Source organism: Panthera leo, chromosome D4 (assembly GCF_018350215.1).
Source record: "Panthera leo isolate Ple1 chromosome D4, P.leo_Ple1_pat1.1, whole genome shotgun sequence".
Lineage (NCBI taxonomy): Eukaryota > Metazoa > Chordata > Mammalia > Carnivora > Felidae > Panthera > Panthera leo.
In genome coordinates this window covers 31,919,347-32,049,464 of record NC_056691.1, presented here as the reverse complement: position 1 = coordinate 32,049,464, position 130,118 = coordinate 31,919,347, and the positions used below count along the sequence as shown (strand labels likewise).

General features: G+C 37.3%; 2 protein-coding genes and 1 pseudogene across 2 annotated transcripts in view; 1 reads left to right on the top strand and 2 right to left on the bottom strand.

Moving 5' to 3' along the window:
- Nucleotides 1-13,621: 13,621 nt before the first annotated feature.
- Nucleotides 13,622-90,455, bottom strand: UHRF2 (ubiquitin like with PHD and ring finger domains 2). The gene is made up of 16 exons (XM_042914152.1): nt 89,970-90,455; nt 83,212-83,445; nt 71,121-71,380; nt 53,503-53,721; nt 42,069-42,178; nt 38,224-38,410; nt 35,312-35,435; nt 34,910-35,017; nt 31,338-31,442; nt 25,832-25,938; nt 22,395-22,557; nt 21,568-21,708; nt 19,771-19,867; nt 19,281-19,438; nt 15,304-15,402; nt 13,622-14,324 (listed from the first exon to the last, which is right to left on the bottom strand). The coding sequence occupies exons 1-16, from the start codon at nt 90,120-90,122 to the stop codon at nt 14,178-14,180; spliced, it is 2,412 nt and encodes an 803-aa protein (XP_042770086.1). The 5' UTR covers nt 90,123-90,455; the 3' UTR covers nt 13,622-14,177.
- Nucleotides 90,456-117,923: 27,468 nt separating this feature from the next.
- On the top strand, nt 117,924-118,251 carry LOC122205550 (annotated as a pseudogene).
- Nucleotides 118,252-125,151: 6,900 nt separating this feature from the next.
- The window catches only part of LOC122204544 (zinc finger protein ZIC 3-like), a 7,014-nt gene continuing 2,047 nt past the window's right edge, over nt 125,152-130,118 (bottom strand). Inside the window, 2 exon segments of the mRNA XM_042912081.1 lie at nt 125,152-125,369; nt 125,372-125,812. Coding sequence (XP_042768015.1) covers nt 125,152-125,369; nt 125,372-125,812 — 659 coding nt within the window.

The following is a 130,118-nucleotide window of genomic DNA, read 5'->3' as shown; positions in this document are numbered from 1 at the left end:
GCCTTCTCCCAGCCCTTAGTCTGTGGCCTTGAAGCTGTGTATGATAAAGAGCAAGGGCCCTGGCCCAGTCTGGAAACCCTATGAAATCTTTAGATAAATACAGGGCCAAATTTTTCAATGACCAAACTGGTGCCTATCATCCAAATAAAGGACGTAGGCACTACTTGTGGGTGCAAGAAGCCATCTGAGACAAGTAGTTTGGAAGCTGAGATGTTAGTGCTTTTAGAGGTTTACAAGGCTATGGGACAGAATGTTTTGGGTCCTTAATTGGCCAAGGTCAGGGATGTGTGCTAGGGCAGTGGTTTTCAAACTGTGTGTATAGATCACTAGGAGGGGTTGTTGGGCCCTGGCCTCAGAGTTTGATACAGGTGTTAGGCAGGGCCAGAGAATTTGCATTTCTTTTTAAAATTTTTTTTTTTCTTAACGTTTATTTATTTTTGAGACAGAGACAGAGCATGAACAGGGGAGGGTCAGAGAGAGAGAGGGAGACACAGAATCCGAAACAGGCTCCAGGCTCTGAGCTGTCAGCACAGAGCCCGATGCGGGGCTCGAACTCATGGACCGCGAGATCATGACCTGAGCTGAAGTCGGCCGCTTAACCCACTGAGCCACCCAGGAGCCCCGAGAATCTGCATTTCTAATGAGTTTCAGGTATTACTTCTCAGCTTCCTTTGTTCACATTTCAGCCTTTAAAGGATGGGTTTTGGGAGGCTGAAGGTGGGTGAGAGGTTGGACTTAGCTTTGTATTTTTTATGCAAATCTTATCATTTTGAGAAAAATCCCTCTTTGCCTTGCTTTCACTGAGAATCCTATGGTTGGAGAAGGCTGTCCAGGAGTGGAAGCAATCAGCACTTTGGCCATGCTTTCTGATCTGGTAGGCTTCCTCCTACCAGCAGTGCATGAAGGAAATTTTTTTTAGATCAAAATGTCAGTTTTATTGCTAATAAAGCTGATTGGAAAAAATAGTGTTTTACTTGAGATTAGGAGGGCTTCCTCTCCATTTCTGCCCCTCTCATGCTTCACCAGTCTAAGCCTGGGACATCCACTCAAGGAAGAAGTTTGAGTCTGTAGAGCAGATGCACCAGTGCAGAATTGTTGCCTCATGAGGATCACAGGGGAACAAAAGATAAAAAGGGTGGTTTCCCCAGTGGTAGTGCAGTGACATGCATGAATGAATGTCATCCATCACCTTCTCCATGGAGAGTAGTGAGGAGTAGGCCAGGAGGGAGAAGTGTAACATTACCTGAGGTCATTCCATGAAGAAAACAAAGTCCAGGAAGCAGGAGTTAGTGCCCAACACAGAGTACACTACTCTCGTAAATCTGTTGAATTTCTTGCTGGCAATTAGAGTACTTGCTCTGGAGTCATATGGCCTGGAATCATATCCCAGCTCTCCTGTATGACTGTATGACTCTGGAAAAGATAACTGGCATCTCTCAGCCCAGTCTCCTTACGTAGAAAACATTATCTATCACTCTTGGGTGAGGTTTCAATATATTGAAACATTGCCTGACACCAAGTAAGTACTTGTAAGTTTTAGCTCTTATTTTCATCTTCACTTAGGGTCTTGTGTCCTGTACTGCACATCCCTGCACTCCCTGCTCTAGGAGTGGAGCTCCAACCCCAACTGGACCCACCTTGCATTCAGATCCATATCCTTTCTTTTTCTCTACATTCCTAAGTGCCCCTTTCCTATAAATGGCTCCCAGAGAATATACGAGGAACATGGGCTGTGACTTGATAAGATGTAGGGTAAATTCCTAGATATGCCAACTGTTCTGAGACATTAGGCAAATTCACTTATCCTTTCTGCACTTCAGTTAACGTCAAATAGCAATAATAAAGTACTTACCTAAATCAGGCCTATTGTAAGGATTAAATGAAATAACACAAAGTGATCACTTAGCATAGTGGCACCCAGAAATCACTGACTTATTCTGCAAATTTTGACTGAGCTCTTTTGTATTAGACACCATTCTAAATGACAACCTCTTTCATGCAGCACCAATGCTAGATGAACAGAAAACACATCAATCAAGACTTCAGTGTTAAATATTATTTAGAAAACAAAAATGGTAGGTTGGGGGGGGGGATTTGGGAAACTTTTACATTGGGTGGGCAGGGAGGTATTCTCTGAGGTGACGTTTAGCCTAAAATCTGAACAGAAAGAAGCCAGGCATGACTAGATGTGGGGAAAGGGCAGAAGGAGTGTTCAGGAATAGAGAGAAGCATGCTTGAAGGCCTTAGGATCTCTATCACAGCATTTGGTTATTTTCATATGTAAACGGTTTTAAGAATCCCTAGGAAGGGGCCTGGGTGGCTCAGTTGGTTGAATGTCTGACTTTGGCTTAGGTCATGATCTTGTTGTTCATGAGTTCGAGTCCCGTGTGGGGCTCTGTGCTACAGCATGGAGACCACTTCGGATCCTGCCCCCCACCCCCACCTCTTTAAAAACTGAATAAACATTAAAAAAAAAAAAAAGAGTCCCTGGTAAATATGGATGGGAGAAAGAAGATGAGGAATGAAAGTCAGGGTTGGGAAGAGGTGTGGGACTCCTAAGAGTTAAGAATGGTGAGGAGGGGTTTTAGCCTAGAGTCAAGATCACAGAAAACGAAAATAGGGTACAGAGGAGAAGAAGGGGACTCTGTCTCAGGTGAAGGGCTTTGAGAAAAAAGAAAAGGAATGGGGTGGGTGGAGGTCCTTGGGTCAGGAAGAGGGAAGGATCTGTAATGGGGACTGTAAAGCAGAGAGTAGGATTGAAAGTGGGAGAAAGATGCAGGTTACAGACAGGAAGGAAATGGGGGGAGGAGGTAGATAGAGGCTTCCAGTGGGGATGGGGAGAAGGAAAGGATTAAGAAGTGGAAGGAGAAAGAACATTATCAGCTCACTGACCAGACAGATGAAAGTCAGGAAATGGTGGGGTAGGAGACATGGGAGAAGGCTGTCCAGGGTGGGAAGAGAAGGGAGTCAAGAGTTATAAGTAATAAGGCACAGGGTCAGGAGGTGCAAGAAGACTCCCTCAAATTAGGAAGAGGACAAGGAGCAAGAAGAAAATGGAGAAGAGGCATGGTTAAAAAGTATACAGAGTGCAAAAGTCTGGGCAGCGTGTGGGCGAATTTTAGGGTGGCCTCTCAGTAAAGGGGTAGAGGGCTAGAGGGTCCATGGTTAGAAGGGAAAGGTGTGTGAGAAGGGAGGACCCTCAGAAGAGGAAGAACAAGGGAAGTTTTTTTGGAAACCAACTAGGCAGGAAGACTGTTGAGCTAATGGGACCATACAGGAACCTAAACCTGAGGCCTGTGGCAGGGAAGTGAATGCCCTGGTTAGAGTGTCTACAAAGTTGAAAACAGCCCAGTGTGCAGCAAAACCCTGAGGATAGGACTGGTGGACACTTCCCAGAATCACTGCAGTAACCCAGATGCTGGAGGACCCACTTGTTGATTACCAACTATAACTATGTACACAGACAAGTCCCCTGATACGCAGGATTCATGTAATGTGTATGATGTTCTCGTACTGCTGCCCTTTTCTTCCTTCTCCTATTAGCAAGTCCTTCTCACTGCTTACTTCACTGAGTACTGGGTCCCACCCACTCCTCCCTTTTGATGCCCCCCATTCCTCCCAGTTCAGGGGTGCCTCCCAGTGGTGCTTTAACCACCCAGTTTTGCATACATTGTTACTTTCATCTGGAGCTTTTCCCATGTCTCCCTGCTACCTTTCATACATGCAACTCACTAGGAATAGAGATGAGCCTTTGATATTAAAGAAGATAACAATCTGTACCCTCGGATCACCCACCCCAAAGTTGGGAAAAATGTAGTAAATTTGGGGTAGTGCCTGTCTCTGCTGCCTGGAACTGGCAAGGGTTGTTGGATAGCTTTTCCATAAAAGCAGTGTTACTAAATTATGGTTTAGTAGTCTTTTGTATGCTAACCTGGGAACCTACACCTTTTCTCTGTATCACTGCTCCTATACTAAATGTTTGCACAAATTCATACAAATGACATAATTGCATTTTCAACCTACATGAAGTCAGAAATCATTATCATCATCTTAAAAATTAACTTCTAAAATTAAGTTAGATAAAATCTGTAATTTCTTCAAAAGTCAAAAAAATTGATGGGGGGTTGAAAAAATCAACTACAAACTCTTTTAAATTAATCTGTATGATTCTCTGGGTATTTGGACCTCTTACAGAGGCCTAGGGTTTTCAGAACCAATGCAAGAGAAATTTTTGTGTGCTTTTGATCTGTTTGTTGCGCTGTACTTCAACCTTACCAGTGTTTGTAGAGTTCAGGATGTGGCATTTTTGATTTTGTACAATAACAATTCTGAAGTTCATTTGAAAAAACAAAACACAAACTTTGGTGAGACTGTGAAGATTTAAGTGTTTTAAGTAACAGCCAAAGTCATAACTTTCCAGAAAACAGGGTGTCATCCAACAGCACCAGGAGTGATGTCAGTCATCCTAAAAATATGCAGACTTTCCCAACAGTGCTGTCACTGGGAATTTGATCTCAAACTGCTACTCACTGCAGTAGGAGCAGCCAAAGAATTAGATGCTAACAGATCCTTTCTTTAAAGTCTGGCATAAAGAACAGAAAGAAAAAAATAACTTGCTTATGTTCAAGACATTCTATCCTACATGAACTACAGAGGAATATTAAAGTTCCCCAAAATAGAGCTAAATGTTTTTATTGGTTAAAAGAAGTTGCTTCAAATGCATTCCACAATACAATGAGGAAAATACTTTCCACAGAAGGCGACAGTTGGGTAGGCTGTTAAATAAACTTGCAAATAGCAAAGGAGTGAGTATAGTATGTGGTGCCAGCCATGTTGGGAGGGAGCGGATGGACTGTGGAGGATTAGCACTATTTCTGTATTTTGTCAAAAAGTCCGCCTTTAGCCTGGAATGGTATCTGCCATTCAGAAAATTGTTGTTAATTTGAAGTCTAATGCTCCTAAGCATGAGGAAGTTCTGGGAGGAGAGTCTAAAAGGTGCTACAGTTAAACAGGCTCAGTACATAATTCATTATTTCCCAGAAATTAGTTGCCTTTAGTTTTTTTTTTTAAACCTTATTTATTTTGGAGAGACAGAAAGTATGAGCAGTGAGGGATAGAAAGAGGGAGAAAGAGAATCCCAAGCAGGCTCTACACCATCAGCATGGAGTCCTATGTGGGGCTTAACCCATGAACGATGAGATCAAAACCTGAGCCCAAGTCGGATGCTTCCAACTGAGCCGCCCAGGTGCTCCTAGTTGCCTTTAAGAATGAAATCCATGTTGGGGCGCCGGGGTGGCTCAGTCTTTAAGTGTCTGACTTCAGCTCAGGTCATGATCTCACAGTCCGTGAGTTTGAACTCCTCGTTGGGCTCTGTGCTGACAGCTCAGAGCCTGGAGTCGGGTTAGGATTGTGCATCTCCCTCTCTCTCTGCCCCTCCCCTGCTCATGCTCTGTCTCTCTCTGTCTCAAAAGTAAATTAAAAAAAAAAAAAAAAAAAAAAAAATTAAAAGAATGATATCCATGTTTTGAAAAAAAAAAATTTTTTTTAATGTTTATTTTTGTGTATATGAGAGAGAGACAGAGACAGACAGAGTGCAAGTGGGGTAGGGGCAGAGAGAGAAGGAAACACAGAACTCAAAGCAGTCTGTTCCAGGCTCTGAGCTGCCAGCACAGAGCCCCACACAGGGCTGGAACCCACAAGCGGTGAGATCATGACCTGAGCCGAAGTCAGACACTTAAGTGACTGAACCCCCATGGGGCCACCATGTTTTATTTTGTTTAATTTAAATTTTAGTTAACATACAGTTCTTATGAAAATGAAAAGAAGCTCTAAAAGAAATATGCACCACGCAACAATAATCATTCAGAATTTTTAGATGAAATTCAGTTAGGTTGCACATTTGTTCTCTTTAAAATAGTGTCCAGACTTGGTTTTCAAAGAGCAAAAGGATATAGTATAAATTGAAAGTAAATACTGCAGTAAATAAACACATAGTGAAGCAGAAAAAGTAGTAGAAAGTAACACAGAGCCTTGAGTTTAAGGCTGCTATCTAACTTACGGTAACTCTCTTGAAATCAGTAACTTATCTATAAAATGTAGACGATACCATTTACCTCACAAAGTGTGTATGAGAAGTGAAATAATAATGTATGAAAAATGCTAACAGCACTTTTCTTTTTGGACACAGACTCAAGAGATGTGGGAACTGTTGCCATCCCTGTTCCAAATGGAAAGGCTGGTAAAATGCTTTTTGTCCCCCCCATTAAAAACAAACAGGAAAACAAAAACTGGTTATTAAGGAAGAAAAGGAGACCTCCAGATGGCAGAAATGAAAAGGGAACCCACAGGACCTGAAACCATGTGGACATGAAGGAGGCTGGACAAGATATGTGTTTTATGATTGGGGCTTCCATGCCTCAACAGCAGACTTGTTATCAGAAACCATAGAGGCCAGAACGAAGTGGCAAGATATTTTCAAGTGCTAGAAGAACTGCCAACCAGAATTCGATATCCTGTGAAAAGATCTCCCAGAGTAAAAGTGAAATAGACTTTCTTGGATGAAGGAAAACAAAGAGAAGTTGTCACCAGAAGATCTGATCTATAAGAATTCTTATAGTAAATTCTTCATACAGAAAGGAAATAACAGAAAAGCGGAAAATCAGGCTTGTAAAGAATAATGGAAAGTATCTGAGTAAAAGTAATAAATTATGTTCCTTTAGAGTTGTTTAACCCTAGAAACATGACCCATAAAATAAAAAACTGATAAATCAGATAGACTTCATCAAAATTAAAGACTTTTTCTCCGAGAAACACTCTCTTAACGAAAATATGAGTCACAGACTGGGATAAAAATATTCTGAAATTCACATATCTGACAAAGGACTAGTGCTCATATTAAGAATTCTAGGGGTGCCTGGGTGGCTCAGTCGGTTAAGCATCCGACTTTGGCTCAGATCATGATCTCACAGTTCGTAGGTTCAAGCCCTGCATCAGGCTCTGTGTTGACAGCTCGGAGCCTGGGGCCTGCTTTGGATTCTGTGTTTCCCTCTCTCTTTGCCCCTCCCTGCTCATGCTCGATCTTTTTCTCTCAAAAATAAACATTAAAAAAAAAAAAATTCTAAACTCAACATTAGAAACAATCCAACTAGAAAACAGACAAAAAATTTAAACAGACACTTCATGAATATACCGGATGGTAAATAAGCACATGAAAGATTAAATCATCAGCTATTAGGGAAATGCAAAAGAAAGCCATGATGATACTCCTACACATCTATTAGAATTACTAAAAGAAAAAAATACTGACAATAACAAGTACTGGCAAGAACACTGAACAATTGGGTCTCTCAGGAATGCAAAATGGTACAGCCACTCTGGAAACCTGTTTAGCAGTTTCTTATAAAGTAAAACACACACACACAATATAACCCAGAATTGTGCTGTGTATGTATCCTAGAGAAATGAAGACTTGTGTTCACACAATAACCTGTATGATTTTTTTTTTTTTTTTTTGCCTTATAGGCAAAAACTAGAAACAACCTCAAAGCCCATTGATGGGTTAATAGAAAACTGACTACTCCTCAGTAATAGAAAGAATGAAACTATCAATATATGCAATGACTTAGGTGGATCTCAAGGTTATCATGCTATGGGGAAAAAAACACATAAATCTCAAAAAGTTACATACTGTATGTTTCCACTGATATAACTTTCTTGAAATGACAAAATTATATTCATGGAGAACTTATTAGCGATTGTCAGGAGTTAGGGTTAGTGAAAGGGTGTGACTATGAAGTGGATAGCATGAAGCAATTTTTTTGTGATAGAACATTGAAATATCTTTTTTTAATGTTTATTTTTGAGAGAGAGAGAGACAGAGTGAGTGGGGGAGGGGCAGAGAGAGAGGGAGACACAGAATCTAAAGCAGGCTCTAGGCTCTGAGCTGTCAGCACCGAGCACGTTGTGGGGCTCAAACCCACCAACTGCAAGATCATGACCTAAGTGGAAGTTGGATGCTCAACCGAGCCACCCAGGTGCCCTGTGATGGAACCTTTAAATATACAGTTACACCCATCTATACATGTATAAAATGTCAGAACTAGATTTGTCTAAAATGACTTCATGTAAAAACTGATGAGATCTGAGTAAGATCTATAAATTTATATTATTGCACCAGTATCAATTTCCTGGTTTTGATAACTTATTGTGGCTATAGAAGATGTATCTTTAAGGTAAAGGTAAGTGAAGAGTACACAAGAACTCTAGAACTTGTCAGTGTACAATAAATTTAAAATAAAAAGTGAAAAAAAGTGAGTCAGGGGTATTCTCTAGAAAACTGAAGTACTTTTATAAGTATTATATTTTATAAGTATTTTATAAGGACTTATAGATTTGTTAAGATGTGTTTGTGTGAATTTTTGGTAAATAAATATCTGGGACCAAAATTAAAATGTGTAGTCTATATAGTTTAGTGGTGGTTGCAAACAAGCTCAAAAACTCATGCAACTTTTACTGTGATTTCTTAATAGATAACCAAGCTCAAAAACTCATGCAACTTTTACTGTGATTTCTTAATAACCAATCAGGCAAATTCTAACTAAAGCATTTGAGCAATATAATATAGTTCACGATCTTCACACAAACAGAATGAAGAACAGATATATGTGAGAAGGGAAGGGCACCTCAAAAATTTTTCCTAGTGTCTAGTAGAGTTCTAGTTACAAGTTTTTTGGAGACCATTTCCAGGCAAAATGTTCATGGGATTGCTATGCTTTCTACCGGTATCGTTTCTCATCTATGGCAATTCACCAGAGATTTAAAAAACAAAACAGAACAAAACAAAAAAAACCCCTGTATTTTCTCAAGGAAAAAAATGGTATTGAGTTAAATTCTTGGGTATGGTAGGGAAAGAATATTTTCAGAAACAAAGTGTCAGGGTTAGGTCATTAGAGATCTTAATTGAGTCTATGAATAAGGTAATCTTTCCTAAACTTGACCACTTTAAAAGAGGAAAAGTGAATGGTATTCATAATCACTCTGGAACAAACAATAAAACTTGGTTTGTCCTGACGAACTGACACTTAGGGTTACCCTATCTGTATTAGTCATCTTTTGCTGCATAACAAATTACCCCAAAGTTTAGTAATTAAAACAACATTCCTTATCATAGTTTCTGTGGGTCTGGAATCCAGAAGTAGCTTAGCTGGCACCTCTGGCTTCTAACAGGTCATGTTGTCTTGGTCATTGTGTTAACTCAAAAATCTTAGGGTCTGAAGATTTACTTTTCACTTATGGTTACATGTTAATCATGGCTTGGCTGGGGGTGGGGTGGGCCTCTGTATTATTCTCATTCTGGGACCCAGGTTATGAGAAAAGCTGTCTTGGTGCTACTGATCCCCATGAAAGGGCAAAGAAAACTCTGGAGGGGCAATGAAATGCTCTGCCTAGAAGTGACACACAGCATTTGTTACAGTTCAATGATTAACTGGTCACATGACTATAGCCAGCCACAAGGAGGCTAAGATGTACAATCCTAACATGCCCTTGAGAGTCAGAAATACCAGGAGTACAGTACCAATGACTACCCTCATTCTGGTCAGTAAATATTCAATCCACTCTTGTGTCCTACAGAAATTACACGTCCCCTAGAATGATTATAATGAAAGGGCAAAAATGAGTGTTAGTGAGAATGTGGGGCAACTAGATTCCCATACATGACTGGCAGGAATGTAAAATGGTATAAACCACTTTCGAATATCTCTTAATTTATCTTGAGTAAATACTAATGAAATTGGTGGGTTGCAGAGTAAGAACATATTTAATTTATAGGAAACTTTCAACTATTTTCCAAATACTTACCCATGAAGCAGCTTTATACAGCAATATCCTGGAAACTCATATATCCATTAGCAGATACATTAACAAATTTTGGAATATCCATATATAATGGAATACCCAGTAATATGTTCAGATTTTGTCTATTCTGTTTTGTCTATATTGTTTTCATTTATTTACAAGAATTTTAATCTCAAACTACTCTTCACACAGCAGCTTGTTGTTATTCTATCAATGCAATGCAATTTTATACTTGAGGATATAGTGTGACATTCTTTCATTCATTCTTTCAATAGTAGTCATTTGGTCTGCCTGTCTGGTCCCTCTAGCTAGTTCTTGATATCTTGTGTCTAGTGTTGGTTTCTTTTTTTGTGTGTGTGTAGCGTCTGATTAATCCAGGTTACTAAATAATTAGTTCCTTCAAGGATTTAAAGGTCTGATATGGGGATCAGCCAGCATACAACAGTTAAGCACAAAACACTCTTCCCAGCGTAAGCTGGTGATGAGTAGACCATCAAGCTCAGTTCCCTCAAATCAGGTAGTCATGAGCTCTATCTTTTCAGGGTGCTCTGAAGAATAGGGAAAGGTTTGATCCCTAATAAGCAAAAATAGAAATGCCACACAGTGGACAAGTCAGAACAGATCTCTATCCAATTTGTATGTAGACTCTACACTAAAATCCAAAGCTTTTAAGTTACAGGCAGGGCCCTTTTCTGTTAGCCAAACTGTCCTAACAAGTTTGTGAGAGAGCTTACGGTGTTTTAGATTGCTACCTCCCCAAAGCTTACTTAATATTATTTTGTTTCATTTTGTTTTTCAATGTTTATTTGAGAGAAAGAGAGCATGTGACTGGGGGAGGGACAGAAAGAATCCCAAGCAGGATCTGTGCTGTTGGCACAGAACCTGAAGTGGGGCTCCAACTTGCAAACCGAGATCGTGACCTGAGCCAAAGTCAAGAGTCGGATGCTTAACTGAGCCACCCAGGTGCCTTTTTTTTTTTTTTTTTAATGTTTGTTTATTTTGAGAGAGGGCTTGCGAAGGGGAAGGGCAGAGAAAGAGAGGGAGAGAGAGAGAGAGAATCCCATGATGGCTCTGAGTTGTCTGCATAGAGCCCAACATGGCGCTCAATCTCACAAACTGAGATCATGACCTGAGCTGCAATTAAGAGTCTGATCAGCACTTAACTAAGCCACCCAGATGCCCTTACCTAACATTCTTAAACATACCTGGATGCACGTATTTGTTGAGTGAGCCATATTATTTAGAAATGAGTCTATAACTAGAGGCCCTTCTTAATCTAAGAAAATTTAAGAAAAAAAACTCTACCCATATGAAAGTGGCTGAGTACTTAATAGTAATCACTGTAACCTACTACATGTACCAGAATCCAGTGAAAAGCTCCTCTTTCAAATTTAAGCCTGAGACAACCAGATACTATGTAGTATCTGAAGGGATAACCATATCACCTATGAAGAAATCTTGCCAAAAAAACCCCTCACACCTAAATCTGGTCATGCTTGAATTCTAACTACCAATTTACATAAAAGAGAAACAGGTTAAACCATACCACATGGTTATTGTCAGCAATATCTTACTCTGTCAGACTCTAGAATAATTTAAACATACAAATCACAAAAAGTAAAGGAAAATTGATAGAGGGGATATATACAGACTAAAAGATACTTAAGTGATAGCAATTAACAACAATGTAAGGTCCTCATTTGGATCCTGATGCAAACAAACTAACCTAAAATATCTATATATGACATTTGAGACAATGGAATTTTGAATATTTACTAGATATTTGATAATAACGTTTTTTTTCTTTACATGTATGACAATGGTATTGTGGTTATTTCCTGTATCTTTTAGAGTAAACTGAAATATTTATGTAAAAACAAACGAAGTCTTTTAAAAAAGTTTAAAAGCAAAATAAAATTGCTTAGTTTGGGGCCGTCCTGGACTCCTGAACATGTTAAGCTGGAATCAGCTTTCTTTCCTAGTCTATAATGTTATAGCAAAGTTAAGACAAAACATAGCATAGGGGTGCCTGGTGGCTCAGTCAGTTGAGTGTCTGACTTAGGCTCAGGTCATGATCTCGCAGTTCATGAGTTCAAGCCCCGCGTCGGGCTCTGTGCTGACAGCTCAGAGCCTGGGGCCTGCTTCAGACTCTGTGTCTCTCTCTCTTTCTGCCCCTTCCCCACTCATGCTCTGTCTCTCAGAAGTGAATAAACGTTAAAAATGAAAATTAAAATTAAAAAAAAGACAAAATATAGCCTAACTATTGAAATCATTTATTTTGCCAATAAAAGCAGAACAATCCAGTTCACGTAGCTGAAACTGGGAGATGTTCCCCACCCTTCATGCAGAGAGATGGCCAGTGCCAAAGGGAATACACTAGATGATGCAATTTAATGATTCATTTCAATCTAAAAAGGTTCTATTTAAATTAGATCCTTCAAAATAAAAATGATTCCAATGTCTGTTAAAAACAAGCCCAAAGTGACAACCATTCCAATCACTATGCTGTAAGTGTTCCCCAGAACTTGATTTTGATGTGAGATCCTTTATAGCCCAACAGTAAAGACTGCCAGCACCTGGGCTTACATTGCCTGTTTTTAGCACAGCTGTGCCACTTCCCTGAGGTATGAACTTTGGCAAGTTCCTTTTTTTTTTTTTTTTTAAATGTTTATTTATTTTTGAGAGAGAGAGAGAGAGAGAAAGAGACAGAGAGAGACAGAGAGAGAGAGAGACAGAGAGTGAACAGGGGAATGGCAGAGAGAAAGGGAGACACAGGATCAGAAGTAGGCTTTGGGCTCCGAGCTGTCAGCACAGAGCCCAACGTGGGGCTTGAACCCACCAACTGTGAGATCATGACCTGAGCTGAAGTCAGACGTTTAACTGACTGAGCCACCCAGAAGCCCCTGAACTTTGGCAAGTTTCTTAACCTTTCTGTACCTCTGAGGTTCATCCATAAGATGGGGATAACAGGACTGCCTCTAAGGTTGTCAGAAGGATTAAATAAACACACATATACTCAATAAATATTGGCATTATATATGGCTCTGAATTCAGGAATAGAAAAACTGATTCAATCATATTAAAACTTTACTCTGATGAAAACAATATACTTTCAGAGACCAGAACAATGTTTTAGCATATTCTCATGTCTGTGAAATAAGAAGTAGCACTGATGCTAAAATTGAACATAAGACAAGTTATTATAGAAAATTTTTCTAATTTAGTAAAATTAAAAAAGAAAAATCAAACATAAGGTGAAACCTGTCCTTAGTTCATACTAGTTCTTATTACCAAAAATCAAGAATAGAGAATTGTACAAAATGTCTATTTTAAAATGCACAATGAAATACTCTGGAAGTGATTACTTCTGGAAGTGATTACTTCTTAAAAATACATACTTACAAGCCAGACAAATGTAGAAAAGTGAAGTAAGATGAGCTATTTTTCTGGTCATAAAATATTTATTAATGTATACTTTAGGGAATATAGTGAATATAAAATTTAGGATCACAATATGAAGCAATTTCAGTCCTCTCAAAAGTCAAGCCCAGCCCTCAATGCTCTGCAGATGTAAAACCACTGGTGAGACTCACTAAAAGCAGTTTGACTAGTACAGAAGAGGCTTTTCATGAACATTTACAACTAGAGCATCTGAATACCTCTTTTAAGTGCAAAACCACACCACATTACACTAATGCAGCAACAATGCATTCATATTGTTCTCATTAGTCATTAGTAGTCAACTTGCATAAAACACCAGAAAAAAAGCACAATGGAGCTCACAAAATGGGCTAAAAAATGAACTTGTCCTTGCAAAACACATTGTAATGGAAGAAGACATTAAAAATGTATTATGCACAATACAGAAGCTGCGTTCCAAAGATCTCGAGTGTCATTTCCTTTTCTGTAAAATCAAATTACATGAACCAGGCACAACTAATATTTGGGAGGCAGTGCGTAGCTAAAACTTCATTTAATTACTCAATGATTTAAAAAATCCCCATACGTCTTTTCTGTCCTGAGGTAGTTGCAAAATAAATCATAACTTGGATATCAACTAGAGCTGAGGCTTTGACTTTTTACTGATTTAAAACTAGTTGTTACTGACAGGAACTACCTTTTGATATTTAAAAGACAGTTGAGAAATGGGCCTCTCACTACACACACAAGATAATGGCTATGTAGGAAAGAGGATTAGCTGCTTCAGAACGTGAGAGATATGGTCCACCATAGCGCTTCCACCCTCCCCGCCCCCTCCCCCCAACCATTTTAGATTCTTTATTGTCCAAAAAGCCACCAAGAGCAACACAGTAGTAGACAAATCATCGTCCTTTGCTGTAGCCAGGGAAGAAAAGGTCAAGTAGAGTCTGCAGAATCTCATTGGGAATCATGAGATAATTCTGGCCAAGATCATGCCGGCAAGCAGGGCAGGAGAAAACTTGAGCCTTAAAGGAGCGCTGTAAGCAATCCTAAGGCAAAATCAAAACAGAAACAAAAACATACCCAATTTCATCAGAGTATAGCATGTAGAAAAGTCAATGGCTTATGCTTTTAAATAGGTACTAGAAACTTAAGATGAACTGTAAAGGCCTGAATCTGCACTCTGAAAACTAGTCTATAGACATGGCTTTAAGTTCCACTTCCAGCATATATTGTGAGACTTCAGGTAAATGACCTTAATTTTGAGTGCTTTAATTTCCTCATCCAATAAAATGAGAGTGTTAGAATTTATGTATGATTTTCACTAACCTCACCTACGTTGGATTTTAATCCTGTTCCTTCATAACAGAACACCTAAAAGAAATTTAGGATTTCCCTGCTTAGAACTAAGTTATATATCTTATCAAATCACTTAACATAGAATGTGTCTTCCAGAAATATATGGGTCAGGCACAAACACATATGTGGAAGATTTGTTTCCATGTTACAAAAGAAATTAAAATTCAGAAGCTAGGTCAGGACACACAAGCACTGAGCAGTAGAGCAGGATTCCAACCTTGGTTTGACTAAAACTCAATCTTCCCCTTTACACCACACTAATAATGCAATATTCAACTCCTCTGGAAATGCTACCAGACAGAATCTGTTTTAGGTTTCATTAAGTGGATGGAATTATTTCAGTCCGCACTATAATATATAAAACATACATAAGCTATAACAAAAATAGCAATGATACCTTACTTTCTTCTCCATTTCAAATTCTCAACAATTCCAAACATGATACAATACCTTTGACTATAGAATACATATTTGACTATTACTGTCTATAGTAATAAAATTAAAATAAATTAAAACATGCATTACTGCCAAAATGTAATGAAATGTTTCTTAACTGGCAAGGTTCCACAACTATTCTGCTGCATGGAAAAATGTTTCACGTGCTAAAACTGTTTGGAGGTTAGTTGCCCTCTGTCCTAACAAGGGAAAATGAGAAAGAAACCTACTTACTTTACAGACATTATGGAGGCAATCTGTTGTCACAGGCTGGTAAACTAGCTCCTGGCAGCAGACACACATAAAAGATTGTTCCAATTTTTTCAGAAAATTCTAGAATGGCACCCAGGGGGAAGAAAAAAAAAAGGTTAGCTTTGTAAAAAACTACTAAGATTATAAGTAATTAGGGAAAAAATGTCTTTGTCACATTTAACACATTTTGTATTAAAAAAAAGTAACGGTAACCATAAGCAAATATGAAAATATAAAACCGAAGAAACTTCATTCCATAATATATACACATTAGTTTTAAATCTTATAACTGGTTTGGAAAAGCTGCAAAGTGAAAATATATGGCATTAAAAAGTGAATGTCTCCCCTTAAACCTCACATTCCAGAGATTACTATTTTTGCCTTTAACACAGTCATGGACATGTGTTAAACTAGAATTTAAATAAAAACTTAAAAGGGGGAAAAATATCAATCATGGATAGCTTGTCTCAAGGTCATTACATATAGATGTCTCTTTTCAAAAAAGCTGGGTGGGTGGTATTCCAGTAATATGAACACATTATTTATTTAATCTTTTGCTGTTAAGAAACTTCAATATTTATTTTTTAGCTAAATAAATAAATAAATAAATAAATAAATAAATAAATAAATAAAAGCATTAGGCAATAATACTCTGTAGTATCTAATACTCCAAAGAATCAACATATTTATTCTCCTAGGATTATCTTCTGTGATATTTTGCCTCAATCCAAAAATCCCATATTTTCCTGATGCCAATGTTTACTCAAATTGGGACTAAATTATAAACGGTAGAGCCATCTAAAGCAAATATGACCAAATGGGTACTCTTATACTCATCAAAAGCGATTACTGGTTCCATTTTACCCAACTATTTCTTTTAAACTAGAAAGGTAAGTAGAGTTTTGAATAGTCACAAGGCTAATCTTCTGTTCAGTTATTTCTGGTAATATGGGAAAATATTTTATGTTTTTTTCTGTCTATAAAAAAGTAGAATTTACAAGAGTTTCAAGTTAAAATTAAACCAAAGATCCCATTTCAAAGTTATATCTTGAAACTAACTTATTTATGGACATTATAAAAGTCAAGTGAATTAGTAACAAAATATTATACAATATACTGGAAGAATAAAATGGGAGGAGATATGGAAAAAACTCAAACTTTAATACTAAGTACACCCCCCCAACACACAACAAACTACTTTGTTAATGACTGCTAATTTCCCTGGCATCTCCATGATACTTGTAATATGTACTAAGATATTTCAAATTTCTACAATGGGCTAGGTACTCATCTGCATCGTGGTGACAAAAATGCAAAGTCTCTCCTTTCATGGAACTTTACAAAATCAATTTCAGATAGTAATAACTGAGCAAACAAAGCAAACTAAAGCAACAGAGTAAAAGAGTGGCTGTTTTAGAAAGCGTAGCCAAGGAAGACCTTTGTGAAGACCTGTACTTTGCAGAGACTTACAGAGAAGAAGGAGTGAACGACATGAAGGTGTAAAGAATTTTCTAGTCAGAGAGATAGTATGGGTCTAAGGGCCTAGGAGAAGGAACAGGCTGAGCGTGTTTAAATAGCACAGAGCGTGTTTAAATATGGCTGAAGCGTTTGGGCCTGAGAGGGCCCATGCCAGATCATGTAGGGCCTTGGGAAGGTATTGGGATAAAAATATACTCACATATACATAACATATGCACTTATTTTAAAGCCACCATTGGCCAACACTTGGTTTTTCTGGCTTAATAAATGTGTTCCTGGCTTATCTGAAGAGAATGGGCATAAAAGCTGTTCACAACAATAGTACATACACATCCAGAGTAATCAATAGCAGCAAGCTCATAATCATCTCACCCAGGCATGCAAGATCCTGCCAACAGAGGATAACCTACTGGATACAATTTTGTCTTTTTTTTTAAGTTTATTTGAGAGAGAGAGAGAGAGAGAGACAGAGACAGACAGTGAGAGTGGGGGAGGGGCAGAGAGAAGAGACAGAATACCAAGCAGGCTCCATACTGTCAGTGTGAAGCCTTATGAGGGGCTGGAACCCACAAAAACGCAAGATCTTGACCTGAGTGAAACCAAGAGTCAGATGCTTAACCAACTGAGCCACCCAGGTGCTCCCACCTTTTTTAAAATTGTGGCTTGAGAACTGTCAATTATTGACTTTATTTCATATTAAAGTTACATTGAAAGAACTGACAAGTATACTTGGTTTGCATACAATTGCCAAGTCTCACAGGACTCAATCACTTCAATAATTTTTTTTAATTGATAAACAGTATACACATATTAGCAGTCTTACACTGAAGCCCAATACACACATCCAAACCAGTCAATAGATGTGCAAGAGAACTTCCATGTACACTCAGGTAGCTTTTTCCTCCACCTGTATCTGCTACTTTGTCTCCTGCCCACCCACAGCTGGAACTCACCCACGTTATCCACCTAACCACCAGCTGTACCCTCCAACTAGAGAATATTTAGACTATGATCAATAACTGTTTGCTGCCCCTTACTTTCTCTAAGTAAAAATGACCTACCAGGGTCAGACTCTCACTATGTCTGGGTCTCTTGGCTAAAAAGCAAGTAACACTTCACACAGAGCTCAATCACTTTCCTTCTGTCCTCCAAACATGTAAGCTTCATTTTACCAAGAATAACCCATTATCATATACATAAGCAAAGGAAATGATGACTCCTAAAGGGTATTTGATAATTTTCACCCATTTCTAAAACTTTAAAAATTAGGGGCATCTGGCTGCCTCAGTCTGTAGAGCATGAGCATCTTGATCTTGGTGTCATGAGTTTGAGCCCCATTTTTGGGTGTTACTCAAAAATAAGTTAAAAAATAAGTAAGGCGTCTGGCTGGCTCAATCGGTAGAGCCAGGGTAGATCTCAGGGTTCTGAGTTCAATCCTCGTGCTGGGTACAGAGATTACTGAAATATGAAATCTTAAAAAAAATATGTATACACACACACACACACACACACACACACACACACATAGAAATAAATAAATAAATGTTTAAAAATTATATCAGGGAACATTCTTCCTTAATATTGATGACTATTTCTCAAACAAAAAGCAACACAAAAATTCAGAGTTCTAAATTTAGATAGAAAGATAGATCTTAACTAACCCGATTTCAGACATATGAGAAATTCTGGCTAATACACTGACAGAAATAAAAGGAGCATTGGAAAGAAGAAAATTAGTAGAAGATGACAGGATAAAACTTCAAGAGAAGATACTAAGGTTCACTCACAATAGCTGCACAGAGGAAAAAATGCAGAGAAGTAATTATGTTACACCTGACAAGGGGTTAATATCTAATAAACAGAATATTCTAATTTTAAGCAAATAAATTAAGACATAAATAAAAGCAAGTGAACAAAGAAGGAATAGCCAATTCACATTTGAAAACTCCAGCTTTTAGGATTTGATAAGGAAGCCTCATTTGCAAAACACAGCTTAACACAAAATCCACACACATCAGTTGTAATTTCTTTTCACTTTAAAATTTCATGATTACCAAAAATGGGAAAAAAAATCCAAAACATATAAAGTATTTAAATATATCAACACTGGTTTATTTTACAAACAGGTTAAACATGTGCTGAATTGCTTAAGACTTATGCCATCATCAGATAACTTTGAACTATAGCAAAAAATTTCCTGATGAGTTTTAAATTAAGTGTGTTTACACAACTGAAAATTCTTCCCATGAATAGTGCCTTCAACATAAATGATTAAGTTCAGGCACAAAGAGGTCAAAACCAACAACTAAGAGGCCTAAAATCCACCTAAGAGCATTTAAGTATTACCTTAGATTATTTCTGAAAGTGACACTGGATGAGATGATTACATAAAAACGTCAAGTTTTGACTGACTTGCAAAGGAAAATTATTTTTCATCATGTCAATAATAAATCATTATTATTTAAAAAATCTTTACATACTGGACCTTCCACAAGAGATGCAAGCACTTCATCCCATAGCTTCTGGTTTTGGTGATCTTCTCTGATTAGATGTTGTTGTTGAGGGGTTAGTTGGAAAGCCTCAACTGCTTCTGCTGAATCTGATGTTTTTAACACTTTGGAGGCACTTGGACAATCATCTAGATTTATTTAAAAATACATAAGCAGGTTTACTAGCGGTTCTAAGCACAACTATGAGACCTAAGAGTTAACTGGTACCAGTTAATGTTTAGCATGAAGATAACCTACACACAGCAGCATCTAACTTCCGATGGAGTTTAGAATACTATGTTTGCTGCTATTTTGGCTCTGACACTATTAAAATACACAGAAAGCCCCCCACTACCCCTCCACCCCCAAAAAATCCTTCACTTTGCTTTTAATTTCTTAGGAGTTTCTCAAATTTTTCTCTTAATATTTTTCTTTATTAGAAACTATGATTTTAGGACTTATGTTTGCAATCATTACCTACCATCTGTAGTTGGCCTTTTTGAAGCTCCACTAGCCTGCTTCTTTGACTGTCCTTTAGTCTTCTTCCCCTCCTTATCTGAAGGGTAACCTACTGGATACTGTTGGGGGAAAAAGTACAATACAGATTTAAGTTTCACAGAGAAAAGGGGTTCTAGATGCTGCTGAGAAATTAAAAAAGGGGAGGTGGGGTAAGAGTCTGTATTTTCCCTAAACTGAAAGACTTTATATAAAGGAAACAAACATTTAAAGGACAGAAGACTATTAAAATCCCCAATTCAGTGTAAAACCATGTAGTTTTGACTGTTAAACATTCCATTTTATAAAATAATAATCTTAGTTTCAGATCTAAAAGAGGAAAGACAAGTTTTCAGGAGGTTTGACTAGGTGGCTTGAAAAGTGTGAGGAAGAAATTAAAGAATCTAGATATGAAGGTAAATGAGATCAACCACACAGCACAATATGGTACTCACAGAGATGGTAGTACACTCAATTGTGGAGCCAATCTTTAAAAAACAAAACAAAACAAACCCACCCGCAACATTAAGGGTCAAATTTCTTATCTCCCAAAATAAGGTGGGGCACAGGGGCTTTTAGAGGACCTAAAGACACTAAATTACTGAATTCTTTATCAGCTAAAGGTTAGACTTTAAGGAATAAAATTCTAACTATTTGTGTTTTACTGGCTACCCTTATGGGGAGAACATGCTTTGTTGATAACACTGATATTTAAAGCTCAACATGTTTCAGGCCCCATCAATGATGTTTTTAACTTAATCATAGTAGATGAGCTTACATGCTTCTGCTTAGTTTCAAATCTAACCTATCTAGAGCATTGCTCTGCTGAACAATGAATCTGAAAAATTCTTTTGAAAATGGATTTAACAAGTTATTTTTTTATATTAAGTTATAAAAAGAATATTGGCAGTTATTTTATCAGCTGATGGGTCTCATTTAAACAATCAATTCTACAAGTTTAAAAAGAAAACAAAAACAGACACAGACTTGCACTAGAAAACACACACTCACCTGCCTGGGTGGTCAGACACTTGCCCATAGTTCAGTCCCTACACATGCAGTGTGGGCAGAGCCAGGGGAAATGAAAAGCTGGTAGTCTTTACAGGAAGCACAACAATGGGGAATGATGGAAGATGAACTCAAACCATGCTCTGAAGTCAGTGTCAGGGACAAAGTCTAGGGTGCATAGGCAGTGGACGGGGGAATGTAGCCATACCATCCATTATGCATACAAAACCAACAAAGTCTTATATGGGTTAACAGCTGAACATGGGCAAAGGGGAAAAAAAAGGCAAAGCACTAAAGGTGGTGACAGGACAGGGAAGCAGCTTTGAGGGGGAAGAGAAAAAAGGGGTGAGGAAAAGTGAGAAGGGTAGGAGAAGCAGACCACTCTTATAAGCCACCTCCCCCTTCCCCTACCAGAGACACACCCCCTGTGCCCTCTATGATAAACTTCCCTTCTTAAGGTCTTCTCTATATTAATTTTATGTATCCCTCTCCTTCATTGTTCAAGTCATTTCCAAATTGAATTACAACTTTTTTACTTTTCATTGAAGGCTTGGTTTTTCCCAAGCACAATTCTTGGTCTTAGAGCAGTTTGACACCTAGAATGCTACTACCTTTTTATTTGTTTTCCTTCTGTATACTTGAATGATTTCATTCCTCACCCCTTACAGTCCACTGATCAATTGCTGTGAGCTGTATCCAGTGTTAAGGCACAAAGATACTACAGAGGTGTGTGTTTTTATGAGCATACAGGTAGCCTAGACAAATGTAATCTAACCTGTAAACGTAGACATAGTCTCCTTGACCGTTCTATTCCTTCTGAGGTCCAAGGAGCAGGTTCAACATCATCTCTTCTTAAAAGGTAGCGCCAAACCAAGAATCCATGGCTTGATGAAATCTCTGGCCAGTATTTCACCACCTAAATCATAATTATTTCGGTACTAGTTTGAGATTTAATATTTAGACTTATTCATAATGCCACATTACTAGTTTAACTAAGTACACTTGACCTAACTGAATACAACTTCAAAAGATACTTGCTTTAAGAATAGTAAATAAAAAATCACTAGAATACTGTTTTTACCTTGATTTTTAATTAAGGTAGTTCCCACATAAGTACCCATTGCTATAAGTTTGAAATATTAACAAGATTATGCTGAATAATAGAATCTCGCATAATACGATATAAAAATGGTGGCAGTAAATGCCTCCATTTTTTAAAACAATACAACCTATCTGAACAATTATAATGTGCTTGGCTCTGAAAGTCTATTATAATTAAAATAATTCTGAAAGATATAACAATCAGTATCTATGATGCCCATGTTATTTAAATAGTTTTAGCACAGAGAATATATACTTATAAAAAACTTAACCTAAAACAGAACTCTGCCCTTATGGACTTCAAATAAGCATTAAGAGAAAAAATATCAAAGTTAGGAGCTCACTTTGTGTATCTGTTACATTTCCAGAAAAAGTAGAGATACCAACTAAAGTGGTCTACTACTTCCTTTAGCCCACCCACTGTAGGGTTGTTCCCTGTGGCAACCCTGTCTTGAAAGCCCAGGAAAAATGACTAACAAGATGTCATGCCAGATAGAGCACCTTATAAATGCCATCATATCTGTTGCCTTCTTCAGGAGCATATTTGCTGATCTTCCTCCCTTTAAAACTGCGTATCACTCTGACTGGCTTACCAGCTCTCCAATTCCGAGACTCTGCTCCAATTTTATCATCCAATGGAGCATCACAGTTTAGGGCCAATGCCCTAAAAAATAAAACAAAGTCTTTATACCAAGTAATCTTTAAGTATATAATCGCATTATTAGCTCAATTAAAAGGTGAATTATGCCTTACCTGATAGTTAAGATTCTATGATTCTTTCCATATTATTCCAGATAATAGGATTATGCTTTCCCCCACCAGCAGAGAAGACAAATCAGTTTTCTGATGTCACCCCCAAGCCAGGGGATTGGTTCTCAGATAGCCTGTAGGGTTCTTCTGAAAGTAATAACATCTGTGCCACGTATAATAGAAAACAACTAGAAATACATGGAATTTTTTTTTAAATAACGAGGGAAGGGAGAAAGTTGGACACTAAAGCAAGTGATTGTTGTAGTAGTTATTTTTGATAAGGGAGGGAGTGAAGTATATTGCTGGAATAATGTAGAAAGAAATCCAGAAAAATAAATTTGTCAGCAAGGTACAAATGACCTTTCTAGGTCTACTTTCCACATTCCAGATGATAGAGATTCCTTACCGTTTAAAAATTATTAAAGAACAATTTTAATATGAAATTATCGTTTAAAGATTTCTAGTAAAAAGGTAAGTTTAAATAAAACTGAAGCAATCAAATGCCTGCACTAAATCATGATAATAAAGATTTTTGGCTCCTCCAGATCACTATTTTTATGATGACACATGAACAAGGAGGAACACTGAGTGAGAAGCAGCACCTGATTTACTTGAAGCTTCCTTAGTATGTGTACTCACTTAGTAGTAATTAATCAGTAAGGTTATGTTAGAAGACCTTTCTTGGGAGAACTTAGTCCTGCCAAAAAAACAAAAACAACAAAAAAAACCAAACCAAACAAAAAAACCCCGAAGTCCCCACCAAATCAGAAACTATTTAAAATTAGTATTCTTCCTCTGAGATACCTACTTCCTAACTTAAGTGACAAGACACCACTGAGAACATGTAAGGTTAAAAACACACACACCCAATTTGGTAAATTCAGATATGATACAAAATACTTTTTCAGGGCATAATTCTTTTTATGCAGCTTCGAATGAAATTGACCGTAAGATGAAATGTCTAATCTACCCAAATCTCTTCATCACAGTTATATTGTTAAAGTAAATACAGTGTTTTGTTAAAAAACAAAAAACAAAAAAACTTTCATAAATGTGGTCAAATAGTTGGAGTTTACCAAGTTATGTTTTTTTTTTTATCTCAAAGGGAGATGCATTAAATCTCTGGGAGGTAGAAGAAAATGTATCCAATCTTCTAGTGTTAGTATTATATCTTATTTATGGAATACCTATTGAGATATACATACTTCATCTTCTTAAAGAGCAAGGAAAAGAATAAGTACTATTTTCACATGAACAGAATGGTTTGGTACTTACAAGGACCTTTAGTCAGAACTGCCACCACTAACTGGCATTAATAACTCACTTCTATTTTCACATTAAGTATGTAGGTTGTTCAAGTATGTGAAGAGATTCCAAGAAGATCAAACTATGCAAAACAAGGCTTTACCATTAGTCTGCAGCTCAACTGGTTGTTTCTAACTGCCCTGATAAAGGAAGGCCAGGATACCTTGCTGCCCACTTCAGTTTCATAAAGTGAAAGAGCTGAGAAGAAATAGGAACAACCTTCTCAAAGCAAGAAGCAAGGGTCAAACTCCCTCTTAGTGGAGAAGGAAAAATAAACTGGACCATACACTAGTCAGGAAAAAGTGTAATATGGGTCAGAGCTAAGGGTCTTTGATCTTGGTTTTCATGTTTATGAAACATATATGTATCTTTGCTCAAGAGGTCTTTATAATCACAATGTGTACTCAAAACTTAACGTATAAATTAACTGAATGGATGTCAGAGTCCCTACGGTAAGTCAATCCTAAATTGTTTTCAGTCAGAATTTTATTTTCACTACCTTCTCTTAAATACAAACATTTTTACAACTTGTCAATTATTTTCTGAGATTGTAACATAATGGTAAACAGGGTTATACTTAGATTCTTTAAAAGCTTGAAAAATATTTACCATTTACATTACAAGTGCAGGTAGTTAGGAAACAAATCTCATTCAATCAAAATAATTCATTATTATTAAAGGGTAAATATAATCTTCAGATGAGACAACTTAAAAAAGCACTTTTAAAAATTCAAGATATACTTTCACTGACAAAAACATCAAAATATTTCTAACTCCTTTTAAGATCATTCCTCCTAAAGAGCTGCTTTCTCGCTAGAAAAAGACTAGGGACTGGACTCCTACTTCAGGAATGTTTCACCAGCAAATCTGACCTGTCTCCTCTGCTGGTTCAGTTAAATAATCCTACTGTCAGAAATAATAGAGAAGGAAGACATAAAAACAGACTATGTAATTTGGTATGCAACAAATTCTTGAAATCATACTGGTATATTCTTTACTTCACACGGTAATCAGAAATTAAGGGCACACTACTTAAAACCGAGTGATTCAGATTCAAAGAAAAATACTCATTTTTACTCAATAATCCATAAAACACTCGTAACAATAGGATATAAAAATTTTGACTTTATGAAATTGATCTAAAAATTATGACAAGTTATAATGTGGTTGTTGCTATCTGATGATCTGGGTCACTTTATTATTATTGCTATTAGCATGCATTTATGAACTAAAACATTTTGAAGTCATCAAGTTTTCTGCTCCCATGGAAGCTGGCATATCATTAATACCATAGAACAAAGGTCAGCACAAGGTGGCTCTTTTGTAATGCTTTATAAGCATTTGGTTAGAAAAGGTCACTTTTATAACTAAACATTCTAACACTTAAAAGACATTATAAATCCTAAAAGCACCTTGAGTATAGCTTTAAGTTTATCTGATATTTCACTTATGCCCACAAATGTGGGCTCCCAATCTTAAACCTACTTCATATTGGTGAGTTTCCTCTAAAAAGAAGTTTGTTACTTTAAAAGACAAATCTGTGTTGGGTAAAACATAACTTTGATCCATGAGGTAGTAGATAAGCCACCTTGTTCTCAATATCACTTATATTAGATTCCCTTCCTTCAAAGGTTTCAACATGTTTTAAAATGTAAAGCACATGTATTAAGACTGGGAATTATGTTATTTACAAAATATAAAGAAATAAGTTACAATACTTATAAACAATTATATAATCAGATAATGGGATTTTAAATTTAGATCTTTAACTCTCAATTTAAGATTCTGCCCTACAGAATAACTTACAAATTATATTAATATAATCAAACTTTTATACAAAGCCCAAATAAATAGACTTTACAAACTCTAACAGTAAAGAATACCTGTTCATGTTTGTTAATGTTTGATCAGCTGATGGTGCACCAATTCTTTTATTACCAGCAAGATTTTTACCACCACTCCCAGTGTATGTGAATTCATCACCTCGGTCCTACAGGAGAAAAATTTCAACATTAAGATACCTAAGCCCAAATATAATTTCACTAATTCTTGTTTTACAGTCAGAGCACTTGGTTAGGATGTTATGAATTTACACGTACTCTCAAGGTATATACCAAAATCAGACAAAATTTAAATGTGGTGGATGTAGTATACCTTCAAGTTATATCAAGTTATCAAGTTGATCATTTTAAAGTTATAGCTTCCAATACTTCTAAATGTGGCTATTCTCATGCTATACATATAAGCCAATAATCTACAGAATGTTAGAAAACGGGCTCCTGGGTGGCTCAGTCGGGTAAGCGGCCAGCTTTGGCTCAGGTTGTGATCCTGCGGTTCGTGAGTTTGAGCCCCACGTCAGGCTCTGTGCTGACAACTCAGAGCCTGGAGCCTGCTTCGGATTCTGTGTCTCCCTCTCTCTCTGCCCCTTCCCTGCTTTTGTTCTGTCTGTCTTTCTCTCTCAAAAACAAATAAACATTATAAACAAACAAACATTTAAAAAAATTAAAAAAAAGAATGTTAGAAAATAAGGTCTTATGGACTGGGAATATTATTTCATTTAATTCAACAGTATTAAAATAAACATCAATATTAGCTTGTAGGTTTTTACAGAATATCATTTCAGTAAATCTGATTTCCCATCAGCAATCGATGTCATACCCAAGTTTGCTGTTAAATTTCAAAATTAAAATCCTTACAGAATACTAAGTTCCCCACATTTCACGCTGTACAGGTTCACTCAAATCACACTGAGATAAAAAAAATCACCTAGCATTAAAAAGAACATTGGAAAAGAATTTGAAAACTAAACTCTGTATAAAGTATCTAGTAAATGTGAAAAAAACATGCCAAAGGAAGTAGGTATTACATAAACTAGCTCCACAAATATCTCTGTAATAGCTATAAATTTATATTGATATTACTAAGTTTCTATCTGAATCAGTACTCAAAATCAATTGAGAAGAGTATCAGTATACAAATTAATTCTATTAGCACTATCAAAATAGTGGTTCTTTTTTTTAATTATTGTTATAGTTGACACACAATATAACATTAGTCTCAGGCATCCAACATAGTGATTCAACAAAATTACACATTACTCTATGCTAACCCCAAGTGTAGCTACCATCTATCACCATACAATGCTAATATAACCATTGACTATATTATTTATGCTGTCTTTTATATTCCCATGACTTAGTAATTCCATAACTAGAAGATTCTATCTCTTACTCCTCTTCACTCATCTTGCCCATTCCCCCACCCATTAGTGTTACTTCTTTATTGCAAGATTTTAATTAGTTTAGACTGAACTCAAGATAATGAAGTGTTCTCTATTAAATCCTTGTCTGTAATAAAGGTCAATTATTTTGTATCTTGTTTTTCCTTTGGATAAAGTCAAAACTAAAATTTCATGTTTAAAAAAAATTTTTTTTAAATGTTTATTCACTTTTGAGAGATGGAGAGAGACAGAGTGTGAGCTGGGGAGGGGCAGAGAGAGAGGGAGACACAGAATTTGAAACAGGCTCCAGGCTCTGAGCTGTCAGCACAGAACCCTGCACGGGGCTCTAACTCATGACCCGGGGCTCTAAGTCATGAACCGTGAGATCATGACCTGAGCTGAAGTCGGATGCTTAACTGACTGAGCCACCCAGGTGCCCCCAAAATCTCATGGTCTAGTAAGTGTTCTTATCTGTCTAAAAACCTTGACTTCAGTTTTTGTTGATCCAATACTGAGGACTATATCTTAAAGACTAAGGCTCATGACCTGAACCAAAATCAGGAGTTGGACACTGAACTGACTGAGCCACCCAGGCACCCCAACTCTGTCAACTTTTGAAGTTAGAATTGTGGCAGTGCAAGGAAAAGGGAGTGGGGACTAGGAGAGAATAATAGGGACAATCTAAGCTCAGTACCGTTTAAAACGAAAGAACAAAAACATTTCTGATTATTTTTCAAGCAGCAAATAAGTAAAAATAGTTATTCTACCTCATATTGTATTCTATGTCATTAACTCATCCTTACTTTAATCGTCACACCAATAGAAACTTTAATTGTCACTGGGGAAAAAAGAATTGTCAGACTGTCAGAGCTCAGTCGGTATTAGTTCAGACTAATTTTCCTAAAGAAAAATGATCAGCCCAAATTTATTACATCTTTAAGTCCATGTACCCCTGTGAGCCAGTAGCCTAAAGAAGACTGCTGTTTGAGAACCCCTCACATAAGAAGTCATCATTTATAGAGGGGACATACCACTGCCCCACAGTGACTCAATTTCCCAGTCTCTACTCTTTTTTCAAGTTGTAAAGCAGCTGTCTAACACAATAAGCTGGATGTTCCCATTCCTGCCATCATCTTTATCAAGCAAAAGGAGTTCATCTCAAATCTTCTCAACACCCCCCGCCAAAGACTATCAGATAAATATCCTAAAGCATAGTTAACATCATTAAACTTTTCTCAGACACCTTTGATGATTCCTTAATTCAAGGCTATTTAGATAGAATACAGTTGCAATTTCTGTGAGTTTCTCTCTTCTAATACTCCTTACATGTTTGCAAAACTGGGTACTACCACTACTGCTGGTAACACTTCCACTTACTGTGTGTGTGTGTGTGTGTGTGTGTGTGTGTGTGGTTAGGCTAAGATTTTACATGGATTCTTTTTACCCTCACATCAACCCTGTGATGTAAAGTATCATAAAGCCTTATTTTATAGATGAGGAAGAGGTTCGTTAACTTCCCTAAAGTCACTTAGCTAGTAAGAGATGGCACCAGGACACAAACCCTAACTGTTTAGTTCCAGAATCTGTTCCTATCACTAAGCAAACTACTTCTCAAGACAACTAAAAGGCAGACCAGCTTTGTGGATCCTCATTCCTTAAGTGAGGTCACAAAGGGCACTAAAACTAGCATTTGATTGTCAAGTTACTAGACTAAAATATTAACCAGTTTATCAACAGGTATTCAGTAGTTTCATGTCCATTCATCTGGACAGAACAAAGATCACTGGTTACATGGATGTTATACTAAATTAAAGGTTTCAAAACAAATCATTTTCTAAAAAAAAAAAAAAAAAAAAAAAGCTTATTCAGGTTTCCTCCACCTATTTCTGTACATATGATCTGCCTATGATAAAAGAGGAAAAGATTGAAAATGCTTATAAAATATATTAACATCTCCAGATACATCTTAGTTGGTGAACTAAGCCTATGTGTTTTAGCCTTAAAATATTCTTACATTATTTAACATTCTTTAACTGCTTAATACACATCATTGAGAACTCATCAGTACTGCAAATGTTTAATGTTTGATTAGTAACTATATTCAAAAGATGGGGAAAAAGGGAAGTAATAATACCCACCTGAATTCAATTGGCACTCATTTTCAACTTTACATGTTTATGTTTCATATATTTAAGATAATCTGCTATAGACAATACAATTGTTTGAATTCTTGTTATGTTCCAAGATTACATAAATTACCTCATTTAACATCAATTATTTTGATATAAAATGGTGATACTATTTTCTCTATTTTACACATGGGGAAACTGAGGTTCACTGGGGTAAAATAATTAGGCAAGTCTCACACACAAATGTGAGACTCCAGATCAAACACAACTGGGTCGATGCTAAAAACATATTAAAGAGTTTCTACTCTTGGCTTGTTTTCTTACAGAGCCTTAAAAAAAAATAAGTGCCTACTGTAATAAACTATACAACACCCTTTGTATTTCTGAAAAATACAACTTCAAAATATACATGTTAAAGGAGTACTCAAAGACTTAACTTGAATATTTCCATTTTCAGTTTCCTTTGCCATGCTAATGCAAATGTACTGCCAAATCTGCCAGTCAGAAAAATGGCAAACTTTTCTACCTTTGTCTGAAAGCATACTACATCTTGGCTTCTCCATAGCTACTCTAATTCATCATTATAATATACCATGAAAACAAACCAATGAAACAGAATGGGAGAAAATACATGTAAAGTACACATTTAATGAACAGCAAACCAAACGTGACCCAATTAGAAAAATGGGCAAACGACCTGAAGATATACCACCAAGGAGGCTATACACACAGCAAAAAAAGCAAATAAATCATGCCTAACATCATCAGCCATTTGGGAACTGTCAACTAAAACCACAATGAGATCTCACTACATACCTATCAGAATGGCTAAAGTAAAATAAAGCAACAACACTGAATGCTGGTAAGAATGTAGAGAAACTGAATCACTTACACACTGATAATAGGAATGTAAAGTAGTATAATCCCTCTGGAAAACAATTTGGCAGCTTCCTAAAAAAACTAAATGTTCAACTACCATATAACACAACAGTACACTTCTGGGCATTCATCACAGAGAAATCAAGAGTTACGTTTATAAAAAACAAAAAACAACAAAAGCCTGTACTCAAACATTTATCACAGTCATCTGTAAAGTCAAAAACTGTAACAACCTGAATGTTCTTCAATGAGTGAATGGTTAAACAAACTGTGTTATACCTATATCATGGAATACTACTCAGCAATAAAAAAGGAATAAAATATTAACACATGCCACAATTTGAGAATTATGCTGGGCAAAAAGTACCATTCCCAAAGGTCACATACTGTATGATTCCACTCATAAAAATTATTTATTTATTTATTTTTTTTGAGAGAGTGAGAGTGTGTAAATGGGGGAGGGGCAGAGGGAGAGTGAGAGAGAATCTTAAGCAGGCTCCATGATCAGTGTGGAGTCCAGCCTCACAACTGTGAGATCATAACCTGAGCCAAAATCAAGAGTCAAACACATAATGGACTGAGACGCCCAGATGTCCCCAATTATAAAAATCTTTGAAGCAACAAAATTATAGGAATGGAGAACAGATTAGTGGTTGTCAGGGGTTAGGGATGGGTTGAGGGAGAGCAGATACAGTATGTGTGGTTATCAAAGGGCACAATGAGGGATACTTGTGGTTAAGGGAAAATGTTCAGTGATCTGAATATATCAAAATGTCAATATCCTGGTTGTGATACTGTACTACAGTTTTGCAAGATGTTACCATTGGGAGGAAAATGGGTAAAGAGCACAGAGATCTCTGTAGTATTTCTAATGCTACATGTCAATCTGCAATATCCCAAAATAAAAAGTTTAATAAAAAAATGAGCTCTGTAAAGTATGTTTTCATTGCAATAATCAGCAACCACATGTATACATAAATCAACACTTGTAAAGATTAAAGACTGTCAATTGACTTTTCTTATAACTTATATAGAAGTGACCACTTCAACATAAAAACTATGCTAAAAAAAGATGGGGTTTTATACACCCTACACAAAACTTCTGTATTTTACTGAATGATTAAGAATGGTTCTAAAGAACAAGGTTGTATTATGACTTACTACTTCATCCGCAAATCCACCAGCAAGGACAAGAGAATAAGCCCCATCATTACTTCGACCATGAATTCCACCAACATGGGGCCTATGGACACCCGCTTCGCTCACCTATGAAATAAAGAGAGTCTCAAAATACCTTTGAACAGTTATGTTTACAAAATGCTTTCGTATATATTATTGGATCCTAAAACCCTCCAACTAAGAACTGAATGTCACCCAGAGTTCTATCTTTCCTCCCCGACTTTACTTCTTTCTTACTACATATCCCCTAGGTACTAAGCTGATGACTCTTAAAACTGCTCAGATCTAGAATTCCAAGTTTCAAAATAATTATTAAATAATCATCATTTTATGTCTACCGGTCATTCCAGCTCAACTTGGGTCAAACAGAATTTGCTATCAGTGGCCCAGATCCCTCCCCATCTTATTTCTTGTCTTTAATTATGGCACTGCTCCCTAGCCACATGAGAAAGGCAACAGTCATTTTTGCATCATTCTTCTCTATTCTTAAAACACATTTGGTCACAAATACTGCTGATTCAATCTCCTAAATCTCTCAAGTCTTTACTTTTCTACTTCTGCTATAATCTTAGTTTGAGTCATGAATGTTATTAACCCCCCTTTTTCACTGCCTCCAGTTTTTTCCCTTCAAACCCCATTCTACCGATCACAAACAGAAAATACTTGTAAGAACAATTCTGCTTTTAATATTCAACTGCTTAAAATATATTAAATGGTCTTATTGTATACCAAGCCCAAATTAAGTATTACACATTACTCTCTCTCAATCTGGCTCCTATCTGCTTTCCCAGCCTTAACTTTTTTTTTTTTTTTAAAGTAATTTATCGCAACGTTAGCTAACACTGTATACAGTGTAGTCTTGGCTTCAGGATTAGATTCCCGTGATTGATCACTTACATACAACACCCAGTGCTCATCCCAACAAGTGCCCTCCTCAATGCCCATCTCCCATTTTTCCTGCCCCCTCAACCCCCCACCCCATCAACCCTCAGTTTGTTCTCTGTATTGAAGAGTCTTTTATGGTTTGCCTCTATCTCTGTAACTTATTTTTTTTTCCCTTCCTCTATGTTCTTCTGTTTCTCAAATTCCACATACATATGAGTGAAAATCATATAATTATCTATTTCTGACTGACTTATTTCACTTAGCATAATACCCTCCAGTTCCATCCATATTGTTGCAAATGGCAAGATTTCATTCTTTTAAATTGCTGAGTAGTATTCTATTGTGTGTGTGTGTATGTGTGTATATATGTGTATGTGTGTGTGTGTGTTTGTTTGTGTGTGTATATATATATACACACACACACATACATACACCACATCTTTTAATCCATTCATCAGTTGATTTGGGCTCTTTCCATAATTTGGCTATTGTTGATAGCACTGTTATAAACATTGGGGTACATGTGCCCTTATGAATCAGCACTCCTGTAGCCTCAGGATAAATTGCTAGTAGAGCTACTGCTGAGTTGTAGGGTACTTCTATTTTTAATTTTTTGAGGAACCTCCACACTGTTTTCCAGAGTGACTCCACCAGTTTGCATTCCGACCAACAGAGCAAGAAAGTTCCCCTTTCTCTATATCCTTGCCAACATCTGTTGCTGTCTAAGTTGTTAAATTTAGCCACTCTAACTGGTATGAGGTGGTATCTCAATGTGGTTTTGGTTTGTATTTCCCTCATGATGAGTGATGTTGAGCATCTTTTCATGTGTCTGCTGGCCACCTGGATGTCTTCTTTGGAAAAGGGTCTATTCATGTCTTCTGCCCATTTCTTCACTGGATTATTTCTTTTTTGGATGCTGAGTTTGGTAAGTTCTTTTTAGATTTTGGATACTAACCCTTTAACTGATGTGTCATTTAAAAATATCTTCTCCCATTCTGTTGCTTGCCTTTTACTTTTGTTGACTGTGCCCCTTGCTGTGTAGAAGCTTTTTATCTTGATGAGGTCTCAACAGTTCATTTTTTGCTTTTATTTCCCTTGCCTCCGGAGACATGTCAAGTAAGAAGTTGCTGTGGCTGAAGTCAAAGAGGTTGCTGCCTGTTTTCTCTTCTAGGATTTTGATGGTTTCCTGTCTCACATTTAGATCTTTCATCCATTTTTAATTTATGTTTGTGTGTGGTGTAAGAAAGTGGTCCAGTTTCATTCTTCTGTGTGTTCCCAGCCTTAACTCTTATCTCCTCCAGCTTCTCCTTCATAGAGCAAATGTTTGAACCAAAACTACTCAATGTTACCCAAACATGCTACCCAATTCGTTAGTTTAATCATGCTATTCTACTACTTCAATGGCCTATTGCTTCTCCCCATAGGTCTTCAATTTTGGCTCACTAAAACAGCATTACTTTGTGTTCCTCAAATTCCCTGGACGGTGCACAGTGGGGCAGGGAAAGACACACATTAGAAGCCAGTGAGAAGCTAATAAAAGCCTCAGAACCTGAGTGTAAGCCTTGAAAACACCAGGTACTTCAGAAGATGGGACCACCTGATTCTCAATCTCATCAATCCTGATGACAATAAATCTCTTCTGATTCTTCCCCACTTCCTAAATGGCAAATCCATTCTTCTAACTGCTCAGGCTAACAACTGCAAACGCATCTGAGACAGTATTAATGGGGGCTTTTAAAGTTTGGGAATGAATTAGTGATAGGTATATAAAAAAAGAATGAAGCAAACAAAAACCCAAGGCAATTAAAAATATGCTAAGTGTACTTTTTATTGTATTTATATTATATTGTATTTATTTGTAGTATTTTTTACTGTATTTAAAGATTTGAGTCATACTATACAACATGCATATGTATTTAGCCAAAATTGTAATATAACCATTGCAAACATGGGAAGACACACAGTGTGTTAAACTTAATGCTCATCAACCATAGAAAGAAGTTAATAAAACTAAAATACAAAGACAAAAGCAGTATAAACATGCTACTTAGAAATAAGGAGGTAAATCTAGAAGAAACAGCTAAAACTTCAAAGTGGTGGTGCCTGAGAAACAGAAAATGAGGACAAAAAACTTTTAAAATCTCTATAACGATAAAATTACCTTTATAATAAAGAAATTAGAAATGGATACAACAGGAAAAGATGTGACAAGTGATTTTATCATTGGATCACCTGGCACTTCCTCTGACCAACAACTTAACATTCATTCCGGAGGATAAGCTACAAACAAAACACCCGGAATGAGCTTTCTTGGACTTCAACAACATTAAATGAGAACTTACCACAAATTTTAAAGAAAGAAACCCCTAATATTTCAAATATTAAATTCTCAGCAAGAAAAATTCTCTAGAAAGTTTAATAATGTTAACTGTCATATCTAGAAAACAGTAAAAATGATTAAAAAAAGCACAGCTGATGCCTAATTCCATGATGTATGGACCTGTTAAACTATGTGGAAGAGTCTACTCATCCTATAGAGAATCTTTCATTGTAACAACTGAATGCCATGCGATACAACCTAGATTAGCCCACTTATAATCAATAGATACTGACACTGCTACAATTTTTTACAACTTTACCCTTTCAACAAAGTCAATTTAAAAACATACCTGAACTCTAAATCTCCATGTTGATCCAACAGGAATCCCAGGAATAGGTCCATAATGATTAGAAGGAACAATAGTACATTCTCTAGTGCGACCAACACAGGCCATCCCCTACAAGTTATAGAACAAGTTGTTTGACAAATTGGTTATGTCTACCCTTAAAGCCAAATCTTAAAGTCAAATAAAATGAGAACAAAACAGAAACCTAACTGCATAATTAATACATAATTTATATGATTTAATTAACACATAATTAAGTTATAGCAAATAAACAATAAAATTATTTAATATTTCTGATACAGCAAATGTAATTTATGTCACTACTACTGTTGGTATCAAACAGTTATAACTTGCATTACAGTTAAAACATTATAGCTAAGAAGGAAAGATGACTTTCTTCCTTACCCTGCCCCAGTCTCTCCGGCTTTCAGTACTAGCTGATGGCATCTTTGCTTTCTTTTTACTCATCTTGAGTCTTTCACCAGCCTTTACAACTTCACTGGAATCAGTTTTACAGGAAGGACAATACCTTTAAAAGAGAAAGGAATTTTAATATACCATATTAAAGCCAGTAACAGAATGGCCTTTCTAGGTCAGAAAATGTTTTAAGATGTAATAGTTGGTGTATAATATAGATGTTCAGCTGGCATTTTAGTATTAAACTTTTCAAAATATTTATATGGTTAAGGTAGCAAAAAAAAAAACCCTTATCATTCCTTTAAAGAATGTGAAAGATTATAATATCATAGAATCTCAAATTCAGTTCAAAAGCCAGAGCTGTCCAATTCAAATGGCAGCATGCGCTCTGATCTTATCACTAACCTGGAGAATGGAATTTACTCATTTGAAGTTCCTATTATTAAAACAAAAGTAGCAAGAATAGATGATCCTAGACTGTTCAACTATACAACTGATACATCTCCCCATCTAAATTAGTTATTAGAACTCTCCAAGTCAAAACGTATAGTCTATCACAGCTAATATAGGAATATATATATATAGGAATTAGGGGGTATGTTTATGGAAATCAAGATCTCCAGCTGGACTACTTTTGTGATACTTGTCAAGTAAGCAATTGAATGAATACAGGAATACAGAGCCCAGGGAAGATTAGCTATGAAGATATCAAAAATTTAGAACCATTAGCTTCATATTTAAAGTCTCATGATAGGATGAGGTCATCTAGGGAGCAAGCATGAAGAACAAAAAGCAAGTGAATAGTGCTGGAATAGTTTTGGAAAACTCCAAAATCTGGTAGATATGAGAAAACCAACAAGAGATTAAGAAGGAAAGGCCAGTGGAGTAGGATGAAAATTAGGTCATATGGTATCATAAAATCTATAAAGACAGAGAGCTGATAAGTATAAGTAAGGAGAGGGTTTAGACAGGACCAATGGATTTGGCAACACGGAATGTGTCTGTGAGCCTAACTTAAACAAATATAGTGGAGTTGTGAGAAGGAAAGTCCAATTGGAGAGCTGAAGTATGAACAGGAGGAGAGGAAATGGAAATTACCAATGCAGACAGTTCTTGAGAAGCTTTGCCATAAAGGAAGCAAAGAAATGGGATCAAGGGAAGGGTGTGTGTGTGTGACTGAATAGATTATAGGATACTGAGAATAACCCAGCAATGGCAATCTGGGAGAGGAATTCACTGTAGGAATGAAGTTCCTGAAAAGGCAAAGGGATACGGAACTGTGAGAGCAGACAGAAGGGCTCGCATTTTAGAGAAGCAGGAACATACTGTCCACAGAAACAAAAGGGAAGAAAAATATATGAGATTTTAGAGGAAATATGTTTACAGATGGTAAAATTCAGGCTGTGACCACGCAAGGCAGAGGAAGGGGGTGAAAGGAAGAAGTTACATCCCTTCCCTCCACCCACCCTTACAGCCTCTGTGGTAATACAGTAACAACCCTCCCAACAGATGGGGATAGGCCAAAGGGAAGAAAACAATCTATTCTTTACAGTAACACCAGCTACCTAATTGTAATGTTATTACAAGCACACTTCATTTTATTGCACTTTGCAGATACTGTGTGGTTTTTTGTTTGTTTTTTACAAACTGAAGGTTTGTGGCAACACTGCATCGAGCAAGTCTATTGGTGTGATTTTTCCAATAGCATTTGCTCACTTTCTGTCTCTGTGTCACATTTGGGTAATTCTCACAATATTTCAAACTTTTTCAATATTATTATGTTGTCAGGGTGATCTGTGATCAGTGATTAAGACCTGCTGAAAACTCAGATGATGGCTAGCATTTTTAGCAATAAAGTATTTTGCACACTTAATAGGCTACAGCATCATGTGTAAACATCAATTTTATATGCCCTGAGAAACAAAAAAGCTCATCTGACTTGCCTTATTGTGATATTTACTTTACCAGACTGTTCTGGAACCTGTACTATCTCTGAGGAATGCCTGTACTTCTGAGTATGTCATTCCTTAACTTAACCCTCCACGCCAGCAATAGTCCAAAGCTTAAGAAGAAAAAACTTATTATGACATGAAAAAGTTCATTATTACTTTGACCATGTTCTTCCCAGTCTCTTTTCTAATGATTTTGTTTTGTAGCTAAGACTACTTAGCATAGATTTTGGCTGGTATATTTAACCTTAGTGCCTGGTTCCACTTATTAACCTCATAGGATTAAATACAATAATCCATGTAAAACACTTTGTTAGCATCTAGCATATATTAAGCACTTAAATAACTATTAAGTACTATAACAGGCACATCTAAAATAGCTGAGGGATAGAGAGGCCACCCAAAAAGGCTTCCCAGATGGAATCACAGTTAAGTGAAAACCTGAAGGATAAATATCCTAAAGTTAAGCAAAGATGTATAGGTTTCAAAGAGAAAATGTGTCAAGTATAAAAACCCAGAGGAGAGAAAGACCTGGACTTACTTAAGGAGCTGAAAGATATTTAATCTGGCTAGACTGTAGAGTATTTGGGAAAATGAAGAGGAAAATGGTAAGAAATGCACCTGGAGAAATCAACTAAAAAAATATTGTGCAAGGCCTTGCATGGCAACATAAAACCTGAGAAGCAAAGGAATTAACACAATCAGAGTTGCATTTTTGAAAGAACACAGACTCCATATTAGAGGAAGGACTGCAGGGATTAAAAACAGCTAGAGACTGGTTCACAAGCTGTGATAATAATCAAAGTTACCAATGCCAATAAACCACTGGCTATAAAATTTTAAGTGTTTTAATACACATTACATATCTTAAGAAATCTTTTTGTGGTTTAAATACATATTTCACATTCAATTCTTAACACAGTAATAACAAAAAACCCCTGATAATCATACCAGTATTCCTCTTCAGGGACCTTATCCAAAGGTGGATTCAGGCAGTAAATATGATAGGCCATGTTACATTCATCACATAGAAGCTGCATGTTGGGTTCCTGTTTCCCACCACATATATGACAGGAGCAAGAACGGCACTTCTTACTTGGATCTCCACCACAAATATCACACTCAGGATCATTTTTCCCTAGTAAGAACAAAATTATAACAAGCTCAGTCTTAAAATAATTTTTATTATCTATGAATCTTGTAAAGAAAAACGCATGAAAATAGATAGCATACAGCTTTTCTTAATGAACAAAAAAAAAATCACAAAGAATAATCAAGTGTGGGACTTTAAGAATAAATGCCTGAGCTTCATTCTAAATTTTTTTTTTTTTTTTAAGTTTATTTTTGAGACAGAGAGAGACAGAGCATGAACGGGGGAGGGGCAGACAGAGAAGGAGACACAGAATCTAAAGCAGGCTCCAGGCTCTGAGCCATCAGCCCAGAGCCTGACGCAGGGCTCCAACTCACGGTCTGTGAGATCATGACCTGAGCTGAAGTCAGACGCTTAACCGACCGAGCCACCCAGGCGCCCCCTGAGCTTCATTCTATACTTACCAAAATTACAGGGATAAAGCACAGGCACAGCGGGCATCATTACCTGCAACCATGGGGATAATGTATACTTTTGCCTTAAAAATTTGTATTGGCTAGCTGGAAGTTCCCCAAATGTCCAGGGGCAATACAGTGAACTCACCAGGGCATCATAAGGTATCTTTAACTTTCAAGGAAAGACCATGAGGGAAGGGGAGGGGAAAAAATAGTTACAAACAGAGAGGGAGGGAGGCAAACCACAAGAGACTCTTAAATACAGAGAACAAACTGAGGGTGGATGGGGTGGGGGAGTAGGGGAGAGGGGAAAATGGGTGATGGGCATGGAGAAGGGCACTTGTTGGGATGTGCACTGGGTGTTGTATGTAAGCCAATTTGACAATGATATTCATAATAAAAAAATAAATTTCAAGGGAATACTACATTCTGTTAAAGTCGTTTGGATCTAACTACTTAATAAGTGGAACTATTAAATACCATGTACTCTGCAGACCCAAACCTTTCCTTGAATAGGCTAAAGTAGGAAGGGGAGGGCTGTTAAGAGTTAGCAAGCCCATTCTGGTTCTTATTCAAGTTATGCCCCCAACATACTTTTTAACATAATAGAAATAGCATTTCTTTATTTGTCTTTAAAATTTATTTGAGAAAGAGAGCACATGCACGCATGAGCCAGGAAGGGCAGAGGGAGAGGGAGAGAGAATCCCAAGCAAGCTCCATAGTCAGCATAGAGCTGATGTTACAAATGTTAAGATCATAACCTGAGTCAAAATCAAAAGTTGGACATTTAACCGACTAAAACACCCAGGCACCCCTAGAAATAGCATTTCTAACCCAGTTGATTTTTTTATCTTATTTGTCAATTGGTTCAGAACTCTGGCAACCTACTAAAATCCAAACACCTTCTACCCAACTGTTCCCTTGAAATTTTAAAATATACAGTATATATACTAAAAAATCTTTATGTTCACAATACCAAAAATTAAAACGTCAAGAGAAATGGTTGGGAAGATTTTATGAAAACTAAGGTAAATTTATATAAAATTCAAAAAGGACTACAGAACTTTTTTTTAATGTTTATTAATCTTTGAGAGAGAGAGAGAGAGAGAGAGAGAGAGAGAACACAAGTGACGGCAGAAGAGAGAAGACAGAGGATCTGAAAGCAAGCTCCATGCTGAGAGCAGCCAGCTTGATGCAGGGCTTAAATTCACGAACCTGTGAGATCACGACCTGAGCCACCCAGGCACCCCCTGCAGAATTTTGCAGATGAATTATGTAGATAGAGGAAGAGGTCTAGGATGATATACATAGTTTGACTGATTACTTCTTGGGAGTTCTATTTTTAAATTAATATTGTTTTATATTTTGAATTTCTGACAAATGTACACAACATATTTGTGAGGAAATTTACCATATCAGAACTGATCTAGCAATATAAGGGAAATGGGAAGCCATATCTGAAAAATAAGAGAGGGGGAAGAGAAAAGGCACTGATTTCAGCACTATCTTTCTAACTGGTGACTGCCTTATTTTATTTTATTTTATTTTATTTTATTTTTGAGAGAGAGAGAGTGCAAGTGAGGGAAGTGGAGGGAGGGAGGGAGGGGGAGGGGGACGGGGAGAGAGGGAAAGAGAAAGAGGGAGGGAGGGAGAGAGAGAGAATGAATCTTAAACAGTCTTCACAATATGGGGCTCAATCTCACGACCCTGAGAATCATGATCTGAGCTGAAATCAAGAGTCGATTTCGACTCTATTGTTGCTAATGAATGGCAGATTACAATTTTGTTTTACTTTCACTAAGGGAGCTATGACAACATACAAGTAATGGATGCATGACAGACCTAAAAACATGCCTTTGGCATGCTTAGATTTTTGGTATGAAGAGTGATATGATCAGTGGCAGTCTGGCTGTGGCTCTGAAATGATTTCTTCACATACAAGTTGTAGCTATAATGTGAGTAGCATTAGGCAGAGAAGAGATATATGGAGAATGAGAGGGAACAGAATACATGCAGAAGTACTGAGAATAGAAAGATGACAAAAACCTTATCTATCTTGGTTTTGCACTGTTTTACTGAGAATGACTAAGTTACATTAAAAAGGTTTACTCAAATTACTCAAGTTACCTGTAATCCTAGGATATAACCACACAAGTACTCCTACAGAGTACACCTAAAGGTTCTTTAAAAAAAAAAATTTTTTTTATGTGTATTTATTTTTGAGAGACAGACAGACCATGAGCAAGGGAGGGGCCAGAGAGGGAGAGACAGAATCTGAAGCAGCTCCAGCTGTCAGCACAGAGCCTGACAGAGTACTCCTAAAGGTTCTTAATTCAAATCTAGATACATCAACATTGCAGTCTCAAAAAATGAGAATGGCTTAGACTGGTAACATGAAAGTCTATTTACTGATCTGTTAAAGGTCTTGTCTTGCTGTAATCTTGCACAATTGTGGTAAGAAGAGGTTAGGCAGAACGTTTTAGTCTGCCTAAAAACTTTATTTTTCTAAAATATACTAGAAATTGGGGGCACCTGGCTCAGTAGATACAGCATTCAACTCTTGATCTCAGGGTTGTAAGTTTGAGCCCCACGTTAGGTGTAGAGATTACTTAAATCTTAAAAAACAAACAAAAAATACTGGACATTGACATGTGGCATAAAGCCAATAAATTGCTTCCCACAAAAAATTCAGAAGAAAGTATGAAACAGTAATCTATTTGGAAAGATAGCAATTCAATCATGAATTAAAAGACCTAAAATCTTGCCCTACCTTTGTTACCAACCAGCTGTATGATATTAAGCAAATACAATATGCACAGTGAAAAGGTAGGGCTACGTTCTAATATTCTCATGATTATTTAAACCTCATTTATTACCTCCCAGAAATTCAAAGTTTAACCATCATTACTGTCAGGCTCTACTCATACGAAAGTAAGTCTCATTATTAAAAATCAATCTAAGTAGCCACAAAATTACTGAAATGTTATTTGGACAGATTTATAATAAGCGAAACAAGAAAATGGCAATAAAATGCCAAGGTGAGAAAAAAAATTTGTTTTTTTAAAAACAAATCTTATCATTTGAGAAAAATTCACTAAACCAGAAAGGATCTTAGATCAAAACTGTGGTCATGAAAATAAATTTGTATGATCTGCAGCAGCTTTATACTTTCTCGGAAGTTATTCCCTGGGTGGTTAAAATACCAATCAAGTACAATATATGTAATCTAAATCCATAAGAAAAATTCATACTTAAAAACTTTCCATCTGCCAGTGAGAGGGGATGTGCTCCAGGTTTCTCGATCTTAAAGATTTCATTTACGAATCTTATCTGGCAGTCATTTAATTTTCCTTCAGAACCCCTGTTTAAAAAAAGAAGAAAAGTTAACTTCTGCCAGCAAAATCTAAATCATATACAAATAATTAAGAGTCATTTAGGAAACCCACTGAACTTTGTCTATTTACAAATTGGGACTATAGCTATTCCAATCACTTTGAGCTTTCCAATGGCAGGTAAAGTCAAATAGTGACTAGTTACTATTCAAAATTAAGTGTAACTTTAGTGTAATATTAGGAAAAAAATTTATAGACTTCACCTAGATTATCTAGGAACAAGACAGTTTTCTTAGAAATTAAATACTAGATAAAATGATACTCTATCAATCAAAATAAAAGATTTAAATATATTTCCAGTAAATACAGTAAGTTTCTGGGTAAAAAGTTGACCTCTTATTAAAAAGAAAAGTCCTTCAGATACCAAGCCATACTCCTCATAGACACAGTTTATACCTGTTGCATAAGCTTCTTCAAACTTTCCGGCTGTGACTATGGACTTATATGTGGATTTCTCCTTTTAACATGTCAACTTTGGTTTATATTTTTGAAGTTTTGTTATTGGGTACACAGAGATTTAGGATTCTTAAACTGTCATAAAATGGCTCTGTATCTCTGTAACGCATTCTATATCAAAAGTGTACTTTTTTTTGGTTAGAATTTGCTTGGTAACTTTTTCTATTCTTTCACCTTTTAAAACTTTTAATGTCAAATATTCACAAATGCAGAAAACTGCATAGACAAATGTGTAGTATAGCCAATTATAAGGTATACATTCTTGCAGTCATCAATCATGACAGGAAATAGAACTGTTTACCTCAGAAGCACTTGACATGCTCCCTCCCAATCTCATTATTCCCTTTCAAGAGTTTTATTTACCTTAATTTTCTTAGTCTTATCACTTATCTGCCTAAGCATATGATATATACAGTTCTACCTGTGCTTTAAAGATTCTAACCTATCAATTTCCATGCAATCTTTTTCTTGCTTACAATTTGTTGAAGAACTGCTATTATTTGTCCTATAGAGTTTCCCCGCAGACTTGATTTTGATATGTGCATTCCCAAAGTGTAGTTTAAATAGGTTTTTTCCCCATCATTTGTATTTCTAGTAAGTTAGTAGTTGGATCCAGAGTAGAGGTCAAAAAACCCTAGTCTGCTGCCTATTTTTATAAATAAAGTTCTACTGGAAAAACTACTCATTTATGCATTCTCTATAGTTCATTTCGTATTATAGTGGCAGAATAGTTGTGATGGTGGAGACCATTTGGCCGCCAAAGGTTAAAGCTACCATCTGGCCCTTTGCACAAAACAATGGCCAACCCTTGCATTTAGAAATGCTTAATCAAATCCAGTTCATTTTTTGGTAAAACTGTTAATAGTTCTTGGAAGTGGTATACCAGGAAGCAGGAATCACTGCAGGTTATTTTGAAAGATGAACACCATAACTGTTATTCTCAAAACAGCTTGCTGAACTAGTTTTATTATTTCAGTGTGCTTGGGTTCATCACATATGCTATAGTTACCCTCTCCTACCTCTTGTACGGCTGCTGATACCACACAGGTCTCATAGCTATCAGTTGTTTATCCCACCAGCTATTTTGGTGTTTGTAGGGGATACCACAATTCCCTGAATGGTTATAAATGTTGCCCATGACTTTCGGGTTAGATATTTTAGTTGTTCTATGTTTGTATGAGAATATCTAGGGAGATTAAAAATCTATGCTGTTGTCATCTTTCTAGAATTCCATCTATCCTTGTAATTTCAACTTGTGTGACTTCATATTTAAGGAGTCTTTCTTATAAGCAGCATATGGGTTTTGTTTTTATCTCCTCTGGTGATCTTTAATATTTAGCTCACATATAGTTAATACAATGGCTGACATATCTGGGTTTGTTTCTACCATTTTACTATATGTTTTCTATTTTATCTACCTTTTTGTTTCTTTTACTCTTCTTGATTGCTTTCTTTTGAATTATTCTAATAATTATTCCATTTTACCCTATTTTTTAATCTTTTAATATTTAATTATGTATTAAAATATTACTTTAATGTGGTGGCTCTTAGAGAATATACCAGGTAAAAATCAATCTACTTTTAAGTTCTCACTACTTCTCTGATCATATCAGAATTTCATAGCTTCATTTACCAACTTCCATCTTTTGTGGTTGTCCTGCATTTTATTTTACACATATTTTAAACTTCACTATTATTGTGTGTTGTGAATAGTTTATTTGAACTTACTCATACAGTTACCCTTCCTATGTTTTTTCTTTCCTGTATTTCATGTCTCTTTAGTATTTCTTTTAGTGTAGTATGTTGGTATTGGATTCTTAGGTTGTTTTTTTTTTTTTTTATGTCTTTTTTTTTCCTAGGATTTTTTTTAAAATTTATTTTAAAATTTACATTCAAGTTAGTTAGCATATAGTGCAATAATGATTTCAGGAGTAGAATCCAGTGATTCATCCACTATATATGACACCCAGTGCTCATCCCAACAAGTGTCTCCTTAATGCCCCTTCTCATTTAGCCCATCCCCCCACCCACAACCCCTCCAGCAACCCTGTTTGTTCTCTGTATTTAAGAATCTTTTATGTTTTGTCCCCCTCCCTGTTTTTATATTATTTTTGCTTCCCTTCCCCTATGTTCATCTGTTTTGTATCTTGAAGTCCTCATATGCGTAAAGTCATATGATATTTGTCTTTCTCTGACTACTTTCACTTAGGATAATATACTCTAGTTCCATCCATGTTGTTGCAAATGGCAAGATTTCATTCTTTTTGACTGTTGAGTAATATATACCACATCTTCTTTATCCATTCTTTATCCATTTATCTGTCAACGGACATTTGTACTCTTTTCATATTTTAGCTATTGTCGACAGTGCTGCTGTAAACCTTGGGGTGGCATGTGCTCCTCTGAAACAGCACACCTGTATCCTTTGGATAAATACATAGTAGTGCAATTGCTGGGTCGTAGAGTAGTTCTATTTTTAATTTTTTGAGGAACCTCCATCTGTTTTCCAGAACGGCTGCACCATTTTGCATTCCCACCAACAGGGCAAAAGGGTTTGGATTCTTAGGTTTGGTTTGATAACATCTTTATCTTGCTTCATTTTTGTAATCTATTTTCATTAGAAATGTATTTCTAACATTTTTTATCAGTGTTCTCATATGTTGTTCCATTGTGTTCTAGCTTACATCGTTTCTGATGAAAACTCAGCTCATATTCGTTTTTTATCTTTAGTTTTCAGCAGCATTATTGCAATATGCCACAGTGTGTTCTTTGTATTTATCCTGGTTAGGGTTCACAGGGCTTCAATTTGGACTATCTTCTCCCATTTTTGGAAATTCTAGTTATTAGTTTTTCAAATATTGTTTTCACCCTTCTCTTCTTTGGGAACAACAAATAGATGTAATGCATACCTTTTGCCAGGTCCCATGTGTCCGACAGTCTTTTCTGTGTTGTTTCTCATAATTTTTTTCCATGTTTCAGTTTTGATATTTTTCACTGACTTGCCTATCACTACTCCTATCTTCTGCTATTAAGCCAATCTAATGAAGTCTTAGTTTCAGATACTGTATTTTTCAGTTCTAGAGTAATTATCTTATAGATTCCCAGTGATTTTTTTATAGATTCCAATTCTCAGTTGAAATTCTCCACCTTCATTTATTTTCTTGAGCATATTAATCATAATTATTCTAAAATCCTGTCTGATAACCTGAATTATCAGTATCACCTATGGGTCCATTTTTATTATTGATTTTTCTTCTGGTTTTTGATTATGTGGCCCTACCTTTTGGTACCATACTTTTGGTTCCATGGCAAGATAAATATAAAGAAAATATAATCGCATATTGCAATAATGCTGAAAACTAAAGATAAAAACAAAAGGAATATGAGCCAAGTTTCATCAGAAACAATGTAAGCTAGAACATAATAGAACAGCATCTGAAAACACGGACAAAAAATTTCTCAACTTAGAAATACAGTTCTAATGAAAACATATTATAAAAAATGAAGCCGAGATAAAGATGTTATCAAACCAAACAAAAATATTCAACAATATAAGTATAAAACATTAGAGGAGGCTTCAGACCAATCTTCCTCGTGCTGGGAAGATACTGTGGTGATTTAACATTTTATTCAGCAACTATGCTGAGGCAAGGCCTGTTTACAAAATGTAGTCTACATATTTGTCTTAGCCATCCAGTTTTCAACTAAGAGCCTTTTGTATATTCTGTGGGACCATTTCACCCAGTGATCACAAAATCTGTTTGCCTTCGAAGACTACTGAAAACTCCACTGTGCTTTTTACTTACATTTTTAGCCTCCTGCCCAGCAAAACCCCAGTATTTAGCAAAAGTCATGTGAGGAAAACAGGCCGTATGTGTGAAACATCCCCAACATCTGCCAAAAGCTCAGTCTCCACCCTGCCCCCAGCTGCTTTCAACTAGATCTGCTCTACATCCATAATTATTAGCAAGGGTTCCCAGGGCAAAAAGCAACTACAAAAACCAACTGCTTTCTAAGGTTCTTCCCATTCCAGAGTCATAGGCTCTGGTAGTTCTCCTTACCTCTCTGCTTCATTAACATAACAGATGATAATGTTATTTGAGCTGGCTCTTCTAGTTTTAGGTAAAAATGCTAATCTACTGCCAGCTATTCCATCCTACCTGGAAACAGAAACCTTCCATGTACTTCATTAGGTGGTACAATAAATATCACAAAAACAGATTCAAAACTAGAATCACCTTTTCATTTATCTATCATTTCAGTTGAAGGCTTACCATACCGATTTCCTCTGAACAAAACTGATGAAGCCAAAACTGAATCTAATAAACCACCAATTATAAAATACATTATTTTATGTACTACCAAAAAAGAACTGGCCTGCAATGGGGTAGTCTAAGAAGAACTCCCAAAGTTAGGACTCTAAATGGAAGACAACTATAAGGCACACTATTTTATGAAATCATAAAAAAGAAAAAAATTTGAGATGAGACATCTAAGAAACACCCTCAAAGCTAGGACACCAAACGGCTCTTCTCACAGTTTAAGATAAATGGTAAATAAACCACCTAGCAGGTAGAGATAAAAAATAAACATGACCATTTCAATGTTATCAGTGGGTATAAGTAGAAAAAGTATCCCAGGAACTGAACCACAAGGTAGGATTCATGCAGGTTTGTAGATGCAAACTCAAACTCAATCTCTTAAAGAACACAACTTTGGTCCAATAGCAAGATATTTTAATTTGAGATGGTAAAATAAAGAAAACCGTTAATCTCCAATTCTATGAAATACTCTATTTACTTAATATTCATTATAACTAATGCCTAGAACAGGGCCTGGCACACAGTAGCCAACAAAAGTCAAGGCACTAACATTTCAGTGGTATGACAGGCAGAATGATGGGTGCCAAAGATATCTATGCCCTAAGTACGGGAACATGTGAATATTATACTACATGGCAAAAGAGAATTTGTAGACATGATTAAGTTAATTACCTTGAAATAGGATTAACCAGGTAGGCCCAAGGTAATTACAGGGGAACTTAAAAGTAGAAGAGGGAAGTGAGTCAGAGATATGCAACGTTAAAATGGGAGAAGTAGGCCATGGGCCAAGGCATTGGGAGGCCTGTAAAATCTGGAAAAGGCAAGGAAACAGATTCTCCCTTAGATTCTCCAAAAAGTGACACATCTCTGCTGACACTTTTAGTCCAGTGAAATCCATATAAGACTTCTGACTTACAGAACTATAAAATGGTAAGTTCTACTATTTAAGCCATTTAAATTTATGAATTTGTTGCAGCAACAACAGGAAACTACTACAAGTAGGGCAAGAGAGAGAAATCTCAGGTGATAATCAATACCACAAAGAAAGAGTAAGGAAACAATTCAATGCCCTGCATGTACATACGTAATGTTATACAACATTAAAAGCTTCTTTTGAAGTGATGTCTGAACAAACAACCAAGACAAGACACAGAGCAAGCCAAATAAGGATATGTGTGGAGCAGACCAGGCAGAAGAACAGCAAATGGCAAGGGCTCTGAAGCAGAAGCATGTTCATATGATTAAGCACCACAAAGAGGCCAATATGGTTAAAATACAGTAAACTTTGATTTATAACTTGATATGGACACCAAAATTGTAGTGTAAGAATGGTACAATAATAAGAATATCACTAAAGAGATGTGATGATAAACGAGTTGGATAAAATTTAGTAAGTAAAAAGCCCTAGAAAAAGGACACTGAAAATAAAGTACATCCATAGCTTACTTTAGCTTTAGATAAAGGATTTTCTTCCTATAGGATTGAAATTCTACTTTTTTGTCTTTAAAGGCTAAGTTTTTGTTAAAAAAATTTGAGAGAGAGCGCACATGCGCACATGAGTGGAGGAGGAGCAGGGGAGGGGTATAGGGGTAGGGAGAGAGAGAGAATCCCAAGCAGGCTTGGTGCTGTCAGGGCACAAGCCTATCTCTGGGCTCAATCTTACAAACTCTGAGATCAGGACCTGAGCCAAAACCAAGTGTTGGACACTTAACGGTCTGAGCCACCCAGGTGCCCCTCAAATTCTACTTATAAATATCTAAACTAACATAACTTCATGTGGTATTAAATGAATATGCATCACAATAGAAACTGAACAAAGTATTTTGAAAAATGGACTTAAAACTCCTAAACTTTTGTTCTGAATTTTTTTCAAAGCTAAAATATAAACAGAAAATGATAAGCTAAAAATAGAATTTGATCGCTAGACAGTTTAAGCATATTCACTTTTTAGTAGTCACAGATTAAAAATAGAAACAAGCATGAACTTTAACTCCGAGTTCCCTTATCAAATATCCAAGGCAGATTAAAAATCATGTCCTATATTTACTACTTCCTTTGCACCTTCAATACAATAGAGAGTATCAAAGCTGAAGTTTAAATAAAATTTAGATAAAATCAAGTTCCTTAAAAAAAAAAAAATTCTATTTCAAGAAGTAGAAAATCTGGATTGCCCTATGATCATTATAGAAATTAACCAATTATAAAAATCCTTCCCACAAAGAAGGCTTTAGTGAGAAGTTATACCATTCAAGAAAAGGAAACAAAACTCCACCATAAAAGAATATTCTCATTATTTTATAAAATCTGAATAATTTGTGAAGGACAGTTAAATAGGAAAACTAACATGCAAATTTTACTCATTAACACAATGCAAAAATCCCACACAAAGTATCCACAAAATACTTATGTCAAACACTATAGATATTGGTGAGATTTTGAAAGTTTTTTTTATAGAGATAAAGGAGAAAAAAGATGCCTGCTATCATCACTTCCTTTCAACAACATACTAAAATGCAGTTGGTGAATAAAAGAAATCAAAAGACAAAAATGTCATAATTCACACATGATGATTATAATCATAAAGATTCCCCAAAAAATCGACATGTAAATTAAAACTAATAAATCTAGTAAGGCTACTAGATCCAAGATCAAAGGTTACTTGTATACCACTAATAAAGGAAAATGAAATAAAAATACCATTTACAGGAATAACAAGTAGTACCTGAAGTTAAATAAGGATAACAGACACCCATATAAGATCAGATCTCTGGACGGCATTAAATCAGGATCTACCATATAATTGCCAACATTCAATTATTTTGAACCTACAAAGACATTTTATGTGGTTCAACCTAATAAAAACATGAGAAAAACACATTAAAGACCTAAATAAATGGAGAACAGGCACATTCATGGATTAGAGTCAACACAATACGTATTAAATTCCCAATGGTTTTTATGTTTAAATTACCAAGATGACTTGGAAAATTCAAATAAAAGCACACAGACCTAAGAAAATAGAGAACTACTGAAGAGCAAGGTAGGAAGCCCTGTTGTATCATATCATTAAAGTGTGGAACTGCTATCAGGACACACAACATAGACCCATGGTATAGAACAGACATCAGATGGATGCATCAAATATAGTCACTTGATATGAGGGGATACTGAAAATCAGTGAGGGAAAAGTGGGTTTTATTTTAGCCTCTCTCCCTCAAAAATGGGCTTTTTATTTTTTTTTAATTGTCAAAAAAATTTTTTTTCATTACTGATAGAGAGAACAAGCAGAGAAGGGGCAGAGAGAGAGGGAGACACAGGATCTGAAGCAGGCTCTGAGCTGTCAGCAGAGCTCAAACTCACAAACGGTGAGATCATGACCTAAGCTGAAGTCAGATGCCCAACTGACTGAGCCACCCAGACACCCCTTCATTTTTTTTTTAATGTTTATTCATTTTTTGAGAGACAGAGACAGAATGCAAGTGGGGGAGGGGCAGAGAGAGGGAGACAGAATCCAAAGCAGGTTACAGGCTCTGAGCTGTCAGCACAGAACCCCATGCAGGGCTCGAACCCATGAACTGTAAGATCATGTCCTGAGCTGAAGTCAGACACCCAACCAACTGAGCCGCCCAGGTGCCCCCCAAAATGGGCTTTTTAATAAATGATGCTAGGAAAAATGATTATCCATATATCTCAAGGTAAGTCAAACCCTCACACTGTACACAAAAACCTACTTCAAATGGATTAAAGGCCTACTAAAGAAAGATAAAACCACAAAGCTGCTTAAAATAATAATGCATTCTGGGCAGAAAAAGTTTTTCCCCTGCCAACGCCATGTTTTATTGAGATGTAATTGACATAAACTGTGTAACTATACACCATAATGATTTGATAGATACATATACTGACAAATGATTACCACAAAAAGTTAACTTCCATCACCTCAGATAGTTTTAAGGTTAAGAATATTATTCATAACATGAAAAAAGCTATAAAAGATATTTTCTCTACATATAACTGAAATGGCCAAGCCCCCCAATTAGAACTCCTAAGAAATTAGTAATATAAAAAAAAATCAGTAATACAGACTACCTAATAACAGACTGCCTAGTAACAACAAAACATTTATGTTTGGAACAGAGTCCTCACAAAAGATATCTAAATTGACGATAAACATAAGGTTATCAATCTCCTTAGTAGTCAAGGAAATACAAATCAAAACCATAATGATACACTATTTTATTCTACACCCACCTGATTAGCAAAAATTCAAGTCTAACAAAATTAAGTGTGGATGAAAATGCAGAGCAATGAGACCTCTAATACTGCTATAGAAGTGTAATGTGATACAGCCCCTTAAATATTTGGTCCTACCTATTAAAGATGTACAGGTTTTACAATCCAGCAATTCTACTTCTAGACAAGATGCATCCCACAGAAATTAATGCACATAAGCACCAGAACACGGGGATAATGTCACAACAGCAAAGTTTGGAACAGCTCCAAACTATCAATGTCAGAATACATTTATACCTTCATTCTGATTTTTTATCCACTCTTTCTAGTAATGAGAAAAGACTTTTAAACATGGGGGAAAAAAAAATTCTATCCACAAGCCACATACCACACTGGCTCCTTTTTGGCTCTCATGTTCCTAACACATCTAGTAAATACTTAAATGACAGGGGCGCCTGGGTGGCTCAGTCAGTTAAGTGTCTGACTTTGGCTCAGGTCATGATCTCATGGTTTGTGGGTTTGAGCCCTGAGTCGGGTTCTGTGCTGAATGCTTCCTCAGAGCTTGGAGCCTGCTTCAGATTCTGTGTCTCCCACTCTCTCTGCCCCTCCCCTGCTCATGCTCTCACTGTCTCTCAAAAATAAGTAAATGTAATAAAATAAATTTTAAATAAAAATTTTTTTAAAAAAACCTTAAATGACAGAACATAACGTGTTACAGGACGGCATGTTGCACTACTGGGAGAGGCATCACATAATTTTTCTAATTGTTTGCCTATCTATAATTTCCATTCAGTTGTAGTTCTAGTCCCTAAAGCCATGGTGCTCCACTCTAACTGTACTTCAGAATCACTAAGGGAAAACTTTTTAAATAGTGAGCTGTTTTTTTTTGTTTTTTTTTGTTTTTTAACTCTATGAGTACTGTTACCTCTTCCTATTAAGTATACATGCTGTTTTTGTACTTCCTGTACTCAAGTACATTATAAGGCTCCCTATATAACCAATTTATATAGATGCCTTTTCTTTTTCTTCATGATTTATATCCTTATCAGAATTTCAAGCTGCTTGGAAGTCTGTGAGTTACATCTTTACCTGGAAGTGTGATTCTGTTTGTAGAAAGTTCAGAAACCATTTTCTAAAGTATAAGTTATTATCAGCACCTCACATTATTTTTCTTTATTGTAAGAGTCAGCAAACTTTTTCATCAAGAGTCAGAAAGTAAGTACTTTAGATTTTGCAAGCCAGGGAGTCTTATATTTTCAGTACACATTACTGTAATGGTATGCATTGCAATCACTGAACAATGTTTTTCAATACAAAAACAGCCATAGATCATGTGCAAATGGATAGGAATTCCAAAAACTATTTTCCTAAAATCAGGTAGCCAGTAGGCTATAGTTTATAGACTCCTACTTTGTATTACTAATCATAAGCAGATGCTTGACCTCAGATTTGTTACAAGATAGAACACAGCCATTATATTTAACATATAAATTATTATCTATCCAATATATATTATATATAATAATTCTGTTAATCAGAATTTGACAAGCGTTAGTGTGGCTGCTTCATATATAAATACATACATATTTATACACACACACACACACACACACACACACACACACACGCACAACTGCCAGGGTCATTCTAGAATCCCCACTGCTCAACAGAAATGTTCTTCTAAGAATTCATTCTACAAAAAAAGCAGAGCACAAAATACATAATCCAAGATTGTTTACTTAAACATTGTAAGAACTAGAAACAGTTTAAGAGGCTTTTCAAAAAGTAAATTAGTGAATTAATGATGGAAATAGCGGTTAAGTAATTTGGCATTTTGGGTGACGTTTTACATTTTGAATTCTCTTCGTGCAGCTTGTTAAATTCTGTAAACTTAAGAAAATTACTATGAAGGAAAATTTCAGCTAGTCTTACAAGTACTGCAGATAGCTGATTAGGCTGATAGTCACTGCTACTACATCAACATACATCCTCTGTGAGGTAAGCAAGGATTTCTCTAATACTCAGTTATTTCCAAGATGCTTTCAAATAGTATCTCCAGTCTTAAAGCAGTGATAGACATTTAAGGGCCATTCTTATAAAAAAAAAAAAAAAAGAAAAGAAAAAAATCTCAAGAATTTGTATAAAATAGTTCTCTTTTAGTATGTAAATTTTTATCTTTCATAGATTACATCTTTTTTACTGAGGAACATGTGAGTAATACCTAAGAATTACATTCCTTGATTACTTCAGTAATTATAGGGTATCAGTGTAGAGCATCTTACCCTAAGATAATATTCACACGAAGTTCTTTTTTGGTTCTTGAGATGGTCTTCAGTGCAGTAATTTCTGCATCAAACCAAAATCCTCTGTTACTAGGATTTTCTACAGAGTAATTAACCATTACCACATCACCAATATTTAGTTCATTCCATTTCAAATTGGTTCTAGCTCGTGGTCGAAGATCCTTGACATTTATTTCTACAGTACCACTTTCTGGATATCTGAGGAGAGAAAAAGAGAAGAATCACATAAGAATGTTGCTTATGGGGGGCCTGGGTGGCTCGTCAGTTAAGCGTCAGACTTGGGCTCAGGTCATGATCTCACAGTTTGTGGGTTCAAGCTCCACATCAGGCTCTGTGCTGAGAGCTCAGAGCCTGGAGCCTGCTTCAGATTCTGTCTCCCTCTCTCTGCCCCTCCCCACTCACACTCTGTCTCTCTCTTGCTCTCAAAAATAAATAAAAAAACATTAAAAACATTAAACAAAAAAAAAAGAATGCTGCTTATGATTACTACCAAAGACGAAACCTATATGCAACATATAAAGAATCAAATCATTCTTAATTTAACTTAAATGACATCTTTTCATGATTTTAATTGCCAGAATAAAGTTCTTGCTAAAATTTTAGTAAGACATTCTTTGCTAGCTTGAGGGGTGCGGGTAGGGGTAGGTAAAAAACACAAGTTCTTCTTATTCCATTTTTTTAACCTAAACTTAAGAATTACTTTAACAGTGGGTACCTGGGTGGCTCAGTCAGTTAAGTGTCTGACTTTGGCTCAGGTCATGATCTCACGGTTTGTGAGTTTGAGCCCTGCCTTAGGCTCTGTTCTGAGAACTCAGAGCCTGGAGCCTGTTTCAGATTCTGTCTCTGTCTCTCTCTCTCTGTCCCTCCTCCACTCATGCTCTGTGCCTCTCTCTCTCTCAAAAATAAATAAATGTTAAAAAAAATTACTTTAACGGGACTAGATGTGGACCTCTTCCTGAACTTGAAATCAGTTTGAGATTTGCTGTTTGCTTTACACAACTTAGCACATTTCAATAGCCTCTGTTTTTCCAGAAAGAGAGAGGTAAAATTCTAGTTCTTACATGTAGCCATGTAGTCTAGTAATGGCAAAAAAAAAAAAAAGAAAGAAAAAGAAACTTGTATATATCAGAGAGTGGAACTGTGTGAAATAATTCTAGCAGAGTCTTGATTTTGTGCTTCTAATGGTAAGCTTAACATAAAAAACAAAACTGATCTGAACCTAAAGCTTTAGAAGTTTTCTAAATTTTCAGTCCTAACCTCTGGTATCAACAAGGCCAAAGACAGCAATGTAACAGTCTGTAGTGGTTTCTATAAAATTAAGACCGGTTGCCCCTATGTATTGCTTGGGAGTAGGGGGCAAAGAAATGAGTAATGTCTGGTTCCTACTCCTGTAAAGCTCAATCTTTTGGGTAGGCCAAACTACTGTAATATAATGGCGTTTCTCAAAGTATGATCAACAGAATCAACATCATCTGGGAATATGCTACAAATGCAAATTCTTGGGCTCTACTTTGGATCTAATGAGTCAGATAATCTGGGAATAAGGCCTAGCAATTGATTTCACAAATCCTCTTAGTAACTGAAAAGCATGCTCGAGTCTGATAACCTAGTGTGCTCTAAGAATACAAGAATAAGTAGCATAGCCTACTGTGACAATATTAAGAAGGTAGAAACTAAGAGTAAAGACCATTAACCCTTAACCAACTGAGTGGCCTGCTCAAAATGTAAGTGGGTCTGAAATTGGAAGCATCTCTAGCAGAAAGCCTTGGTTCTTCTGAAGAAGCCAAGTACTATGAAAGCCTATGACTCTCACAGTATATTTAACTCATTTAGAGTAAATGGGTATTAATTCTAGGTGGGATCTTTAGTTAATCATCCAAAAATCTCAGGATTAGCAAAGGGCCTCAAAGTGGATCTCGTCTATTTACCTTCTTATTGCCTTAATTCCCTTCTACCACAAGCCTTCCAAAAAATCACGTAACCTCTGCTTGGACTGTGATGAGAGGGCAGTTTTTTTTTGTTGTTGTTTTTTCAAATTTATTTGAGAGAGTGCGAGCAGGGGAGGCACAGAAAGAGAATCCCAAGCAGGCCCTGCACCTTCAGTGTGAAGCCTGATGCAGGGCTCTAACCTGTGAATAGTGAGGTCACGGCCTGAGCTGAAACCAAGAGACCACTGCTTCACTGACGGAGCCACCCAGGTGCCCCAAGGGGGTAAATTTTAACCCTAAGAAAAGCCATTCTATCTTCACATAGCTCTGACACAAAAAGGAGAACATACTTGATACTGGATCAAACATAAGCTTTGGAACTCATTCTATGCCCAAATTCCATGAAGGAATCCATATACTCTATCCACAGAAGACTTAATATTTGATGGTCTCAATGTCCCCACCACCCTCAATCTTCTCTTCTAAGTAAAAATATCTTCAACTTACAGAAAAAGGTTTTGAGTCCTTTATCATCCTGGTGCCTTCACTGACTGAGTTTAAATTCCCATTTTAGCTTCCTGCTATTGGGACTCCCTGGGAAAATTCTGTACCCTTACTAATACTCTGTCATGTGTAAAATGTAGCTTAATGATAACTAACTGTATGTCATGTGGTTGTTTTGAGAACTAAAATGAGAAGACTTGTAAAGTGCTTACAATAGTACATAATAGGCTAAGTAAATGTTAGTTAAGATATTGTTATTATCCCACAGAAATAATCATAAAGAAAGAAACTGACAATTACAACATCAGGTTTATGGTTCTGCTCTTCTATTTCAATCCCATTTTTTAATGGTCAAATCTTGGGGCGTCTGAGCGGCTCAGTCAGTTAAGCGTCAGACTCTGGCTCAGGTCATGATCTCATGGTTCATGAGTTCAAGCCCTGTGTTGGGCTCTGTGCAAACAGCCCAGAGCCTGGAGCCTGCTTTGGATTCTGTGTGTCTCTCTCTCTGCCCTCCCCTGCTTGTGCTCTGTCTCTCTCTCTCAAAAATAAACAAACATTTAAAAAAATTTTAATGGTCAAATCTAAATTTAGAAGTCTCTAACACTTGGGGCTTATACACTCATGTTGTTTCACAATGGTTTGGTCACAAAAATAACCAACATTTCTCCTAATCTGTAAAATGAAGTTAAACTAGATTTTTTTTAGGACTTCTCTAATTTTGAAGTTTGTGAACTTGTTTCCTGCTTCAATATTCTTAAGACCATATAAGAAAACTATTCTTTTAGATGAGATTCCTTTTTCAGCTGTAATGTGAAAATTATACTTTGACATCATGACATTATCATGTATCTCTGTATGTTTAATACAGGAAGAAAGCATATTTCAATGGCAAAACAATTCTCCATTTGCCTAAGTTTGTCAAAAGTAGATACTAAGGAAATATTTTAAAGTAGAAAACTTGACCAAAGTTTCAAATTTGTATATAAAATCATGTTTATCAGAGACAAGGCAAAATAAATCATCCCATACACCACAGCAAGGGAATATAAGCTATATTTGCCATGGAAATAAATTTGTACAATTTCATAACAGAATTATACATACATATACTCTATATGTATATACTACTAGTCTATAGAAGGTAAGTCATGAAAATTAAGTATACTTCTTCTAATTCCAGCCACAAAAAGATGCTAAGTCAATGCTGTGTATAAACACAAACATGGAAGGGGCACATAAAACTACCCTTACCAAAATCAAGAGCATGCCAAACACTCAAATATTATTACTATTTACCTGAGCATCTTCATCTACAGACATCTTAGCGTAAACAGAATAGGAACACATAAACTCTACTATAATCCCAATTTTCTTCAGACTCACATATCCAACATTTCTAACAGGTATCTCAGAAGCACTTCAAATTCAAGGCAACTAAGATGGAATTTTCCTATCCTATAATCTGATGTTTGGTATTCTCTGAGCAAACTATTCATATTCCCAGAAACTCAGGAATTACCCAATTCCTCTTATAATGGCTTCATCCAGTAAATAAGTCCTCCTTATGCTATACCTTTGACACTACTTTAATGTAATTGTACCTCCTTAGTGAAGACCTGCATTTCTCTAAGACTATTGTCAAAGCCCAACATAGCTCCCTGTCTTTATGATCATACCTCAAAATATTTTTTGAAGTTTGATAATGGTCTGTTCACAGGTTGAAGGAAAACAAGTATTCTCAAACATTGCCGATGGGAATACAAAGTAGTATTGTCCCCTTGTAAAGAGAAATTTAGCAATAACCAGCAAAATTGCCTATGTTTACCTTTTGATACAGAATTCTACTTCTAGGAATCCATCCCAAACATAGATAACAAAAATCCTAGTGAAAGGACACATTGGTGGACGCCCTGGTGGCTCAGTCAGTTGAGCATCTGACTTTGGCTCAGGTCATGATCTCATGGTTTGTGAGTCTAAGCCCTACATCAGGCTCTCTGCAGTCAGTGCAGAGCCTGCTTTGGATCCTCTGTCCCCTCTATCTCTGCCCCTCCACCATTCCCACTCTTTCAGAAATAAACATTAAAAAGAAAAAAGGACACATACACAAGCCTATTTATATATGTACTATCTATAATAGCAAGACTAGAAACAATCAAATGTCCATAGTAGAAAACCACTTGAAATAACATGATACAATTACATAACGGAATATTATGTTCCTATAAAAAGGAACAGAATTGTCTACAGTGAAATAATATATATGGAGAGCTCTATAGTAACTTAAAAAAAAAAAAGCAAGATGCAAACAAGTTTATAGTGTGCTACTTTATACCTAATAAGTGTGTGGAAATGCACACATAAAAATACACTTGTATACATATAAAAATAGATGTGAGTGTATGTATGTGTATATATACGTATATATGTTTATTTTGAAACAGAAGGATAAACCAAAACTAATAAACATAGTTACTATAAAAAGAGGTAAGAAATAGAAGAAACCGGGATGGACACTTCTATTCATATATCTTGTTTTGGAGATTTACCTATAGATCATGTAATGTTTTATAAAAGCAAAATATAAAAAAAATGTAAGAAATTCCTTAAAATCAAAAGCACGGTGGCTTAAATACATAGACAGGAATCACTTTAAAAACACTAAATTAACAGTACACATCCCATACAGGGTTGTTTCCGAAGGACATAAAGTAAAAAACAAAAGCACCAACTTTCCAATAATCATATTGTTTGCAATATTACTACTGCCTATTCTGAAACTACAATGAATAGGATAAAGCAAATCAATGGTGTTATTAGGAACCATGCTGAAATTTTCAAGAGAAAAAATAATAAATGGAAGATTAAAGAGATTAAGGTATAACCCTTTAAATTTAACTAGAAATAATATCAATATAAAATTATGGTATATTTAGTATTTCCCAGCTGTGTCCAGTCAGAAAACCTAAAAATATGATTAAACAAGTATGGAGCAGCCCAGACTATGCACTCTAAATACCATCTCTAAAAAGAACTAGAACTCCACAAAGAAATGGCTGAATCCAGGCCTGTGAAGGAAATAGAAGAGCTGGGGACTCCTGCTGTACCTATTTGCAAAAAGCCCTCAAGAACTGTTGTGTGAAAATCAACCCAAAGGAGCCTCCCCAGGCCAGAGAGGGGACAATTTGGGCACAAAGAGCTTTAAATCAGGTTAAAATCTATTCATAATGACACTTAAGATTTTTAATCTTGTTGACCAACCTTTGGAGGATGATAAAGAACTTACTCTTAACACTCAAAAAGTTCAGGAATCAATAGTTTATCCTTTTATATATGAACCAATTGCTTGTTAAAGTTCTTTATGAAAGAATTATAGCTAGTAAATGAGGGAAAGATAGAATGAGGTATCATCCTTTTTGCAAGACAACAAAATAGTGGATACAGGTAAATAGCTGTAGAACCATTAAAAGCTAACAGTAGGGTGCCTGGGTGGCTCAGTCGGTTAAGCATCTGACTTCGGCTCAGGTCATGATCTCACAGTTCGTGAGTTCGAGCCCCACATGGGGCTCTGTGCTGACAGCTCAGAGCCTGGAGCCTGCTTCAAATTCTGTGTCTCCCTCTCTCTTTCCGCTTCCCCCGCTCATGCTGTCTCACTCTCCTCCAAAAATAAATGAAAACATTTAAAAAATTTTAAAAAAAAGCTAATAGCAAATTTCACAATAAATGGATCAGGATGACAACACCGAAATCTTAAGACAAAAAAAGAGAAAAAAGCAGGTATTATGTGCCTCCCCGTATCTTACAAAAGGTAAGTAAACATCATCTCTCAACTAGTCTTATCAAATAAGGAATTTTAATAAGCTTTCAGGAAACTAACATTAACAGAAAAAAAAAGTTAAATACCACTACAGGGTTGTAATCAGGAAAGCCCAGACTTTGAAAACTGAATAAACTGTCACTTGCCTTGTGCAAATAAATTAGCAAGGGAGAAAAATGGGTGAAATCTGTAGGTTGAAACTTAACCTATCAATTAAATGCAATGGGTAGATTTATTTTGCTTTTGATCCCTATTTGGACAACCTAAATATATTTTTTGAAAAGACCAGACTATTGACTGGTCATTTGATATTTATGAATCATTACAAATTTCATGTGGGATTTGTTGGCTTGCTAGGGTCCCCAAGATTCAGTGATTTACTACGGAAACTCACAGGACTCTTTTTCACAAGGTTGTTTCCATGGCTATGATTTACTGCAGTGAAAGGATACAAAGCAAAATCAGCAAAGGAAAAAAGGCACATGCGGTGAAATCAGAAGAAATCAGGTACAAGCTCAGAATCCTCTCCCAGTGGAATCACACAAAATATGCTTAATTCCTCCAGCAACAAATTATGACAACACGTGTGAAGTATTATGTACCAGGGATGTGTAGTAAAGAATACTCAAGATTTTTATTAGGGGCTGGTCACATAAGCACTCAATTCCTACCATGTACCAAAATTCCAGACTCCCAGAAGCAGGTGTTCAGTATAAACCATACTGTCTGCAGTTTAGACACAGTGAGTTTGTTTTTTTAAGTCAGGGAATGGTAAGAATCCTCTTGAAAGTGAATTTCTCAAACACCAGCCAAAGGTCCACCGTACAAACAGACCTTTTAAAGAATATCAGCCTGAGATCTGATATGTTAGTTCTTCTCTTATACACTTTAAAAAGAATCCTGTCAGCTATTTTGCCAGCTGAATGCCCCGAGATGTTAAGATGAAGGTGAACCTTTAAAAGCTATGGAGAAAGAGTTGGACTAGATAGCAAAAGCCCTTAGACCATGTTGATCCATCACTTTGAAAGAAGAAAGGAGAGTTGGGCAAGAAAAGCATCAGAATGTGGTACAACTCTGACAAAGTTGACCAGTCCAACAGTGAGCCCTGTACAGAAACTGACTACATGGTCCCATAGTGAGCAGAAACTGCCAGGTCACACACACTAACTCACTGGAGGATGCCTGGAGAGCGTGATCTTGGCTCAAACACTGCGGCAGCTATCTAAGTGCTGTTGCTAAAAGTTATCAGCTAACTGCATTCATTCCTTGCAGCTAGTCATTTTTTTGTTTTTGTTTTTTTCTGAAGGGAGCAGTGCACCCACCATAGCTACTAAGGCCATCTATAAGACCATTTACTGGTTGAGATGAGGTAAGGTTTGAGACTTGCTTCAAAATAATCCAGTGGTGGGGGCGCCTGGGTGGCGCAGTCGGTTGAGCGTCCGACTTCAGCCAGGTCACGATCTCGCGGTCTGTGAGTTCGAGCCCCGCGTCGGGCTCTGGGCTGATGGCTCGGAGCCTGGAGCCTGTTTCCGATTCTGTGTCTCCCTCTCTCTCTGCCCCTCCCCCGTTCATGCTCTGTCTCTCTCGTCCCAAAAATAAATAAAAAACGTTGAAAAAAAAAATTAAAAAAAAAAAAAACACAAAATAATCCAGTGGTGCCTGAGGATGCTGGTTTAAACAACACTGGCTAGGAGTTCATAATGGTTGAAGCTAGGGCATGGGTTTGTTATACTTTTCTCTCAATCTCTGAATAAATTTAAAGATTTCTATAATAAATAATACAATGCTTTGTGGTTCAGGTTAAAATCCAAACAAAAGGCTCATCCTGCTTTTTCAGTTTTCCCATATATGTACAAAATCCAAAAAGTTAACACTCATGGCTTACTGTGAGGATAAATAGCCTGCCCTAGCCCACCATATTCCTGGCTCATATTCCCCAGATGCAACCATTTTCAATTCTTAGCTATTTCTTTTATTTACATCTGTATTTTTTAATAACATGCTTAAACTTTGATTTTTTACTTTAAACTATTATTCTACCCAGTCCCCATGTATAGTTCATTTGTCTCCATTCTCCTCTTCTTTATAATTGCTAACACATAGTGCTGCTTTAAATGTGCACATATATTTACAATCCTTGGAACAGAGGTATGCTATTCTAAGCCCCATTTTACAGATGAGGCACAGAGGTTTTCTGGACAGGAGCAGGAAGCAGAGACATGATTCCAACTCTGATGATCTAAATCCCATTCTCCTTCAACAAACTTTTTCTTGTGTTTTTTTTTTTTTTTAATGTTTGTTTGTTTTTGAGAGACAGAGAGAGAGAGAATGAGAGAGCAGGGGAGAGGCAGAGAGAAAGAAAGATGGGAGAATCCAAAGCAGGCTTGGAGCTGTAAGTGCAGAGCCTCACGTGGGGCTTGAACTCCCCAACTTGAGATCATGACCTAAGCTGAAATCGAGTCAGATGCTTCACCAACTGAGCCACCCAGGCACCCCAAACTTTTTGTTGCTCTTAAGAATATTATACAAACTTTGTAAAACTATGTTTTTTATGATTTTTAAAACATGTTGATTAAACAGTAATCACAAGAAAATAAAGTATGCTTTAATACCTGTCCTTTCTTCTACAGCTTTGTTTTCTGTTGAATGCTTAACTGTTCTGTGTTTATCATTACTTTACCTCCATTCTGCCCCTGTTAAAACTCCTGTACATTCAGACATTTCAGGCACTCAACCAATCTTTCAGGCTTTAAAACATCTTTTTTAGAGACCTCACCCTAGTCTAACCTGGACTAGTGTGCTCTGTGCTCTGTAAGCCTATACCTGTTCCACAGCTTCATGCTGGGATCTCCTTTCATTACTTCTTATTTTCCTAACACGGTCTCCCTCTTCCTTGGTTTAAACTCTGAGCAGGGTGGGAGTAGTTAAAATGCTCTTTCATATAAATTAACCAATCCTCTTGTTCTCAGTTTTGTTCCATATGCCTACCTCCAAAGTAGCTCGTAAATCCAAGGCCTGAGCCTTCCAAAGGTTCTTCAATGCCAATTTAGTTGCTTGTTGTTGGCTTCTCATCCTTTAGGTTCCAGTTTTCTCCAGCCTGCTAAGTTAGGTATCATTTACCTATTAGCTTCGTACCTTCCAAAAGTTAGCTGCTTTCTTTTCTGTGTCCTTTATTCCTATTTCATTTGTTATCCTTGGGGTTTTTGCATCTATTCTTTTACTGTCTTCTAGGAGGGTTTAAGAAGTGGAGACAAACAGCCATCTTAATCTGCCATGTTTAAATGAAAAGTCTTTACTCACCTTTAGTTTTACTGCTTACTACTCACCATATACCTCCTACACTCCAGCTACAGTAATCTACCCTCAGGTAACCCTGTTATGTTCCCTACTTATCCTTGGTACCCTGCTATTCTCCTTCAGGAATACAAAAGTTATCTCCTCTACCTTGTACTCTTAGAGCCCTAGGTACTCTAAAAGCTAGGGGTGCGTATTTCTATCACAGTACTTACGACTTTTCATTGAGGAGCAGGTACCATGTTCAAACTTAAGTGTGTTTGGGATATACCAGGTCTACAAATGTTTGGAAAGATGTAATGCATTAAATAACAAAGTCTACTTTTATATAACTAAGGCTCTTAATCAACTGTAATAAACTATGACCATTATATTTCGAAAAGATCCTTCTGAGTCTCCTTCCTTGAGCTAGATACTTAAGCAGGACCACAGAATTCTATGAAGAGCTAATACCGGCTTTTTAAAGATTGTTTTTGATGTTCTTAAAAACAAAAACCCTGGGGTGCCTGGGTGGCTCAGTCGGTTAAGTGTCCGACTTTGGCTCAGGTCATGATCTCGTGGTTCACAAGTTCGAGCCCCGCGTCGGGCTCTGTGCTGACAGCTCGGAGCCTGGAGCCTCCTTCGGATTCTGTGTCTCCCTCTCTCTGACCCTCCCCCCATTCATGCTCTGTCTCTCTCTGTCTCAAAAATAAACAAACGTTAAAAAAAAAAAATTAAAAAAAAAACCCAAAAAACAAAAAACCTGTAGTCAGTTCAACTGTTAATTACGCCAGTACTCAAGACAGCGATAGGCAGTCCCCAAAACACCATTCTCCCCATCCCTTGAGGTCCAGTGTATAGTTGAAGACAACCTCTGCAAATTGGCCCAAGCTGCGGACTTTTTTCAGCATTTGCACAGGGGAAAACTGTAGGCGACTGAAATATTTTACAAAATGTTGGATGCCTGAACAACTTCTAAAACAGGGCTCAAGACATCCTCAAAGACTGAAACACAGAGAGACAGGAATCTCTCAAGGTCAACTTTACCTACATGGTGCCGAGGGCCAACTCTATAACGTACCAAAGTATGAAACTAGGGTCCTTCTTTCTCTTATATTACATGACTTCCTGTTCTCAGAACCTAAAGTCAAGGTTTTACTCTAATGTAAGATAAATCATTCTAGTTAGCTACTTGCATTCTTTAGAGTTTAGACTACTTAGATAAGCTTAAAAATCTGTAAGCTTAGGGGTGCCTAGGTGGCTCAGTCGGTTAAGCGCCCAACTTCAGCTCAGGTCATGATCTCACGGTTTGTGAGTTCAAGCCCTTCATTAGGTTCTGGGTTGTCAGCACAGATCCTTCGGATCCTCAGTCTCCTTCTCTCTCTCTCTGCCCCACCCCCTTCTCTCTCAAAAATAAATATTGAGAAAAAAATTATAAAAAAATCCCTGTTTATTGTTGAATCACTATGTTGTACACCTGAAACTAATATAACATTGTATGTTAACTATACTTAAATTAAAATTTTTAAAAATCCCTAAGCTTAAGTTTCTTCAGTAACATTCGCACTGCTCCAAATATTTGGATATCTTTTAGAGCTATCCTTCAGAGTACATGCTTTTGATTATTCTAAACTATGTGAAATCTTAGCAAAAGCCAAGTCTGTTTTCAACTCAAAAAACCACCACTGAGTAAAGACAGGGGAGTTAAATTTAAGGGAAATTGAGTATTATTCTTCAAAAATAGGTTTATTACTACATTTCCTTATGGGGCTTGTAGGCTAATGCTAATTTTAGACTCAAACTGTATTAACAAAGTGGTATCACTGAAACTTTCCTTCAAAACGTGGCTTCCTGGAGACAGCGTGCTTAAATAAGAACACCATTCACCTGGAGGCATGTTCTAGTTTAGCACGTCTTTAATGTCATACCGCATGCAAAAAGCATTTCTTATTCTAATTGATAACATTACTAAAATGTTACACCTTAATGTAACACCTTAATAAAATGTCACACCTTAAATGCAAAGCATACTCAGACAATTAAGAATAACTTATAATTGCTTATAGTAGGGCTTTACATATTACACGGTAATATCATTTGTATAAGACATTAACAATGGTAGATAACTACCGTTATATTTTAATAATATAAACAACATAATTATGTTAAATACCTATGTTAAAGATAAAACTCTATTATTTAAGAGTATCTACCAACCTGGCTTTAATAAATGAAATGTAGAAAGTTTGATTCTATTATTACTGGGTACTTTTCAACATTATTAGGGAAAAAAGCATAGGTCAAGTAGATATTTACTTGAAGATAAAGAAATTAAAGCTGCAAGAGTTCAAACAAAACAAAAACTTACCAATAAACCAAAGACCTAGAATTCAAACCAAATTCTGATTCTAATGCCTGAACTATGAAAGAACTACCACACTGAAAACTTAACAGGTCTCTGGGGTACCTATTTGAAAAGCAGATTCCTGGGTCCTACCCCAGGTCCACCCTATACAGGAGTGGGGGTGAATTTAGTGTCTCTCTGGAATCTACATTTTAAACAACTTTCCTCCATGAATCTGAAGTGCTGCTGACCAGCCTTTTGAGAAACACTAATGTAAAGGGACAATGTATAAATTTAAAAAGGTGAGGGTGCCTCGGTGGCTCAGTTGGTTGAGCCTCTTGATTTTGGCTCAGGTCATGATCCCAGAGTTGTGGGATCAAGCCCTGCATCGGGCTCTGTGCTGAGCACGGAGCCTGCTTGAGATTCTCTGTCTCCCTCTGCTCCTCCCCTGTTACCACACACACTCTAAAAAAAAAAAAAACAAAAACAAAAACAAAAGGAAAAGGTGAAATCAATATGTAAAGTCATTCTTCTAAGCAGTAAGCAGAAGAGCAATGATAAAGTTACAGCCCTAACTTCTTCTGCCTCCTTCTGATTATAATCCATTCAGAAAATGGCATGTCAGAGAAAGTTGGAAGGAAATAGTCTAAGTCTTTGGAAATACACATAACAATAGGACAGTTTGGACCTCTCATTGTTGCTCCCTATACTCAATACCAACAGGACACTGACTTGATTAAAAATCTCCTACTCTCTCTCATCAAAACCCAGAAACCATTACATCTTGAAACTGCTTAAAATATTTTTGGGACTCCTTCAGAAATAGATCACTATATCAATACAGTTAAGAAAATCAGTGCTGCTCCCTTATAGAAAAACTACTTTTATCTAAAATACCACTTGATTTTATTTAGAACTGGCTCAGTGATTCTGTGCAATAATGAAGGCTACGCAAAGGTACTCAAAGGCATGCACCACAGGGTAGGAATAGCTTGAAAAATCTTAAAGAATGCTGAAAGCAATGACATTATCCTAGGACACTTCCCAGATGAGCTTTTAATTACAGCCTAGCATAAGTTACCCTGCAAGTCCTAAGTGATGCTATGGAATTTCCATCTGATTTCAATCCCACGGTAGAGCCTTGACACTGTTAAAAGCAGTTTAACCTATTTAAATGTCGTGTAACACTAATGAGCTGTGGATTATCCCCGGAGAAAAAGGGCACAAAGGCATTCATGGACAGGTAAAGAACTTTGGTTCAAGGTATCTGTTCTGCAAAAAGCAATCGTAATTGGAAAGATTGACAGAAAACATTTTAATTATGTTAACAACCCTATATGCAATATATAGATATTTTATAAGAATGCTTCTCTCAAAATCACAGTATGGTAGAGTGGTTGCCAAGTATGTGCTTTCCTGAATTGGGATCTACCACTTACTAGCTGTCCAACATTAGGCAAGTTACTCTTAAATCTCAGTTATTTCCACTTACCACATAAAAAAGTATGTACATCACTGAGTTTTTATAAGGATTATATAAAAACAATCCAGGTAGAGTACTTGTTAGAATAATACTGTGTCAGGCACTGTACAAGATAATTATGGGGCGCCTGGGTGGCTCAGTCGGTTGAGCGGCCGACTTTGGCTCAGGTCATGATCTCGCGGTCTGTGAGTTCGAGCCCTGTGTCGGGCTCTGTGCTGACAGCTCAGAGCCTGGAGCCTGTTTCGGATTCTGTGTCTCCCTCTCTCTGACCCTCCCCTGTTCATGCTCTGTCTCTCCCTGTCTCAAAAATAAATAAAAGGTTAAAAAAAAAATTAAAAAAAAAAAGATAATTATTAAATTAAGCTAGTATACTTTAAAAAGAATACTTCAAAATAATTTACTAAAAAATCCAAACAAAAAGAACCTTGGTTTCTGAGGTAAACTGACATTGCTATTTTAAGTGGGAGAGGAAGAGAGAGAGGGAGAGCGAGAGCGAGTGAGGGAACACCGTAAGAGCATGGAAGACCACACAGTTTTCATGTGATTATGAAAACTCTTAACAATGTTTAAGGATTTGAACTTTGCTGAATAATTACTCTTTCTTAACATATGGTATAGAAGGGGCTCCTGGCTCGCTCAGTCAGTGGAGCATGCAACCCTTGATCTCGGGGTTGCGAGTTCGAGCCCCATATTGGGTGTAGAAATTACTTAAAAATAAAATCTTTAAAAAAATAACTTCCATAAACATTTTCCATGTTTACATATATACTTCCTTATTCAAACTACTAGGTGTTTTCTAGATTTCTCTTCGTAGAAATCAGGTAAAATTTAGAAATCAAGATCTCTAAAAGGGGAACGCTCTTGCACTATTGGTGGGAATGCAAACTGGAGCAGCCACTCTGGAAAAGAGTATGGAATTTCCTCAAAAAACTAAAAACAGAGCTACCCTACAACGCAGCAATTGGGCTATTAGGTATTTACCCAAAGGGTACAAAATGCTGATTTGAAGGGGCACGTGCACCCAATGTTTATATCAGCACTACCAATAGCCAAATTATAGAAAGCCCAAATGTCTAAAAACTGACAATGGATAAAGATGTGGTGTGTATATACATACATATGTACACACACACACACACACACACACACACACACAACGGAATATTACTCAGTGATCAAAAAGAATGAAATCTTGCTATTTACAACAATGTGGATGGAACTAGAATGTATTATACGAAGCGAAATAAGTCAGTCAGAGAAAGACAAATACATATGATTCCACTCATGTGGAATTTAAGAAACAAAACAGATGAACATAGGGGAAGGGAAGGAAAAATAAGATAAAAACAGAGAGAAGCAAACCATAAGAGATTTTATGAGCTATATGAATTTAAAAAAAAATTTTTTTAATGTTTATTTATTTTTAAGAGACAGAGTGTGAGTAGGGGAAGGGCAGAGAGAGAGAGAGAGAAAGAGAAAGGGAGGGAGAGGGAGAGAGGGAGAGGGGGAGAGGGGGAGAGGGAGAGAGGGAGAGAGGGAGAGGGAGAGGGAGAGGGAGAGAGGGAGAGGGAGAGAGGGAGAGGGAGAGAGGGAGAGAGGGAGGGAGGGAGGGAGGGAGGGAGAGAGAGAGGGAGAGAGAGAGAGGGAGAGAGGGAGAGAGGGAGAGAGAGAGAGGGAGAGAGGGAGAGAGGGAGAGAGGGAGAGAGGGAGAGAGGGAGAGAGGGAGAGAGAGAGAGAGAGAGAGAGGGAGGAAGGGAGACACAGAACCTGAAGCAGGCTCCAGGCTCAGAGCTGTTAGCACAGAGCCAGACAGGGGGCTCCAACTCAGGGACTGCGAGATCATGTCCTGAGCCCAACTCGGACACTTAACTGACTGAGCCACCCTGGCGCCCTGGTCCTGTTGGTATTCTTAAAGCATGAGAGATGGAAAATAATATTCCAAGGAGGGAATAACCAGTCCAGCACAACAGTAACATTACTGGGCTTATTCTAGATATTTTCTAGGTATCTAAGGATGATAAAACATCCTTACAGTGCATTTTTAAATTAAGTTTATTTATTTTGAGAGAGACAGTGGGAGTGGGGGAAGAGAGGGAGAGAGAACCCCAAGCAGGCTCTGCACTGACAGCCGATACAGGGCTCGAACTCACGAAACTGTAAATCACAAACTGAGCAGAAACCAAGGGTTGAACACTTAACTGACTGAGCCACCCAGGTGCCCCCAGTTTAAGTATCTAATAGCCATATTCTACTGATTCACTTGGAACTTACTACTCAATAAAATTCTATTACTGCTGCTAAGCCATACACTCCAAAAGCACTACACAATGTATGCTCCATCCAAGGAATCAAGAACTTTTTTATTAGCTTAGTAAGATCATTATGTACTTTACTATAGTTTTTAACTTACTTTTCCAGTAACCATGGGAAACAAGATTAACAAGATTTGCTATCCATCTTTATTGGGTCATGTCTATACCAACCTTCTGTTATTTGAGATTCTTATCCAGAAGCTCATCTATTTTATACTTTGTTTTATATAGTCTTTTTCTCCTTTTAAAGATGTAAATGACATTTACCTACCACTAAGCTTCTGTCATCTTTTATCTCTTAAAGATAGTTCAACTATTATATCTTTTAAGTTGCCAACAGTGACACATTTAATTATAACACATAAAAGTATTTAGGACAAATTAATTTTAGTAAAAGAGAGTCTAAACCCAATAAGCATGAGAAGACTAACATTTATTCTAATGAAGACAAATATCTCCTTCTTTAAAAAAACAAAAAACAAAACAACAACAAAAAAACCCCAGCCAAATCAATGCTGAGGTACAGTGATTTGTGCCCTAATTACACCAAACTCAGGCCTATCCCTGGAAAAGTCCTACTCCAATAGCAAGAGCCCCTAAACTGTTGAAAATTTAATAAGCCTTGGTTTGCTTAGTGTTTAAAGCTTAATACCCTATTTCTTTGCCATGCCATTCTGTACAATATACTTTGCCAATACTAGATGCTTTACTGGATTATTTCTTCTATTCTCTAAGAAATAAAACTCAAAGCAAATCAGGAACTCTAATTATTGATAGCAAATATACAGAGAGCTTAAGTTCCCTATACAGTATCTTGACTCTTTGCTACATCATTCATAAACTCATAAACTGATTACAACCAACACACCAACTCCAAACCCTTTCTATCTCAGCCTTGATTTACCAATAATGCCAGTTCTGGCCAATTCTAGATCTTAATATTCATTCTAGTTGTTGGTTATATGATGTCCTATTTGTTGTAGGAAGTCTCATTTGAAATAAGCAACGTTGGCAAGTTAGCCAAAACCATAAGAAATATCAGAAAAGTAGATTAAAGTGATCTACTTTTGACCCCTTTCCAGGTATCCTGGAACTCTGGGTTAACAGCAAAGTATTTTATACCATTTTATGGCAAGAAAAATCACAACTAGTTTTGGATACTGAACTCTTATACTAGATAAAGATTTGGTAGTCTAATATTTCCACACATTAAGGTTATCATGATGACTCAAGTTCATTTAGTGTGTTGAATAAATACTAAATCTGCCCCAATGGTAACTTTTATAGTAGGATTTTGAAAATAGGTAATTAAAAAAAAAAAAAAATTCAGTTTTAGAATCTTGACCCTCAAGGCAAGTTCTTAACAGTTTTCAAATGAACATTTAAAAACATTTCATTGGGAGAGGGGGAGAAGGGAGTGACTGCTGGGTATGGGGGTTTTTGCGGGGAAGGAATAAAAATCTTCAAAAATTACTTTGTGGTCATGAACAATCCTGTGAATACACTAAAAACACTGAACTGTACCCTTTAAATGGGTAAACTGTGTATGTGAATTTTCTCAGTAAGCTATTCAACAAACATTCTTAACCTCATCCTAAAAGCTACTACTCTACATGTTATTACATGCTTTCTAAAACATTACTGAATACACATAAACAAAAAAACCCACTAATATCACAGAGGAAGAGACAAAGAGAAACTATTACATGCTAAATTAAGCCAGGTATTAAGATACCAAAAACAACAAACCACTTAGGAGCCAGAGATGACTAAGCATTAAGAAGCCCTTATTACAACCATTAAACAAAGGATAACAGACTGAACATGACCCCTAAAAGATTTCTCCAGAGAGACTATTATTTGAAAACAATCTTGGATGGAAGGCTTTGCTTCTATAAACAAAAATATGAATGAAGTCCTCAATAGCATGAGCACTTACTCATCATACTCGATATGATAAATAACGTCTTCATCAGCAGCAACAGAGTCTGAATTAGACGTAGAGGGCACACTGTCCAATTTATTTGTGTTCTCTTTGGAATTATGATTTACATTTCCATTAGTCCTTTTACAAGAACTGCCATTCTTCAGTGGAGTTTTGCCACGTGAATGTCCATCAGAAGCTCTAGTAACACTACGTATACGGGCTTCAAACCAAGCACCAAGGCCGACATCTCTGGCATCCACCAATTCATTTACCTAAAAAAAGTTTAAAATTAGTTAATGAAGCTTAATTTCATCTATTGCTTCAAAAACCATACTATAACTCAAGTTACTGTGAGAATTATCAAGGTTAATAACATTTGCAGCTATTCATGTTTAATTTCAAAGATTAGATCAGAACTATTCTTTTTGGACTATACTGTGAAATCTGTTATTTACTAATATGAAAATTGACTTTCCTTCCAATTTTGTTCAATGAAATAGATGTTTTCTTTTACTCCTTGCCTGGGTCTACATTAGACTTTTAAAAATATCATTCTTGTGTTCCCAAGAGTTGTTCTAGCAAGTCATTAAATAAGTATTTCACTTAGTGAAAAGCAGGGACTTCATAGTATTGTGGCTGTTATTGATTTGCTCCATTAATTTCTTCAGAATCCTAGCAATAACTTATATAGTCAGTTCAACAGAAAACAGTTAAGTATTAAACAGAAGAAACTTGAAAATGGGGGAAATTATACACATGAATAAAGAGAAGAATCTAGTGAACCTATATATATAAAATGGGGTAAGTTCCACTACCTGTTAATAATTCACTAACAAATACATTATTTAGTATTTCAAAGAACAAAGAAAATAAAAAAGAGAACAGATGTATAAGATGCAAAATAGATGTAACTCAGGTCTAGTGGATGATTCAGAACTAAACCATGCAATCTGACAAAAGGAAAACTGTACATTAGAAAATATGACTATCAGGGGCGCCTGGGTGGCTCAGTCAGTTAAGCGTCCGACTTTGGCTCAGGTCACAATCTCACGAGTCGTTGAGTTCCAGCCCGTATCAGGCTCCACGCTGACAGCATGAAGCCTACTGGGGATTCTCTCCCTCTCTCTCTGTACCTCCCTGGCTCATGGTCGCTCTCTCTCTCAAAATAAATAAGTAAATAATAAATAAATAAATAAATAAATAAATAAATAAATAAAATATACATGTATATGTACATATAAATAAAATATATATGTATATATATAAAGGTTTCAAACTACCAAGCTAACATACAAGGTAGACTATAGACAAAACCAAAAAATATTAACAATCACTGCCATTAGAGGTATAATATCTGACCAAAAGTACTGTAAATAATGAATACAACAGCAAATGAAAAGTTTCAAAGACATAATAACATCTGACATAATATGAGAACAAAGAGTTTAGGAGGACAGAAAAAGATGTAAGGGTAAACCAGTCTAGACATAAGAAAGAATCAGAGCTGAAACACGACATACTTTACACAAATTAATTCATTTGGACACAAATGCTTTTCTTCAATAGTCACTAACAAATTTAAAGACATTTACTTTCTTACAGGCAACATTAGGTAAAACAAAAACTAAAGTTAAGGTCTATCATACTTGGGAGAATAAACTGAGACTATTCTTTCACAGCAAATCAAAATATAAGATTGTATGTAGCACTACATAATTATAGAAGAAAATGTGGCATGCAATGGATACTGAAATAGTAACAGGAAACATAAGGAAATCTAAAAATACTCCCATTGCTTATACATCACACATAAGAGAACTTACTATCTCAAAGAGGTAGGACATCCTTTGAGTACAGCAACCTGAGACTTATAATTGTAAACAAGATCTACAAATTTTCATTAAGCATATGACAATGTATATAACCTGGGTGGGGAAAAAATGCCTTTTAATTAAAAAGTAAGGTTTTAGCACATTATGTGGACATACTAAACTAGGTCAAATTTGAATGTGTCAAAATGCATGCAAGAAGTTAAAGGTAAAGCCTAGGTTTTGAATATAGTATAGAAGACGGTACTTAATATGATTAACATGAAAATAGGATACTGCCATGGTAAATTTCTTGGATTTCATGGTAATCCAGTTCAAATTCAGAACTGATTGATAAAAAGTTAGGATATGTTATGATAAAAAAACCCTCTGTAAAGTAGGTCTAGATGAAACATATCTCAGTAATAATGGCCTTATGTGAAAAACCCACAGCTAACACACTCAATGGTGAAAAACAGAGTTGTTCCGAGGTCAAGAACGAGACAAGGATGTCCACTCTCACCACTTTTATTCAAATTAGCACTGGAAGCCCTAGCTACAGCAATTAGACAAATAAATAAAAGGCATCCAAATGGGGCCGCCTGGGTGGCTCAGTCGGTTAAGCGGCCGACTTCGGCTCAAGGTCATGATCTCACGGTCCGTGGGTTCAAGCCCCGCATCAGGCTCTTGTGCTGACAGCTCAGAGCCTGGAGCCTGTTTCAGATTCTGTGTCTCCCTCTCTCTGACCCTGCCCCGTTCATGCTCTGTCTCTGTCTCAAAAATAAATAAATGTTAAAAAAAAAAAAATTTTTTTTAAAAAAGGCATCCAAATGGCAAGGAAGAAGTCAAACTCTCATTATTTGCAGATGACATACTATACACAGAAAACTTGAAAGACTCCACCAAATAGCTGTTAGTGATAAATGAATTCAGTAAAGTCATAGGATACAAGATCAATGTACAGAACTCTGTTGCATTTCTTTTTGTTGTTATTGCATTTCTATACACTAATAAGGAAATAGCAGAAAAGAAAATAATCTCATTTACAGTTGCACCAAAAATAATAAAATTATCCAGGAATAAACTTAACCAAAGAGGTGAAAGACCTGTACTCTGAAAACTATAAAACACTGATGAAAAAAATTCAAGACACAAAGACAGAAAGACATTCCATGCTCATGAATTAGAAGAACAAATACTGTTAAAACGTCTAGACTATCCAAAGCAATCTACAGATTCAACACAATCCCTATCAAAATACCAACAGCATTTTTCATAGAACTAGAAAAAAAAAATCTTAAAATTTCTATGGAACCAAAAAAAGACCTCGAGTAGCCAAAGCAATGTTGAAAAAAGAAAAACAAAGCTGGAAGTATCACAATTCCAGATTTCAAGTTATACTACAAAAAGAGATAATAATTAAAGCAGTATGATACTGGGGCACCTGGGTGGCTCAGTGAGTTGCACGTTCAACTCTTAATTTCAGTTTAGGTCATGATCCCAGGGTCGTGGGATCAAGCCCTGCATCAGGCTCTGTGCTGAGCATGGAGCCTGCTTAAGATCTGCTGTCTCTCCCTCTGCTCCTTTCTCCTGCTTGCACTCTCTCAAATCAAAAAATAAAAACAAAAAACCCAAAAACACCTAGTATGGTGCTGACACAAAAAGAGACATATGGGTCAATGGAACAGAACAGAAAACCCAGAAATAAACCCATAATTATATGGTCATTTAATTGTTGACAAAGGAAGAATAAAGATCCAATGGGAAAAAGTCTCTTCAACAAATGGTGTTGGAAGAACTGGACAGCCACATACAAAAGAATGACACTGGACAACATTCTTACACCAAACACAAAAATAAATTCTAATGTGGGACCTAAAATCATCAAAATCCTAGAAGGGAGCACAGGCAGTAGTGTCTCCGACACTGGCCATAGTATCTCCTCAGTATGGCCATATGATTTGTCATAAATCACTATACTCAGGGAAGGGAAATAAAAGGAAAAATAAACAACTGTGACTACATTAAAATAAAAAAACTTCTGCATAGTGAAGGAAACAATCAACAAAACTCAAAGGCAACCTAATGAATGGGAAAAGATATTGGCAAATGACATATCCAATAAAGGATTAGTGTCCAAAATATATAAAGAACTGATAAAACTTAATACTCAAAAAACAAACAATCCAATTAAAAGATGGGCAGATGACATGAATAGACAGGTCTCCAAAAAAGACATACAGATGGCCAACAAACATGTGAAAAGATGCTCAACATCACTCATCATCAGGGAAATGCAAATCAAAACTACAAGGAGATATTACCTTACACCTGTCAAAATGGCTAAAATCAAAAACACAAAAAGCACCCAATGTGGGTGAGGATGTGGAGAAAGGGGAACCCTCCTGCACTGTTGGTGGGAGTACAAACTGATGCAGCCATTGTAGATAACAGTATAGAGGTTCCTCAAAAAGTTAAAAATAAAACTACCTTATTATTCAGTAAAGCACACTACTGGGTGTTTATAAAGGATACAAAAACACTAATTTGAAAGGCTATATTCACCCATGTTCCACCATTATTTACAACAGCGAAATTATAGAAGTAGCCCAAGTATCCATAGATAAATGAATAAAGACATGGTGTATACACACACAGACACAGACACACACATGTAGTATTATTCAGCCATTAAAAAGGAATGAAATCTTTGCATTCCTTTATTTATTATTATTTGCAATAACATGGATGGAGCTAGAGAGTACAATGCTAAATGTCAGTCAGAGAAAGGCAAATTCCATGATTTCACTCATGTGGAATTTAAGAAAACAAATGAACAAAAGAAAAAAAAAAGAGAGAGACAAACCATGAAACAGACTGAACTACAGAGAACAGCCTGGTGGTTATCAAACCGGAAGTGAGCGGGGGATGGATGAAATAGGTGATGGGTTGGGGTGCCTGGGTTAAGCATCAGACTCTTGATTTCAACTCAGGTCATGAACTCATTCGTGGGTTCATGAGATCAAGCATGGTGCCTTCTCTCATCCCACCCTCTGCACGCACTCTCAAAATAAATAAATAAACTTTAAAAAAAAAAAAGGGAAATAGGTGATGGGGATTAAAGAGTACACTCATCATGATGAGCACTAATATACAGAATGTTGCATCACTATACTGCACATGTGAAGCTGATATAACTGTGTTAACTATACTGCAATAAAATAAAAAGAAATACAAAATCTAAACACCTCTACCCTGAATAAATAAACGGAATTCTTATATAAAAATCTTCCTATCACCATGGTGTGGGTGGGAGGGGAAGGTGGGCTCACTGACAAGTTGTTTATGGTCTATCTAGAAAGAGGTAATCTATCCTCAGCCAGCAAGTACCTCCCCCAAAGAGGTCAAAACATCAAAACATGTAAAGATACAGGAAAACAAATTAATGGGGGAGAGGTGTTTGAGCTGAAGTCATGAGATAAAGTTAAAAACAAAACAAACCCAATTATATAAATTATGTAAATATAAAAAACATAGCCACATTCAGAGAAGAATCTACCACATCCAAGTAGGTGATATAAAAAAAGAAAAAAAGGAAGTATGGGAGGCAAGGAGAAATCATTAAAAAATGAAATATCAACAAATACTAGAAAATTTACTATATGCCAGGTGTACTCCTAAGCACTTTATATGTTCTGTTTAAAACACACCAGCTCTGCAGATAAACCTAGGTTTAAGTTTGTCTCTAACATCTACTAGATATAACCTAGAACAAATTACTTAACCTCCCTCACCTCAGCATCTTTATATACTTTGCTGTGTATTAAGAGATTGGGTGACAAAATCCACACGATGTGCCAACCTAGCAAGCATAGACACAAATGAAACAACTTTGCCTCCTTCTGCTAAGTATCAGTATGTCCAATTATAAGACTCATTAAACCTCAGTATAGTCTTAATACCATAGTCTTCTTAGTAAAGATATTAGCAGTTTATAATTATGCTCATTAACTCCTTTAATAACTATAATACAAAGTCATTCTTATTTTCGAATGAGGTACAGAAGTAAATACACTAGTCCTCAGAAGATACACAGCTAGAAGTGGGAACCGTGATAAAGCTGATACAGGTTTCTCTGACTCTGGGACTCTCTCACTATATCATGTTGTTTTCTAAAATTTACAAATCAGAGAACAATGTGGTTCCATTTACATAGAGTTCAGAAAGAAAATAAGGGATGCCAATATAGGTTAAAGGTTATTAAGAGGTTATTAAAGGGTAACAATAGGATAAAGTTAATAAAAAGTGAAGAAATAATTACCATAGAAATTTGGGTTATTAGTGGGGCGCCTGGGTGGCTCAGTCAGTTAAGTGTCCAACTTCAGCTCAGGTCAGGATCTTGTGGTTTGTGAGTTCGACCCCCACGTCAGGCTCTGTGCTGACAGCTCAGAGCCTGGAGCCTGCTTCAGATTCTGTGTCTCCCCACTTTCTCTGTCTCTCCCATGTTCATGCTCTGTCTCTCTCTGTCCCTCAATAATAAATAAACATTTAAAAAAAATTTTTTAGAAGTTTGGGTATTAGTTACAACTAGGGAGGAGGGAGTAAGAATCAAGAGGGGGCCCCTGGGAAGTTCATGGGGGACTGCTTTATATTTCCTAATTTGGTGGTATTTACAGACATTGACTTCATAATATTTCACTAAGCTCTACTTTTTTGTATTGTCTATTACACTTCATAATCAAAAAGGTTAAAAATCAAGAAGAGCTGCACTATATGTAAAAGAAAATACTAAAGTATCCAGGAATTTTACTTAGTAATTATTGTGAAGTTTCCTCTTTCCTTTATTTCCTATAATGAGCATTAGAATATATGTAAAATTTAACAGTGCCACACACTTAACTAAACTCTAAAGGGCTTATTAGCATCATCATTCCAGAGTTATTTAGGCCAAGATGACAGTCATTTCAACAGTAGGATCTACTGTGAGTCATTCAAAGCTTCTGCATCCAAAAACCAGAACTAAACTCTATTTAGGTATTAAAAGTCCACTTTGTTTGAGAAAATTACCTCTCAGAAACAATGGGAACGGATGGACCCAGCCTCTGCACAATCTTCCACAGGCTGAGTGTGATAACGATACCTAGTTTCATTATGAAAAGATGTCTGAAACTGACCAAATGTTGCTCAGTTACCAAATAGGGCGAAACAAGAATGACGGTGGGTAAGAATTTCATTAAAATTCTATCTTCATGTATTAAGTTTAAATGTTTACCTATGCCACTTTTGAGATACTAACTTGAAAATGCATTTTTTTGTATCCACTTGAGGTCCAAAGAAAAGTTTAGGCAAAAAGGAAAGCCCCAAATCTGTTTGCTCATCCATAAAGCAATTTTAATTACAGACAGTCCTATGTCTATGAAAGGAAAATCTTTGCAAAGCAAAAGTGACATAAGCAGTAATTCAAGATAAAGGCAAAAAAAACCCTCCCAATTTTACTGAGCTAGGAACAATTTAATTTTGATGAGACTTGCTTAAAGGAAAATATTCAAAACAAACCAATTTAAAGGTAGCAGCTTCTAAGAGTTTTCAGGTTAGCCAAAGATAAGTTGTAATAGCTAACAACATTCCATGAAAACAGGGGGCAATATCATTTGTTTATCCTTGCATCTCTAATATCTAGTACAAATATATACTAGATAACCATTTATTCGATGAATGAATTACCCAGAAATAAGCACTTCTACATCAAAAAAAAAAAAAAAAAAATCAGTGAAAATTTCAAATACCTATGACAATTACTAAGCTTAATGAAAAAAGCAAATAAATCTGTTACTCTCTTCAACTAGTAAGTTAAATGCAGCTCTGACTAAACATTACAAATAACAGCCTTTTGAGAGTTTAAGTTCCAGCTTGTATGTGTGTTTCATGTGTTTCCTAAATGAGGAAAGGGAGACCATGTAAAACTTGCCACATTTGTACCACTGGGAAGCAGCTGAACTGGAATTTGAAAGCAAGTCTGATGACAAAACTGAATACCTTAACCTCTACGCTATATATTAACATGAAATATAAGAGTTGTTTAAAAAGTTAGGTACATGAGGGGTGATTGACCAGCTCAAGTCAGTAGAGCATATGACTCTTGACCTCAGGGCCATTACTCAAGCCCCACACTGGATGTAAAGCTTTAAAAAAAAAAAAAAAACCGACAAAAAATACTCCTGTGTCCTATACATAAAATCCTCTTTAAAAAGAAAAAAAAAGAAGAAAAAAAATGTATTAAAAAAAGTTAGGTGCTAGAAATAGTGGGCAAAGTAGTAATACTGAAAATGAAATGCATAGATCTGCTGAGAAAAGCAGTTTCTCATAATGGTCTTCTGAATTTGGTTGGAGACATGGAAGGGTACTGAGAAATATGCTAAACAGAAAGAATTTAAGTTGACTAGACAGCTTAACCTGGACAATACATAAGCTGGCCCTCCTATGAAAATAAATTCTATACCTTCACTGCCCAAAATCTATCAAGTCAAATGTAGCAGCTTCTCAACTGTTACTCTTAGCCAAAAAGTCAAAATGTAAACTTAACATAGATACAGATGGCTACATACATATTTATGGATATATGGATATACAGGAATTATATATACATACATAAACCTCCTTAGTCTGGCATCTAAGGGTAATAAGAGCAATGATACTCCAGTAGCAAGAAGCATACCTAGTCCCCAGATCTTGGTTTCTAATACCATTCCCCAATTAAAGAATCAAGGCTCCTTAAGGAAATGGTTGATTCCAGGGCTGGGGCAGAAATAACTAAGATGAGCCTGGAGCAACTTCTAGGGCCAGAAAGAAGGTGCTTTAACAAAAACAAAAAACCCCACAAAAATGGAGGTATACTGAAGGGATATGTGGAAAAAAATATCCCTACTGATGTGAATAAATGACTAACAAAAAATAAATGGGGGAAAAGAGATCAGTCTCTCATGTAGAATTCCCAATACATTTTGTAGGTAATCTACCCTTCATGAAGTAGAGTTCATAACTCCCTCCTTAAGTTTGGGCTACAGGTAGGGACTTCATCTCAAAGACTACAGCATGGAAAAAGGGGGAGGGGAAGAGTAACTTCACAGTGAAGAAACTTGACAAATGTTACCTCAGCCAGGTAATTAAGGTTCATAGCAACAGGGATAACTTAACTACTGATGTAAAAACCCAAGCTATAATTAGCAAATGGAATGCTGATAGCTTGTGCCCTACATAGGATGTGATGAAAATAGCACTATACTTCTGTGGTTTTCCTCCAAAAATATGTAAATCCAGTCTAATGATGAGGAAAACAAGATGAATACTAATAGAAGGGTATTTTACAAAGTATCTGACCAGTACTCCTCGAAACTGTCAAGGTCATCAAAAAGAAAAGTCTGAAAAACTGTCACAGCCAAGAGGAGCCTAAGGAAATTCAACAACCATTCTCTATCGCACTAATGTAAATATGGTACCCTAGATGGGATTCTGGAATAGAAAAAGGACATTAGATAGAAGCTAAGGAGACAGGGTTCATTAATTATAACTAATGTACCATAGTATCATTAATGTAAAATGCTAAAGTTAACAGGGCAAACCAGGTGTGTAATATATGGAAAATTCTAGTATCTTCCCAATTATGCTATAAATCTAAAATTGTCCTAAAATAACAAATTTATTTAGAAAAAAAACATAGAAAATACTGGTTACTCAGAGGGATGAAATCTCCAAAAGGGGACTTTCAATATTAATAATTCTGTCTAAATTTTGAGTACTACATAAAAGTTTTTTTAAATTTATTTATTTTAATGTTTTATTTATTTTTAGAAAGAGAGCATAAGCAGGTGAGGGGCTGAACGAGAGGGACACAGAATCCGAAGCAGGCTCCAGGCTCTGAGCTGTCAGCACAGAGCCTGACGCGGGGCTCAAACTCACAAGCTGTGAGATCATGACCTGAGCTGAAGTTGGATGCTTAACCGACTGAGCCACCCAGGCACCCCCATAAAAGTTTTAATTGATATGTCTTGCTCATATCATGTTAATTTATTCCCAGACTTTACATTTTCTTATTGTAAGTTTTTTTTCTTTTACTAAATGATGGTAACAAGGAAAGCTATTGGTATTTAAAGAGCCACCTTACTGACTGTTCACATCCTTCTAATAGGTTTATCTTAGTCTTTCCATATATCCATAAATAACTTTGCCTTCTCCAATATTTACACTTTGTTGTTCTCCTGCCTATCTGCATCATCTAGAAAGACGTTAAGTAACAGCATTAACTGACTTCTGTGGCTCCTGTCTTTAATGGGAAGGCTTTTGGCTTTTCCCCACTATTATATGAAGTATGGTTTAAAATATTCATCCACTCCCCTTGTTTCACTTACCAAGGATTTTTTAAAATTTAGAAATGGACCCCCCCTTTTAAGATTAGATCACTTATTTATTAATATGATGAATTATATTACTATATTGGGGGTTGGGTGAAATGGGTGAAGGGAGTCAACTGTGTGGTAACAGAAGGTAACTAGACTCGTGGTGATCACCTCGTAGTGTTATCAAATTATAAAGCTGTACACCTGAATTTTAGGTGGCAAACTATAAAGCTATATAACTTGAAACTTCTATTTAAAAAAAAAATCCAAATAATGAACTACCCCACTTCTTGACAAACCATACTTGGTCAAGGTATTATGTTCTTTTAACATATAATCATAGTTTTATTTGCTAAATATAACTTAGGTTTTACATCAATAACTTAGTGATACTGGTGTCCTTTTTGTCATGTTTTAGAATCAGCATTATATTAAATTTAAAAAGCAACTGGAAGCTTTCCTTTTTTTTAAGATGTGGGTCAATTTAGATAATACAATAGAGGTTTAAGGTAATTTATCAGTGTAGCCATCTAGACCAGGTACTTTGGAGATATAGGTCTTGGTGGGTTTTCTTGATTCTATATACATATGGACTTTCTGCATTTCTCCTTAGATCAAAAATTATCTCTATTTGCATTTTCTTAAATAATTTATTTCAGCTACCAATTTTTTAAATTTTCGCCTTAAAAATGCTCTAAAAAATTGAGTCTAGGTCCCAATTTGTCCCAACCAGTATGAATGAAGAAAAATAGTTTTAAGGATAGAAAAGGATGAAGGAAACTGTCAATTATTTCTACAAAATTTATTAGAATTTGAAAAAGTTGGTAGATACAAGGGTCAATAAATATTATCAATTGCACTTCCATATGTATGCAAACAAATCACAATTTTAAAAGATAACCATTTATAATAGCATTTAAAAATGCAGCTACTAGAATAAGATATATAGAGAAAACTGATAATGAGGTAAAGACCGAAGTTGATGGAGACATTATGTTCAAGAATGAAGGTCAATTCTCCAAGTTACTCTATAGATTCAGTTCCCATCAAAATCCCATATTATTTATCTGCAGAGTTTTGGCAAACTAATTTTAAAATTCTTACATCCAAGTGTTAAGCAAGACACCCTTGACTAGGAATAGATCTGGGAGATTGGGGGTAGGGAGGTAACAGTCTACTAGGCTACTAGTACTTAGAATAGTATAAGCACAGAAATACACAAGCAGACCAATGGAACACAGTAGACAGCAGTTATGCAGCATCCTGTGAGTGAACGAGCACTATTTCTAGACAAAAATTCCTAATGAAATTCTAGAACATGTGCACCTAGATACACAAAGGTTCAAAATAGCTGAAACTGGGAAAAGTCCAAATGTATCTATTAATCATGGATTAAATATACTGTAGCATGTTAATAGAATAATGTAATCATGAAAAGTAAAATACAACTATATGCATGAGAATCAAAGCTGTGAAAAAGTAGAATTCCATTAGATAGACTTCAAATATAGGCAAAGCAAATCATTTTTTTAGAGGTAACATAAGTAGTAACACTAAAGAAAAACAAAACAAAATGATCATGATAGTTTACCTCTTCAGATAAGAGGGAGATATGTTCTGGGAGAGGCACACAAAAGGCTTTAAAAAGGAACTGGCATTATTCTACTTAACCTCACTGCAATTACATAGGTTTTTGTTTTATATTCTTTAAACTGTACTTATACATTTTATATACATTTATCTATACACTTCACAATTTTTAAAGACTACTTTTAAAAGTTAAAGTATCAACAGCTCAGTCTTTACTTGCAAATAAGTGAAGATTGATTGCCATTTGAAACATTCTAAAGAGAACAGACATCTGTATTCTCACAACTATGAAGTCTAAAGAAGACAACATACCTTATATAGCCCAATGCCAGGATCAATAAGAAAATCACAAGTTGATGTAGACGGCTGACCAGAAAGTCCCACCCTTGGGGTTTTCTTTACTTTAGGTGGGCTATTAGAACAGGGTTTGGCCTGTACATCAGTCTGTTTAGATGTGCTAGGAAGATCAGGGTCTGGGCGAACTAGTAGCTGAATTATGTCATTCAGTCCAACATCATAGTCAAATAAAGTATATCCATTTTCCAACTAGAAAAAAAGAATAAAAAAGATTAAAATGCTTCTCTAAAAATTTGATCTTTCTACATCTTTAGTTACTCAACTGTCCTAGCCAAATTATTAAAACAAAATTCATAGCAATGCAATTTAGTGAACTTAAAACCATTCCTACTACTTTATGGCCTCAGATGTCAGCATCTTCTCAGGACCTCAATAAATTCTTAAGAATCATTCTGTATTACCTATCAGGAAGACGGATAGCCACTGAAACCAAGAATGTACCATTGCTTCTGTGACTTCAACACCCAGGCAGAAAAACTCTAGATTTCTCACCAGGTCTTATTTATTTTAATTAACAGTATCTGAATCCACTGTAAGAAAGGAAGGTGAATTTTGAAAGTAAGAGGTTTTATGATCTTGTGTTCATAAAGACATTAAGTTAAAAATTTTATGTTTCTGAAGCACAGTAATTTTTTTTTAAATCAAAAAAAAATTGAAGAATAATTACAATTATTGTTCATGGTATTCCACTTGCCTAAAGTTCTCTAATTCTATTTGTAAAGGTTGTCAAGTTGTATCATGAAAAGTCTTCCAGGATGAATAGTGAATAAATTATCTTGCAACTTACCCATATTTTGGTAGAGACCTTGCCCACCTCCCCAATTTGCGGAAGTCCTAATCCCAAATATCTCAGTATGTGACTTTATTTGGAAACAGGATCTTTACAGAAGTAATCAATTAAAATTAGGTCATATGAGTGGGCTCTAAACCACTGTAATTGACATCCTCATAAAAAGTTTAAATTTGGAACACAGAAACAAACACAGAAGGAAGATGTGGAGGCAGCCACCTGACTGGAGCAATGCACCTACAAGCCAAGGAACTTAACAATGGATTGCTGGCAAACACTAGAAGCTGAAGGAAACAAGGATTCTCTATTAGAACCAGGAAACATGACCCTGATGATATTTTGATTTCAGACTCATAGCCTCTGGAAATAGAAGACAATAAATTTCTATCGTTTTAAGCCATGTAAGTTTTGGTACTTTGTTATAGAAACCCTCGAAAACTAAAAGTCTCCATTTTGTTTCTTTATAAAGTCAGTTGGCTATTTCACCATGATACAATAATAAAACCAAACTCCATAAATATCAAAACTATCATTTCCCCAGAAACATTACTAATTTAATCACTATTCATTTCCCCCTCTTTGTATATCATTCCTGTCACCAATCCTCAACTCCCTAACACAATAAGGCCATATTTCCAAAATCCACCAAAGAATGAAAGTTTGTCCATAAATATTGATAGACTTACTAAATGTACTAGATGAGTAATTTTAATTCAAGTGGTCCCAAAACACATCTAGCACAATCCTGCACATTACAGGTGTTACAGTTTTAACTACAATATGGGATCAAAAAATTCACAAATTTCCCAGGGGGGAATTAGACACCATCTCACAGGTTAGTTAACATACTTATTCCAAATAAGCCTAAGGAGTCTCTCAGGTCAATAAGCAGATAAGTCCCTATAGGGATTAGAGACTGTTTTGTTTTTAAATAAGGTAAGCAAAGGAGTACTGATGCATAGGGGCACTTGTACCCCAATGTTTATAGCAGCACTCTCAACAATAGCCAAATTATGGAAAGAGCCTAAATGTCCATCAACTGATGAATGGATAAAGAAATTGTGGTTTATATACACAAAGGAGTACTATGTGGCAATGAGAAAGAATGAAATATGGCCTTTTGTAGCAACGTGGAAGGAACTGGTGAGTGTTATGCTAAGTGAAATAAGCCATACAGAGAAAGACAGATCCCATATGGTTTCACTCTTATGTGGATCCTGAGACACTTAACAGAAACCCATGGGGGAGGGGAAGGGAAAAAAAAAAAAAAGAGGTTAGAGTGGGAGAGAGCGAAAGCATAAGAGACTGTTAAAAACTGAGAACAAACTGAGGGTTGATGGGGGGTGGGAGGGAGGGGAGGGTGGGTGATGGGTATTGAGGAGGGCACCTTTTGGGATGAGCACTGGGTGTTGTATGGAAACCAATTTGACAATAAATTTCATATACTGAAAAAATAAAAAAATAAAAAATAAATAAGGTAAGCAATATTAGCAAACAACAACTTCCTCTAATCCTGAATTCCTGGAGAAAACAAACTCAAGGAGCAAAAAGAACACCTTTTTCATTTGAAACATTCACACCTTCATTTGACATTCTCCAATACTCCTTTCCCCCAAAAAAGGTGAGAACATACTAGTTCTGGAATAGTTAAAAAAGTACAATTTGATCAAACATACAACTATTGCACATTATGACAGTGTTCAAAGCAGAAAATAAAAACTCTGTTAACATTTATAGGGCATGCAAACCAAACCAAAACAGTACAGTACATATAAATTAACTGGAAGGACATTTCCTAAAATGAAGAGAGCTGTGAAGGCAGTAAAATAACTGGAAATCCAAAGTGCTTCCATAAACATTTTTCCATTGAAATCTGAGGCACAAGAGTCAGAGCGATAGTGGGGACATTCTCATATTCAATACCTCTGACTAGTTTCTACCAAGTGATTGGTCCAAATAACATAAGCTGCTTCAAATGGGATTTCGTTTGAAAGGAAAAGCAATGTGTGTAGTAAAACACGAAGCATATCAAGGCATGAGGCCCTATAATAGAAGTTAGGTTTACATTAACATGTAACTTTTCCTTCAATTATTCATGCTTCCTAGGAGAGTCACTTTTACCCAGATTATCTACTCCTTCCCTAATTCATAGGTATTCAGTTTTCAAAAAAAAGTGATTATCAGCCATTGCATAGTAACTTCCACACAGCTAGGCTATTGTGAATAATGTTGGAATGAATGTTACTTGAAAAGTAGTGAAGTGCCCCCAAATTAATGAAAGTGCAGACTGGAATTACTGTCATTTATATTATACTGTAAGAAAGAGACTGAGTCACTTAGAAATTATAAACACCTATGCGTTTCAGGCATGTAACTATAGTCCATCAATGTCTCATAGCTGAAAACATTTCCGACTGCCATCCTAGAAGACAGGGGCACAGTCTTAGAATACTAGAAAGGCAGGAATGGCCCTAGAATTTTTTTATTATTGTTTTTTGGTTTTTTTTGCTAGACTGCAGTCTTCAATTTGTATTGGGTTGAAGTCAGAAATTCCAGGTAACAGCAAGAACTAGAAAAGTGATGCAAGGGAAAACTAGGAAGCAAACACCAACTGACAATTGCTGAGAAGTCAGGGGAGGAGAATTCATTCCAAAGGGGTTACTGATAAAGAATGCAGGTAAAGGGCATGAGGTTGACAACTTTTATGTATCTTTCCCATCACATATATAATATAAATATGACATACACATTCTCTTTCCCCTTTAAATAGGCAAAAACTTTTACTTTGTAATCCATGTGAAAACAGAATCTAGGGGCAAAAGCAACTACTCTGTTTTTCTTCAGCTTTGGTTCATGTCCCATCTACAGTGATACAAATGAAAAAAAGAGGAGGGAAGAAATTCCTTTAAAAGTAGGAAAGCTCCGGATTTTCAAAATATTTAGAGATCCATCAACCTAACTCTTCCCTAAAGATCCAATCCCCAGGATGCACACTCAAACTCCCAGAATAATGTCCAAGTGAGGTTACCCTACTCTAACCAGAACTCACAGCCCAGAACTGCTATTTTGACCCACAAAAGTGGAATCAATTACTCTGCTTCTCAAATTTAATTTGCATAGAGATCACCTGGGGACCTTATTAAAAATATGGATTCTACTTCGATAGGTGTAGTGTGAGGCTCCCAGGTGAAGCTAAGGCTGCAGGTCCTGCTGATTCAGGGACCATACTTTGAAGAGTAAGAAATTAGGAGACCGACTATTTTTCAACTCTGGTGGTCATGAGAATCTCCCATGCGGTCTTGTTATATTCAACCACTTGCAATTCTGGGGTGAGCTGAGCATCTATAATGAATATCCACAAGTGATATATACCAAAGACTATAAGTAACAGTCCTAACAAAAAGGGGTGGGGAATAAGGGAGAAAGGGTACCACTTACATCACAGACACCATAAATTTATCTATGACTTTTTTTCTCACTATGTAGTAAGGGGTGCCTTTTTCTGATAAGCACAAAGGCAGTTTACAAGTGAGAGAAAGCCCTGTGATGCTAATCCAGTAGTTGTCTGCTATAGACATACTACTCTCTCCACGCACTGTGAACTCCAAAGAGATAATAATCACTGCCATGGCTACTTAGCTCACAAAGAAGTAAACAAAACAGAGCAGTGTCATCCTTCTGTCTTCAACTCAATGGGGCACCGAAGGTCCATTCCTCATCCCTACTGGTTTATCACTGAGCTGAAGAAATCAAAGTAGTGAGTTAAGAGTCCTGGGGGAAGAAGTACAAAAGGATAATTACCCTGAACAGTTTTTCCCTAAACCTGGAACTGACTTCCTGGTTTACTGGAAGTCTACTTTGTTGACCTAAATGTAACTCTATTTCTACTTTTTCCTCAAGACAGCCATGTGCAGGTTCTCTTTTTGCATATTTGATAATTAGACTTTAGGCGTGTTGCCCAGGAATATATTCTCATGCTTCATTTCTCTCTCGTGCTGAAGTCACCTAAGTATCCCAGAATTCATGTACTATTATCCCTAGCTAGAAAATAAAACTCAGAAGACTTGATAACCTAATTTTCATCTTTGACCAAAAGATAAAAAAGGGATCACTGGAGGTACAGCAATATAAAGCTACATGGGGTTTAACATACACGATTTCAAAAGCAAGATTTACAACTAAAAATTGAACATGTGTTTTACAAGTCAAACAGTAAATGATCGATGTAAAAGAGCTGCAAACACATATAAAGATGCTACCACTTATTTGGAAACAAAATAGGGGCGCCTGGGTGGCACAGGTCACCATCTCACGGTTTGTGAGTTCGAGCCCTCATCCGGCTGTGTGCTGACAGCTCAGGGCCTGGAGCCTGCTTCAGATTCTGTGCTTCCCCCTCTCTGCCCCTCCTCCCCTGCTCATGCTCTTTCAATAATAAGTAGACATTAAAAAAAAAATTAAAATAAATTAAAAATAAAAACAAATTAAAATAACCTTGGCTCTTTCTCTGAGTATAATCTTGTTACTCTGAAATTTCTGGGTAGTTTTTGAAGCTAAACCTATGAAGAGAAGAAAAATATTCCTTTCAAATCCTTTGTGGCTATAGGAAAACGTTGGGGTGCCTGGGTGGCTAGTAGGTTGGGTGGCCGACTTCAGCTCAGGTCCTGATCTCACAGCTCCAGAGTTCGAGCCCCGTGTCAGGCTCTGTGCTGACAGCTCAGAATCTGGAGCCTGCTTCGGAGTCTGTGCCTCCCTCTCTCTCTGCCCCAACCCACTCGCATTCTGTCTCTGTCTCTCTCAAAAATAAAAAAAAATTAAAAAATTAAAAAAACAAAACAAAAAAAACGTTACTTCCACCAAATCAACAAGCTACATTTATTCCAAACCACAGAACTGGAGCCAAACTGTGGTCTACCCAACTGGAGAATGCCACCTTTATTAGTGAATTAAAAAATAATAATAAGGCAAAGACAAAATAGAGACCTGCCTCTAGGTATAGACCATGAGAGGCTTCTGGTATAGGTAAAATATTCAATATGTCAGGGCAGGGCCATACCATGCATGTAACTAACCCACAAACACCCTCACTCACTGCCAATACCACTTTCAGCCTTGTACGTACCGCTGGTTATGGTCCAGTTGCAGTGTTAAAAGGTTGGGTGAGGGGGACATTAGAAAGTGAGAACAGGAAGAATAAAACAGCCTTTCGTACTCTTTTCCACTGTGAAAATAATCCCCCTTGCCTATACCTGGCAGCTTAAACCCGATTCCGAATTACATCAAGAGCTCGCTCCTTCAGCCCAAGTCTCCAATCTTCAAGACATTTCAATTTTAGAAGAGAAGGTGAAGGAGGGGAGCCAGAAGTTTTGGAAAACCTTCGAATCTTCAGTGTGTTCAAAACCCTTCACAGCGAGCAGGCAGAACTAGGGATCTTGTGCCAAAGAGGAAGCGATTTTTAAGTTTCCCGTCTCCTATCTGCGAGCCGCGGAAGCACTGCGAGCCGTTAGCCGGTTCAGCCCTCCCCACCCGCACCGTGGCATGGCCGCCAGAGCCAGCTGCCCTCCCCGCCTCCAGGGGCGCCGGACCCCACTGAGCGCGGGAAGCGAGGGAACCCAGACGCTCTAGCGGGCTCTGCTGCGAGCTGCTGTTGCCCAGCTGAGAAAGAGGGGTGAGGTCTCCGCGCTCTGGGCGTCCCCTCCTCTCACCCCTCTAGGCGCACTTCCACAACGAGCTGGTAGGGACCCGCTGCACCCCCTCGGCGGGCCCTGGGCCTGCGCTATGAGCCTCGCGAGCTGCCCATCCCAGGAGGAGCCAGGTGCTCTCTACACGCGCTGCGCACCAAGCCCTCCGGCCCGCCGAGCCCACGCGTTTTGGAGGCGCCCTGGAAGCCCGGGCTTCCCGAGAGGGTGCGGTGGGCACGCCTCACCTGCTTGCCCCGGTAGAACAGGCGCTGGCACTCGGGCCGCACGTCGAAGAGCGCCCACACCCGTTCGCGCAGCTCCTCAATTGTGGCTTTGCGAGACACGTCCTCAATGGTGCGCGTCTGGGAGCCGTCGATGGTGCGAACCTGGATCCACATCTTGGCTCCGGGAAAGGGGGCTGGCCGGGCTTTGTCTCCCCCCCTCTTCGGACGCCGCGCCCCGCCCGGCCCGTGCGACTTCCCCAGAGGCTCCGGCTCTCTGCGGGTGGCGGGCGAGCGCGCGCACAAACGGAGGAAACCGACCAGACGCTGGGCCCCACTGGCGGCGGCGACTGCTAGACCTCACGCCCGCCCAGCGGAGCCAAGAAGGAAAGGAAACCGGAACCAGTCGCAGGGTACGCCACTACCGCAACCGCCGCCTCACAAATAGGAAGAAGCCTTGTCTGCGCCGCGCGGAGTGTTTACTTATAGAGAGCTCTAGCTCCCACATGGAGGTCACGGCGCCAACCCGGATCTCGCGAGATCGACGGCCGGTTCCGCCTTAAAGAGGAAGCAGCGAGGGAAGAAGCTATAGACCAGAGAGAACTAAGATGGGAGGGTGCGGGGAGGGCGGGTTGAGGGGCGGGGCTGCCGAGAGCAGTTACTTGTCTCTAGGCCTGCACCTGGGCCCTGAACACGCCCTCTAGCCTTTGGGTTTCGGGCCGTTACAAAGCCTACCACAGGGGTTCCCGGCTTAGTACCGGTTTTGGGACTGAGCAACTCCTCAGGTCTAGTGGATACAGCTTATGTGATCTCAAAAACATGTCCAAAATAAACTCTGGCGTCCACTTGTATGATCATGAAAATGGGGGTGCGGGCGGGCACGGCCTAGATTTCTGAGAAAGCACACAAGGAAGTGAGCCTGTCCCACCGCGCTCGGCGGGACACTGCCCGCCAATGGGGCCTGGCGGGGCCCGCTGCCCAGGAAAGGACCCAGGATCCTGCTTCGCTAACTTCCCGCCGGGCCCGAATGCTGCCTTCGCGTGGAAACCTGCTTCCTGCGGTTTTCCACAGCTGGGCAGAGGTGGCGGCTTCAGTTCCGCAGGCCGCTGGTCCAGCTGCTATCTCTCCGATCCAATGAGGTCACACCTAGACCTCTGTGGGTCGCCCGGTGGGCCGCTCTCCAGGACGTTGTTTGTGGACCTTCCTTACTGGTGCGCTTTTGACCTAAGGGATGGAGGGGTCATGGAAAACACTTAACAAAGGATGCGGAACTACACCCCTCAGAGGAAAAAACTCCCAAGATCCTACCAGGAGTAAATTCTCAGAAATAGGCCTATCGCAGCATTGCTTAACATATGAAAGTAGAAATACTTTAGAGATATAGGTATAAAATTATATATATATATATATATATATATATATATATATATATATATAACAAGATTTGGACTTTGTATTTGCCAAAATCCGTAACTTGAATATTCAGTCTGATGCTAATTATTACCATAAAGGCAGAGCAGCATTTTTGTAAAAACCAATTCAAATAATTACAAGTACAGAGAAGTCCAGAGTAACATTAAAAAAGGATGACCCAACATGGAAGAGACAGAAAAAATGGAATACATACACATATTTTGGGTGTCTGCTCTTGCTGAAAATTTTACATTCACTTATATCCTCTAAACATAATTCATCTTGTCTGCTCCTGATTTAAGTAAAGCAAATATTGAATATTCATTATATGTGTAAATGAGATGATGGAGATATGTAAAGCACACTTCTAACCTGCCTCAATAAGGGATAGCTATTTGCTATGAAAAGAATACGCTAGGGGCACCTGCGTGGCTCAAGTCATGATCCCATGGTTTGTAGGATTTGGGCAGGTGTCAGGCTCTGTGCTGACAGCTTAGAGCCTGGAGCCTGCTTCAGATTCTGTGTCCCACTCCCTCTCTGCCCTTCCCCTGCTCACACTCATACTCTCAAAAATAAACATTAAGTTTTTTTTTTTTAAAAAGAATATGCTATACCCTTGTGGAGGCATGTTAAGAGTTTCTTTAATTCTCTGTGTACAGAGAATTTACAACCTAGTTTAGGTAAGATTTAGAAAAATGAAAATACTAAAGAATCATTTAGTATAAAATAGTTTGCTGTCAGTTTAAGCAGTAATTAGCAATGAGAGAAGGAGGACTACACTTACACTAGAGTGTAAGGATGGGGTACAGCTTGACCTGAGTTAGATGTTATATTGTAATGGGGACAGAATTTAAATGTTCAACTCATGGGTTGAGATAGATCTGAATTATAATCCTAGTGTTGACATTTACTTCAAATGTGATCTTGGACAAATTATTTAATTTCCTCAGTGTAAAATAGTGCTTACAACATTTAATGAATATATAGTGTTTAACGTAGTACCCATTCATTGGTAGCACACAATAAATTATTTTCATGCTATTATTATGGAGAGGATTTAGATAAGCAGAGAATGCCCAAAGAGGGGAGAGTGCATAAGCACAGACTGAGGGTATGAATTTTTACAGCTCAGAAGAGATCGCATATCAGAGAAAGGTTGACTAAATAGAGAAGGGCAGAGTGTGAAGATTAGCATTCAAAGCAGTAGGTTTTGTGGGCCCCATGGAGAAACTAAAATTTTAGGGAGCCCACCAATGTGATTAAATATGCATCTGGAAAGACAGTACAAGGTTTGTTGTAGGATGTCTTAGGGAAAAACTAAGGGACAGGGAAAGGAAAGGGAGATGAAGTCAGAAAGTTTAGTGAAGAAGCAATTGTGTCATTTTCAGTGAAATTTTGTGGCAGTGGCTAAGAGAAGAAAGGGTAGATTCCAGAATATTCTAGAAAATGAACCCTTGTTCATTCACACTTGTAAAATGTGTGAATATGAGGGTTGTGGAAATGTGAAATGCTGAGAATAATTCCCAAGTTTCTAGTCTAGGAGAAAAATGAGTTGGCTTGGGTAAATGGTGATGCTCTTAAACTGACCTAGATGGAGATATGTAACTGACCATTGGAAAAATAAGTCCAAAGTTTTTAAGGGAAGTAGAAAAGTTCTGACAGAGGAACTAGTCAAGACCTCTGTACTCACCCCCATGAGGGGATTTATCCTTGTTAATGTAGAGGAGAACTCTTGGGGGGAAAAGACAACTGTCAAGAGTGGTATCTATTTGGAATGTGTGGGATTTATGTTAATTTAGTCAATATAGATCCTAAAGGATTGGTAGGACAGGACTTAGAGGTGTGAGACCCAGAAAAGATATATTTGTCATGTGGAGAACAAATTAATTACTTCTGGAAACATAAGCTTGTGTGTGTAGTAAGTTACTTAGGATATAAATAAGTAATTGCAAATAGTGATTCTGTATGTAACAAAATACATTCTGTATGTAACAATACATTCTGTATGTAACAAAATGTGTTTCTGTATTTCATTGCACAGTACATATTGTAACTAAGGTTTTACCTCTTTCCCTACAGTGCTTTTTCCTGCTTAGGAAAATTCCTAAGTTGCAAAAGCAAGATAGAAGTTCTCTGACAAAAAACAAAATATGAGACAGTTCTGACATAAACATACCTTATTATCACATGTATAGCTGACACAACTTGGATGTGAATAATCGAAGAGAAGAGGAATTATTTTCACGGACAAAGAGTAAATACTAAAATTTATGCCATCAGTCATGACTCAATATTTCTGCAAGTCAAAACAGGCAAAACAGAAAAAGATTGGTTTTTGAACTAATTATTCTAGACTCCTCATACCACAGAATATCTCCAGTTTTCTCACCTACTGTTCAAACTCAAGAACTTTCATATACATTAAAAATGAATTTCAATTTCCTCTTTGAAGGTGGGATTATCATCTTTTCATCAGCATCTCTATGTTGGTGGTCTTCCTTTTGTTCCACCAGAGCTACCTGCTTGCTCTCCTGGAGTCTAAGGGCAAGGAATACATCAATGGAATCAGTGCTCTCAGGTTTCCAATTGAATCTAGCCAGTAGGGAGGAAGCACAGACAGTAAACTGGAAGAATAAGGTCAGCATATTTATTCTTCTGGCTTCCCCCTCTGAAAGTTCACCTCTAGCTGTTGCCTTCCTGGGAAGTCACTATTCCTCTCACAGTGGCCTACTCTACATGACTCACTTTTGCATGTTCTGATAATCTTTCCTTTCTCTTGTTGCTTTGGGTCTACAAATTGTAACAGCTCTACAGCCCTAGATTTATACCATGGCCCATCCATACCCTTTTAATTGAAGATTTTGTTATAATCTCTAGTGCTATTTCTAAAAGAACTACACGTTATGAGAAGTGAACTAGAATTTCCATTGACTAAAAAACACTTCATATTGTGGCTTATTACTTAAATTAGCTATGTTTTGAAGGGTATGCTCTTTCTTTTTGATAGAATCACAGATTTTTACTGTGCACATCTGCTTTAGAGATCATTCCGGTCTACCTTGTCTTTAACGAATGAGAAAGTGATTTGGACACAGACATGTGACCCACTGTGTTCTTCCTCTTTTGCCAGAGTTCTTTACTCTTCAGCCACCCCTCTTTTGTTTCTGTCAAGGCTTCTCCATTCACTTTGTTCAGAGAATAATCCTTATCCTACCCTACAGTGTATCTGGTTCTTTGATGGCTCACATAGAAGTGGGGACCTGGGATTCTCACCAAAGACTTAAAATTTATCCATGTTTTCAGTCACATGTTTTCTCTTGACTTCCAAAAAAATTTTTCTTAAGATTTTATTTTTAAGTAATCTCTACACTCAATGTGGGGCTCAAATTCACAACCTTGAGATCAAGAATAGCATGGGCTACAGACTGAGCCAGCCAGGCACCCTTCCTGCCCTATAAAATTGGTCCTCCTATTGCTGAACCTTTCTGATGGTCTTTGGATCAATTCAGCTGAGATTCCCCCATTGAAGGCAGTTAGGGCTCAACTTTCTGATTATGGGGTCAGTGCTGGTTACAACTTGCTCTGTGAAACAAATTTTAGAGGTTTAAAATAGCAATAGTGACTACACAGCTTCTGTGGCATAGGAGTTCTGAATTGGCTCAGTTGGAGAGCCTGAGTTCTGGCTCAGAATTCATTAAGCTATTATAATCAGATGCAGCTCAAACTGGAACAATGAGGACTAGAGAAGTTGGGGATTAGCTAGGCATCTCTCCCTAGGAGACTTTCCCTCAGACTTCTCCATGTGATCTCTCTCTTTGGGCTAGTTTGGGCTTTCTCACAGCGTGGCTGCCTTAGAGTACTTAGGCTTCTTACACGGTAGTTGAAGACTTCAAGGGTGAGAATTGCACTCAGCAAAGTATAAGCTGTATCACTTTTTATGGCTTTGTTTGAAAGACATATAGCATCATTCCACCATAATCTTTTGACTAAAACATTCACAAAAGCCCACTCAATGTCAGGGGGACAGGATAGATACCCCATCTCTTGATGGGAGGGGTATCAAAATCATGTAAGAAGAACATATGGGATGGAAGATATTGTTGCAGCCATTTTGAGGAAGTAGAACTGTAGCATAACTTCATCTAATTTTTTGTATAACCAAAGAGTTTTTAAATTATGACATACAGGGGCACCTGGATGACTCAGTCAATTAAGCATCCGACTTAGGCTCATGTCATGATCTCACAGTTCGTGGGTTCGAGCTCCGTGTTGGGAGCTGTGCTGATGGCTCAGAGCCCGGAGCCTGCTTCAGATTCTGTGTCACCTTTTCTCTGTGCCCCTCCCCTGCTCACACTGTCTGTCTGTCTGTCTCAAAAATTAAATAAACATTAGAAAAAAATTTTAACAAAAATAAATTATGAAATACATCAGTAATACAAAAAAGATACAGAGAATAATATAATAGACACTCTTGTATTCACCACCTTGCTTTGGAAATAAAATATTTCGAGTAGTTAAAACCCTCTCTGCTTACATTCTCTTCCTTTTTCAAACAGATAAACATTGTCTTGAATTGGATATTTATTATTATTAGGCCTGTCTTTATGCTTTTAATACATGTACATGATGGCTCAGACCCTGGGCCTGCTTCAGATTCTGTGTCTCTCTGCCCCTCCCCCATTTGTGCTCTGTCTCTATCAAAAATAAATGAGTGTAAAAAAAATACATGTATTTCTAAAAATAGCAAACAACTTTGATGTCTTTTTAAGGTTTATATAACATGATTCTTTATAATATTGAAATTTATGTTTTAACTCAATTTTTTTTCTGAGATTTATTTATGTTACTATATAACTCTAGTACAAACTCTCTTAAAGGTTCATATGGTAAATATGTTTTCTGGACAAGCGATGTCTTGCAACTTTTCATTGTACAGTTGCAATACAAAAGCAGCTCTATTCAATATGTAAATGAATGATGTGACTGTGTTCTCTCTTTTTTTTTTTTTTTTTTTTTTTGAGAGAGAGAGAGAGAGTGCATGAGTTGGGGAGAGGGACAGAGGGGGGAGAGAGAGAATCTCAAGCAGGCTCCATGCCTAGCATGGAACCCAAAATGGGGCTCATTTCCACAAGCCTGGGATCATGACCTGGGCCAAAATCAAGAGTCAGATGCTCAACAGACTGAGCCACCTAGACATGGCTCAGTGTGCCTATGTTCTGATTAACCTTATTTTATAAAAATAAATTCAGAGTGCAGCATTGCTTACCTAAGCCCTAATATAACAATTATAATACTACAGATATCTCATGTTCCCTAAAACTTACTCTAGGTTATAACCCATCTCCAACCCCATCCCTATCATACTCCTCTGCCTTAAGAAGTTTTGAGCAACACTGACTTAGGAATAAAATTGGCAGATTTGCTAAATTTTGATTTGTGGGAAGCCTCACTTGACTCTTGTTTTCATCTTTTATTCTTGAGGATAAAGGTCAGCAAATTCCTATCTTTAGACCCCTCTAGCCACTATCTTTTGAACTTGACCTGGCGCTTTCTTACCATGACTTCTCTGCCTAGAACATTTATGTCAAGATTTCCCTCAAATGCCATTTCTTCCAGGCTGCCTTTCCTGATACTCCCCAGCTGAAGGAAATGCTTCTCCTGTATTCTCATAATTAGATCATGTCTCTACTCTTAACACTTAACTCAGAGCTGTAATTATTTGTTTGCATGACTGTCTTGCCCCATTAAATTTTTTATTCCCTAGAGGACAAGGAGTCAGTCTCATTATCTTTGTTTCCAACACAAAATTCAGTGCGTGGTACCTAGATATATTTAATAAGTGGTTGTTGAAGGATGGAAGGGAGGGAGGGAGGAATTAGAGTCTATTCAGGTATCTAATTGGAACAAAAAACAAATTTGTGTAATCTGTAGGCCTCTAAATATGGAGATTCCTCTTTCTTCATCATTCTACACCAACTTACCACAGAGCATTTCTTCATGCTCTCCTACCTCTTCTTTGCAGGGAGGCAGATAAATCATGTATTCTTTTATACAGATAATTATAATTTTTACTAGAAAAAACTTTTCTGTACATTTTCTTATAATCTAAATTACCAGGTTTTAAGAGGTTAAACAGCTTTAAAACTATTGCTATTTATGACGAACAAGAAAATTGACATAATCAAAAAATAGATTTTTCTCTAGAATAGTACAGAGAGAGAAAATACAGTGTTTCAATTTCATTAATATAATATTTAATTTGCTATTAGGATTTACTGCCTGTGAAGGGGAAAACTTATTAACATAAACACTTTCTATAGTAGGGTGTTTCCCCCCATTTTCCAGTTGAAAACACATGTTGATGCTATTTTGCTGATTTGCCTGAGCAAGAAACCCTTTGTAATTGATCTATATCCATTTAGTAATTAGTTTGTTTAATGTAGGTTTAATGAAATTGCGTAGCATAGGGACACTTGGGTGGCTCAGTTGGTTAAGCATCTGACTTTGGCTCCGGTCATGATCTCACAGTTCATGAGTTTGAGCCCCATGTCAGGCTCTGTGTTGACAGTTCAGAGCCTGGAGCCTGCTTCAGATTATGTGTCTCCTTCTCTCTCTGCCCCTCCCCCACATAACACTCTGTCTCTCAAAAATAAATAAGAACGTTAAAAAAAAATTTTTTAAAGTGTGTATTATAATGGAAAGATCATGGGCTCCAAAATCAGGGACACTTGAATTTAAACCTGCAATCTGCTAATTACCAGTGTCATAGCATTTGGGCAACTTAATTAATTTCTCCGAGCCTTGATTTCTGTGTCCAAAATACAGAACGCCGCAAGAAACAAATGAGACAAAGTCTCATTGAGTAGGCACTTTGTTTTTGTCACAATTCATGAATGCATTCTGTCAATAGAATTTATGCTGGTTTTCAAATGATTCTGTTGGTGATTTCAGATAATAAAGAAATTGTAATGGGAAGCACTGTTGTCATTTTAAATCCATTTATGGATTTACGGATTTATGTTTATGAGCTTGAGGAAGCTCTTTCTGATAGGGTTCCCGTCAGCTCAAGATGGAGATGAATTATGAAGTGCTAACTTTGCTTGGCAAATTTACATATATCTAAATTATTATTGCGTTTCATTAGTTCAACAAATAAATCATAATACTTACAAGGCACTTTAAGAAGGTTTCTAGCCTCTTGTGAAATCCCAGAGGATTTCCAAAACTCAGAAAGATCTACTGTTTGCCTTCTCTCTTCTCATTCCCAGAATCCAAATTTAAAATCTAAAACATAACTTTGCAAAGCCAAAAAAAAAATCACAAAACAATTGCAAAAATATTTACAGTGATATAACAGTCTCATTTTCTACCTGGTACCTAAAATGATGTTTAAAACATACAAATAAACCAAATATATCTAATGTACTCCCTACAAAACTATACTATTAAAATTGTATTTTATAAAGTTTCCATACAGTGAGGAATTTTGTTATTACCTTTAGGTTGTTGAAAGAGGTTTTTTTTTTGTTTTGTTTGTTTTTTAGAGAGAGAGAGAGAGAGAGGGTGCAAGTGAGCAAGGGGCAGAGAGAGAGAGAGAGAGAGAGAGAATCCCACAAGAGGCACAGAAAGAAAAAGAGACAGAGAGTGAGAGAGAGAAGTGGGGCTCACCTGAAGAGGGGCTCATGTTTTACTCGAAGAGGGACACAAGCTTACCTGATGTAGGGCTCAAGCTCATTGGATGCGGGACTCGAACTCACAAACCATGAGATCATGACCTGAGCCGAAGTCAGACGCTTAACTGACTGAGCCACCCAGGCATCCAAAAGAGAGGGTTTTTTTAAAAGGATATTTAACCTAAGCCAGCATTACCTTGATTCCAAAACCAGATAGAGACCCCACTAAAAAGAACTATAGATCAATTTCCCTGATGAACATGGATGTAAAAATCCTCAACAAGATATTAGCCAACTGGATCCAACAATACATTTAAAATTATTCACCATGACCAAGTGGGATTTATACCTGGGATACAGGGCTGATTCAATATCCATGAAACAATCAGTGTGATTCATCACATCAATAGAAGAAAGGACAAGAACCATATGATCCTCTCAATAGATGCAGAGAAAGCATTTGACAAAATACAGCATCTTTTCTTGATAAAAACCCTCAAAGTAGGGATACAAGGATCATACCTCAAGATCATAAAAGCCATATACAAAAGACCCAACGCTAATATCATCCTTAATGGGGAAAAACTGAGAGCTTTCCCCCTAAAGTCAGGAATAAGTCAGGGATGTCCACTCTCACCACTGCTACTCAACATAGTATTGGAAGTCTTAGCCTCTGCAATCAGACAACACAAAGAAATAAAAGGCATCCAAATTGGCCAGGAGAAGGTCAAACTTTCACTCTTTGCAGATGACATGATACTGTATATGGAAAACTCAAAATATTCCACCAAAAACCTGCTAGAACTGATTCATAAATTCAGTAAAGTTTCAGGATATAAAACCAATGCACAGAAATTGTTTGCATTCCTATACACCAACAATGAAGCAACAGAAAGAGAAATCAAGGAGTCGATCCCATTTACAATTGCACCAAAACCCATAAAATACCTAGGAATAAATCTAACCAAAGAGGTGAAAAATCTATACACTGAAAACTGTAGAAAGCTTATGAAAGAAACTGAGGAAGATACAAACAAAATGGAAAAATATTTCTTGCACGTGGATAGGAAGAACAAATATTGTTAAAATGTCAGTACTACCCAAAGCAATCTACATATTAAATGCAATCCCTATCAAAATAACGCCAGCATTCTTCACAGAGCTAGAACAAATAATCATAAAATTTGTATGGAACCAGAAAAGACCCCAAATAGCCAAAGCAATCTTAAAAAGAAAACCAAAGCAGGAGGCATCACAATCAGACTTCAAGCTGTACTACAAAGCTGCAGTCATCAAGACAGTATGGTATTGGCACAAAAACAGACACTCAGATCAATGGAACAGAATAGAGAACCCAGAAATGGACCCACAAACGTATGGCCAACTAATCTCTGACAAAGCAGGAAAGGATATCTAATAGAATAAAGACAGTCTCTTCAGCAAGTGGTGCTGGGAAAACTGGACAGCGACATGTAGAAGAACGAACCTGGACCACTTTCTTACACCATACACAAAAATAAACTCAAAATGGATGAAAGATCTCAATGTAAGACAGGAAGCCATCAAAATCCTGGAGGAGAAAGCAGGCAAAAACCTCTTTGATCTTGGCCACAGCAATTTCTTACTCAACATGTCTCCAGAGGCAAAGGAAACAAAAGCAAAAATGAACTATTGGGACCTCATCAAAATAAGAAGCTTCTGCACAGCAAAGAAAACAATCAGCAAAACTAAAAGGCAACCGACAAAATGGGAGAAGATATTTGCAAATGACATATCAGATAAAAGGTTAGTATCCAAAATCTGTAAATAACTTAACAAACTCAACACCCAAAAAACAAACAATCCAGTGAAGAAATGGGCAAAAGACATGAACAGACACTTTACCAAAGAAGACATCCAGATGGCCAACTGACACATGAAAAGATGCTCAACATCACTCATCATCAGGGAAATACAAATCAAAACTACAATGAGATACCACCTCACACCTGTCAGAATGGCTAACATTAACAACTCAGGCAACAACAGATGTTGGTGAGGATGCGGAGAAAGAGGATCTCTTTTGCATTGCTGGTGGGAATGCAATCTGGTGCAGCCACTCTGGAAAACAGTATGGAGGTTTCTCAAAAAATTAAAAGTAGAACTACCCTACGACCCAGCAATTATACTACTAGGTATTTATCCAAGGGATACAGGTATGCTGTGTTGAAGGGACACATGCACCCCAATGTTTACAGCAGCACTATCAACAGTAGCCAAAGTATGGAAAGAGCCCAAATGTCCATCGATGGATGAATGGATAAAGAAGGTGTGGTATATATATACAATAGAGTAATACTCAATGACCAAAAAGAATGAAATCTTCCCATTTGCAACTATGTAGATGGAACTAGAAGGTATTATGCTAAGTGTAATTAGTCAGAGAAAGACAAGTATCACATGAGGACTTAAAGACACAGAACAGGGGCACCTGGGTGGCTCAGTCGGTTCAGCGTCCGACTTCAGCTCAGGTCATGATCTCACAGCTCGTGGGTTTGAGCCCCGCGTTGGGCTCTGTGCTGACAGCTCAGACCCTGGAGCCTGCTTTGGATTCTGTGTCTCCCTCTCTCTCTGTCCCTCCCCCACTTGTGCTCTGTCTCTCTCTCTCTCAAAAATAAGTTAGCATTAAAAAAATTTAAAAAAATAAGACACAGAACAGATGAATGTAAGGGAAGGGAAGCAAAAATAATATAAAAATAGGGAGGGGGACAAAACATAAGACTCCTAAATATGGGGAACAGACAGAGGGTTACTGGAGGGGCTTTGGGAGGAGGAATGGGCTAAATGGGTAAGGGGGATTAAGGAATCTACCCCTGAAATTATTGTTGCACTATATGCTAACTAATTTGGATGTAAATTAAAAAAAAATTAATTTTAAAAATGCGACTAAAAAAAAAAAGGATATTTGGCTCACATATTTTCTTTTACAAACTACCATGAAGATTTTTTATTATGAACATTAATATAATTTATAGACTACAAAGAATTTTAGTGAAAGACTAGAGTAAGAGATAGCAGAGAGAGCTTTGAGCAAATTGTAGTTTTTCTTGGCTATCAATTTCCTATCTGTAAATTGTAATGAGCAATAAAAGTAGTATTGGGTTAGAGTAAACCAATAGTTCTTAGCTCGTGGTGCAGTGGCTCATAGCTTAAGCTTTGGAGACAGCTTTGGAATCAACTCTGTGAGGCAAGCCTCAGTTTTCTCAACTGTAATCATTTAGGTACCTAATAGATTTATGGTAAGAATAAATGAGATACAATATGTAAGTACTTAACATGCTATTCAGTGAATATTGAGTATCATTAGCAGCAGCAACTATTGGCAGGACTCAGAAACAATTTATGTTTGAGTTTTTCATAATGATAATTAAGAATTTTTTCTTCATCAAGGACTCGCGATATACTTCCTATATTTGTTAGATTTTGCAGCACAACAAGCCACTCCAAAACTCACAGGCTTAAAAAAAACAGCCATTTTTTTAACTCATAATTCTCAATGTTAACAATGTGGACTAGGCTCAGCTGAGCAGTTCTTCAGGTTTCAGATGATGGCTGGCTGATCTAGAATGGCCTGACTTGAAATGATCTGTCACTGCACCATTAGGGTCTAGCCTGGACTTGTTCAGATAGTGAATGTGCAGGGTTCTGAGAAAGCCAGTGGAGCCCTGCAAGGCCTCTTGAGGCCTAGGCTTAGAATTGGCACAATGTCAATTCATCAGTATTGACCAAAGCTGTCAAAAAGCCAGCCCAAATTCAAGGAGAGAAAAAATGGACTCTTCTTCTTGACAGGAGGAGCTGCAAAGACTCATAAAGGGGTAGGGAGGGAAATAATTATGGCCATTTTTGTAATTAATCTAAATCTAAATCTAATCACCATCTCCTACTAATCCTAGAAGTAATATTTATCCATTGGTATACTTTTCTAGCATTAGTAAGCTTATCACTCTATTTTTCATAATACTCCAATCTCTCATTCTACCACAGATTGTGGTATTTGTTTTAAATTCATAGCAATAAAAAATGTTTTTAAAAACATCACAACAGGGGCACTTGGGCAGCTCAGTTGGCTAAGCATCCCATGTTGGCTCAGGTCATGATCTCGCGATTCGATTCGTGGGTTCGAGCACGGTGTCAGACTCTGTGCTGACAGCTCAGAGCCTGGAGCCTGCCTTGGGTTCTGTGTCTCCCTCTCTCTATGCCCTTCCCCTTCTCACGCTATGTCTCTCTCACACAAATAAATAAACATTTAAAAACATTAAAAAGAATATCACAACAATGCTTAGTTTCTTAAAACTTACCACAAGTCCCAGGAGAATGGACTAAAAATAAAAAGACTGATAATGTTGAGTGTTAACAAGAGTAAAGAGCAACTGGGACTTTCATACCATGCAGGTGGGAATGCAAATTGATTCAACCAAATTTGAAACCTGGGCAGTTTCTACCTACCCACCCTAAGAGCAATTCCACTCATAGGTATATATGCAATAAAAATTAGTGCGTATGTCCAATAAGAAATGTGCAAGAATGCTTGTAGTAGCCTTAGTTATAATAGCTCCAGGTTGGAAACCACCTAAATATCTATACATATGAGAATGAATGAACAAATTTTAATATATTTATACCATGGAATACTACAGAGCAATAAAAAAGAATGGACTATTAATATATGCCACACATGAATGAATCTCAAAAAAATTATGCTGAGTAAATGAAGGCAGGCACAAAAAGCATATGCTATATGTCTCCTTATATAAAATTCAAGAAAATGCAAATTTAATTCATAGTGTTAGAAGTCAAACCTTTGGGGAGTGAAGGAATTGGCAATGTTGACTGAGAAAACGTCTGGGTAAGAGAAACTTCTCGGTGATAGTAATATTCTATATTGTGATCTGGGTAGTGGCCACAGGCGGGTTTATATATGGAAAAATTACTTCTGATGTGTTCATTTTATGTATATCAAATGTTTATATTATACCTACACTCACATAGTTATATGGATATCCTTCTTAGAAAAAGTGGACTTCTTATTTCTATGGGTAATACAAATGAAAATGTAAATTCTACCCCAGGCTTCAGAGTTGATCTGTAGAGAGAAATTAAAAAACCTTCTGCTTTTCTCTCTCCTTTTTCAGAGATTTATTAGGGAGAAATCCCAGTATAAGAGTTTGATCTGGTCAAAGGTAAAGAAAAGCAAAATTTAAAAGCTTCTGCAGGTTTTGCGATTAAGGATATTGATGAGAGGTTGGTTGTTCTGTATTTTGGGGAAGGTATGGTGGTGTGTGCACAAGCATATGTGTGTGAATGTGTGTGACCCTGTGTGTGCACATGTTGTGCGCACACGTGATGCATGTATGTGTGCCCATGAGTGTCTATGAGGGTGCATGTGTGTTTTCTACTAGATTCCCATAGGGGGAGCTAGGAGGCATAGCTTTCCTGTAAAATAGCAAAAGTGTATGCTCTAAGTTCCCAAATTCTGCTGAAGATACTGAGTACTATTATTCTAGATATAACAATGCAATTTTGGGGAAATGTTTACCTTCAAGTGAATTGCTCTAGGTGGAAGTGGGGCACAAGGCACAGAGCCTAGGACCAGTACATCACTCTAAAGTAGGGTTAGAATCTCAGTGTGAAGGTAAATGGAGGGGATCTCTGAGGCAAAGTGACCTTTGAAGGAGGGTGATGGAAGGAAGTCTAGGAACTATGCTGCTCTGTCAAGGGGACACTTATTTCTGTTTTTTGGACCATGTAGCGTCTGGTTCTATGTTTTTTCCTACACTTTAATTCACTTTACCTTTCTCCGAATTCTTCAGAAAAACATAGTACCCATTCTGCAGCCTTATGTTAGGGGTGTTGTGGGGACAGTGGCAAGGGAATTAAGAGACAAGGCAGTAAACGGAAGAGCAGCCTTACCATCTCTGAGGTCAGTGTAACTGGAACCACAGGGTATAGAGAGGGAGGACGATGATCCTAGAAATTACGAGGCCACCAGGAGTGAAGTGAATCGAACCCCACTATGTGACAACAGAGAAGCTGCTGCAACATAGACAAATGCAGGTGGGGGTGGGAGACAAACCCCCTGAGGTAAGGCAGGGCTGGGAAAGATGAGGGAGAATGAGCAGACACTTGGCTCACAGTGTGGTTTTGGATCTTTGAAAAAGAGACTGAATGACATGTGAATGAGTAGATCATAAAGAAAGCGACCTATTGGATTTTTTACCATATTTTGAAACATCCCATGCGTGTTTCAATTTTAAAATGCGTGACAATTTTAAAAAGTCAAAATAAAGAGCTAAAATGCATTTGCATTTAGCTTACTGTTATCATGAAAGTATGAGAACAAATTGAAACAAGGTACAAATTTTAGAGTGGGGTTATACTTAAAGTATATTCCTTGAGGATTTAAATTATTCCAAATTATTCATAGATCAGTGGGGGAAATCATGGATTAGAAATAAATGTGGTTTAAATTGTGCATATCTTCACCAACTGTATCCATAGTCAGCAAATAGGCTAAATACATTTTAATTGTCAAAAATGACAAAAGAAACTCAACAAGAGTAAATGTAATTGAGTCAGGGGCTTGCCCTTGTCAGATTTTGTATTCAGTAATTTCAACAAAACAACCCTTCAAATATTACTGGAAGATTTTTTTTATATGTCCCATAGTCTTGGAATGTTAGTAAAAATAGAATGTATTCTCCTGAATGTCTCCTTTGAAGCAGAAAGTCCAATCAGGCTAATACTAAATGTAGCATGATTTCCTTCTGTCTTTTCTGGGCTCAGTCCTAATCCATATGTAGTGATTAAGATGGTAACTCTGAATGTGGCCCCATTTTGGAGCAGTCAATTCAACCATGGTCATTAAAGCATCCAGACCTACATGGTCATTGTATCTGCTACTGTGTATGGAACCAGTTTATTATTTTCTGTTAAATTATTTGCAGAATTCCTGAAGTCGTTTTTTTTTTTTTTTTTTTTTCCTATCCTCATTAGTAGGCATTTATTTGTGGCTCAAAAATACTTGAATGCTTCAGATATTGTATTAGTTTGCTAGGGTTGCCATAACAAAATACCACAAACTAGGTGGCTTAAACAACAGAAATTTATTTTCTCACAGTTTGTAGGCTTGAAGTCCACGTTCAAGGTGGTCTTGAATCAAGCAGGTTTGATTCTCCTGTGGCCATTCTTTGTGGCTTGCAGATGGCCACCTGGTTGCTTTGTCTTCACATGGTCTTTTCTCTGTACATGTGCATTCCTAATGCCTTTCCCTCTTATAAGGATATCATTCATATCAATTAGGGTCCTACCCATATGACCTGCTTGACCTTAGTTACTTCTTGGAAGGCTGTGTCTTCAAATACAGTCATATTGGGGGTTATGACTTCAACATGAAGTTTGAGGGGAGGGGGACATAATTCAGTTCATAGGATATTGCCACACTCATGAACTTGAAGTTTATCATTACCCACTTGCCTTTTAAGATTGCAACTTACTGCTAATTATAAACAACAAAATACCTTAAGTAAAGGATGAATTGCTATTGGAAAAAACCTTGGAACTAATTCAGGGATTTTAAAGTTTACTTCAGCCAGGTAGAACCTCAGATTGCTAAGAGCTGAAAGAATTATAACCAGATGTTGAATATTAATCTTAGAAAATTCAGTTATCTTAAATGTTAGTAAAACCATTGGCAAATAAATAACAAAAACAACTGTGAGAAAGAATGTAATGACCTGATCTTTTTTGCTTTGCAAATCTAAGAAAATCTAGATGAGATATTTTTCAGAACTTTTCCTTTTAATGAATCATGTTAAACCCTAAAATACCTAAAGAATTTTGCTTTCTAAAGCTAAATAGTTAAGATGCACTTTCCTTAAAAAAGCAAAGAACTCAAAAATGTAAATAAATAAGTTCTAAAAATATGTAATGAGAGAAGAAAGAACTTTGTATATATGACCTAAAGAGATAGAAACGATACGTATGTTTTAAGAATAGCTATTTTTTTAGAAAATGAGGAAAGAGTACTGAGATAAATCATGTTAAAAGATGATTGCTGCTCTGATTTGGCTTTCCTACTTTTGAAATAAACATGGCATGGATGCCAGAGAAGAAGCCTGTGGTTTTTCTGCAAATCTGGAGTGGCTCTTGCGTGCTGGCAAGTTTGGTGTGATTGTTCTCAGAGAAATTCTTCCTATTTTGACAGTCCAAACCCTTCATTAGAGTTTAAAATATGATATTATGATCCCATAAAGCTATAGATATAAAAGACACTTTAAGTTTGCTTTTAAAATTAAAGGTAGAAAAATTTGCAATCTGTTCATTTTGCAAGCATGGATAACCACAGGTTTTATCCACTGTAAATATTTTAATTTTCCTGGAAAATTCATCTATTTTTGTTTTTGCTGTTTAATGATATTTTCTGAGAGAAAAAAAAGTTTATATATCTTTATGTCTAACTTTAATGGTTTCTAGAATGGCTTATGAAAAAAGAAAGAAAGAAAGAAAGTCTTTCCCCCACTCCCCCTTCTGACATTGGTAAATAAATGCCCTTCAATGATATAAAGCAGTGATAAAAATCTGTTGAAGTAACCACAGAACGCCCATTATGATAAGTATGTTCTAAAGACAACTTTTTAGGAGAAAATTTAGAGAATATTGTTGTAATTTCTATTGAGGTCCACAAAGATAAATATGATTTTAAGTAGTCAAAGAATCAGAATTGGTCAGTTTTAAAACAGAAATTATTTTCTTTCTCAGCCCCAAAGTTTTTCATTTGTCTTTTATTATCTTTAGTACCTAGACAATACATATTCATTGTAGAAATTAGAGATAAACAGAATGGGGGAAAATCACTTGAATTTCTACCATCTCTTAGAAAAAAACACCGTGAATTTTTTTTTTTTTTTTTGAGAGAGAGAGAGAGAGAGAGGGCTCAAGTGAGCAAAGGGCAGAGGGAGAGAGAATCCCAAGGTGGGGGGAGAGAGAGGGAGAGAGAGAGAGAGAGAGAGAGAGAGAGAAGTGGGGCTCACCCAAAGTGGGGCTCATGTCCACCAGAAGCGGGGCTCAAGCTCACCTGATGCGGGACTCGAACTCACAAACCATGAGATCATGACCTGAGCTGAAGTCAGATGCTTAACTGACTAGCCACCCAGGTGCCCCACCACTGTGAATTTTTTAATATAAATAGTCATTTTTCTATGTGTATGTAATGTTTACTTAACACTTAACAGAATAACCTGAACAATGTTTGTTATTATATAGAGATCTATTTTGATATTTTTGATGGTTTTGCATAATATCTATTGAATGGATAACATATTTAACAAACTCCCAATGGTGGATATTTGGGAAGCTTCTAAGTTTTGCTCGTATAAAAAATACCTACATGAACACACATGCACACATACGCATATCTATAGCTATATCTGTATATTTACATATCTATCCCTATCTATCCTTATAAGTGATAAATGATATTTGTTTAGAATAAGTTCCTAGATATATATTCACTGGATTAAAGAACATGCATATTTTGAAAGGTAGAAGCCCTCTTAACCAAAGAAATAAAAGCTGGTAAATGGCCTATTAATCAAAATAGGTGGCTAAAGAGGGAAGTCATAAAAATATTATGTATATTATTATATATATTTATACACACAGACAAGCATATATATGTATAAAATCTATACATGTATCTTAAGCATTTTACTTTTACTTAGAAAATATAAATTACAAATGTATTCATTCACCCATTTGAATGAAATTTTAAAATTTGTTTTTAGGTCAATGGAATTTATTCTTGTTGCTGTTGTTGTTGACAATGGGACCCATGATTAAAGTTCCACATAATCTTTGTTGGATAAATGACATCTGCAATGAATTGTTTAGGGTTTTTAGTTTCCTTTTTTTTAAGGTGGGGCAAAAACTGAAAAAAATATATATTCCTCCTCCTATATTTTGCTCCTATTTTGACATTTTTGTGTGTGTGGTATGTCTTTAGAATCTATCCAAAGCATTTCATTTAGTTTTCCCTGAAACATCTTTTTTTCTTTTCTTTTACATAATACGATTAAATAACATAATTGCAAAACAAGTACAATTGACATAAAAGTGTTAAAATAAAAAGCACTGACTCTTGATAAAAAGAAAATTCAAAATGTCAAGAGCAGATCAAAGAGTAGCCTATAAAGCCTATAAAGTAGCTGGACCCAATGGGTCCAGGCCATCAGTGTGTTTTATAGAAAGAATGCAGTGTCAGTTTATCTAATAATTTAGTTAATTCAGGATTGGTTGAGAGAGTTTCTACTAAACTGCTTTCCAATAAAGTTCCATTGACTTGCCCTCTTATCAGCAGTATATGAGGGCCTGTCTCCTTCCATTCTAGTTCTCAAACTTCAGTGGATATAAGAATCACTTACACAGCTTGTTAAAAATGCAGATTCTTAACACACCATTTTAACATATTCTGATTTGGGGCAAGTCCCAAGAATTTGCAAAATATCAACCAAAGTGATCAGGTCAAAATATTTAACTCAAGGATGAGATTTTATGATTCTAATTAACCCACAGTCTTCTAAAAAAATTTGGTTAAGGTAACAAAAAAATTCATCTAGGTCATTTCTCCTCCTTGATTAATCCCTCCTTGATTAACTCTGGAGAGATAACTTTTTGGAAAAGAATTCTCTTGGTCTAGCTTTTCTGTGATAGAGATTTTGGCAATCTAAATATTCAGATTTATTTAAAAAAAATGAAAACTAGATATTTGAAAAATTTAAATGCATCTTAGCAGTAAGGAGTAGATCCTCTAAAGCACACCAGGTAGGGTTTTTCAGAGTTGGATTAGGATTCAGAGGTAACTCAGATTCTTTTTTTTTTTTAATTTTTAAATTTGAGTATATTTGACATACAATATTTTGTTAGTTTCAGGTGTAAAACCTAGTGATTCAAGTTTTCTATATGTTATGCTATGCTCACCACAAGTGTAGCTGTCACCATACAATGCTATTACAATATCATTGACTATATTCCTTATGCTGTGATTTATTCATTCCATAACCAGAAACTTGCATCTCCCACCCCTTCACTCAATTTGCTCATCCTTCCCATCTGCCTTCTCTCTGGCAACCATCAGTTTGTTCTCTGTATTTATATGTATGGTTGGGCTTTTTGTTTGTTTATTCATTTGTTTTGTTTTTTCATTCATATTCCACATATAAATGAAATCATACAGTATTTACCTCTCTCAGTTTGGCTTATTTCACTTAGCATAATATCCTCTAGGTCCATCCGTATTGTCACAAATAGCACAATCTCATCCCTTTTCATGACTGTGTAATATTTTGTTATATATGTAATATATATGTCATGTAATATATATGTCATATATATATCACATATTATTTATTCATCTATTGATGGACACTTAAATTGCTTCCATATCTTATCTATTATAAGTAATGCTGCAATAAACATAGTGGTGCATATATCTTTTCAAATTACTCTTTTGTTTTCTTTGGGTAAATACCCAGTAGTGGAATTATTGGATTATATAGTATTTCTATTTTTAAGTTTTTGAAGAACCTCCATTCTGCTTTTCACAGCAGCCGTACCAATTTACATTCCCACCAATAGTGTATTGTTATGCCCAGAATTCGTGATCCCCAAAGACCACTAGGGAGCGAGGCCGATGCAAAAGCAAAAGAGCCTTTATTCGAGTTAGCTCGAGCTCAATCCCCTACCTGCACCGACCCAGCGGTGAGATACTGGGGAGAGAGAGTGACTTTCAAAAGGACAAAGGTTTTATTGGGGCCTAGGGGCAGTTGGTGAGGTAATGGCTGTGGCCTCAGCCGATTGGCTGGGGAAGGGTCCGAGTCCTATTAGGCAGGTGGGGGGGGGGGGGGTTGCTCAAGGGGAGGAGGTGTGGTCAAGGTGAAGGACACAGAATAAGATGGAGTCTGCCGGCATAGGCCCGCCCTTTCAGTATGAGGGTTCCTTTTTCTCCATATCCTCGCCAACACTTACTATTTCTTGTCTTTTTTATTTTAGGCATTCTGATATGGAATACATTCTTTCTTATGTATTAAACAATTTCATAGGGGCAATCTCACTTTAGTTTTTATCCAAGTCACTTTGCTATTAAACAGAATTTAAATAAACCTACAGTAAGGTAAATGAAAGAATTTGTTCTCTAAAAACCATGTCTCTTATAAGCCAATGATACTAAAACCTGAATTTATAATAAGGAGATAACGCTCATTATCTCCTAAAACAAGAACAACAAAATACTCTTTTTTTTTTTTTTGATAGTAGAAAACCACAGTTAATTTACTAACACTTTTAGAGGTTTAGGGCCTTAATTAATCTTGACTAAATTGCAGTGTAGCTACCTAGTGTCTTGCAAAGAAGAATGGTGGGGAGCAAGGGGATTTTTATCAGGTTTTCTTGGTTTTTTTTCGGGTTTGAGAGGTGGTAGTCAGCTGCAAAGGAAGATGATTTTTTTCACTGGGATAAATGTTTCTGAAATTTTCTTGCCAACCTAGGGCCCTAGGACACTGAGTTAGCCTGGAAGCCAAGGCTGGCCTGATGGTGTTAATGGATGTTAGGAGGAGAGAATGCCCAGAGGTCCGGGAAGGGTTGAAAAGTAAAGAGACTTTCTGGCTCTAGGAGACTGAAGTAGGAGTCTTATTTTAAGGTGCCTGAGGCTTCCATCTGTGAGTCAGGCAGGAAGTGTTAAAGGCCTCAGCTTTCTCAGAGAAGTGTGGGAGTAAATATACATGAGCTTCAGGCTTAAAGTCCAGGGCTTCACTGAAGATGACATTTTGTGAGGGAATTACCCTTGGGAACAAAGATTTGGTATCAGAGGGTCTCTTAGTGAAGTTCAACATATAAAGGAACTAATATTTATTGAATGATTTATTATATACATCTTTTCATTTAAAATTGTTATCATCCCTCAAGAAGTTAAAAAAATGGTTGACATAAAAGATAAAGGGATTGCAGTAAAAGGCATCATCTTTATAAGGCTTGCTTTTGTATTCATAATTTGGGACTTAACGACTAGAGAATTGGCTGATGTCAGACAGTGCTGTGTATCAGACACCTTAGTCTGTAGTACATGATGTTCTGAGAGATTCTTTCCTTGACCATATTCAGGGTCCCCTTAAGACCTCTTTTCCACCAGGCCTCAACCTTGGTTTATAAAGACTGCAGACTCTCAGCATAAACAATTTTATTCACTGTCTCCCAGCACCCCCAAGACTGGAACAAACTCTAGCAGGTTTCTACAAGCTCAAAGCCATATACCTGGGAAGTTCCTGCTTGGGAGAGCTCAAGTCTGCCAAAATAATTTACTGTTTATTTCAGTCAACACCTGACAATAGGGCCACTGACTCCCAGTCTCTGTGAGAGGGTAGAAGCCTAACTTTGATAAGTACCAGTTAGCAAACTCAGATGGCCTGTTCACATTGACCAACTTACCTACTGACTTTTTTGTAATCTCCCATTTTCCAGACTGTCAAGCTCCTACTTATTCTTTTTCCTTACTCCTTCATTCTCCCTTTAAAATGCCTAGTCACTTCTACATGAATCAAAGCTAAACTCAATTTATAGTGGATTCTTTTCCCAACTGCAGTAGTTATTGAGTAAATCTGTCTTTACTGCCTTTAACTAGAGTCTGGCTTTGTTTCTTTTTGGCAGTTTTCATAATAAGTTGGAATGGATCTAGTTGTGAGATGATATTTCCCCCACGTTCCAATTTGTGCTATGGCTGTACCAGACATAGCTTATGGATCTTCTCAGATTAATTCAACCCCACAGGTTCCACGGTTCTTGGTTGCTTATCACAGTAGCTCTAGGGTCTTGTCTAATCCATCTGGAACCAGCGGACATTCAGAGGCAATGTGGAAGTGCAGGGGCATTAATGCTGTGTGGGCAAACTTGAGTAAAGGAAAACAGGAAACAGGAAGGAATCAGCAGGTAAATTGCCTATCTTTCTTTCTAACAGAAGATTTCAAGACATGATGGCTCCATATGGCCTTTTCTAGAGAGGTCCTGTGACACTGAGCAATCCATTGTGTGCTTTTTGAAGCTATGATCAGCTAAGTAATGTACTATTGTGTTTGCCTTCTCTCCTTACCTGATGGAATTCTCTTTTTCTTCATTCTTGCTTCCCTGAGATTGCACTCCCCAATAAAACATTAGCACAAAATTTTTGCCTCAGGCCCTGGTTTTTTTTTTTTTTTTTGGAAATTGAGGCTAAGAAAATGGATTCCAGGATTAGCCCTAAAAAGAAAACCCTCAGGATGGAATTTTTGAGTTGGGTTACCTACTTAACTAAAGACAATAAAGATCCTATTTCTGGTGGTAAGTGGGGTATTAAATGATCCCTGGCAGTGAAATCACAATTAATGAAGTTTTGCCTGTGGTTAGTTGGGAGGAGATGCAAGGTGGAGGGCAGCATATTTTCCTTAGCTGCCTCTAAAGTAGTTGATCTTTCCAGGGAAGCAAAGTCTGCTTTGGTTTAATGGTCATAAACTCCTTTAGTTTTTGTTTGTCTGGGAAAGTCTTTATCTTTCCTTCTATTCTGAAAGACAGACTTGCTGGATAAAGGATTCTTAGCTATATATTTTTCCAATTCAGCACATTGAATATTTCCTGCCTCTCCCTTCTGGCCTGCCAAGTTTCAGTGGATAGGTCTGCTACTACCTGTATGTGACTAACCTTGTAGGTTAAGGATCTTTTGCCATTAGCTGCTTTCAGAATTCTCTATCTTTGTATTTTGCCAGTTTCACTATGATATGTCATGGTGTTAACCTGTTTTTTTTTATTGTGAAGGGAATTCTCTGTGCCTCCTGGACTTGGTTGCTTGTTTCCTTCTCCAGATTAGGGTAGTTCTCCGCTATAATTTGTTCAAATAAACCTTCTGCCCCTTTCTCTCACTCTTCTTCTGGAACTTCTCTAATACAGATTTGTTTTGTTTTATGGAATCACTTAGCTCTCTAATTCTCCCCCTCATGATCTAGTAATTTCCTTTCCTTTTTTTTTTCAGCTTCATCATTTTCCATAATTTTATCTTCTGTTTCACCTATTATCTCCTCTGCTTCTTTCATCCTCGCCGTCACTGTACCTAGTTTATTTTGCATTTCATTTATAGCATTTCTTAATTCATTGTGACTATTTCTTAGGTCTTTGATCTCTGCAGCAATAGATTCTCTCCTGTCTTCTATGCTTTTTTCAAGCCCAGCTATTAGTCTTATGATTGTTATTCTAAATTCTTATTCAGATATATTGTTTATATCTGTTTTGGACAATTCTCTGTCATTTTTTCCTGAATTTTCTTTTGAGGCAAATTCTTCCATTTCATCAGTTTGGCTAGGTTTCTGTCTTTTACATGTTTTATTTTTTCATTAAAAAAAAATTTTTTTTAATGTTTATTTATTTTTGAGATAGAGAGAGAGACAGAGCATGAACGGTGGAGGGTCAGAGAGAGAGGGAGACACAGAATCTGAAGCAGGCTCCAGGCTCCGAGCTGTCAGCACAGAGCCCAACGTGGGGCTGGAACTCACGGACCCTGAGATCATGACCTGAGCCAAAGTCGGACGCTCAACCGACTGAGCCACCCAGGCGCCCCTCTTTTACATGTTTTAATAACTTGTTACATGTCCTGCACCTGCAAGTACTACTCTATTAAAAAAGGGTCACACACTGTCCAGAGCCTGGCACTTTAGGAAGTGTTTTTGAAGTGTGTTGCATGCACTCTGTTGTTGCGTATTTGGCTGCTCTGTCCCACTGGTCAGTCCTCTGCAAAGCTCCTCCTTGCTAGTAGTGGTGGAGTATTTGGACCTTCAACTAGGTGTGCTTTGATTTGTTCGTTGAGGTAACCCTGGAAAAACAGGAAAGGAGGGGGAAGCCTGATCCCATACAAAAGAAAAATGAAAGGGAAGAAAAGAAGACCAAGCAGAGAGTCAAGCAAACTATAATGCTTAATCCAGAGAAAGAAAGGAAAACAAAGAAGCAGAAAATATAGAAAAGGTGTAAAAAGAATAGAGTAAAAATGCCTGATTAAACAAACAAAACAGAAAAAAAAATAGTGTGTGTGTGTATATATATATATATATATGTACATATATGCATACATATGTATATGCATACATATGTATATATATGTATGTATGTGTATGTATATATGTAATATAATATGTATATATGTAATAATATATGTAATATAATATGTATGTATATATGTAACAAGAATTGACCAAAAACAAATCAGAAACTATGCACCTGATTCCAAAAGAGAAAAAGAAGAGGGTAGAAGGAAAAAGAAAAGAGAAGAGAAGACCAAACAGACAAACTGACAGACGGACAAACAGATAGACAAAAACAAAAAACAGTTGTCTTTTGGTGACTGGGACCAGTGACTGTGCTGGTCTGCAGGAGAGGCCGTCTAGTTGGCTCAGTGTCAGTCTTCCTCAAGTAAGCAGTCGCCATGCAAGGAGGGGTGGGGTTTGGTGTAAGAGGTCCCGCCTCCATCGGGGGCTGCCGTGCTGCTCCCTTAAGTCCCATGTGTTGCTGTTGGGGAGAAAAATGGCAACACTCCAATCTCTCCTTCTTGGACCGGGTGTCTCCAACCATGCTATTCAGGCAGCCCTCACAGAACTGGCGTGGGTGATCAGCTTGCCTGGCTCCACAGTTATCCTTCATCTTCTAGGTGCTTAGCTGGCATTCGAAACCCGATGTCTTAAAGGGCCCTGCACCACGCAAACCCTGTTCAGGTGTAGTGTCTTGACGATAAAAGGCCTTTGGCTGGTGCCTGCAGGGTCTTTCATCCTTGGCAATATACCCTCTTCCCACAGAACTCAAGGAAGGAGAGTGTCCTCTCCCAGTGCTCCCCTGAGATTGCTATAGCACCCCAGGGCTGGCTCCTTCTCCATCAGGTGCATGCCTCTTCTGTAAACTGTGGCCTGAAGAAAGTCAGACTTTTGAAACCTCTGAAATTTCAGCTCCTAGGGCTGTTTGGAAAATAGAAACTGGCCTCTCCGTATTTCTCGTTCCCCAGTCCTTGGTCCGGGGAGGTTTTCCTTCATAATATTTCAATATCGTAATTTCGCATCCCCTCTGTCTTTCTCTTCCTTTTGTCTCTCCACAGAAGCAGTTCCCTCCCCTTCACGCCTAAGCTGTTTTATCTCCCCCAATGCACATGCATGCACTTTGATCTCACCAAGCTTATTTCCCTCCACCTGTAGAGATCCTTCTGCCACTCCATAGATTGAATTCCTGGGTGTTCCAAGTGATCTTTATTTATTTATTTATTTATTTATTTATTAATATATGAAATTTACTGTCAAATTGGTTTCCATACAACACCCAGTGCTCATCCCAAAAGATGCCCTCCTCAATACCCATCACCCACCCTCCCCTCCCTCCCACCCCCCATCAACCCTCAGTTTGTTCTCAGTTTTTAACAGTCTCTTATGCTTTCGCTCTCTCCCACTCTAACCTCTTTTTTTTTTTTTCCCTTCCCCTCCCCCATGGGTTTCTGTTACGTTTCTCAGGATCCACATAAGAGTGAAACCATATGGTATCTGTCTTTCTCTGTATGGCTTATTTCACTTAGCATCACACTCTCCAGTTCCATCCACGTTGCTACAAAAGACCATATTTCATTTTTTCTCATTGCCACGTAGTATTCCATTGTGTATATAAACCACAATTTCTTTATCCATTCATCAGTTGATGGACATTTAGGCTCTTTCCATAATTTGGCTATTGTTGAGAGTGCTGCTATAAACATTGGGGTATAAGTGCCCCTATGCATCAGTACTCCTGTATCCCTTGGATAAATTCCTAGCAGTGCTATTTCTGGGTCATAGGGTAGGTCTATTTTTAATTTTCTGAGGAACCTCCACACTGCTTTCCAGAGCGGCTGCACCAATTTGCATTCCCACCAACAGTGCAAGAGGGTTCCCGTTTCTCCACATCATCTCCAGCATCTATACTCTCCTGATTTGTTCATTTTGGCCACTCTGACTGGCGTGAGGTGATATCTGAGTGTGGTTTTGATTTATTTCCCTGATGAGCGATGTTGAGCATCTTTTTATGTGCCTCTTGGCCATCTGGATGTCTTCTTTAGAGAAGTGTCTATTCATGTTTTCTGCCCATTTCTTCACTGGGTTATTTGTTTTCCGGGTGTGGAGTTTGGTGAGCTCTTTATAGATTTTGGATACTAGCCCTTTGTCCGATATGTCATTTGTAAATATCTTTTCCCATTCCGTTGGTTACCTTTTAGTTTTGTTGGTTGTTTCCCTTGCTGTGCAGAAGCTTTTTATCTTCATAAGGTCCCAGTAATTCACTTTTGCTTTTAATTCCCTTGCCTTTGGGGATGTGTCGAGTAAGAGATTGCTACGGCTGAGGTCAGAGAGGTCTTTTCCTGCTTTCTCCTCTAAGGTTTTGATGGTTTCCTGTCTCACATTCAAGTCCTTTATCCATTTTGAGTTTATTTTTGTGAATGGTGTGAGAAAGTGGTCTAGTTTCAACCTTCTGCATGTTGCTGTCCAGTTCTCCCAGCACCATTTGTTAAAGAGACTGTCTTTTGTCCATTGGATGTTCTTTCCTGCTTTGTCAAAGATGAGTTGGCCATACGTTTGTGGGTCTAGTTCTGGGGTTTCTATTCTATTCCATCGGTCTATGTGTCTGTTTTTGTGCCTGTGTTCCAAGTGATCTAACCTCTATACAATTGTGTTGGAAGGATGAGGGGAAATCCCAACCCCCCTACTTTTCCACCATCTTTACTCCTCCCAGGGAAATCTGCATTGGGGTGTGGCCCAGCAGCGCCCACTCAGCAGTCTCCCACACCATGGCCTCTGTCTAGGAGCTCACCTGCATCTACTGGCCCTCATCCTGCATGATGATGAGGTGACAGTCTCAGAGGATAAGATCAATGCCCTTATTAAAGCAGCAGGTATAAATGTTGAACCTTTCTGGATGGGCTTGTTTGCAAAGGCCATGGCCAATGTCAATATTGGGAGCCTCATCTGCACTGTAGGGGTTGATGGACCTGCCCCAGCAGCTGGCACTGCACTGCTCCTTCTACCATGGCTGTGCCAGCTGAGAAGAAAGTGGAAACAAAGAAAGAAGAATCAGAGGAGTCTGATGATGACATAGGCTTTGGTCTTTCTGAATAAACCTCTTCTGTAAACTGTTCAATAAAAAACTGAATTCTTAAAGAAAAAAAAATAAACTAAAATTATATACTCTGGGCAGCTAATGGCTAACTTAAGGGATCCTCTGAAAACCAGCAGGATCAATGGCAGTCTGGCCTCAGGGTAGAATGGGTTGAAAATCAGATCCAGATTCTAATTATAAGCACAGTAAAGATATAAAGGAATTTAAATTTGTAGCTTAATATGTATATACTATATTAAAACCAGGAGCCAGGTAGGAAAGAGGGCACAAAAAATCTGTTATGAGGATATTTAAATGGGTAAACCTAAGAACCCTCAACTAAAAATTTCCCTGAAATATTCCTGGGACAGTGGAATATATCTGTTTCCTTTGCTAAAGGAAAACACCCTCCCCTTTCCTAAATCTGTACAATGCCCTCACCTAAAGCAGGTGCCTAATAAGATGATACTTGTTCTCTTTAAAAGCTGCTTCTGCCACAACTCATCACATCCAGGCCAATAACCAGGGTCATAATTCAGCATAGCCTGAGAGAAAGGGTACAGTCCCTGCTTAGGGAAGAAACAGACTACCTATTAAATGACAGAATCTGGCCATTACATATATTAGCAGAGAACAAGGGAATATGTATAGGAGTGAATTTTGAGAATATCAGATCAGGGGAATATAAGGCTGGACAGGAGAGAAGTCACAGGTATGGGGGTATCTTCCATGACTCAGGATTCAATGTTCCAGGACCTAGAGTTGCTCTAAACAAACTGTCAGGTTGGCTTCTTTAAACTTGGTCATGACAATGGCCCAGGGTATGTGAGGTGAAGTTGCCAGTTGTATTGGCATTATATTGAGCAGTGAGGACATATGGATCAGGAAGGCAAGAATATTAGAATGGATTTACTATGTACAACCTGAGAACCTGTTGCTGATTATGTTCCCTGAAAGACTCAGAGCTCACTCCTATCTCTAAGGCAATAGGAAATATACTAGTGCTGGGTATTCCAGTTTCTTTAGGAAGCTTAGTGGTGCCTGTTCTCTGCAAGTGATGCTTGTAGATGTGGAATGGAAATTAGGCTGCCTAATATTAATGAGGATAATGGGATTCCAGAATGACAGAGACCTATGGCAGGACTTAATTCTCAGAGGCAAGATGTACATAATTAACACAATGGACATCAAAATCAGAATAGCAGTTAGAGTGTATTGGCCGCGATGTACCCATAGTATTTTAGGGGCAAGATACATGGAGAACTATCAGGCATTGCTTGATTTGGATAACAGAAAATTTGAGAGCTGGAAAACTGACATCAGTGCTACAATGAAAACTCACCCAGTTTCTAGAACTAAATAGACCCAGAGTCCATTGACTGAAGGGGAGACCAGTCAAGGTGTCTTGGGGGAAAGTTGAGCTCTGAGGTTCCCTGTCTTTCTGGTTTAACAGAGCCTTAATGAGTTGACCTTCAGGGCACAGTTGAAGACACTGCTTTTAATTTGACCCTTTATTTCTGGACAGACCTAACGAAACATGTTATTTAATAATTATTTTTTATTTCATTATATTCCATGATATGCTTGTAACACAGACTCTACAGATGTACATACCAGTGGGAGTGGTTGCCTCAGGAGGGTAGACCTCAGAAGAGGTCCTTGCAGGCTCTAGGAGGAGGCTTGATGCTGTTTGGAAAAAGCTTTCTGTGGTCCTAGCAATCTCATGTGTGATTTAGAAGAATGAGAGATACTGGGTTTTGATAGGCACATCCCTTGGCCTGTGGACCTCATTCTATAGGGAGTGGCATGGAGGAAGGAAAGCTATAAAATGCAGGATTTGGGGCAGGGCCTGGGTTTATGGGTGATGTGGGAAGTAGGGATGATTGAGGAACAAAAAGACTGGTGAAGCTGAAAGGAGGTAAACATGGGAGGCTGTGGTAATAGGATGAAACTGATGAGATAAGCCTTGAAGACAAGGAATTTAGATTTTTGTTTATTGGTATGGTTGTTTGCCAGTCAGACTGCATTTAGGTCTGCAGAGCCTTAAGTAAGAGCTGATTAGGACCTTGTCTGAGGCTTATCTGTGAAACTTTGAGACAGAAGACCTTCTGAAGGAAGGGGCTTAAGATTTCAGTGAGTTTGTGGTGAAGCAGAGGTCAAAGTAGACCAAAGTAGACCAAGATAATATCATAACTTGAGGAAGGAGCTTTTCCATAATATGATTCACCATGTATACCCCAGGCCTGAAACTAGAAACAAAGCCTATTTTAACTCACGTAAGAGCTGGGTAGGAGATAGAAGGCTACACTTTGCTATGAAGCTGACAAATGTTTATGTTTCTTTTTTTTTTAATTTTTTTAATGTTTATTTATTTTTGAGACAGAGAGAGACAGAGCATGAACGGGGCAGGGTCAGAGAGAGAGGGAGACACAGAATCTGAAGCAGGCTCCAGGCTCTGAGCTGTCAGCACAGAGCCCGACGCGGGGCTTGAACCCACTGACCATGAGATCATGACCTGAGCCGAAGTCGGACGCTTAACCGACTGAGCCATCCAGGCGCCCCCAAATGTTTATGTTTCATACTGTCTTGGTTTCACTTACAAACACATTGAGGTTCTTTACAGCAGTGCCCTTGGATACCTTTCTTTGCATTCTACCTTTCCGTAAAATGAACTCCAGTTTGCCTGAATCTCAAACCCTGGTTCTGCAATCTCAACCTCTGGATTTGGGTTAAGTATTAGTTCTTTGTCTTGCCAGCTTTCCAATTGTAAGCTTTCCTTAATGGAGTCTGATTTCGCTGGTGTGTCTGACCTCCTGATGCCACATGGCAAACACTGTTCTAGTTCTGAGCACTTGCAATCTAACTTCTGCCCTAGCTAAAACAACCTCTGCCTCCCAGCGAGGAGAAATTGAGCATTTTGTTAAGAACCACCAGATTCAGAGCACCTGCTTGGTTGCCATGGCAACAAGGCAATGGCTCTGTTTTCCTTTAGTTCCTGGGCTCAGAGAATATGACACTACAGAAGGAAAATTCAGAGCCCCACAGACAGTTTCCTGTTGTTGGGTCCACCCAGTCAGTGTAGGTTGGGATGCAGATACAGACCACGCTTTCATAGTTACTGGGGCTTGCAGCTGTTGTGGGCAGCTAGGCTCATCCCTATTTACCAATCCAGAGAAATGTAGAGGCAATTCAGCAGAATTCTCTGAAATTAAGCAGTCATAATGATTTGTGAATATCCAGAGCTTTGGTTGGGAACTGGAGAAGGAGGGAGGTGCTGGTGGGTGCAAACTGATTGCATTTCTAACATACTGCATTTTAAAAGATGTGGAGGGTGGTAGCTCTGCTCCTGAAGCCCAGAGGGGAAGCAATAAAGGTCCACCGATAGGTATTGCTTATCTGCTAGGAGGAAGAATTGACACCTCTAGAGCTTTATGGGCTATCATGCGGGGAAATGAGGCAGGCGTGGTCCAAAATTCCATCACAATTCAGCCACAGCCTCAAGAGAGGATTATGTAATAACCTAGCTCAGGTCACCAGGCTTGAGCCTTTCAATATTAACAAGTCGTTAGGGAAATAAGTAAGTCAGAGAAAGATATCATATGATTTCATTCATACGTGGAATTTGAGAAACTCAACAGATGAACATAGGGGAAGGCAAGGGAAAAATAAGATAAAAACTGAGAGGAAGGCAAACCATAAGAGACTCTTAAATACAGAGAACAAACTGAGGGTTGCTAGAAGGGAGGTCGATGGGGGGGATGGGTTAAATGGGTGATGGGCATTAAGGAGGACACTTTTCTGGGATGAGCACTTGTTATATGTAAGGGATGAATCACTGGGTTCTATTCCTGAAGCCAAGGTTACACTATATGTTAACTAATTTCAATTTAAATATAGATAGATAGGTAAATTAAATTAAATTAAATTAAATTAAATAAATACAGGTTAAAAATATATCAACAAGGTTTTGTACAAGGCTAGAAATGAAACTAGCACGTACTGTGCTTCCGTCTCTCTCGTGATAGCAAGGCTACTTTTCCAAGGCATGTGCATGTGTTTGTGTACATACCTGTTCCCCTCTGTCAGCTCCCCAAAGCAAGTCACCTATATCCTTATCACACATCATGACTATTTTTATGCAGATTGCATTACTCATATTCTACTTATAAAAGATACTTGCTTAAAGATCATCTATTGCACAAAAATTATAGATTAATTATAAAGATTTGTTGTTGGCAATTAATGTATAGGGATACTTCCTCTGGCAAGTGCCTTTTTTTGTACAGAGGAAACTTTTGGGAATGTTTTACACATGATGTTTGCACTATAAAGAAGTACCCAAACAATCTTTGGTAATAATGACTGATGCTTAGTAGTGGCAGCAGGACTTCTGCCATTTGGGAGACAGTAGATAGCTGAGAGCTTGGATCTGAGTCAGATACACCTGGACTCAAATGTCCACTCTGCCATTTACAAGCTGCAGAGATTTGGGTAAGTTTCTTAATCTTCCTGCCTTAATTTTTACATTTGTGAAATTTCTTCCTTAAAGTGTTTTGGTGGGATTAAAGAAGATAATCGGTGTACAGACCTTAGGACGTAGCACTCAAATAAATGCATGACATGAAGGTTTATCAGACTTTATCACTGTGCTCATGCTTATGAAGGCTCTTTAAATATTTGCAGAACATTTCCTTCTTTTTTCTTTTTTTTAAAGATGTGCCAAGATTTTATTTCTTCAAAAAGAACAATAAACAAAATTCTATAATTCAAAATTATTATGTAGAATACCAAATGACTGCCACCAAAAAACCTAGAGCATTGCCCCTTCAAGAGGAGGAGGTACTTAAGCCTATTTATTACATTTCTAAATTATTTACAATTCCTTATCTCAACCATTCTATTTGCTCATTTGCAAGCTGGTTATTCATGTAGAGATTGGGCTCTCAATATTAAACAGCACCCTAAATTAGTTTTAAAAAGTCTCTGGATACTTTACTCATCCAACCTTCTCCCCCAAAAGTAACATATAACAACTATAAAATAACTGTTTGCCCAAATGAGTTTCTTCACTGAAGATTAAACGGATTGTTAATATTTTATCACAAAGCAAATAACCATTTTTCATTGTTATTGATTTTAATGTAAACAATGCTCTTAACATCTGTGCCTACACACCATGAACTTTAAAAATCCATATTTTGCAAATGTTTTTTCTTTCCACAATGTCATTTCAAAGCTGCTATAAAAATGTTATGAATAATTGTGATATTTATCAATTGAACTATATACAGTAAAACAAATCAGACTTTGCCTTCCAAAATTGTAAATGGACTTTGGTTCTTTTATGAAGCACTTTAACCATAAGAAAGCATGGCTCAACTGGCCTTACTCATCACCACTGTTTCAGACATATGGTAACTTTTGAAAATATATAGATAGGTAGGTTTGATAGGCAGATTAGATAGGTCATAGATAAAAATATATAAATATATATGTATAAGGGTGATCTCTCAATATATACAGACATGCATTCTGCTGCAATGTTCATTTTTATATAAGGTAATAAAAAAACTAGGGGATATAAACCTTAAGTTTAAACCTTATGTTTATGTATGTAGGGAAGGGATGATTAAATCCAGCTCTCAGTCTTTGAAATACAAGATTGAGATGTTATGGCCACTAATAAAACCGATCAGTAATATTTGATTTGCATGCTGAAAATCCAGGACAAACACATTTAAACTTGCAGTTAAAGGAGGATCTCCCCAGATGGAAACTGACACTGTAAGGAATCTGCACTGAAATAAGAAAATAATTTAACAATTTAATTTAACAATTATGAAAGGAATATGAGTGAGTTATAAATACCAACAAGCAAGATCCATTTGCATACATCTCCTCTTTGTAGAAGGTGGCTGTTATAAAACAAGAGAAAGGAATCAGTGGCTCAAAACCTGTAAATTGTGTTCCTCTTTCAAAACAATAAAATCTAATGCTAAAGCAGTTATAATCAAAAGTTGTACAGCATTTGTTAGAAAATATTTTTCCATTAATATTGTTCAGTTTCTGGCACTTGTATCAATAATCAAATTACAAATGATAACTATGACAACAATGGATATGTATTTACAAAAAAAAAGTTGTTACAAAAGGAAACTGTGTACTTAACGTTACAGTCTGTGGAGAGATAACATCACATCCTCAGCCTGAAAAAAATACTGAACAGCTCTGACCCTTTAGACAAAAATACATTCAGAAGTGTAATGCTTTGAGGAGAAGTTCAAGACATAACAGGACTTTAGCATGCTTTAAGACCTTGAGAGTTGAGGAATGCCTACCCAGGTGTCTCAGTTAGGCATCTGACTCTTGATTTTGGCTCAGGTCATGATCTCACAGTTAGTGAGATCGAACTCCGTGCTATCAGCAAAGAGCCTGCTTGGGATCCTCTCTCTCTCTCTCTCTCTCTCTCTCTCTCTCTCTCTCAGAATAAATAAATAAACTTAAAAAAAAAGACTGAGAATTTAAACAATCACCAATAAGGTGAAGAATTTCCATCAGTTTAACATCACCACCACGAACAGGCCTTCTATAACTTCCTCTCAATAAACAAGACAGGCATTAAAATGAACTGAAGGAGTTTAGGAATGTGGTATGCAGAGAGCAAGAAAAAAGGGAGAAAAAGCAGTGAAAAGAAGTTTTAAAAAAATCCTTCAAATTCCAAAACATATTTTCTAATCCTGAGAAAAGGGCATGGCTACTTTGGGATCTTGCCCCCAAACCTTCCCAGACAAATGCAATTACCAAGATGTAACCCCACCTCTTGCCTTAAAACTCCATTTCCATCTGCTTGGTCTTAGTTTTCTCTTTAAAATCCATTTGGTCCATTCTATGGTTAACAGGGTTTGTTTTTGTGTTTGTCCTCAGACATACCATTTGTTAAAATTGGGAGGAAGTCCAGAGTTGTGGCTGGTGCTAGTTTGAACTGCAGATGGGGTTTTAGTGGTATCTTTGCTGTTTGCAGAAGCTACAGTGGGTGGAGTAGAGGATTCAGATTCATAGCCTGAACTGGCAGCAGAAGAGGAATCTGACCCTTGAGATTCATAAACCTTCATGCACTTGTGCAGGGAGCTTGGGTGCAGGACTTGTTGCACACTTTGCAGATGAAAGGCTTGTCCAAGGTGTGCACATGTGTGTGCTTCTTGTGGTCACTGCTGTTGGCAAAGTGTCTGTTATAGCCTTCAAATTCGTATTTGAAAGGCTTCTCCCCTCTATGGATCCTCTTGTGGACTTTGTGGTTTTTGGAGCAGGCAAAGATCTTCCCACAGCCCAGGAAGGGGTATGGAAAGGGCTTCTGGCCCTTGTGCACTTGAATGTGGTTGGCCAGTTTGTAGTTCACCTTGAAGGACTTGCCCTCACGAAGGCACTCTTCCCAGTAGCAGATGTAGTTGTTCTGCTCCAGGCTGTCTACATGCTCCATGGTGACATGTATCACCAGCTCGTGCATGATGCTGAAGGTCTGGTCACAGCTCTTGGGCTGGCTGAGCTGAGCCTCCTCGATCCACTTGCACAATGTAGGAATTTCTTATATGTAAAAATGTTAATTACCAAATCATAATATGAAAATGCCTGTTTCATCTCTTGCTATTTTCAAATGATGTTTCTCCCCCCGCCCCACCGCCCGGGGGGTGGGGTGGGCAGGGGAACCTTGCAATGTAGGAATATTTCCATGTACTAGAAATTGATTGCATTGTTTTGCCAAGGGACTCCCAAAAAGGATAAATATGATTTGGTGGCTAGCTTGCATATAAACAATGAGCTATAGCTCACATAGTATTGGCATCTTTTCAGAGTTAACTAAACTTTCAGTTTTACTAAGAAGACTGCATTTTCTTCCTGCCCTCCCTCCCTTACACACACATATATACACATGAACACACACCTACAATTATACTAAAGTTGCTACAATAAAATAAAGTTTAATAACTCAAATTTAGATAAAAATTCTCTAAGCTTCAGTAAGGAGGGTCACTTGAATCAGATATATTTTAGCAATTTTCATGATCAAAATGTCCAAAGAAGCTAAAATTAAATTTCTTTTCAATTTTTACTTGTTCTTTTATATTTCTAAGCAAGTGAGACACAACATCCTTGCTTTTGACTCTACAGGAATCAATGGATATGTTGGTCAGTGGCCTCAGAATCCTTCAAGACCTAGCCAGAAGGAAAGAAACATATTTCATTTTTTGAAACATTTCTTTTTTTTTTCGAACACACTCCTTGACCTCTAGAATGATCAAAAGGCAATATAAGGAAGCTTTCAAGCAAAAAGGACACATGATCTTTCCTTGTCTTATGAACCTAAAAGTCCTAGAAGACATCAATGTGTCTTCCTCCCTCATTTAAATGTTGCACAGGCAGTCTTCATGTAAGAATGGAAGAATTCCAATGGCCCATTTGAAGTAAGCTATATAGAATTCAGGATGCATTCTCCTTAGAAACCATATTATGCATAATGGTTAGCTATGTTTATTTTTTTTTTTGAGAGAATATGCTAATTATTTTATTTTATTTTATTTATTTCATTTTATTATTTTTTTTATTATATGAAATTTATTGTCAGATTAGTTTCCATACAACACCCAGTGCTCATCCCAAAAGATGCCCTCTTCAAAGCCCATCACCTACCCTCCCCTCCCTCCCACCCCCCATTTACCCTCAGTTTGTTCTCAGTTTTTAAGAGTCTCTTATGCTTTGGCTCTCTCTCCCACTCTAACCTCTTTTTTTTTTCTTTTTTTTTCCTTCCCTCCCCCATGGGTTTCTGTTAAGTTTCTCAGGATCCACATAAGAGTGAAAACATATGGAATCTGTCTTTCTCTGTATGGCTTATTTCACTTAGCATAACACTCTCCAGTTCCATCCACGTTGCTACGAAGAGCCATATTTCATCTTTCTCATTGCCACATAGTACTCCATTGTATATAAACCACAATTTCTTTATCCATTCATCAGTTGATGGACATTTAGGCTTTATCCACAATTTAGCTATTGTTGAGAGTGCTGCTATAAACATTGGGTACAAGTGCCCCTATGCATCAGTACTCCTGCATCCCTTGGGTAAATTCCTAGCAGTGCTATTTCTGGGTCATAGGGTAGGTCTATTTTTAATTTTTTGAGGAACCTCCACACTGTTTTCCAGAGTGGCTACACCAATTTGCATTCCCACCAACAGTGCAAGAGGGTCACCATTTCTCCACATCCTCTCCAGCATCTATAGTCTCCTGATTTGTTCATTTTGGCCACTCTGATTGGTGTGAGGTAGTATCTGAGTGTGGTTTTGATTTGTATTTCCCTGATGAGGAGCGACGTTGAGCATCTTTTCATGTGTCTGTTGGCCATCCAGATGTCTTCTTTAGACAAGTGTCTATTCATGTTTTCTGCCCATTTCTTCACTGGGTTATTTGTTTTTCGGGTGTGGAGTTTGGTGAGCTCTTTATAGATTTTGGATACTAGCCCTTTGTCCGATATGTCATTTGCAAATATCTTTTCCCATTCCGTTGGTTGCCTTTTAGTTTTGTTGGTTGTTTCCCTTGCTGTGCAGAAGCTTTTTATCTTCATGAGGTGCCAATAGTTCATTTTTGCTTTTAATTCCCTTGCCTTTGGGGATGTGTCGAGTAAGAAATTGCTGCGGCTGAGGTCAGAGAGGTCTTTTCCTGCTTTCTCCTCTAGGGTTTTGATGGTTTCCTGTCTCACATTCAAGTCCTTTATCCATTTTGAGTTAATTTTTGTGAATGGTGTAAGAAAGTGGTCTAGTTTCAATCTTCTGCATGTTGCTGTCCAGTTCTCCCAGCACCATTTGTTAAAGAGACTGTCTTTTGTCCATTGGATGTTCTTTCCTGCTTTGTCAAAGATGAGTTGGCCATACGTTTGTGGGTCTAGTTCTGGGGTTTCTATTCTATTCCATTGGTCTATGTGTCTGTTTTTGTGCCAATACCATGCTGTCTTGATGATTACAGCTTTGTAGTAGAGGCTAAAGTCTGGGATTGTGATGCCTCCTGCTTTGGTCTTCTTCTTCCAAATTTCTTTGGCTATTCGGGGCCTTTTGTGGTTGCATATGAATTTTAGGATTGTTTGTTCTAGCTTCGAGAAGAATGCTGGTGCAATTTGGATTGGGATGGCATTGAATGTGTAGATAGCTTTGGGTAGTATTGACATTTTGACAATATTTATTCTTCCAACCCATGAGCACGGAATGTTTTTCCATTTCTTTGTATCTTCTTCAATTTTCTTCATAAGCTTTCTATAGTTTTCAGCATACAGATCTTTTACATCTTTGGTTAGATTTATCCCTAGGTATTTTATGCTTCTTGGTGCAATTGTGCATGGGATCAGTTTCTTTATTTGTCTTTCTGTTGCTTCATTATTAGTGTATCAGAATGCAACTGACTTCTGTACATTGATTTTGTATCCTGCAACACTGCTGAATTCATGTATCAGTTCTAGCAGACTTTTGGTGGAGTCTATCGGATTTCCATGTATAATATCATGTCATCTGCAAAAAGCGAAAGCTTGACTTCATCTTTGCCAATTTTGATGCCTTTGATTTCCTTTTGTTGTCTGATTGCTGATGCTAGCACTTCCAACACTATGTTAAACAACAGCAGTGAGAGTGGGCATCCCTGTCATGTTCCTGATTTCAGGGAAAAAGGTCTCAGTTTTTCCCCATTGAGGTTGATGTTAGCTGTGGGCTTTTCATAAATGGCTTTTATGATGTTTAAGTATGTTCCTTCTATCCCGACTTTCCCGAGGGTTTTTATTAAGAAAGGGTGCTGAATTTTGTCAGATGCTTTTTCTGCATCGATTGACAGGATCATATGGTTCTTCTCTTTTCTTTTATTAATATGATGTATCACATTGCTTGATTTGTGAATGTTGAACCAGCCCTGCATCCCAGGAATGAATCCCACTTGATCATGGTGAATAATTCTTTTTATATGCTGTTGAATTTGATTTGCTAGTATCTTATTGAGAATATTTGCATCCATATTCATCAGGGGTATTGGCCTGTAGTTCTCTTTTTTTACTGGGTCTCTGTCTGGTTTAGGAATCAAAGTAATACTGGCTTCATAGAATGAGTCGGGAAGTTTTCCTTCCCTTTCTATTTCTTGGAATAGCTTGAGAAGGATAGGTATTATCTCTGCTTTAAATGTCTGGTAGAACTCCCCTGGGAAGCCATCTGGTCCTGGACTCTTATTTGTTGGGAGATTTTTGATAACTGATTCAGTTTCTTCCCTCTTTATGGGTCTGTTCAAGCTTTCTATTTCCTCCTGATTGAGTTTTGGAAGTGTGTGGGTGTTTAGGAATTTGTCCATTTCTTCCAGGTTGTCCAGTTTGTTGGCATGTAATTTTTCATGGTATTCCCTGATAATTGCTTGTATCTCTGAGGGATTGGTTGTAATAATTCCATTTTCATTCATGATTTGATGTATTTGGGTCATCTCCCTTTTCTTTTTGAGAAGCATGAGGTTTATCAATTTTTTTTTTTTCTAAAAACCAACTCTTGGTTTCATTGATCTGCTCTACAGTTTTTTTAGATTCTATATTGTTTATTTCTGCTCTGATCTTTATTATTTCTCTTCTTCTGCTTGGTTTGGGGTGTCTTTGCTGTTCTGCTTCTATTTCCTTTAGGTGTGCTGTTAGACTTTGTATTTGGGATTTTTCTTGTTTCTTGAGATAGGCCTGGATTGCAATGTATTTTCCTCTCAGGACTGCCTTCGCTGCATCCCAAAGCATTTGGATTGTTGTATTTTCATTTTTGTTTGTTTCCATATATTTTATAATTTCTTCTCTAATTGCCTGGTTGACCCACTCATTCTTTAGTAGGGTGTTC

Excerpts from the sequence above, each read along its gene's own strand:
- UHRF2 (XM_042914152.1), bottom strand. The coding sequence starts at position 90,122 with ATGTGGATCCAGGTTCGCACCATCGACGGCTCCCAGACGCGCACCATT. Across the intron at positions 31,443-34,909 it reads CATGGAGATTTAGAGTTCAG|GTGAGCGAAGCGGGTGTCCA; the intron begins GTATGTTTTTAA and ends TTTATTTCATAG. Across the intron at positions 19,439-19,770 it reads AAAAAGGCCAACTACAGATG|ATGATTGTCCAAGTGCCTCC; the intron begins GTAGGTAATGAT and ends AAATAAATCTAG.